Genomic DNA, 121896 nt, shown 5'->3' with positions numbered 1-121896 from the left:
ATATCTGATAAGGGGTTAATATCCAGAATATATAAGGAACTTGTACAGCTCAACAACAAAAAAACAAATAACCCAATTAAAAAATAGGCAAAGGACTTGAATAGACATTTCTCCAAAGAAGATATACAAATGGCCAATAAGCAGAGAAAAGATGCTCAGCATCACTAATCATTAGGGAAATGCAAATCAGAACTACAATGAGATATGACCTCACACCCATCAGGGTGGCCATTGTCAAAAGAATAGAAAATAACAAGTGTTGACAAGGATGTGGAGAAGTTGGCATTCTTATCACTGTTGGTGGGAATATAAATGGTGCAACTATTATGGAAAACAGTATGGAGGTTCCTAAAAAAACCTAAAAATAGAATTACATATGATCCGGCAATCCCCCTTCTGGTATATATCCAAAAGCATTGAAAGCAGGGTCTTGAAGAGACGTTTGCACATCCGTGTTCATAGCAGTGTTATTCACAATAGTCAAATGGTGGAAGCAACCCACATATCCTTTGACAGATGAATGGAGAAAGAAAATGTGATATATACATACAATGGAATATTATGCAGCCTTAAAAAAGAAGGAAATCCTGTCACGTGCTACAACATGGATGAACCTTGAGGACATTATGCTAAGTGAGATAAGCCAGTCACAAAAGGATAAATACTGTGATTCTACTCATATGAAGTATCTAACGTAGTCAAAATCATAGGAACATAAAATAGAAAGGTGGTTGCCAACAGCTGGGGACAGGGAATGGGGGAATTAGGGTTTAGTGGGTATAGAGCTTCCGTGTTGCACGATGAAAAAGTTCTAGAAATTTGTTGCACAACAATGTGAAAACACTTAACACTGTTGAACTGTACACTTAAAAAGGATTAAGATGGGGCCGGCCTGATGGGGTTGGCCTGGTGGCGCAGCGGTTAAGTGTGCATGTTCTGCTTTGGCAGCCTGGGGTTTGCTGGTTCAGATCCTGGATGTGGACATAGCACCGCTTGTCAAGCCATGCTGTGGCAGGCGTCCCACATAGAAAGTAGAAGAAGATGGGCACGGATGTTAGCTCAGGGCCAGTCTTCCTCAGCAAAAAGAGGAGGATTGATGGCAGATGTTAGCTCAGGGCTAATCTTCTTCCAAAAAAAAAAAAAATGGATTAAGATGGTAAGCTTAATGTTATTTTTTTACAATAATTAATAATAATAAAAGGAACCAACTGTTGATACATGCAACATGGATGAATCTCAAAGGCATTAGGCTTAAGTGCAAGAAGCCAGGCTCAAAAGACTGCATATTGTGTGATTCCATTGATGTGACATTCTGCAAAAAAAGGAAAACTATAGAAACAGAAAATAGATCAGTGTTGTCAGGGGCTGGGACAGGCGGAGGGTTGACTAAGAAGGAGCACGGAGTGGTAAAATTGTTCTATATCTTGATTGTGGCTGTGGTTACATGACTGTATGTATTTGTTAAAACTCATAGAAGTGTACACCAAAAAATATGTACATTGATGCATGAGAAAAACATGCACACCAAAAACCATACACAAAAATTATACTGTATATAAATTATCCGTTAATAAAGCTGACTAAAAAGAAACGTGGAGCAAATGAGCAAATTGTTAGCATCTGAAGAATCTTGGTGCAGTGCACAGTAGCCTTCTTTTTTGTACCCTTCATTGTGAGTGAAATGTTTCAATCTGAAAATAACAAAACCAAGACTGATTGTTAAAAAGCCAACTGGTTTATTCAAACCGCAGTATGGTCCAATAATAGGCTGCAAGTTTAAAGTTGTCTGGTAAACAAAGAATTCTTATTTCACTCCTGTCAGCATATGTCAGTGACTGTATTTATTACTTCATTTTCAGAAAAGGTCAAGCTTGTAAATTTGAGACTGTTGAAGAATGTGTAGTCTGCTCAAATAGCCCTCCTGCCCCCATAAAGTTTCAGAAAACCTTTGACGAAGAATACAGTGCCTGGTGGTGGGCCAGGCATACGGGGACGGGAGGAGGAGAGAAGTCCAGGGCTATTTTCTTCTGGGTGTTGATTTACAAATCAGTTACTGGATTCATCACTTCAGTCAAAACAGCAGAGTCCATCCTTGGTCCTCGCATAGCCTCGATCTCCCCTCCCTGCGGCGCTGAGCAATTCCTTCATAAAGCTTGATGATTCTGCCTCCCTATGTGTAAAATATTTGGCTCAGATGAATAAAGATGGATGCATATACTTAATTATAGAAAAATTGGATACCTAATTTTAGACAGGTTAGAAGCCATGACTTTATTAGCAATAATAACAACAATAATAACCAATTCACCCCAAACCACACCAAAGACTAAGACAGAGTGGCTAATACTCCCTTGTAAAGTCAGCCTTAGCTATTTTTCCACCCAACTACTCCTATCTTTGGTTTTTCAGACTCCTCATAGGCAGCAGTGTCCAAGAGCAGAATTCTAAAATGCTGAATTGTCTTGATTCCTCCCATTGTTGGCACAGACTATAAGGAAATGAGAATGCCAATAATCCTAAAGAAACAGATGGACATTTTTAATCACAAACATTCACTCACAATCCAAATGCTGTGGTTTTGGACAAAATATGGAAATAGATCTCAGCCTCTCCTTGTATCGTTCCATCCTAACGAGGGAAACGGCCAAGGCCGAGGGAGAAGAGAGTGAAAGAATCCCCTGGCTTGAAAGGTGAAAAAAGGCTGGTGAAAATGGGTCACCTGTGAAATGAAAAGTTTCAGTCTTCCCAAGGATTGCAAAACCGATCTGAGTCGATGCAATCCTCATGTGCATTTCATAAGATGTTGTAAAATTACTTTTGGGCCATCTACCCAGTGTTTGAGATTGGTCGAAAAGGGTGGTGAGATTATTTCCCAAACCACAAAGATGAAAATGTTGGAGTGAAGGACACTTTATCAAGATTGAGTCCAACAGCCTAAAATTTCACAACAGAAAATAGGACAAAGTGATTCACAGATATTAAGGAATACAAAAGAAAGTAGAGGCCTGGAAGTAAAGAGAAGGTTTAAAACAACAACAGTAAGTCCTGGATTTAGAAGTTATGAGATGAAGGTTTGGAAAAAAAATATATGTATATATATTTTAAGGGAAGCATTGTATCACTTAATAAAAGTGGTCCAAAATTTCAATCAGACGTTAAAGCAATCCTTTGGAGAAAAAAATTTGGAAATATCTGTATTACTGGTTTGAGTGATCCAATTATATTTTTATACATTTTCTCTGGAGTGCCACAGGAAGATGCTAAAGATGTCACTTTGATGATTTAGATTTGCTATATAAATTTAATAAATTAGGTATATATACTGTTTTGGCATTCTTCTGAATTGTGTAAATGTGTTTCTTAAATAAATATCATGATATGTTTAAGTATTTTAACATCTACTTCTGAATTGTAAGGAGATTAACTGTCAAAGGTATAGCCAAAATCCCTGAGCTGGAGTACCTTATAAATTAGCCAGTTTAGAATGGAAGTGCTTTCCTACTAAGTCTTGTGGTCTCCGTGTCATTTTGTAGAGTTACAGTAGATTTGCTTTGTTTTTTTCCTTTTAAGACGTATAAATCATTCTACTTAATTTTTGTCAATGTTTTTGTCTGTAAAAAAGTCGTGTTCATTTGTCCCCTTTATCACAACACGGTGAACAGAAGTTATCTGGCCGCCTCCTGCGATGCATCTTAAAACAAAAAAGACAAAGCCAGCGTGGACAGGGTGTGGGACAGAGAAAATTCAAGGATGGTGATGTCATCTCTGTGCTTCTTCAAAAGACCCTATTTAGTAGCTTTAGGAGAGGAGTTCCCAAATTTCCGTCCCCCCACCGGTTGCGTCAGGACATTTGTTAAAAACATTGATTCCTGGATCCTGCTGTAAGACTCAGTGAATCAGAATCCCCTGAGATGTAACCTGCACATTCGCACTTTTTAAACAAGCGTCGCAGTCCGCGAGCGTTGCACCAGAGGATCTCACAACCCTCGGTCTCCACTGGACTCACACTGCGCATGATCCCACTCCCTCATCCCGGGCCCTCGTCTCCGCCCCTCGTGACCGGTCTCACCCAGGCCCCGCCCCCTCACCGGCCGTCTCTTTCTGCCCACTTCGCCCAGGCCCCGCCCCCAGCCCCTGCGGTCTCGCGAGGCCTCGAGGGAGCCTTCCCGTAATGCCCCGCGCCCGGCCGCCGCGGTTACCTGGCAACGCGCGATTCCCCTGCATCTGGGCGCGCAGGTTTCGGCGAGGTGATGGGGTCGCGGGGCCTCCAGCCGCTCTTGCTCGTGCTCCTGGACTGCTGGGCCTCTGGGAGCGCCCAGGCCGGGGCCACCTCCGCGGTGACGACGGAGGGCTTCAACTCTGCGGAGCCAGCCGCGACGACTCTCTGGCCCGCCTTGTCGCCTGGGCCTCCCGAGACCCCCAGAGCCCCTCGGCCCTCCTCTGGCCCCAGGCCCACCCCGGTCACGGACGGTGGGTACCAAGTGCCAACTCCTGAGGATCCACAGTAATCCAACCTGGAGTGGGTAGCCCGGGTGAGGATGTAATAATAATGATAGTTAACATTTATTGAACACTTACGTGTGCAGGCATTGCTAAGTGTTTCATAGGCATGAATTCTCTCAACAACTCTGAGAGGTAGATATTATTATCCCTGGCATACAAATGAGAAAACTGAGGCCCAGAGAGTGTAAGTGGGACAATATCAGTTCTTTGAAAGTACTTGCAGTGGTCCTGGACGACATTAATGCTAAAGGTAATAATGAATGAATCCTTGCAGCTTTGCAGCTGAAGACAAAATCGAATCGAAAGTTTCTAGACAGTTGTGGAAATTAAATGCATAGGATGCATTAAACTTTTCACTTACCAAAAAAGAAGTGCCAGAAGTCTAGCTTACAAAATGTGACTAGATAAGGCCCTTGTCTGTTGACTTGAGTTATGAAAACTCAGGATTCTGCCTGTGCTGAGTTGAAAGTGGGAAGGTATGGGGTAAGGTGTTGTGCCCACTTCGTAGGATTCATCTTTAGGGATAATTAACATATTTCTCGGAAAGTGATCTAAACCTGGAGTTACGCATTTAATGAATATTTTATAGTCTGATTTGACATTGCTGACTTCCAGCGATGTCTGTCTGTGACCCTGAGATTGAGTGCAAAATTCTGTGAATATGCATTTTTCTGAGGTGAGGGTTCATAGCAGTCAGCAGTTTCTCGAAAGAGTTTGTGATCTTAAAAATTCTAAGTCCACTGACTGTAACCTCAGTAGGTATGCAGTATTTTTTATCGCTTCTTACGAGAAAGAGATCTTTTCTTAAATTGAATGAAGCTGGGGCCGGCTCTGTGGCTGAGTGGTTAAGTTCGCGTGCTCCGCTGCGGCGGCCCAGGGTTTGGATCCCGAGCGCGGACATGGCACCGCTCGTCAGGCCACGTTGAGCATCCCACAACTAGAAGGACCTGCAACTAAGATATACAGCTGTGTACACGGGGGGTTTGGGGAAATAAAGCAGAAAAGAAAAAAAGATTGGTAGCAGTTGTTAGCCCAGGTGCCAATCTTTAAAAAAAAAAAAAAAAAGAGGAAGATTGGCAACAAGTTGTTAGCCCAGGTGCCAATCTTTACAAAAGAAAAGAATTGAATGAAGCTCAGTATTAGTAAATAGAAAGTCGTTATTGGCTGACGTCCTGAACTGTGGGACTTAACCTGAGTTACTGAACCATTGTTTCTCCAAAGGAGCTCCTTTATAAATTATGAGTAGTCTGAAAGAAAAAGTACAGAGAAATATATTCACTATTTCAATATAGACATTAACAAAACTCTGTTTTATATTTAAACTTCATTTGATGGATTAGTAGGGAAGTTAAATCAGTAATAAATTGGACAGAAAATAGCAGAGTCTTTCAGGGCCCAAAATTCTCTAAGGTTTTTGGACTGGGTTGTCTTTTATCCATGTAAATATTCCATCTGTTAATCCACTTTATCCCCAGAAGGAAGCTATTCTTGAAGCATCATTATTAGGGCATGTGTTCAGGGCTTTTTTCCAGTGTGTGTGTGTGGGGGGGTCAATTTTCACTTAGCTTCATCTTTTTTAAAGGATCCCTCCTTACGCCTGTGAAAGTAATGGTAATAAGCGACAGCTGGCGTTTATTAATTGCTTGCTGTGTAGCAGGCACTGTGCTAAGCATGTCATCTATGATGTATCTCATCTAATCCTCATAACTGTATGGTGTGGGTTATCCCCATTTTGCAGGTAGGTGAATTATCTGCCTGATTTTGGGTCACAGCCCTGGTATGTGTTGGAGCAGGAGGCTGGCTCTGAGTGGAGAACTGGACAGCCATTTGCAGAATGGGTTGCAAAGGGAAGAGAAGAGTGATAACTTTCATCTTGAATCCGCTTTGTTCCGTAGTACTCTGCTCTGTGAGCCAGGAGTGTAGGCATAAGAGGTGTGCAAGAGCGGCTGAGTGCTACTTAGACCCTGCAACTGCTGGACAGATGCTTGTTGGCTGATCAAATACTCGTTTCCTGGATAGAGATCTTTCTTTCCTAAGTGGGGTTATTAAACACTATTGCTTTGTCCTTAGTGGTCTTATAGCTTACCTACAAGGGTTTGAAGTTTTAGAAAACAAATCAAGATTACAATTTTAAACGCATGAGGCAGGGAGCCAGAACACTATTTTTTACGTTAGCGTGTGTTACGTTGTGTTATTTTACTAAGCACGTGGAGGAGGCCTGGCTACAGAGAAGCACGTAAACTTAAGGGGGACAACTTTTGTATCTCAGACTGAGAAAGGTTTGTGTATTTCTTGACAAAACATTCCCCTTCTCCTCACACGCTTCTTTCCCGAGTATGTTATTGTACCTTTTCTGAGCTACATTTTTCTAAAACTCACTTTTATTGTGAAATCATTCATACAAGCAAATAAGAATGTTGTATGGACTCTCTACCAGCATTTGCTCGAGATCCTTGTTTTGTTTTTGCATGAAATCCTTTTTTGAAAAGAGAAAAAAATTACATTGGTGCACTGATCTTATTCCCTCCCTCCCAGCAATAATGACTGCCATGAATTCAGTGTTTACCATTCTCATGCTCTATTATTTCTTTAAAAGAGTTTTTTTTTTCCCTATTTGCCAGAATAAAATAGAGAATTAAAAATCCAGATAGTCATCATCATTAAAAATTAAAAGTGCTGTGTAGGGAGAGTCCTACTCCTCTCCATGCTTTATTGTCTAAATTACCAAAGATGTTGCTAGGACCCCAAGTACAAAGCACTTGAGCTGGTTTGATTCTTGGCCAATAGCGTGCGAATGTGGGCTTAGCTTCAAAGCTGCAGGTGATGTTTGAGGAAAAGAACAAGGTTGAGAACACTGATTCTTGGCAGCCTTTAGTGACCCTTCCTCTGAATCAGTCTCCAGAGGAGGAGCTTGAGAATCTGCAATATTAAACTGGTGTTTCTTACGGTCAGGCAAGTGATTTAGTATGCTGGTTCTTTTTTCCTTTTTTTTAAGTATGCTTTTCTGGTGAGGAAGTTTGGCTCTGAGCTAACATCTGTTGCCAATCTTCTTTTTTTTTTTTTCTCCCCAAAGCCCCAGTGCCTAGTTGTATATCCTAGTTGTAGATCATTCTAGTTCTTCTGTGTGGGATGCTGCCACAGCGTGGCTTGATGAGTGTTGTGTAGGTCCACACCCAAGATCCAAACCAGCAATCCCGGGCCATGGAAGCAGAGCATGTGAACTTAACCACTCTGCCTCCAGGCCGGCCCCCAGCAAGATAGTTCTTCACCCTGTCTTAATTATCAGCATCACCTGGAAAATTTTTGAAAAACACAGAGGTCTGGGTTCATAGTCAGCTTACCAAATCAGAGTCTTTGTAGGTAAAGCACAAACAAACAGAAGTTTCCATGAGTCAGATGACGAGCCACTTTGGGGAAACCTCAGATTGAGGCATGCTCACACTGACTCATTCTCACTTTACAAATTTCCCCCAAAGTACAAAAGGAAAAAGAAAGTGGACCTTTTGTATGAAATGGGTTTTTGGTACCTTGCAGTGGCAGGGGGCAGTCACCGCCTGCTGATGGTGACACCCTGCATCTCGCCTCTTGTTTCCGTAGTGGCTGCTCTGTGTGTCTGTGACTTGTCTCCAGCACGGTGTGACGTCAACTGCTGCTGTGATCCCGATTGTAGCTCCATGGATTTCAGTGTCTTTTCTGCGTGCTCGGTTCCCGTTGTCACGTAAGTTTGTGACACATGCGGTTTTGATAAAATTGGACCAAGATTATAAAATTTGGGGACAGAAAGTGAAAACTCACCCAGGCTGAAGAACCCAAATCTGATTTCCTGAATTTTGCGTCGTTCAGAAGCCACGGTGTCTAAACCAATGCGTAGAAGAGTACCCCTTATTTGCATCCAGCCAGATGTTGGTGCAGGGGAAAGAGAAGAGAGAGTGTACATTTTAAAAAGAGTATAACGAAATCTCTGTGTTTGGAGGTTGAATATCATGTCACTTTGATTTGTAAACAGATAATATGTCACATTTTTCTATCAATGACTTAGTCTCATGTTTAGCCAAGATGAAAAGTGCAGTTTAATTTTACAGCTTTTGTTGTGGACATGGTACTTGTACCAAAAAATTAAATAGATAGTCAGGAAAGCTTTGTTTACACCTTTCTGATAGGTAAATCTACTGGGAATTCTCACAGTTCACATTGTATTGGAGAATAATGGAAAATGACGTTCCCAGTGGATTACAAGGCAAAGAAATAATCTCTTGTGAATGATCTGTTTCTCATAATTCCGATTTCAAAGCTTTTTGATAAAATAGCACCTCTAAGAGGTTAATTTATTCAGGATGGGACCAACTTATTATTCAGAGATAGCTAATTTAAATTTAGCCTTGTAGCAAGTTGTAGCAGTTGATACTTGATAGGTTGAAATGCTTTTTGGAAGTACAATATGTTTTTCCCATGAGAAACTATTTTATTGACCAATGGGGAATTGAATCTACTTCTAATATTGTAAAAATGCTTGGAGAATGAGATGTGGTCAGACTATTTTTCTGGCTGCAGACTACAGCGTGGTTCAGTCTTTGTTGAAAACCATTCAGCTTTCCTTTCTTAGTACCTACCAGGAGCCTGAGACTGAGATTTCTGCTCCAATTTGAGACATTATTTAGAATGTCACTTTTTTATTAGCCAATACTGTAATTTTAAATATAGACCATTTGGGATGGGGATCAGCAAGCTTTTTCCATAAAGGGTCACATAGTAAATATTTTAAGGTTTGCAGGCCATATGGTCTTTGTTGCAACTTCTCAACTCTACTGTTGTTGAGCAAAAGCAGCCACAGACAACGTGTAAATGAGTGGGCATGACTGTTTCAACGAAACTGTATTTACAAAGTCAGGCGGGATTTGTGGACCCTGGTTTAGAAGTTAGAGCTGAATCTATATGCCCTCAGGAAAGAACCTCAGAGTTTTTTGAGTTAGTTTTGCTTGTCACTTTCTTCTAAATATGAAGTGTAGAAATAATGAAATGAAAACTAATAATTGTAATTAATTGAGTGTTCTTGTTCTATAGGTTCAATTCATAAAAGGTTTATTTACATTTGCTAAACTGCCAACAACTAATCCTATCACCTAATAAATTGTAAGTTTATTGTTAAGATTGTTCGATTAATATCTCTTTTCCCCATTAGATGTAAGCCTCATAAAAGTAAGAAGAATTATCTCTTTTATAAACTATATCTCACTAGTCCCTAGCACAGCTCCTGCCACATAGTTGGCTCTTATTGCAAACGGGTTGAATGGATGAATGAATTTCTCCCCTTCACACGCTAATTGACCCTTTTGTATTACCTTTTTCTTTTTTTGGTGAGGAAGATTGGCCCCTAGCTAACATCTGTTGCCAGTCTTCCTCCTTTTGCCAGAGGAAGACTGTCCCTGAGCCGGCATCTCTGCCAGTCTTCCTCCATTTTTCACGTGGAACACCACCACAGCATGGCCCAATGAGCAGTGTGCAGGTCCACACCTGGGATCTGAACCTGCGAACCCTGGGCTGCCAAAGTGGAGTGCGAAAACCCAACCACTACGTCACTGGGCCGGCCCCATTGTATCACCTTTTGACTTTCTCTACTGTTGTTCTTTCGGGCAGACACTCAGGCCAGAAACCTGGAGGCTGTCCTGACTCCTGCCTCTTTCTTCCCTTCTCATGTCAGCATGCCTTTCTTGAGCATGTCTTGTGTGCCGGCACAGGGATGTAAAGATGAGTTAGACTCGGTCTTGCCTTCAAAGAGCTCATTGAGTATGGGAGACAGAGGAGTGGATGACAGTTTCTGCGAGGCACTAGGAGAACTCTGAGGAGTGGCATCTAAGCCAGACAGTTGGACTAGGGAAGGCTTTCTCGAACAGATGGTCAGAGCTGAGCTGGGTCCGGAAGGACGAGTGGAAGTTGGCCAGCATGGAATCGGGGGAGGGGCCTCCAGGCCGAGGCAGCCACTGGCAGAGTGCTGGGGATGAAGGAGTATGGTCTCTTGGCTTAACTGCAGGTAACTCTGTGGCCAGAGAAGGGTGTGGTGAGGTGGCAGGGCTCCTATCCCCATGGGCCTTCTGTGTGTGCTGAGGGGTTTGGATTTTGTCCTGAATTCTGCAGGAGGCTGGGGTGTGAGGAGATCAGAGTCCCATCTTATGAAATTCTGTAGCAGCATGGACAGTGGATTACAGGGCCAGCCTGGTGGCAGGGAACCGAGTAAGAAGTTATTGCAGATGGGTTAATAGGTATCCCCCCACCCCAAAGGTTGTGACAGTGGCACTAGAGAGAAATATACAGATCTATTAGTGACACTGATCTATTGTACAAGATTAGAGAGCTAGTTGATTGGAGGGAGCAGTAGGGAGCCCCATTCTGCTGAGTCTGTCTTCATGACAGCCCCTGTGCTTGTCCCTTCCTGCTCCTTCCACTTTATAAGCTCGCACCCTATCTTGTCACTCAATTGCTGAAAACCCTTCGAAGCTTTCCTTACCTGTATCTATACCTAAGATTCCTTAGCCTGGATTCAGATCCATTCGCCAACCTCTTTCAGACCCTATTTCCTACTAACCTCATCTCGAGTCCTCCCTCTAGCCCAGCGTTGGTACTCAGAGTTTACCAGACACCATCAGGACAGTGCCCTTCCTTGGCCAGTGCTGTCCTTGCGCTTGGGTTAGCTTCCTGTTCCCTCTCTGTCTGACTCCTACTCATCCTTTAAGGCCAGTAGGACTTGTAAGTTTTCAGTGTTGGATCTTTTCTCATAAATACTACTCATGGTTTTTCAAAAATATTCTTTGCCTACAATAACAAGTGATATACCATTAGAACTATACAGAGCATTTGGAAAAGTGCCAATTATAAAATAAATCAATAGCTTCTTTATACCCCAGCAATAACCATTCAAAAAATATAATGGAAATGGCTTCTATTCATAACGCCAATAGAAATACAACATAAATTAGAAATAAATTTAACTATTCAGTATTTATGTGAAGAAAACTTCAAAATATAGTGAGAGAAAAATATTGAATAAATGGAGAGAGAGTTTATGTAATGGGATGGGAAGAATCATTATGTAAACACTTCAATTAATTTATAAAAATTTATAAATGTAATTCCAGTCAGATGGGAGAGGGATAATATATGTCAAAATGATTCTAAAATTCATCTGGAAGAATAAACAGATGAGAACAGCCAAGATGTTATTGAATGAGAAGAGCAAGCTACGAGGTTTCAAACATGTTATAACACTACTATAATGAAAATAATGTGTATTGAGTCAAGACAGATAGGTAGATCAGTGGAAGAGAATAGAAAGGCCAAAAATCAGTTGTGTGTACTGATTTTACACATAGCCGATTAAATGTATTATGGGGGGGCCGGCCCCGTGGCTGAGTGGTTAAGTTCGTGCGCTCCGCTTCAGTGGCTCAGGATTTCACCAGTTCGGATCCTGGGTGTGGACCTAGCACCGTTCATTGAGCCATGCTGAGGTGGTGTCCCACATAGCAGAATTAGAAGGACCTACAACTAGAATATACAACTATGTACTGGGGGGCTTTGGGGAGAAGAAGAAGAAGGAAAAAAATGATTGGCAACAGATGTTAGCCCAGAGCTAATCTTTAAAAAAGAAATCATGTATTTTTTCCTGTTGATATATGGTAAATATGACATTTCACATCTGTAGAGTAAAGCTTAGATCATTCAGTAAATGATGTAGGATGATTAACTTTTTTTTTTTTAAGATTTTATTTTTCCTTTTTCTCCCCAAAGTCCCCTGGTACATAGTTGTGTATTTTTAGTTGTGGGTCCTTCTAGTTGTGGCATGTGGGATGCCGCCTCAGCATGGCCTGATGAGTGGTGCCACGTTTGCACCCAGGATCGGAACCGGTGAAACCCTGGGCTGCTGAAGCGGAACTCGAGAACTTAACCACTCGGCCACGGGGCTGGCCCCCAGGATGATTAACTATTAAAAACAAAAAACATTAGAGTTCTGCTTCATAGCATTATACTAAGTTAAATTACCATTAGATTGAAGATTAGTGTTAAAAAAAATTAATGAAAGAATGAAGAAGATTGGTGATTTGTTAATCTTGGGTTAGGGAAAGTCTTTTACGCATAAACTCACAGGCAAAGCCGAAAGGAAAAGATTGATAATTTCATTATTTAAAAAATCAAAACTTCTATGTGACAAAAAACACTGTAAAATTGAAGGTAACAAACTGGGAAAAAATATTTACAACACATGACACTCAAAGGAGATTCTTAAAAATAAAGATTCTTACAAATCAATAAGAAGACAAACATTCCAATAAAAAATGATGAATGGATATGAATGAGCAACTTACTGAAGAAGAAATACCAGTGAGCAATAACCATATGGAAAAGTGTTTAACCTCACTAATAAATGAGAAAATTCAAATTAAAACGAGATAACAGATTTTTGCCCCTGAAATTAGCAAAGGGTAAAAACTGAACGATAACATCCAATCTTGGCAAGAGCACAGGGGGACAGGCGCTCTTGCTGCAGTGTGGGTGGGGGTCGCCTTGCCTGTCTGGATGGAGGTCTGGCAACATGTCTCAGAAGCCTTAAATGATGTAGCTACCTTTTGACCCAGCAATTCCACTTCAGAGGATGCAGCCTAAGGAGATAACTGGAGGCAGTCATAAAGATGCATGTACGAGGGTGTCATGATAGCATTTTATGTAATGGGGGAAAATTAGTAACAACCCAAACCGACGGTGGAGGATTGCTTAAAAAAATTGGGGTGTCTCAATAAGTAGGTATACAGTGAAGCCATTTAGTGTAATATCACGAAAACATATTTGATGATATAGGAAATAGTGGGCAATATATGTTTAGTGAGAAAAGACCTTGAAGCAGTATGCAGAATATGATCTCATTTTGGTTATAGCTCCCAACCATATCTGTGTCTGTGTCAAATTGAATAGGGTGTGTCAAGTCTGGGATTGGCTGAAGACTTGACTGCACCCTAACTTCTCAGCCCCAAAACTTCCACGTGACTTCACATTTTCTCAATCCTTTGAAGACAGCTTTATTCTAAAAATAAGGAATTTTGGATCTATTCTGGATACTTACAAACAATCTGAAGTTCTGCAAAATTTTCTATAATTGATTCTACCAGCGTTTACAAGGTTCATTTACATCAAAATTACACTCTGATCTATATTCCACACTTGACAAGATTTCCTTAAAGGTTACTCTACTTATCTTAATATTTGCCCTAGTAGAGGAAAAAATTTCAAATGCCAAACATTTTAACACTGAACAAACTAAATAAAGATGGGTTCAATTCTAACATCACGCTTTCATAAATATCCTCCAGTAGCCGTGAACATAGTATAGGATAAGCATCTGACAGTTTTAAAATAATCTTGCTAAGATTGTGTGCATATGCCTTAAAATTTTGTATTATTCTTTTAATTTTCAGGGGTGACAGGCAGTTTTGTAGTCAAAAAGCAGCCCTCTATTCATTGAATTTTACAGCAGACCCACCTCAAAGGGTATTTAAACTTGTCGACCAGATCAATCCATCTATTTTCTGCATTCATATTACAAACCGTAAGTATTTAGTGGTGATATACTTTGTGAAACTCTGAAAAGTTTTTCTGTTACAAGTTCTTTTGTAGAAAAATGTCCCATTCAGTTAGATCGAAAGCAGTCATTCTCTGGTTTGACCAGGGTGTATCTTTGAGGCCATTTCACAGGCAGCCACAGTAACTTTATAGGCCTGTGCGCATGCGTGTGTTTTTTTGTTTTGTTTTTTTTTGAGGAAGATTAGCCCTGAGCTAACTGCTGCCAATCCTTCTCTTTTTTTCTGAGGAAGACTGACCCTGAGCTAACATCCATGCCCATCTTCCTCTACTTGATATGTGGGATGCCTACCACAGCATGGTGTGCCAAGTGGTGCCATGTCCGCACCCGGGATCCGAACCGGCGAACCCCAGGCTGCCGAAGCGGAACATGTGCACTTAACGGCTGTGCCACCAGGCTGGCCCCACGCACATGTTCTTTAAGAGGAATTGTGCTCATGTAGTTGTCTTTTGAAAGCTCATACTTTATTTCAAAGGTGTTTGTAATATGTAGGCATGCGTAGGAATCTAGATGTATTTAAGTATATGTGTTTTTTTACTTTATTTCCTCCTCGTGTAATGGTTGAGAATCAGGTTCAGCTTTGGTTTCAATTTCCTTTTTTCTCTCTTATTTTTACGCAGAATATTTGCATGAAAACAGGATCTTTATTTTTATTTGACCATTTAGTTCAAATAGATGTCTATATCCAGGGTACATGCAAGTATAAAAATGTTAAGACATTAAAGACAGGAGACATATTTATAGTTTTATCAAGTAAACTTCATCATCTTTTCAGAATGTTTTCATACTTTGGTTTTATTCCTTTGCCATTTAAAACTTAGGCGAATGCTCTGTGATTTGTAATCTAAAGCACTGACTGGTCAGTCATTGTCGTGCTCTCTGACGTAACACCAGCCCGGTGAACATACAGCCCGTTCCCTTCTTCTCTCTCTTCCGTACACCACACTTTATTTTCCCGGGCCTTGGACGTGGCTGTGTGAGGACAGAACCAGAATTTTTCATTCCGCTAGCCATGTGGAGAGAGCTTTCCTTGAGAGGTTTAGCAGCAGACTCCTCAGTCCATAGGCTGGAGAAAGAGATTGATGATAATTGGCCTCTGTTGAGCCGTTTACCTATCGGCTTTAGAAACCATTGCTTCCACACTGTTAGAGAAACAGGCCAAGTCTGGGGATCCTGTTTATTTAATAAGATTCAAGAGATCTTGGGGAAAGTGAATACAGAAGGAGACGCTTATTTTTTCATATCAGCCTTAATACTGCTAAAAACTGTTTCCAAAATATGGTATATGATATATATAATACACATATTTTATACTGACTTAAATACTTTTTCTAAAAACAGATAAGCCTGCATTATCCTTTATTAATCCAGAAGTGCCTGATGAAAACAATTTTGATAAATTGATGAAAACATCTGATGGTTTTTCATCGACTGCAGAATCAGATATTTCTTTGACAACCAAATTGGATGCTCCAAGTGCTGCTAAATATGAGGTGAGTTAGGAACTTAACTCATCCCGTTGCAAATATCCTGTCCTTCTGATTGATTTTTCAGTCTGTTCCCAGCAAAGCCAGCTTCCGTAAGACATAGAATTCACATTATAGATGGAAAAACTTAATGTCTGTGCCCGTAAATCAAAGAACATGAAAATCAAAATTGAGTAGTTGAATTCTAACATAGCTTTTAAGGACGTTTATTCTGTGGGAAGCTTGCGTTTGTCCCTGTAGAATTCTTTCTTCTCCTCAAGCTCAAAAGACGCAGCAAGTCCTTGAGGCGGCTGCTGGGAGCACAGAGTAGCTGGGTTGGATGCCTGGTCTTCTGCTCAAAGTTGTATCGAGTTCTACAGACTTTGGGGAGATGCGTGCTATTTTATTATCTGTTAGCTAGTAAACTTCTCAGTGTGACATACGGTAACTTTGAAAAAGTTCAAATTTTTCAGAAGCATATTTTTTAAAAGAGAAGTATAGAAGCAACATGTGCGAGTTCTGAAAGTCAGAAGTGTAGAGATTCTGAAGTAAGAATGGAAAGGCCCCATGTCTCCATCAAAATGCACACTGCAAACCACTCTTAACAGATTGATGTGGATTCCTGATTTTTAAATGCATCTATAAAAATATACATACACTGTTGTACAGAAGTGGCATTTATAGTTATCCACATTGTTCTATAAACTTCCTTTTTAATTCAGTGAGAAATCTTAGGCGTCTTCCCATGTCAATATAAAAGTTACTGTATCCTGAGCATTTCCCACGTGCTGGGCCCTGTGCGGAGCTCTCCAGGTATCACCTCACACAGCCCTGCGAGAGACACATCATTGTCCCCACCTAACTGACGAGGAAAGCAGGTGTAGGAAAGCGACTTGTCCAAGCTAGCGTTGCAGCTATGTTTTACTGATACAAAATACTCCTTCTGTGTGTGTATTGTCGTTTATTATTGAGCCATTCCACTATTAACAGACATTTGTTTCCAGTTTTTGCTATTATAAATAATCCACAGTGAACATTCTTTTTTTTTTTAAGATTTTATTTTTCCTTTTTCTCCCCAAAGCCCCCCGGTACATAGTTGTATATTTTCAGTTGTGGGTCCTTCTAGCTGTGGCATGTGGAATGCCGCCTCAGCATGGCTTGATGAGCGGTGCCATGTCAGTGCCCAGGATTTGAACCGGTGAAACCCTGGGCCACTGAAGCAGAGTGTGTGAACTTAACCACTCAGCCATGGGGCGGCCCCCACAGTGAGCTTTCTTATAGATACATATATCTAGGTCTAATTAAATCCTTAGGCTACATTCCTATAAATGGGTTAACTTGGTCAAAATGAACGGAAATTTTAAATATTAATACCAGCTTGCCCTCCAGAAAGACTGCAGGAGTTTATACTCCCAGCTCCCGTGAGGGAGGAGGTTCCTTTCCCCATATCCTTGCTGGCACCAAGGCATTTGGATACTTTTAAATTCAAGAAAATTAGCTGTATGCCCAAGAACTGTAAATTTTGTTTTGAATATTGTGGAAAATTTCATGAGGTTTGGTTTTGGGAAAGAAGGCATATCAGCGTTATGATTTTAATGTATACTGTTACCTGTCATTTAAATAATTACTGCTAGTGGAAAATGATTACTTCTCTCACCCCTGTCCCTGGCCACCCAGTTCCTGTCTGCAGAGGCAGATGCTTCTGTCAGCTTCTTAAACACCTTTCCAGAGGAATTCTGTAATGAAAAGCCTGCAAATACAGTAACATGCATACATAGAAACATACATCCTTTTTTTTTTTAAGATTGGCCCTGAGCTAGCATCTGTTGCCAATCTTCCTCTTTTTTTTTTCTCCCCAAAGCCCCAGTACACAGTTGTATATCCTAGTTGTAGTTGTATATTCTAGTTCTTTTATGTGGGATGCTGCCACAGCATGGCATGATGAGCGGTGCATAGGTCTGCACCCAGGATCTGAACCAATGAACCCTGGGCCGCTAAAGGGGAGCGCGTGAACTTAACCACTCGGCCACAGGGCCAGCCCCAGAAACAAACATCCTTAAAAGAATAGTGTGGGGCAGCTTGATATAAACTCCATGCAGGCAAAGACCACATCTCTTTTTTGCTCATCAGTATCTGCATCTGAAAAATGAAGATAACTCTTCCTTAGAGGATCATTGTAAGGATCAAATGGGAAAACACGTGCCAGTGCTTAACACAGTACCCAGTGCACAGTAAGTTCCTGATGGCTGCACTGCTGCCCGGCGCTTGGTGGGCATCTAGTAAGCGAGGAGCGAGCGAGTGCCTTAATAGCACCATAACAGCTGCTGTTCTCTTTGCAGTATGGGGCTCATCTGCAGACTTCAGATTCATTTTTGAGATTTCCTTCTCCCCTCACGTCATCTCTATGCACCGATGATAACCCTGCAGGTAAGAGAGAGGGCGTTTTTCTTTCTCTCTGTTAACAGAATTTGCTATTAGTTTAACTTTGTAGTAGGCATAGTTAAACAGGCTTCATAACTAGATAAACAGTCTTCGAGTTGAAAGAGGCCTCAAAGGTAACGTAGTTCAGTTTCCCACACAGGGCCAGAATCTTTACTACATGCAGTCACTGCTTGAGCACTTGTAGTGATGGGGAACTCACTACCTGAAACCAGCCCAGTCAGTTGTTTAACACTTCTGGTTGTTGGAAAGTTCTTTCTTCACCGGAGCTGAAGTTTATCCATAGCTAACATTTATTAAGCGCTTACTGTGTGCTGGTATTGTGTTAAGTGCCTGTGTGTGTTTTTCCATTTGATCCTTACGACGATGCTCTGAGGCGGGGTTATCTTCATTTTTCAAATGTGGAGACTGCGAAACATTCAGTTTCTTGCTCCGGCTCACTCGGGCTTGATAGGGCAGGGATGCAGGCCACGCAGCTGCCTCCTGTCGCTGCTGCTCCTTTCAGGAGCGTCACAGAACCCGTGGAGTGACCCTCCAGTCCTTAAGCCAGCTTCACTAAGAAGAAGCTAGACAAGTAGGGCATGAGAGCCTGTGGCTTAATGAAGCATCATTTGTACATGAAGGAAAATGTGTTCTGTTGAGAAGATGCTTAACCTTGCTCTCGATAGGAACAGTGTAAATTTAAACCAAACTGAGATACCATTTCCACCTAATGGATTGGCAAAGCTGGAGAAATTTAAGGCTGTGAGGAAGCAGGCGCTCATCTACATAGTTGGGACTGTAAATTGGTCCAAGCTCTGTGAAGAGCAGTTTAGCAATATGTATCAAAATCGCAGATGAATATGCCCTTTGACCCAGCTGTTCCACTTCTAGGAGTTGGTCCTACAGAAACTCTGGCCCACTTGCAAAATAATAGATTGCAGCATTGTTTGTGATAGCAAAGCTAGAGACAACTGAAGTGTCCATTAATGGGGAACTGGTTGAATAAATGATGGCGTATCTAACAGAATACAGATTATCCCTGAAAAGAAGAGGAGGAAGTTCTTCATGTACTGAGATAGACTGAACTCCAAGGTAGATTGTTCAGTGAAAAAAACCAAAGAGTGGAATATATATCGTGCATTTGTTTCCAAAAGAGGAAAGAAACACTAAAAATCGCTGTACATACGCTTTTATTTGCATAGGCTATTTCCAGAAAGATACTCAAGAACTTCAGCTGATGTCTCTGGGGAAGGGAACTGGTGGCAGCGGGGGCCGGGGGAGGGGGTGGGGGGGGACTTCTTTGTACCTTTTGAATTTTGAACTGTGTGAATGTGTTACCTATTTGAAAAATAATTTTTAAGCCCTATTTTAAGCGTGTTGTATATCCATGCCATAATTTATTTTGCGGTTTTACTTAGATTACAATGTTTTAGTTACCATTGGACAGTTGAAAATTGTCTTCTCTTTGTTATTGTTTTTTTCCCTTGGGATTGTTATGATTTCCAGCATTTCTGGTTAACCAAGCTGTTAAGTGCACCAGAAGGATAAATTTGGAACAGTGTGAAGAAATTGAGGCCCTGAGCATGGCTTATTACAGCAGCCCCAAAATTTTGAGGGTAAGAATTATTTTGAAGTGAAACTGATTCGCTAGGCTTGTTTCTGTTCTTTGTACCTTTTAAAAATATGATGAGTATAGAATAATTTCAGTACGCGATTGATGCACAAATTTAAATTTTTCTTCTCCAGTTCTTTGGTATACTGATACCAAAGCTATTGAAATAATCACTTAAAATAATTTTTATTTTTATGTAGTTAGTTCATATTTTGCTTTCATTCATTTTCATGGTAACCAATAATGTCTGTCTCCTGAAAACAAACTATTTAATAACCAAAAACTTTAGAAATTAGAAAAACATCTTAATGTCTGTGACAGAAATAATCATATTCACACCAAAAATATGCCTCTCTGAGAAACTGACCAGAAAAGAATAGAAAGTCCCCTTTCTGGCTGGAGGTGAAACAGGCGCCCAGGAAAGGACAGGAACTAGGATCGCTGGAGAAGGGAGGCGAGGCGGCGGTGTGGAGAGGCCCTCTCCTTCTGGTTGCAGTGGCTGAAGCCTGAACTGAATAAATGAGCCAGCCCACTGGCCCACTTGGTGGATGACATGGAGGGTCACAAAGGGAGAAGACTTTTTCAGTCATTAAAAACCATGTTATTGTGAAAGCCCCCCTCCTGATTTCCTTTATTTTTGGAGTGGGGAGCATGGGGCAGGGTGGTCCGTGACACCAGTATTCCTCTGAGCTTCAATTTTCAGGACCAAGTTTAACCTTTTCCTCTCTGCTCCCTTTTCCTCTCCCTCTCTTCTCATAAATCAGCCGTGTCGGCCTGTGAATTCTCCCAGTTGGTCTGACTTCTTGCAGTTGTCCTGGAGGTCGTCCCTCGGGCCCGCAGGCGCAGTTCTCTTTCAGCACAGGCCTCCCCAAACATGTCTACTTGTCTCCCTCCCCAAAGCTCCCACTGACCTGATAGGGTGTGTTGTGATGAGAGAAGTGAGGTTGAGGGAGATGGGGATGGGAAATGCAGGGAGGTCCAGCCCTTCAGACAGAGCTCTGGCAGTGTCAGGGAGGCAGGAGCATGGCGTCAAGGGGGCTGGGGCTGGAGGCAGGAAGACTACTTAGGCTGTGGAAATCGCCTGGGCAAGCAATAGTGTCCTTCTGGTGAGGACAGGCACAGCACGAGTGCCCTGGAGGATGGGGGCCATGTCTTCCCCACGTGCTGTGTCACTGATGTCCGTGTGGAAAATACGGAGTGATGACACTGAGCACCGAGGCTTCCTGAGACCAGCTCTGTTAAGGTTCCAGTCTGAAGGAAATGCGTCTAGAAGAGAAATGTAAAGTTACCTCTTTGATTGTCACATAGATAGAAATATGTGCATGGCAAGTCTTGATTAAGGATATTCTGTTTTCCTCTTTGTGAAGACTATGCCTATGAAGTAGATGAAATTGTCCTTTAAGCCTCGGTCTGAGAAAGCAATGAAAATGCTTCTTTTTGATGTACTTGACAAAATTTGTTTTTGTTTTTGTTTTGTCTAGGTGCCGAATTCAAAGACAGAGGTAAGAGTATTTCTTGTGGAAAGTTTGTAACACACTGTCTTATTTCTGAGCCCTTTGAAATGAATACACTTATGATCAGAAGGTACCTTACTGCCAATAACAAAAACATTTGCCGAAAAGCAAGCAAGCAGAAATGAAATAGGGAAGCACCTTAGTAGATGATGTTTTTGTAGTCACAAAAGGGCCAGATTTTCAAATTCCCTCAGTTTTGTAGTTCCACACATTTTCGTGTTTACTGGCACAGCTGTCTTGACTGACAGCGGGTGCGACTGGCCTCTGTGCTTTCAGGGCATCTCTGGGCAGGAGGGCTGGCTGGCTCCCAGGACGCTGTCTGCCCAGTGCACACGAGGTGAACGTCGTGCCCAGAGAGTGGGCGCCTGTGTACGAGGGGAGCACTCTCAGTGTCGCTTCCAGGGTTGGGTGGCAGGGGGGTTCTGTTCAAAGCCTTCTCGCCCCCAGCCCAGGGGCTCTGTCCAGCTGTGGTCAGGAGGCCATCATCTCTTTGTGGATACGTCAGAGAGAAGGAACGTGGATCTGCCCCTTATTCTTGAGTCTGCACCCTATGCCTTTCTGTGAATACAGTCCCCAAAGAGGCCCAAGGCGATGGCCTTGTCATAGTCTCCCAGAGCCTTGGATCAGTCTGTCTTGGTTCACAACTCAGCTTTGCCATTATTTTCTCATATAACACGTGCCTCAGTCTCCCTGATGGTCAAGCAGATGGTGAGTGCCCCAGAGGCCTGATGTGAGGCTCGAGTGGGAGAATGCACACGAGGAGCTTGGCGTAGCACTGGGCGCACAGGAAGCACTCAGCACTGGGGACAGTGACGCCCACAGTGATTGGTTTCATGAAGTTTCCGGACACAAACGTGTGTTTGAGGTAGTCATTCAAAGGGAAGTAGTTGTGTCCCTTTGGACTTCAGGGTTTCCTCATCTGTGAAGGTGTTTTCAAACTTGTTTTAGTTGTAGAGCTTCTTGAAGTGAGATGTCAAGCAGAACTCTCCCTAGCGTGTAACCTGGATTGAACCCGAGGCCAGAAGCCCTCCACCTGCCCGGTGCCCTCGTCTCCCTCCTGTTTGGTTCCTCTGAGGAACCCTATGGTTCCTGGGAACCCAGTTTGAAAGTCATGTAGTAGACTAGCTCTGAAACACCTCTAGCCACCAGAAAGGGCTTTGATTCTACCATTTAAAGATGGGACCGTGCGGGGCGGGCAGTGGCCCTGTCCACGACGTATCCTTAGTACTAGGGTGGTGCCTAATGCGTGCAGGGCGCTCAGTGGGTTATGTGTTCAGCAAATGAATGACTAGGGATTGGCTCAAATAATTAGGGAATACCTATTCTGAGAAGTAGCGGGCTGTCACTTAGAGGCACGCACTATGCGCCAAGCGCTCTTCCAAGTGCTGTACCTGTCTGACGTCCTTCAGTCGTCTCAGTGATCCAGGAGGCAGGTCCTGGTGTTGTCGCTCTCTGGCGCCTGAGTCACAGAGAGATGAATTCGCTTGCCCAAGGCTGCAGAGCGGGCAAGTGGCAGAGCTGGGACAGGAATCCAGGCCCTCTTGCCCCAGAGACCTTATTCTCAACCACGACACTGGACTAGCTCTGTTGTGCCAGGCCCAGAGTTAGAAGCTTCACACACGTTCTCTCGTGGTATGCTGTGGCCAGCCGTCAGGAGGAGGCAGACTGGGGCTTCCACTCAGACCTGTGTGACACCAAAGTTTGTGCTCTAAAGGGCAAACATATGAACGAATGAGAGATTTAAACTTTTAAAAACACCTTCCAGGGTCTGTTAGGATCAGAAGTAAAACAGTGCGTCCAGTGTCCTCAGTCAGTGCAGCCCGCTACGATCGCCTGGGATCTCTGTCACTACCTGTCGAACCTTCAGTGACAGACTGTGATGGCCCCATAGTTCCTTGGTAATTATGCTTTAGCTCTTTGCCCGTGGGCATTTGGGGCTGGGCTATGATTGAGTAGGACAGTCAGGAAACCAGAACAGCCCTACCATTTTCATTCCTGTGGCTGTTCCAGTGGAGCCTGATAGACTAGTGCAGCTCTTGCCATTTACACTCGTCTGTCCATCTTGCCACTGCTTGTTTAGACTGACCCTCTGGTTTCTGCCAACCACACCCACACGCCATGGGAGCTGCTCCGTCAGAGGCTGGGTATGGAAGGGTGTGCACTTTCGTGGAACCCAGTATCATTGCCGAGTCTGGGGTCAGTATGTTCAGATAAAGGAAGCCAGGGTCGTCTTTTGCTGCTTAAACAAGAGCTAATTAACTCGGAGATGGGACTCCCTGCGTGACTCTTCAGCCCACAGGCGCGACTGGTGCAGAGGGCATTGCGGTTGGTTTTGCCCTTCTGCCGCTCTTTCACAGGACGGCTCATCTTTGCTTCTGAACCGTGTCACATTCTTATGTGAGAGGTTTGACTCATGAGGACAGTTGAAGGTCATCTTGGTCATGGGAGCAGACACATAAGGACTACTTATTTATTTATAAAAAGACAGCTTAAATTCTTGGTGATTTTGAATTATAAACAGCATGGTACATGATTGAGGGCAAAGTTCAAAGCAATATAAACAACTAGATACAAGTTAGGCTTCTTCCTAAACAGTGGTTTCTAAGAGCTGACATTTAGAGCAAACGTCAGATTCGTCACACAGTACGAAGAGGCCCAGCTATCTAGAGATTTGAGACATTTAAAGGATTGCTTGCTGCTTCGTCACTCTGCTGGCAATGGCCACAAATGAAAAATGTCCTTTAATGGCATTGGGCTAACCAGGGCTTCCCGATACTGCTTAAAAGATTTGTCTGTCTCTTGTTTTCTCTTACCCATAATCCCACCAGCCAGACCCGTAGATAACCACTCTGTGTGTATGTGTGTGTGTGTATCAGTTGGGTCAGGTGGATATTCAGGGAGGTTGTGCGCTGGGACTGTGTGGAGAATGCGCATGTGTGAGTACAGAGCTGGTGATTTGTCAGTAGGAGCTGTGCTGTAGAAGTGAGAGTATACGCTTGATGGTGTGATGGAGTATTGTGTGTGTGTGTGTGACATAATTCACATACCATAAAACTCATTATAAAGTGCACAGTTGTGTGGTTTTTAGTGTATTCACAGGGTTGTGCAGTTGTCAGTATCTAATTCCAGAACGTTTCCATCACCTCAAAAAGAAAGCCTGTGCTCATCAGCAGTCACTCCTCATTCTTCCCCAACCCTCCCCCAGCCCCTGGCAACCACCAGTTTTATTTTCTGTCTCTATGGATTTGCTTATTCTGGACATTTCCTATAAATGGAATCATATAATATGTGACCTTTTGTGTCTGGCTTCTTCGCTTAGCATGTTTTCAAGATTGATTTATGTTGTAGCAGGTGTCAGTGCTTCATTCCTTTTTGTGGATGAGTAATAATCTTTTGTGTGGATATGCCATATTTTATTTATCCATTCATCAGTTGATGAACATTTAGGTTGTTTTCGGTTTTTGGCTGCTAGAATGCTGCTATGATTATTTGTGTACAAGTTTTTGTGTGAACATATGTTTTCAGAGGTAGCCACTTTTAAAGTTTTGTTGAGACCCTTCTCAAGCATTTTCTATGTGAGTGGATATGTGTATCTACATATAAATACCTGTGTTTTTGTAAATGTGGAATTAGAGCGGGCACGTTCTCTAGCATGTGTTTTTCCCTACTTGGCAGCGTATCAGTGGAGGTTTGTTTCAAATGTTTCATTATTTTAACCTGGTCACCTCTGTTGTAGTGTGTCTTTAGTGATCCAGGACTTCTTTACCTTGCAGGTCCCCATCACTGTTCAGTCTGTCGTCATTCAGTCTCTAAATAAGACGCTCACCCGACGGGAAGACACTGCCGTGTTGAAGCAGGCTCTTGCCGAGGTTGGGGATATAAGGATCTGCTCTAACGTGGTTCTTGAGGTAGGTGCCCAGTTTGGCTGTGAAAGCTACATCTGTTTGGCAGACTCCAGCTCCGTGGTCCTGAGGGGCCCTGGACACCCTCCACAGGCTCTGGCCCATCCTGTGGTGTGGCCTGCCTTGCCTTGGCCTCCTGCTTGCCTCTGTGCTGTCTCAGCAGAGGACGCTTCTTTACTTGTCTCTGAAGTGATCGTGTGATTTTTCTCCACAAACCCAGTGACTTACAAGAATACACCAAAATTGGTTATTGTTGCTGTTGTTTGATTTTTACACGTTTCCTTAGCAGAGATAGACTGATTACAGTCTGCTCAGACCAGCCGATTTGGAACTTGGTAATTGGGTACAGAGAGGCTCAAATGACCCTGTCTGTCAGCTGCGGGGTGATGCCGAGATCACGCCTCAGTCATCCGACTGGGCAGGAAAGAGAAGCTCCCACAAGGGGAAGATGGGTATTTGAGTTATTAGTGCGGCTACAGGAATGTCATGGGAACGGATGATTGGGAGTGTCGCTCTGTTTGTAGGTCCAGTACAGCCTCACATATACAGACGCAGGTGACGTAACCAAGGCTGCTGTCTCTCTCCTCCTGGGGACAGTCAGCAGTGCGGTGGTTCCGTTCCAGCAAAAGTTTGAAATTCGTTTTATTCAGGTAAGTTTCATCACTTATGTACAAGTATTTAATTGCCAAGTAAAAAGAAATCATAACTTCTAAGTGAAAAAAAAATTTCAATTTAGAAGTGTTACCACATCTAACCCTTTGTGCTGACAAAGGGCTTGCCTGGTGCCTGTGGAGCTGGTAAAGAAGCCAGGAGGGTCCTTGTCTCTCTTCCATTCGTGATAAGCTGCTCTTCCACATGAGCTTGTCCTTTGACAGCATGATGCGCTCCCACACTCAGCAGATAGATTTATAGTTCTGACTATATTCTTTTATTGGTTGGCAATCCCAGATTTTATTATGAAAAGTATTTCATTTTACCCTGCCATTTCCTTATTCAAATGAGAATTATTTGGGAGCATTTCTCTATTGTCTTCCAGCAAAATACCAAGCCAGTCCTTCTCAGTGGAAACCCTGGTTATGTTGCGGGGCTCCCGTTAGCTGCTGGATTTCGGCCTCGGAAGGGATATCCTTTTTGGTTCTGTCAAGGAGGTTGCCTTCCCTGTCCGTGGGCATGGGCCGTCCTTCTCTTTATGGCTGAGGGTCCTGTGGGCTGGAGCGGCCAGTCTCCGCCAGAGCGTCCGCCGTGTGGTGGGTCTGGCTGCACAGCAGGTGGGACTGTGTGGAGACTGGCGGTTGGGGTGAAACAGCATGGCCCAGAAGAATGTCAGTGTTGTATAAGGAAAATCTTAAGACATTTAGATGTATTTAATTTCACTCTTAAACAGAGACTCTTAAACAAATTGCATGGTTTTGAAAACTTGGAATTAATTTTGAAGGGCCAGTTTCTGAGTACTTTCCTTCTTAGGATCTACTAACCAAGGCAAATAGTTATAACTGCTTTTTGCCCTCTCCTGGGAAATAACTGTCAAAATCCCAGAGGCCCAGAGAAGGGCTGTTTGTAAAGGGATGTTTCATGTCACACATGAGACACTGTGTCCTGAGAGTCAGGCTGCGTTAGTACTGGGTGATTGTCCCTTAACTTCCTGTGAATGTCCGGGATTATTCAGACCACGAACAGACATGGACAGTTTACTATCCTTCGCAGCACAGCTGAGCAAGACTGCTTAGCGATAGAGGGGGTCCGAGCCCCGGTATTATTTGGTTACAATATGCAGTCTGGCTGTAAACTAAGGTCAGAGAGTAACTTGTTTCTACTTGAACTCATTTGTGTCGATCAGAACACAAGCATTCTTACCTTCCCCATCTTAGTCAGACCTTGGCATCCGCTGGCGAGAGCATATGAAAGCCACAATCACCGTGTTACCGTTAGTAATGAATAGTAGCAATAGTGAGAATACTTTATAATGGTGCGGTTTTCTCATTTTCTAATTTTAATTCTCATAACCATAAACTATTGGTCATTATTCAAAAGAAAACTATTATAATCATTTTCCTTATCAAATATGGTAGAGTAAAAATCTCAAGGCTCTGGATGTTTTAAGGTTTCATAGCGCTTGAGTTCACAGCAAAAGTGTTTTCCCTGAAAGTCCTTCCCGTGTTTCTGAATTTTAATAGATGCAGCACAGCGGCCCCAGCGAGGGGCCCGAATGTGATCTGTGTTTCTCAGTTACCTTTTTATCATCAAACATGAACACATGTCAAAGGTCAGACAGCTCTGCAGGCTTGATACAAAGACAGCGATTCTTGCTCTCATTTCCACCCCCTCCCCGCCCCCCGCCCCGCAGCCCCCCAGGCAACCACTTTCAGCTCTTGTAGCTGATTGTTTGGAAATTTACCCCCAAATCTTTAAGTAACCTGCATGCTGATTCTTGATTTTTTGGTTTTATGAATTATTGAGTTCCCACTATTGAAGATTTGGCTCTTTCCCCTTCCGTCTCCTACCCCATCACCCACTTCACTTCCCGTCCGTACATCTGCCCAGGGTAATTATATCATTATTTTGGTTAGACCAGTATTCACCATTTACATTATTAGTTCTGATCACTTTAGACCAGCATTTCTCAAAGGGCTTCCATGGCATACATTTCCACAAGATGTCAGTAAGGATAGGTCTGCGGTCTAATGTGTTTGGGAAATGCTGAGTTAAAGTTAAAAACGTGATTCCTTACTGTAGGACTTGTCAGAGCCTTGACTATGCCAGTGTGCCTCAGGAGGGACATGGCTATGCAGTGTTTCCTGAACTTTGGGCCATGAAACCCTTCTTGTACAGAACCTCTCAATGGAACACAGTTTGGGAAACATTGTTCTGGATTCAACTCTCTTGCCAACCAAGATTTTGCAAAGTTAGAGACACTTTGGCTTCTGTCAAATCCCCCTTTCAAGAATGAGAAGATAAACTGGGGAGAGCATGTGCGTTGTTGAGGTCTGTAAAAACAGCAGGTGTGAACAGTAGCCTCAATCAATTGACCTCTTTTTCCTTCCCCAAAGACTGACTGGAGCTGTCACATGTCAGCTTGTGGGGCAGAAGGTGAAGAGCCTGCTGAAGGGCCAGGGCTTCCCAGATTATGTGGCCCCTTTTGGAAATTCCCAGGCTCAGGATGTGCTGGACTGGGTGCCTGTCCACTTTGTCACCCAGGCATCCCACGTGAAGGTAATGGGGAAGAGTTGAAGGCCACAGGCTTGCAGTCTCTCCTGCTTCCACCTGCTCTTCCTCCCCTGGGGGAGACAGGCACCTGGGGGAGCTCCCTGGTGAGGAGGTGGGTGGCTGGTAGGAGCTTGGGCTTTGTTGTCAGGGGGGCCTGGATCTCGAATACTGATGCAGCCCCTCATTGGCACTCTGGCCTTTGGCCAGCAATTTTGTGGATTCGAGCCTTTGGGAGTGATAGTCATAGTACCGACCTCATGGATTTGTTGAGAAGGTTAAATGGGGTAACATTTGGGGTACCTAGTGGTCACTCCAGAAATAGGAACTGCTGACCACCGTCCTGACTACTCCTGCCGTCATTGTTGGGTTGCACGAGACCTTCTCTAGACATCGGTATGGTAGATGGCTGTGAGTACTGTCTCAGAAGATGGGGACATCATCCAGTCCACGTAGCTGTCCCATCCATTGTTCCCAGGTCTCTACAGGCAGCCCGTATGTGAAAGCTTTCAATTCCAAAGTTCCCCAAAGAGTTTAATGGAAGTTGACAGCCTACAAATAGATTCCTGATCACATGTGACTCTTCTGCCCACCTTTTTCTTTTGTCTCAGCCGGAGTGTGAGCCGGTCCCCATCAGCGGAGGCGTGCTCTCCATCTTATCCATTAATTGCCCAGCTTTTTCTTGTCACAGTTTCTTCAGGCGTCTCATTATCTGCTTAGCATATTTATAGCATGGGGACCCAGGGGCTGAGGACTGCTCGCAGCTCTGCTCCGCCCTCCCCACCAGTCCCCAGCAGAGGCCCGCGGTGTGATGACTCAGTCCCTGCTGGTCGGCTGCTGAGTCTTGGCTCAGCTCTGCTGCCTCAGTGAACCGGGCAGATTGCTTCTGGCTTCTCGGAGATGGGCGAAGACATCCAGTTATTACTCCCCCTCAGAGGAGAGAGCATTGGCTGGGAGGAGAGGCAGAAGTGCGGACATTAGCATCGCCAGGGTCTGTGCCGGTGCGGGGAGCTCTGAGGCCTGGAGCGGGTTTGTGCTAACCTTGTGGGTAGAAGTGGGCGCCAGCCGCCTGTGCGTCTTCTCCTAATGACAGGATGTTCTCAAGGAGTTTCCAGCCTGCACACTTCTTCAGAGGCAGTTCCAAGCCAGGGAACTCCACCAGTGCCTTTTTGGCAGGTAACCAATTTAGCAGGCCTGCTAGCTTTTCATGCCCCCAAGAGACGTATTTTTAAAAACTTTTCATTGTGCAAAGATTTGTCTCACAGAGAAGTAGAGCCCTACAGTGGAATCCCATCTGCTCCTCACGCAGCCTCACCAGTCAGCATTTGCCGACTGCAGAGCCTCTAAGGGCAGGAAAGAGCTCTCGAAGGCCCGCTCGCCCACTTTTCCTTGGAGCTGACCGAGCAAAGTCCTGGGGCAGAGGCCTCAGACTCAGCTGCCACGGCATCCAGCCCGGACGCAGGCAGCTCCGTTGTGGCGCCATTGCTCACGGGTCAGAGGGAGAGTTGTTAGTATCTTTGACAACTTATGTTGTATACCCCAGTGTAACATCTTCATTGCCAACTGATGAAATCGGATAAATGAAAAGAAAGCACTTAAATTTCCTCTAAGAGCATTTCATATGATTTGCAGTCAGGTTTAATTTCTGTCTGTTAATACTGCCATTTTCTCTCTCCCCGCCCCATGCCAGTTTCCTCCCGAAGTGTCTGAGGGCGATTAAACAGGGAGATGACTTAGTGCGGCCAGGGCCCCGAAGGGGCCACAGCAGGGCCTTGGCATTACCACAGCTCCCAGGTAATGCTGCCTCTTCAGAAATAGGCGGGAGTGGAAAAATGACGCTTCAGGTGTTAACATATTTTTGGAGCATTGAGTACTTTAAAATATGTGCTTTCTCTCAGCTGTTTTTATCTGAACTTCTAGAGTCTGTTCATTCTCTTGTTCAGAACATTTTGTAATATGTGAAACATTTTATAATTAAATCTCTGAACTGCAGATTAAGTCTGACTTGAGGTTGTGTAATACTCAGGCTGATTAATGGCCTTTGTTGTGCAGGATGCCTGCCAGCTCCCGGTGGCTTTGGCTGTGGAGGTGGAGTGGACTAAGTACGGCTCCTTGCTGAACCCACAGGCTAGAATCGTGAACGTGACCGCTCGTCTGATTGCATCCGCGTTTCCTGAGGTGGGCCCGACCGTGAGCGGAGAGGTTATGACACAAGGCCAGACAAAACTTGTGTGATAGGCGGCATTTATTATTTTGGGAAAAAGATCATAATTAAAATTTAAACAATCTGGATTCTTAAAACAATTTAACAGTCATTATCTTTTACTTAGAGAAACCCCACTGATAATGGCTTTATTCATATTAGCCTTCTTGTTTAGATTTGACCTTTAAAATTCTTGTGAAAGTGGGGCCGTGGTTGACATTGATGTGTCAGGACGACCTGAGTAAAGCCGTGTCCCTCCTCCGAGTTCACGGCTGGACCTGTCAGACTTGTGAGCGCTGTGGTTGGGGGAGGGGAGTGAAAGCTGTGCCATCTTGGTTATCCTGGCGACGCTGGAGGGCAGGGCTCACATCACGCTTCCTTTCAGACCAGCTCAGGAAGTGAGAGGACGGTTCTCATTTCCACTGCGGTGACTTTTGTGGACGTGTCTGCACCTGCAGAGGCAGGCTTCAGGGCCCAGCCAACCATCAATGCCAAGCTGCCCTTCAATTTCTTCTTCCCGTTTGTTTGACGTAAGTCGTTAATTAAGGAAACCGCACCACACTGCTGGACTAGAGTGCGTGTGGGGCCCTGGCTCTCTCAGAGGCACCCCTTTTTATTGTATTTCCAACCCTCGAGGTCGCCCCCAAACCAACACACCTCCTGTCTCCACCCACTTCCCTCCTTTTTTTCCTTTTGGAAATCTTGGTCTACTTGGTTTGACTTCAGAGTGGGGCACCACCTGGTCGTGGTCATTTCCCGTCCTCTCAACACATAGATCATGTTTGGAGGCAAGTTGTGCCTTTGGGAAGTCAGTAAAGCAGACAGCCCTTGATGCAGCTCGGGCGCAGAGGGTTATCCAGTTTATTCACCCCCTGCTTTAAGGTGTTATTGTAAAAATATTCGCTGTTTTTAGTTCAGGTTTTCTTTTCAGGTCCCGTTGAATACAAAAATAGCAAAATATTGTTAAAATTTTGCGAGTACCAGGCCTCACGAGGGGCTCTTCCCCCAAATGTCACAGTAATTATAGTGGAGTCTTGGGTCTAATTGCCGTTTCTGTACCAGGCACTGTAGCTAGCTAGCTCTCTGACTGGTGGGCTGGTGTGGGATGCCACAGAGCAGTTCCAAGCAGTCGAAGCTGGAAAGAATATGGTAGGAGGGCCCAAAGGAAGGAGAGAGTTTATTTTATACATTAATTGTACAGTAATTGAGAAAAATGTTGCCATTTGGCAGAACGAGGTGGAGCCAGCTAGAAGCTTGATGCAGAGGAGGGGCTGGGTACCCAAGAACAACTCCCTGGGGGAAAATGTGATAAGAGGAGCTGTTTAGAACAGCTTGGGAAGGTAAGAGTTTTCTAGAATGGGCTGGTGGCTAAGGTAGCTTCCTGTTTTGTCTTTTAGGGTGCTCACGTGAAAGATGCACTGGTTCCTCAATGTACACGCCAAACGTGAGAACTATACATTCGCTGAGATTAAATTTTATATACAACTAGTAAGTGTCCAGCTCTGTTCATTTTCAGGCAAGAGTAAAGTGTCCAGCATGAGGAAAGACAGTTTGGTACATTTCGGGCACGGTGTGGGGCAGGAATGGGAGGGGGAGCTCAAGGTCGTACCAAGGGAGGAACAGAGCATTCCAGAAAACCGGGACCCCCGGAATCCAAGCCGGGCGGGAGTGAGGCAAAGGCGTCGAACAAGCCTCTCCCCGAGGCAGCCCAGGAGCGGCTGGTGTCCTTCTCATCACAGGCACAGGCCCGTCCCCGTCTAGATCACCTCACCAAGAAGTCCGTGCTGTTGCAGGAGCTTGTTCAGTCTTTCAATTTCTTGTTCCTGTGATTACAAAAGCAGAAAGATAAGCGGCTTTACCTTCTGAGCCTCACCAGGGATGTGACAGTCCTTCAGTGAGCCCGGGCACAGGGGGACAGCTGAATGGAAGCTCCGCTCCCTGTGGAGTCAGCCTCGGAAGGAGACTGGCAGGCAGCTGGGGTCCAGTGGACTCCGAGGAGGGGCGCCTGCCAGAGCTCTGGGAGGGAGGCGGCGCAGGCTGTGTCTGGAAGGACGGGAGACGGAGCCCAGGGCGCCGCGTAAGCAAAGGTCTGGCGGCGAGACGCCCCTGCGGAAGGCAGAGCCGCAGACGGACGGCCCGCTCCCCGAAGCCTCCTTACCTTCTCAGAGCAGCTGAACTCCAGGTGTTGGACCTTGGCGGCCAATTGTATATTCATCTGTTTCAGCCTTAACAGCTGCCGTTCTGAACGTGTCTTAACCGAGATAATGATCCCTGGAAAATAATTGAGGGTCTCAATGATACTGGTTTCTAGTTTAACCACTTGAAAAAAAATCCACATTCCTTATAAATGTCTACAGGTGGGAAGAGTGGTGACAGGAAACAGTAATTGCTTAAAGGCGTTGGAACAAGGAGGGTCAGGTTTTTCATTTCTGACCTACTTAGTACTCAGTTGTAAAATATTTCTCTTCCGCTTGCATGGGCTGAGAAATCCTTAAAAATAATCCAGGTGCTGACCCAGTGGCATAGTGGTTAAGTTCGCATACTTTGCTTTGGCGGCCTGAGGTTTGCAGTTCAGATTCTGGGTGCAGATCTACACACTGCTCATCAAGCCACACTGTGGTGGCATCCCACATACAAAATAGAGGAAGATTGACACAGATGGTAGCTCAGGGCCAATCTTCCTCAGCAAAAAGAGGAAAGTTGGTAACATGGTAGCTGAGGGCCAATCTTCCTTGCCAAAAAAAAATAAAAAACTGACCAGAGGAGCATTAAGCTCCTTAATACAGAGCTTGTTTGTTTGTGACAGTATTTCTGCTGCTAAGTAGTTTTCCTGCTAAGGAGTGTGCACAAAAGCCACGGAAGTGCAAAGCTGGAAATGCTCAAGCTTGGGGTTGGGACTGTCACTTTCCCAGCTTTCTGCCTCCCACAGTTGTCAGGCAAAAACCTAAATTTTGGCTGATGGAGGGGTCATCGGCCTCATCTCATGGCTCACAAATGCCCACACAGTGAGGACATGGCCTCAAAACACTAGGCTGCAACTGGCAGTACTCCGCCCTTTCCAGGTGAGAGTAACTGTCTGGAGGTGGTACCCACACACAGTGCCAGGAGGCCTGGGAGCACCGGGCCCTAGGCCGTGGCCACCTTGGCTGTCCCGCTGAATCCAGTGTAGCCTTGTGTTGCGTTTTCAGCCCTTTTGTGTCATGCTGCTAAATCTTACAGCAAGGTGATAAGGGGCACTAGTAATTCTTCCACGTCCTGCTCCCATTTAGACTGAGAAAGTGAACACATCTCATTCTTCTGGCTTCCTCTGCTGAAGCAAATCACACAGCGGTGTGGCGCGAGAGGAACGGGTGAGAACTGGCTCGTGAGTCAATTATGATCAGTGATAGTTTCTCTACCTCAATTGTGCATAGTCTTTGTACAGAGTATCTTTCTCTTCGATTAACGAAACCATCAACGAGCATACACATCTTCAGTAGTATCTGAAAAGCTTCCTGTATATCCTCTGACAGAACCCAAATGGACGTTCTTAGTGGGCTTTATTTTAATCACTAGATCGGAGCTGGCCCCTGAAGCCAACGAGAGCCTGCAGTGCCCACAGGCAGAGCTGTCACAGCCCCTCATCCGAGCAGACGTGGCCCTTCGCCTGCCAGGTCACGCTGCGGCTGAGCGGGCTGGGCCCCACCTCAGACCTCTGCGTCAGACTCCACTGAAAGCAGCACTGAAGGAAGGGGATTCTGACACAGCAGCTTCACACACAGGCAACCAAGACTAGTCCACTGGCAGCTGGACAATTAACCAGCTGGCGATCACCATGTCCGCCTAAAATCACAGCAGAAACACGGCTTCTCAGAAACAAGCTCCCTGCACCATCAGGGTGTGTGCGAGGGATGGGATTTTTACCTGAAAGATGGTGAAGCAGTATTTCCTCAGGTGTGTTCCCTGAAGCCAGAGTTTGCGACGTAAACGTTACTAGGTGCTGTTTCCCCCAAAGCGTCAAACTGGTCAATGTGGAAAACGATTCCAGTTCTCAGAGCCTTGTTGTGCCCGGCCGTGTTGCGGCTTTCTCGAAGGGCGGATCCAGTGCCCAGCGTTTCTCAGCCTACCTGCCCCACTTTGGGACAGCGCCCCTCCTATGTTTTGGTGGCACGCTCTCCAGGAAACACCCAATTAAAGACAAAGGCTCTCTGGAAACGGCACGCGGAGGGCCTGGTCAGCGTTAGTCTGACCCTCTCCCTGAGTATCTTCTAATGATCATGAAAACTGGGCCGAGAGGAGGAAGATCCCTCTCCCAGAGCACATGTTTGTAGCCATAGCAGTGGCGGTGGGCCCCAAGTTGGACTCCACTGCCCTCTCGACTGCTGGGCGGGGGAGACTGAAACGGAAACCACAGCCGCGGGCCTCTGTGCCCATCCCAGGCGCCACCCGCTCCCCCATGCCCTCAGCGCCCCAGAGCACAGGGGACATACCGTTGATGATCCGGGCCACCCGCCACAGCCGGAGCAGAATCAGCAGGCCAAGAGCCTCAAACTCGTGCTCCCGGAAGATGAGGACTATGTCGAGGACGAAGGAAACCACCACGACAACGGCGTCCAGGATTTCAAACTTGTGATGAAAGAACTCCAAGCGGAAGACAAATATTTTTAAGGAAACTTCTGTCATAAAAAAGGTCAGGATAGCAAGGCTCATGTAGTGGAACACCTGCAGGGGACAAGGAGGCACAGTGAGGGTGTGTCCAGGCTCGCCACAGGCTGGGGCAGAGTGCACCTGCCTGCTCACCAGAGAGAGAATTCACCCCTTTGACCCGTCCCGAACTCCTGCCGGCACTGGGCGCTGTTTTCGGGGCACCACAAAGGCTCTGCTCTCTTTGAAGGGCAACTGGGCAATGGCAGAATTGAGGCCATCCACCATGCCCCTTGGCCCAGCACTTCCACTGCTAGGAATTCATCCTGCAGCCGAGCTCGCATGTGCGTGTTGGTGGGATATTTACTGCAGCATCATTGGCAGAACAAAGGATTCTCTACACTGTCTGTAGAACAATAGAAATCTCCATCACAGGACACTGGTCAAATGCATTATGGCACCTCCAGTCGGAGCACTGTGCCGCTGTTACAAAGACCAAGGCTGACCTATGTGTACGGACCAGAATGATCGCCAGGGTAAGTGGAGAGTTCCCAGGTCTTGATTTATTAACACTAGTCTTCACTAAGGTTACCATTTCCATTCTGGGGCAAGTTAAGTACGAAGTGAGCTGCGACACCACCTTGGGCTGGAAAGGGAAGAAACGGTCAAAGACTGTAGAGTCATGTCAGAGGACACAGCAGTCAGCTTGAAGAGTCTCATAGCGACCGAATTTGGGACAATTTGAATGTTGAAAAGAATGACTATGTAATACACTGAATACAAAAAAATCCGTGAGTCCATCATGATACACACACAGACATGGGAGAAAAGGGAAAGCTCTTTATAAAAGCAGGCCAACTACCAGATGCAGGGGGAGACAGAATCAGAAGTCCCCAGTTGCGTCCTCCTGTGTGCTCGCTGGCTCAGGCACTGCGTCAGAGGACGCTGACCAGGAAGAGGGCTTCGGCTGGTCCTAAGCATCCCTGAGCAGACCACATAACTGCAGAGGGAGCAGTGCCCTGGCCAGAGGAGCTGCCCAGCACGTGCCACCTTAATCGAGGGATCCTACAGAGTGTTACTGACAGCGGGCCCGGGCGATGTGCGGCCGCCTGAGGAAGACAGCCCCCAGTGAAGAACTCTTGCTCATCGAGCCTCTGGACTTAACCTCCCTGTACAGGAAATACAGGGAATAAAGGATCACGTTAAAGGACCTCTGAGGAAACAGGCAAATCCAGAACATCAACATCCTATGAGACGACTGGCTGGACTCTTCAAAAAGTCAGTGTCATGGGGGACAAAAGGTGCGAGGACCCTTCTAGATTAAAAGAACCTGAGGAGATATAGCCAAACATAGTATCAGACATCTGGGTCCTACTTTGGAAAAAACACTAGAAAAGACATTCTTGGGATGAATAAGGAAATTTGAATACAAACTGGTTATTAGATACTGGAATCATTGATATTTTAGTGTGACAATGCTATCATGGGTCTGTAGGAGAAAGGCCTTACTCTTAGGCATGTTGGAGTATTTAGGGGTGAAGTGTTGTGAGGTCTAACTTACTTTCAAAAGTTCAAAAATATATCCATTTTTGTGGGTATATATAGAGAGATAAAGCAAATACAGTGAAATGTATATTTGCCATTTTTCATAAAAAGTTGAGGAAAAAGAAAGGCACAAGACAGTGAGTGTAGCAGGTGTGTTACTGATTCTATTAAAAAATCGAGGGAGAGGAAAGCTAATCCTCCATCTCTGCAAGGCCTCGGGCTGGCCGCAGGAGAAAATGTACGGGCTGCTTTGGGGAAGGGGCCAAGAGGAGGGAGGAGGGTTAGTATTTTCTTCCTGCCCTCTCACCACTTGACAGTTTTGCATTATCAATTGAATTTCTTTTAAAGGGCACGGGGAGATGCCTTTAAGCCCCTGGCCTCCTCCCACGTTATCGATGACAGGGGCCACACGTGTGCATTTTTGGTGCCTTGGGCCAGTGTCCGGGATGGGCTCAGGCAGTATCTGAACTGGAGGAGAAACAGTGGGCGCCTCGCCCAGATGGCTCCAGCATAGGAACCACGTCGGCACATTAGCGGAGCAGAAGCTCATCTGCCTCCAGGGGACGGGAAAGTATTCTCCCGGTCAGACGCCCCCTCCGGGATCCTGACCTGCTGCAGCTCAGCGGTCCAGCACAGCTAAAGATTCAAGCCGTCAAGTGAAACGAGAAGGTGTTTCTGCTTGTAGTGAATGCTCGTCTGTAATTCGGAAAGGAAGACGTTGTCTCTGCTCGTCAGCTAAAAGCACCCATCAAACTGCTCTCTAACGAGGCCTCGCCACTCCAAAGCAGGTGCTGTCTGCCCCTCTGCCCGCCCCAGTGCAGATAACAGAGGCGACCGTATTAGTGAAAATCCCAGAGGGGGCCGGCACCTACCCTCGGGACATAGTTATTCTTGTCGGCCTCGATGATCTTCAGGTCCAGAATGAGCTCGGCCAGCACCAGGAGAGCGTCCAGAATGACCAGGCAAATGATGATGACCTGCGGAGCAAGGGAAGGAGCCGAAACTGTGAGACCGACACAGGCCCTCCTGCTGTCTCTCAGGGCTGGGTTGGAAACACGTGGGTGAAACCACTGGGGAAAGGGGCCAAGGATGGGAGCCCACTTCCAGCTGCCCCAGCCCCACAGGGGAGCCCACTGGGGGCCATCGTCTCACAGAAGCCCCCCTTCCTGCCGCCTTCCGGGCCTGTTGGCCCCCAGGCGGTGCCTGTCCCCCCAGAGCTGCTCTGTACAGCCCATTGACTGACCCTCGGTCACCACTCGTCTTTTTTTTTTTAACTTGTTCACTGTTTCCCAGCATTTCTCAAACCAAACTGCTAATCCCTAGGTGGCAAAAAATAATAAAAAAGATTCTACAAGCTTTTATTTTTTTAGATCTGGGGATTCCTCTTGCCAGAGTACACCCAGCACAGAGGCTCAATAAGTAATGAAAACATCCAGGCTCAGAGGTCTGAGTGGTGGAAGGAGCTCCGGGGACTCCCTTCTCCAGGCAGTTGGGTTACGGCAATGTCCACCGTGCTCTGGGAACCGCTTCTCTCTGGAGCCGTGAAATACCTGCCCCGACTCAGGTGGGACACTGAGAAGAGGTGCCATGGGAATGACAATCTCACGACCTGCCGGCCGAGGAGGGCGGAGGGACCAGGGTGGAGCGAGTGGGTGGTCTCAGCAATGGCGGTGGGGGGGTGGTGACGTTCGTGAGGGCACTCATGGCGGGGTGGAGGCGACAAGGTTCAGGGAGACCACGGGGATGACATGGTGGTGGTAGAAACGGCAGCACCGCGAGGAGTCCCAAAGCACACTGCGCGACCCTGCTCTTCCCTGGGAAACTCTGGAGCAGCAGTTGCTCCCCCAGGGCCTTGCCACTCACGCCCTCCGTGGAGGGGTCCTGACCTCTGAAAGTTACTCTGCCATCATCCTGGCAGTGTCTGCAGCTTCAGCTCGAAATTCAGTTCAGGCCTGTGTAAGAACGGACTGTTGAACCTTTTGACCATTTCAACTTGTTGCTAATCATTTCAGTAGTTACAGTATTCGATGACACGGTTTATTGTGAGAATTGCACAGCAAATTGCTTTGTAATGAAGTTTTCACACATGTCCAAATTCAGTAGCTTAATCAAGAGTCAAGCCTCTGGTGGGCTTTTTTCCTTTTCTTTCTTCACCCTTGGTTTTATTTTAGAGCTAAAGGGATCTGAGCACCCATCTGGTCTAAAACCAAGGCACAGAGATATAAAAACAGACTGAGTATTAGCCATAAAAAGGAATGGAGCACTGACACCTGCTACAACGTGGATGAACCTAGAAAATGTCATGCTCAGTGAGAGAAGCCAGACACACAAGGCCATGATTCCATGTATGTGAAACGTCCAGAACAGGCAAATCTAGAGACAAAGCTGATCAGTGGTGGTCGGGGGCTGGGGGGCTGGGGGGCTATTGTCTGACGGCTGCTGGGTCTCCTTTGGGGGGATGCAGACATTATGGAACTAGACAGCGCTGATGTCTGCACAACATTGTGAAGGCGCTAAGTGCATGCCACTGAATCGTTCACTTTAAAATGATTCGCTAAGTTACGTGAATCTTACCTCAGTTAAAAAGAGACAGACAGAACTGCAAGGCCTCAGCCCAACCCTGGCCTCTCTGAAGGAATCCTCAGGCCCTGAAGCTGCCCGTTCACAAGGCCGCACTATTTCTGAGGAGAGTCATGTCACAAAGAAGAATGCTGAGAATCTGCAGCAAAGCTGGTTAATTCCAAATCCTCGCCTGGCAAAGACGGCCGGGCCTGGTGGCAGAGGGCCAGGCATGGTGGGGGCCCGCCAGTCCTGGGCCGGCTCCTGGCTCCGCCGTGTGCTTGGACCCTGGACGCTCCTCTCGCTCCTGCTGAGCCTCGGCCTTAGTGCTAAAACAGGGGTGGCCACGTTCTCCACCCCAGAGTGACAGCGAGAGCATTCTGTGAGAGACTGTGTAAAGGGCCTTGGCCAGGGCCTGGCCACAGCGAGCAGGTGATAGAGGTGGAGCTCCTCGACCTTCAGGCCTGTCCTCCCCTGGCTCAGCTACCCCGGCCGTCCGCAGTTCCACAGAGGCCTGACACAGCCCACATGCTCTCCCTTGGTTGTGCCATCCCGTGTGAGAAGTGACAGCAGTTAGCCATATATTATGTCACCTTGGCTGCCTCAAACCATGGGAATGGGTGGAGATGGCACCCAGGAAAGAGATTCCAGAATCTTCTTGTATGCTGATTCTGCCAGCAGAGACCAAACCCCTGAACCCACACCCCCTGCTCTGAGGTGGCCTCCTTGCTTCCCCTCTGAGCCCTCCTACAAATGTGGTCGCATCCCCCTCCCACCCAACACTCAGAACCTTCCGTGACCTCCCACTGCCCAGAGATGACCTTCTAGCGCCTCCTTTCTTGCCAAGAGACCCCTCTTGCTACACACGAGCCATGCTGACCCTCCTCAATTCCCGGAACGCTACAGACCCTCTCCCACCCTGAGCCCATGGCAAACATGCCCCTCTGCCTGGAATGCTCCCTCCTGCCCAGGCTTCGGGGCTCAGGGGAAGCGTGCGCTCCGCCGTCTCCCAGTCCTCCATCACGCCTCCCCGGCCCCAGGGGTCTCAGGCCCCCTCTGTTTCCCCGCAGAGGGCCTCTCTCCACTTGTAACCAGCATCCAGCTGGGCGATTTCTGGAAAGCCTGCCTCTCCGCAGAGCACCGCTCCTCCGTGACTGAGAGCGGAGACGTGTCCGCCACACTCCCAACTACACTCCCTGCACACAGTAGGTGCTAAGAACTGATTGCTGAGTGAGTGAATAAACATCTCTACCTCTGTCACGACAGTCTTCTTTCAGTATGAGAGTCTCTGGGGGGTCCCCGCTCAGGGCGCCAGCCCCAAGCCACGTGGCCTGGGGGGCCCAGGCAGGAGAGGGGGCCGCCCCCTGCAGCTGGAAGGAAGCTGCTCCTTCTCCTGCTCCTGAAATTGAGGGTTTGGGATTTCAACCCCAACGACTTAATACCAGGTTTCCGTTCCTGTCACAGCCGCAGAGGACAGCGCTGAGCGCAGGAGTGCGGGGTCGTTCGGCCTGTGTTGTTTCCCTAAGCCACATGAGAGTGAAAAAAAGACCAAAATAATTTTTTTCTATTTTACCCTGGAACAAAGTCAGCGATGGGAGAGGCAAGGGCTGTTTCTCTCTGCTTCCAGAAGGGAAATCGGCTCTAGCAGGGGCTGGCTTATTCTGGTCCAGGAGGACGCCTGCAGCAGGGGCCCCGAAATGGCTCCGTTTGGGAACTGGGCTGACCAGGGGCTGCGGGCTTCCCTCCTGTCCCTGGGCCTCCTGCTTTCCCCTGAGGCTTGGCTCGTGCTTTCTGACCCCTGCTTGTCCCCCTCAGGGCTGGGCCGTGGGGTTCAGAGGGGCTGGCAGACTCAGCCTACATCTGTCCTTCAGAATTGGAACATGTTGGGGAGCCGGCCTGGTGGCACAGCGGTTAAGTTCGCACGTTCGCTTCTCGGCGGCCGGGGGTTCGCCAGTTTGGATCCTAGGTGCGGACATGGCACTGCTTGGCACGCCATGCTGTGGTAGGCGTCCCACATATAAAGTAGAGGAAGATGGGCATGATGTTAGCTCAGGGCCAGGCTTCCTCAGCAAAAAAGAGGAGGACTGGCAGTAGTTAGCTCAGGCTAATCTTCCTCAAGAAAAAGAAAAAAAAAAAAAGAATTGGAACATGTTGGGACAGACACTGAACGCTGTGGAAAGTTCCGTTCCCTTCGAAGCCCGCGTCTCCCTCTCACGTTCTCCCCACACCTGGAGGTGGGCGGCGGGTGAAGCCAGGCAGATGTTTCTGGCATCACTCCACAAAAGAAGAGACTAAGGCCCCCATGGCGATGCCTGTGAGGCAGGGGTCCCTCCTGGCCTTTTTCAACTCAGGGGAGGCACTCAGCATTTGCTGAATGAATGCAAGAATGTTTTATCTGCCTCCGTTTACCCTTTAATTTACCTTCTGTGTGTATGTGGTAAAATTCACATAATGTAAATTTACCCTTTTAACCATTTTTTAAAAGTTGTCATAAAGTTCAGTGCCATTAAGCACATTCACAGGCTGTGCAACCGTCAGCACTCCGTAGTTCCGGAACATGTGCATCACCCCAAATGGGAGCCCTACATCCATTACGCAGTCACCCCCCTCCTCCCTCCTGCCAGCTTGTGGTGACCATCGGTCTGCTTTCCGTCTGTACGGATTTATGTATTCTGGACGTTTCATATCAATGGAATCATAAAGCGTGTGGCCTTTGTGTCTGGTGTCTGCCACACAGCGTCGTGCTGTCAGGGTTCCCTGACGTTGCGGCAGGCGTCGGTGCTCCCTTCCTTTCCCCGGCTGTGTGCGGCTAGTTTCATTTATCCGTTCATCGGGACTTGAACTGACTTTTGGATTATGGCTTATTTTACCCCTGACAACACGGGACCTGCCCAGGGTACCCAGGGGTGTGTGGGGTGCCCGGCACATGGTCGGCGCTCGGGAGACATCTGTGCAACGAGTGAGGCAGTGGCAGATGGGCCCCCAGCCGGCCTCGTGACTCTCGCTGACAGCTCTGCCCTCTCCCCCGCCCCGGGCATCTCGGGCCTCTGCCCACCTACCTGGAACCTGTGGCAGCTGAAGAGCTTCCTCAACATGGTTCTAAAGTCCAGGGGCGGCCTGGGCGCGGGGACCCGGGCCGCGGTCGGCTCGGCAGCTCTGCCCTCCTCGCCGGAGGCCGGGGCTGGGGGCGCCTGCTCCTCCTCCTCCTCCTCCTCCTCATTCTCCCACTTCTTGTAGTTGATGTTCCAGGTGTGGTAGTCGTCCCCAACGACGGTGAAGTGTCTCAAGAACTTGCTCATCCTCTCAGCGGGAGCCACCTTGGGCCTGCGGGTGACTGTCTGAAGGGAGGGGACAGAGAGTGAGCATGCGCTCAGGTAGGGTGGCCTCAGAGCCTGTCCAGCCACTCGGACCCCACGTCACCCTGGTGGGGGGACCAGGGCCCTGGCTGGGCCGGGCCACAGGGTAAGGACAGAGCACCGTGTGAACGCAGCGACCGTGAGGTCACGGTGGTTTCTTGTGCTTTTATTTTGGGAAGCCAAGGTCTCACTGCCGGTGAGGCAACAGGAAACCCCAGACCCATCAGGCCTGTCGCCGGGGTCTGGTTGGCAGTAACCAACGGAATTGGCGCAGCAGCCCGGTCGCAAAACACCCACCGCAGGCCCACGTGCAACTCCCGGAAGAGCAGCCCCGCGGTTCAGAGACATCACAACCTGACAAAGCGGAGGTGAGAGTTGGCAGGGCGGCGGGGAGGGGAAGCCAAAAGTAAAAGTACCCAGAGTTTCACAGAAAAGTGAAGGCCTCCCTCCCACCACAGACCAGCCCTTGACAGGTGAGCGGCAAGTGGACTTTTCCTAAGCTCAGCCAGTGCTGTTCAAACACACTGTGGACGGTTCTTTAAAGACACATGACTTCAGGGGCCGGCCCCGTGGCCGAGTGGTTAAGTTCACGCTCTGCTTGGGCAGCTCAGGGTTTCACTGGTTCAGATCCTAGGCGCAGACACGGCACTGCTCATCGAGCCATGCTGAGGCAGCATCCCACATGCCACAACTAGAAGGACCCACAACTAAGAATATACAACTATGTACTGGGGGGCTTTGGAGAGAAAAAGGGGAAAAAAAATCTCTCTCTCTAAAAAAAAAAGAGACATCACTTCAAAGCAAAGAGCAAGTAATCCTCCCCCTTTGACGAACTTACCCTGTCAGATATCAAATTTTTTATGAAGTTCAATAATGAAAGCTTTCGCGTATGCATATAAGAATAGGTGATGTGATCAGTGGAACAGGAACGGAGAGCCCCAAACAGACCCGGGTCCCTGTGGGAACCTGCAGGTGATGATGGAGGTCAGATCAGTGGGAAAAGGCTAGAGGTTAGGGCAGCTGGCTGTCCCAAAGGAAAAAACAGACCCCACCTCATACCACACGCAGAATAAATTTCAGATGCACTGACGTTAACATAAACACATATAAATGTAAAAAACCTTTAAAGTCTTAGAACAAAACACAAACCAGTATCTTCATGACCTTAGGCTAGGGAAAGGTTGCTTAATAAGACACAAAATACAAAAGAAATGGATAGATTTGACTCATCAAAACTAAAAGCTTTTATATTTTACACACACAGACACACACACAAAACACAGCCCTACAAAGTTAAGACACACCACAGATTGGGAGTAAATATTTGCGATGGACTTAATAGACAAAGATTTAGTGTCCAGAATATATAAAGACATGTTACAAAAAAGAAGAGACAACTCCAAGGCAAGCTAGGTGACGGATATTAACAGACAGGTCATGTCAGAGGAAACGCAAATGGCCAAGACGCTCAGCTTCACTAGTGCTCAGGAAAACGGGAATTGAAGTAACAATCGTACACCTTTCCACTGCTCAGACTGGCACGAATGTTCAGGTGTATGACAGCAGGTGTTGGTAAAGGTGTGAAGCAGTGGGGTCTCTCCGACACTGAAGACAGGCACGGACACCGCCACCACCACTTTTGGAAGCCATCCGGCATTGTTTTGTCAAGTTGAAGTTGTGCGTATTTTTCTTAATCATCTAGTGATTCCATCCCGAGAGAGGCTCCAAAAAGGAGCTCGCCCACATCTGCTTAAATCAGTGAGATGTTCAAGAATGTTCACCTCAGTGGTGGGAGACAGAGGAACGCATCTTCTCTATTCATGTGATGGAATACTAGGCAGCAGGTAAAACGAATGAACTAATCTCTGTGTATCACCGATGACATCCACATGTTCCTGCGTGGCAGCACTGGGCACAGTGGATCACTCCTTTATTCACACACCTCCTTCATTGGCTTCTGAGATTCCACACGCTCCTGGTTTTCCTCCTCCCTCAGTGGCTGCTTCTCACCAGTCTCTTTGGCTGGATCCCTTAAGAGGAAGACCTTCCTTTTAAGCATTGGCACTCCCAGCCTCGAGCCTATGACCACCTCTCTTCTCCACGCCAAGCCATGGATAGCTATCCATCTCTACGCTGAAGATGCTCAAACACTATCTCCACTCCCCATCTCTCACCTGAACTCCAGACACGATGCCCAACTGTTTACAGGACGTCACCCTTAGTTATCTAATGGCTCTCTTATCCCTAGCACGTCTGAAGCAGAATCATTCATTCCTCACCCAAAGTTTCCCCATCTCACTTCATGGCGTTTCATTTGCCTGCCTTCTCAGGCCAATAACCTTGGGTCATTCTTGAGCCTTCTCTCTCTCACTCAACATTTGCCCAACGGTGAATTCACTGGCTCTGTGTAGTTTAAACTACATTCCGAGGAAGACCGCTTCTCCATCTCCACTGCCGTTGGGTCAAGCCAACCATTTCTTGCCATCTCTTGCCTGGCAGCCTCCCCGCCTCCTCCCAGTACCCATTCTGCATGCAGCAACTAGACAGAACTTTCTAAAACATAAAGGAGGCCACAGCATGCCCTTCCCGAAAACCCTCAAGTGGTTTTCAGCACACTTGGTCCCTCTCCCTGGGATTCTCTTCCCCCAGACATCTGCTTGGCTCACACCTTCACTCAGGTCAGGCTGCTGTGCACATGTCACCCCTTCTGAGGCCCTGTCTGGTCACCCTCCCCTGGGCTCACCGCAACCCCTTCATTTTTCTTTATTGCACTTATTCCTGTCTGACATTATGTGTGTAATGTTTATCTGTTTGTTATCTGCCTCCCCTACTAGAATCTAAGCTCCATGAGGGACTTTTTCCATCTTGTGCAACTGGATATCCAGTGCCTTGCACTTAATAGAAACTCAAAAACACTCAAATATTTAAGTGACTGAATGAATACAGCCATGTGGGTAGATCTTAAAAAATATATTGAGTATAAAAGGAAGATATAGGGGCCGCCCTGTGACCGAGTGGTTCAGTTCGCGTGCTCTGCTTCGGTGGCCCAGGGTTTAGCCGGTTCGAATCCTGGGCGCGGACATGGCACCGCTCATCAAGCCATGCTGAGGCATGGGGCTGGCCCGGTGGCACAGCAGTTAAGTTCGCACGTTCCGCTTCTTGGCGGCAGCCCGGGGTTCGCCAGTTCGGATCTCGGGTGCTGATATGGCACCGCTTGGCAAGCCATGCTGTGGTAGGCATCCCACATATAAAGGAGAGGAAGATGGGCATGGATGTTAGCTCAGGGCCAGGCTTCCTCAGCAAAAAGGGGAGGACTGGCAGTAGTTAGTTCAGGGCTAATCTTCCTCAAAAAAAAAAAAAGCCATGCTGAGGCAGCATCCCACATGCCACAACTAGAAAGATCCACAACTAAAAATACACAACTATGTACCCAAGGGCTTTGGGTGAAAAAAGAAAAATAAAATCTTAAAAAAAAAAAAAAGGAAGATATAGAAGAATCTGAATATAATACCACTTAAGTAAAATTTTAGAAATACAGGCAAAATATTACTATATACTGTTTTTGGAATGAATAAAAATGTGAGTGTAAACACACGAAAGATTGAGATTTCTGCTTCTGGCCATGACAGAGTATAGTAACTGGTACCAGCTTCACCCTCTTGCTATAAACTACCATAAAACTGGATCAAATATATGAAATTTACTGTGATCCTTAAGAGAAGAGAAACAAGTGAGATGAGCCTGATGATCACCCTGGCTTTCTGCATGGGGGAACTTTTTGGACTATGGAGGCAAAGATTATAGTTCAGGGCTCCTGGGCCTCCCTCCCTCCCTCAGGAATTTGCATGGCAAAATACCAGAGAAAAGGAAGCTGTGCAGAGAAAGAGCTCCAAAAATATGACTTTGGTTGAATTTTAAACAGCTGAACAACCAGCAGAGATGACACAGGGCCAGGTTAGGAGATGTGTGAGTTCCAAACGGCCAGAGTAGAGACATCTCATTGAATATCCTGAGCATTTAGTAGAAATTCCAGAAAAGCCATGCCTTATACATAAACCTAATCCCAAATAAACTGAAAAATAAGCCTTAAAGAGATCAAGCTGATCCCCAAATAAATTAACTGCCTGTTGGAACAAAACTCAAATTCTATCGGGAGGGCAACAAAATACACTCAACAACGTAGCCTTAGTAATGTCCACCACACAATAAAAAATTACTAGACGATAAAGAAGCAGAAAAATTTGGCCCATAACCAGTAGAAAAATTAGCTTATTAGTTCAAAATAGACAGAGATAATGGAATTGGCCAAGAAAGACTTGAAAATAGCTATTATAAATATGTTCAAGGATTTCAAGCAAAACATGAACTTAATGAAGGAACAAGTAGAAAATCTCAATAGAGAAATGGCAAGTATAAAAAAGATCCAAATGGATACTCTAGGACTGAAAAATACACGTATGAAACAAAAAATCACTTGCACTCAACTGCTGATTAGATACCGCAGACGGAAAGATCAGTGAACTTAAAGACAGAGCAATAGAAAACATCAAGTGGAAGCATGGCAAGAAGAAACACTGGCGGGGAAGTGGGGAAGAACAGAGCCTCAGGGACAATATCAAATGCTCTAACATACGTGTACCTGGAGTACAAAAAGGAAATGAGAAAGAGACACGGGCAGAAAAATATTTGGAGAAATAATGCCTGAAAAAATTTTCAAATTTGATGGAAACATATAAACATGTAGATCCAAGAAGCTGAGTGAACACCAAGGAGGACAAACACACAAAAGAATGGACGGGAAGGAGACACCAGCTTCACGGGGGCGGGTGCCTCAGGGAGGGGTAAGGGCTGAAAATAGAGAGAGTGAAAAAGTACTTGAATGCTATCTGAAAACATCTTTTTAAATTACAAAAAGATTTGAGGAGAATATGACAAGATGTTAATAACCATCAATTCAGGATGGTGATTACATACGTATTTGATAATATTTTTAATCTTTTATGTTTTTACACTTTTCAAAGTAAAATAAAACAATCTCTCTCCATCAGTGCACCTTTGGTGCATGCTCAGACTTTTTTTCATAACAGGTTTCATGAGCTCAGGAAAGGTTGGAGCCCAGAGAGACGCCCTGGTCTGATGTCCCCCCTCTTGCAGAGATGGGAGCATTTCAGGGATGGGTGGCCAGGCAACCAGCAGCAGTGCATTTGGGAACAGGACTCAAGCTCTGTGGCCCCCAGTCCACTGTCCTTTCCTCTGTTCTGTGGTGCCTTGTAACTTTCCAAGCTCCAAATTCGGTCAAAGGACACCACCTCTTTCACAAGCCTCCCATGAACCCCAACATTTTCTTGTTAAGTGCCCCGGGGAAGTCCCTGGCACTTCAAAGACTGCGTGGAAGGTCGTGGGTGACAGGTGTGGAGGGGGTGGTGCTCCAAGATGCTACCTCCCATGGTTGGGACTCCAGGCTGCCTGCCCTGCCCAGTCTTCCATATTGTTCCGGTACCTTCAGAGCCCCAGATTTGAGACTTCCTCAGATGCTGAGAGGCCCTAGAAGAGCTTATGACCACTGCATAACCTCCTGAGAGCGAACTTTGCGTTCTTTGCCCATCCACTTTCCTGGGGCCAGTCTCTCTTCTCCCCACCTCCACAGTCCCCTTCCTCGTCCCGCGCCGCCCCAGGCCAAGGCTCCATCCTCTCATCCAGGAAGACAGCAACAGCCTCGTTACCGATCTCCCTCCCTCGACCCAGTTCTTCCAGTGCATTCTGCACCCAGCAGCCTGAGCAGCCTTTATACACATTCAGCTCTGGCCATACCACCTGATCGTATCACTGCCCCCTGCTAACCTCCTGAATTAGCTCCTTTTTGCTTTTCCGGTAAAAATCCAAGATCCTTCAAGTGTTATAAATGGCCCTGGGGGGTGTGACCTCATCTCCTTCCCCACAACCTGCTCACCATACCCCAGCCACGCTGGCCACCCTTCCGTGCCACCAATGCTCCCCACGCTCCCAACTCTGAGCCTTCATGTGGGCTCTTCCCTCAACCTGGGATGCTCTTCTCCCCACTCTGAGCTTGGCTTACTCTTACTCACGCTTGACGCCTCAGCTGAAATGTCTCTTCCTCAGAGAGCCCTCCTTGACCCCTAAAATCTAAATCAGACCCCTTTCTCTATGTTATAACTTTTATTCATACTCTACTTTTTCTTTGAGATCCCTCATCACAGTCTAAGTAGAAATTTTTGTATGTAGCCATTTACCACTTCTCTCTCTTCACTGGCGCTGAAGCGGCATGAAGGCAGGGTCTGTCTCCCCACAGTCGCATGTGGCCTTGAGCTAGAGCAGAAGCCCAGCAAGTGCCTGTTGGCTGAGAGCCCTGGTACCCGTCTCCTGCCCCAGGCTGCAGGCTTGTCGCCAGCCTCCCAGGTGTCCTGAAGCCTCTGGTGGCTACCAGCCATAATGTCCCCCGAAAACCCCTCGCCTGGCAGACGGGGACCTCCTGGGCTAGTTCTCAGCCTGGTAGTCGCCTCAGGGCGCTTTGCAAAGACCACGTTTATATTTTACTGGAGAGGATGTTTTTCTTTCTGAAACCTTGAGACCAGTAAAGAAGCCACTTTCAGTAATTTGGGATGAAAATATTGACGGCACCCAGCAGAGCGGAAAACAACTCTGGTTTTAAGTCAAAAACCTGTCATGCCAGAAGCAGAAAAGGTCAAAGACGTAGCTCATGAGGAAAATGCCGTGGGCCTCAGCAACTTCACCGCCCACCCTGGACTCTCAGCTCTCGGGTCCCCCTACCCTGCCTGGAAGGACTGACTCAGTGAGTTATGGAGCGCCAACCTCTGTGCCAGCCTGGAGCGGCGCCTCCCTTAGTGCCAGTTATTATTATTATTCGGCAGCAAAAACGCTCATCTCTGCTCCTCAGACTTGGTCACCACCCAGGGCTGTCCCCCTCCTCTGTTTACTGGCCCGCTGCCTGCCGTGCCACCCAGACTTCTGTCTCATGAACGCAGATTCCTTTTGTGGCTGAAGCCAGACTGAGCTGTTACTGTCATTTGCAACCCAGAGAATCTGGAGCAGCAGGGTCCCCGGCCGTGGACACCCTCGTCTCCATTGCCCCTGCATTGGCCCTTGCTGTCTCTTTATGTCCTGACACCTCCGTACCCAAGCCCACGGCTGTGGGTCCCACCTTGACTGTCCTGCATCCTCTAACACCGCTGACCCGATTGTTTGTCATTCTCGCCTCTTGATTTTTCTCCCATTTGTGGCCAACCTTTTCGGCCTCCTGTACTGTGTCCCCGCCCCCATGCCACCGCATGTCCCTGGGACCCCAGCCCAGACCTCGTCCTGGGGCAGCGCCACTCTCTCCCTTTGGTGGTCTCAGCACACCCGTGTTCTCAATGCTGCTCATGTGCAAACCGAAGTCACTAGCCCGAGCTCTACTCTCCTGCCAGGTCATTAGTTTGCTGTGACCCAAGCTGAACTAATTTCTTAGCTCTTTCCCCAATCCACTCCTCCTTCGACGTTTCCCTAGGTCCTGGCATCACATCCACCCAGCTGCCCAAGCCAAGAGCCAAAGACCATCCTCGGCTCCTCCTTCTCCCTCAAGCCCCATCAATCTAACATCTGAAACACAGAGCACGCGCCATCCTCTTTTCTCCATCTAACCCCGCCCCCCCATCACCTCTTGCTGGGACGCCCACACCAACCTCATTTGGCCTCCTGCCCCCTACCTTTTCTCCACACAGCAGTGGCCAGGGTGACCTTTCTCCAGTGCCTGTCTGGCTGTGTCCCTGCTCTCACCTACCCCTCCCATCACCTCTAGTCCCCTCCCGCCTGCCCACCACAGCCTTCAAGACAGCCAAAGCCCTCTTGGGCTCCCCAGGCCCTGGTCTCCTCCCCAGGCTCCGCCACACTCCAGTCACACCAAACGCACTGCCGTTCTAGAATGAACTGCGCTCTTTCTTGCTCCCAGGACTTTGCACAGCCTGTCCCCACTGTCTGGAGTACCCGTCGCCTGACTCACCCTAGTCCTTTTTCAGGTCTTACAGGGGTCGAGATTTCACCCCACCCTGGGAGGCCTTCCTTGAGGGCCGCCGCTGGGCGAGGGTCCTTCCTCTACCTCCCCGCCATGCCACTTACTAACGAGCACGGTGACATCTCGGTACCGTCTGTCTGTCTCCTGCTCTGCTCTGCGAGCTCTGGGAGAGCAGAGGCTCTGCCCGCTCAGCCACAAGAGGGGCTCAATAAATATTTAATAAGCAAATTAACAACAAAACCACAGGAGCTACCCCCAAAGGTAAACGTATCGCCTCCTTCTCTTTTGCACATGACAGGTGTTATACCAGAAGAACTACTGCCCGGGAGAGACGGGGAGAAATGAGCAAAGCAACGCAGGAGAGACGGAGAGAAAACGTTCCTGCGGACGTCTGTTTTCACAGGCTCTGAAGCTGTCCTCTGTGGGGAGGAACATCCCTATTTCAGGGTCATCCAACAACCACAGAAAAAAGTACTTTCTAATAAATTCAGCCAACTCCTGACTCTCAGGGCCTGATGTCCCTGAGGTCCCCTTTCCCTGTCCCTCCCAGAGCCTACTTTTGGGGACCTGATTTGCTTATTGATCAACACTGTGCCTCAAAGCAACAAGACACAACAGCAGCGACATCTATTGTTGCTCATTGTTTATTTTTGGTTACATAATATTAGCACGCTGCTAAGTCCCTTAAATGCACTATTTCATTCTAATTCCTAACAATTCTCTGAGGTCAAGGCCATCATTTTGGGTCTTGGTGATGGAGGCGAGGTGACTTGTCGAAAGTCACGCACTTGGAAAATGGCAGAGCCAGGCTCTGCCCCTGGGCTGTATGACCCGGATCCCGGGTTTTAGAATGCGAGATCAAGAAGCGGCCGGGCAGCCAAGGGCTGCAGATCTGCCCACGAGGAGGGTGTCATGGGTTGAAGTGCGGCTGCCTCAAAATCCACGTCCACTCGGAACCTCAGAATGTGACCTTACTCGGAATACAGGTCTCTGCAAATGTACTCAGTGAAAGATCTTGAGATGAAATCATCCTGGATTGGCGGGCCCTAAATCCAATGACTGGTGTCCTTATGAGAGGAGAGGATACAGAGAGGAGAAGGCCACGTGAAGATGGAGGCAGAGATTGCAGCGATGCAGCCACACGCCAAGGACGCCAAGGATGCCAGCAACCACCAGAAGCTGGGAGGAAAGCATGGAACAGGTCCTTCCTCAGAGCCTCGGAAGGAACCAATGCTACCGACACCTCGATTTTAGACTTCGGGCCTTCAGAACCTAGAGAATACATTTCTGTCGTTTTATGACCCACCCCCAACTTTTTGGTTCTCTGTTAGGGCAGCTCCAGGAAGCCAATACAGAGGGTACGTGCCCGAGTCTGCCCTTGACGGGCAGCCACAGACCGTGTGTGCTCCCTCCTGGGCCACGCCTCCATCCTGGCCTCCAAGGAGGAAGCAGTCTCCTCCAGAGGTCACAAAACCACGGGACGAAGCCTATGTCTGCAGCCAGTCCTGGCATGGCTGCTGCTTTTGCTCTCAGATTCCACTCCCTTCCCTCTTGCTCTCACCGAATGCCCCTAACGATCCTCAGAGTTGGGCAGGGCAGAGAGGGGAGGGCTCGCCACCTACAGAAAAGGGGAAACTGAGGCATGGGGAGGAGGGACCAAGGGCCCAGAGTCACAGGGTGTGGCAGGCTGACAGAGGCGTAGGGAAGGGGCACTCCCAGGTGCCATGTGGTGGGCACGCGTGCCCTTTCCAGGAGCGCAGTGGGGTATTTCTTCCATCTTTTTTTTTTAAAGATTTTATTTTTTCCTTTTTCTCCCCAAAGCCCCCCGGTACATAGTTGTATATTCTTCGTTGTGGGTCCTTCTAGTTGTGGTATGTGGGACGCTGCCTCAGCGTGGTTTGATGAGCAGTGCCATGTCCGCGCCCAGGATTCGAACCAACGAAACACTGGGCTGCCTGCAGTGGAGCGCGCGAACTTAACCACTCGGCCACGGGGCCAGCCCCTATTTCTTCCATCTTTTGAAAAAATGTTTGAGTCTCTCCAATGTGCCAGGCACGGGAGCAGAGGAGGGCATCAGCCTTAAACCAGTTTCCATCAAAATTTAGAACGTCCCTATCATTTGCCCTGAGACGGGACTCACACCTGAGCACACGGATGCTCGCTGCAGTCCTGCCACAGCAGCCAGACCCGGGAGTGACCTCAGAGCCCGTCACTAACTGCACCGTGGTGGACCCACAGCACGGATGCTCCTGGCTGCTCGGGCTGCGGCAGCCCGTGCACCTGGAGGCGCTGACATGGAAAGGAGTCCTCCATCTCTGCGAAATCTAAGTGAAAAGCAGCATGTTATGGACCAGAATGTACCACAGAATTCCATTTTTGTTAAAACGGATAAACAACCCAAATGGAAAGGTTACCTCTGGGAAGGAGGTGGGACTGGGTTGGAGGGCGAAGAGAACCATTTAATTTTTATCGTATTAGGTTTAACCATAAGAAAGAGCATTTTTGGAGGGAGCTCTGGCCCGCAGAGGACTGAGTGGAGAATGAAGCACTCGGGGGCAAGGAGGGAGAAGGAACCAATGCATGCATCACCGGGATCCCGGCTAAGAAAGCCAAAACGACGGAGCAAGCAGTGAAAAACAGAGAAACAGAAGTAAGTGGTAAAGCCAGCGTAGGAACTCGAGTCTACCAGCTCTGTTCTTTCCAAGATGCTCTGTCAACGAGGCGACAATATGGCAGAAAAGCTGATTTTTTAAAGCAAAAAGAATGATGACTTTCTAAGAGGTGGAATCCAGGTTCTGCGATGCAACCTCGCCTCCCTCAACACGTGGGGAGCGGGGCCCCGCAACAGGGCAGCTGCCACCAGTCCCTGGACTGGCACCTGGGTCTTATCTTCCGGTCCAGGGGTCTTAAGACATACCCAGGCCGGGTCAGAGAAGCTGTCCCCAGGCCCACTTTCTCTCCCCCGTGGTCCCCATGCATCGAGCCTCTCCACAAGCTGAGTCCCCCATTTGCCTCTGCCGTCCTCTGCCTCGCGCTGGCCTCGCCTCCAGGCCCACTCACGGGAGGATGCGCCAGCTCCTCCTGCTCGCCGGCCTCCAGCCTCTCCATCAGCAGCCCACCGCCTGCGCTGCTCGACACACACCCACGTCACTCCCTGCGCAGAAAAGACCTGAGGCAGCAGCCCCAGAAAGGCCTGCCTGGCCCTCGCTGGCATCCGGACACCTGGGTCTCGGGAGGTCCCACCACTCCCTGGTAAGAACTCGCTGTGCCTGGACAGCTCATGTCAACAACGTGGTTCTACTGAACTCCTGCTTTCCTTCAGGGAGTCTGGAATTTTCCTAAGTGCCTGGCAGATGGTGCCCACGTGACCAGCCCCCACAAGGCCCCTGGAGCTGCTAACGAGCTTTCCCAACAGATGGTTCGCACATGCAGTCAGCTCCTCACTGAGGACTTCCGTGCATCCTGGGGCCTCCGCTGGGAGAGGAATCTGGAAGCCTGGGCTGGTTTCCCCTGGGCCTCCCCTCATGCGCCTTTTCCTCTTGCTGAATTTTCTTTGTATCTTTTTGCTGTAAAAACCTTAGCCATGCGTCAAACTGTGTGCTGAGTCCTATGAACCCTCGCAGCGAATCACTGAACCTGGGGTGATCTTGGGGACCCCTGACACACTCTCTTATTTAAAACTCTTCTTTGAATTCCCACTGCTTTTAAAAATAAAGACTAAAGAGCCTTCCTGAGGCCCAGACCCACTCTGTATGCTATGGCTGGGCCTATCCTACCTCACCTCGCACCACTCTCTCTGCTCTGGCCACACTTTCTCCATTCGGCCCTTAAGACGTGACATGTTTCTTCAACCACAGGGCCTTTGCACATGTGGTTTCCTCCACCGGCAATGCTTACCCCTCTCCCACCTCATCATGTATCTTCTTCTCCTCCTTCAGGAGGTCCCTCCCCAAGCACCCAGCTCCAGGAGACTGACTGGTACCTCCCCGCTTTGCATGCACACAGGGCCCCACACCCCTCCCCTGAGGAGTCGAGTCCACCTGTTTGTGTGACTGTTCGAGCCTGTCACCCGCCGGCAGGGCAGAGACAGGGTGGGCTCCTGCTCGTGGGGTGTCCCGCACGCCTGGCGGACTGCAGGCTCCCACCAAACATACCTGGAGGGCAGAATGGGTCCCTCGAGCCAAGCTCTCCCCCGGGGGAGGTAGGAGGACTCCAGCAGCAAGCTCCCCAGCCGGCGCAGCCCCAGCCCCCGGAAGCTCGTGTTCTGAGGAATGCCTATTTTTAAGACCAAGGAAGTCTTTAAATAAGCGTGTCAGCCTTTCCTTCTCTAGGGCGGGGAGGAAGTTTGAAGTACACGAGAAAACCACCGCCACGGCTGCCCAGCTTCGGGGGGCTGCTTATGGGCTGAGGACCCCACCAGCAGCCCAGGTACCCCGAGAGCCGTGCTCTCCACCATTTCTCTCCTTTTCCTGTAGGGTCAGGATCCCTTCAGTCTTGACAGACAAATCTGCCAACCCGGCATGATGATGATCGTGAGGCTGGGTAGAGACGATGTGTGAAATAATATTTACGGTCATGGAAATTCTAGTGATTGTAACTATCCCCAGGGTACCTGCCATGCCCCAGCTCTGTGCAAAGACTTTTAGAATACACTGCAGCAACCCCACGAGGTGGGGGCTGAACGGTCTCCATTTACAGATGAGGAAGCTGGGAACAGAGAGGCCAAGTGACTTGCCCCAGGTCACACAGTGAGAAGCAGAGCTCGGATTGTGATGCAGGCTGCTGGCCCAGAGCCCCCTCCTCCTACACGGCCTCTCTGAACAGCCCCCGGACCTGGCTCCCAGCTGGTGGAGGCCGGGGCTGGGCAGGGCGTTCGGCCCAGTGTTGCTCAATAAAAAATACACATTAGAGGCTGCCTCTCAGGACACACCCCCAAACGCACATCCTGGAGCCAACACTGAATTACCACGTGCAGGACACTCACACCTTCTACCTGATTCTATTTCACTTCTTAAAAGGCTGATTGCAGGAGTCACCAGTGGGCTGAGTTTGAAAGACACGGGTACGGGGAGGAGGGTCCTGCCCCGGCCGAGGGAGATGTGTCAGAGAGGCAACAGCCCTGTCCAAGGCTGTGACATCAGCCTTGTTGTCAGGGAAGCATAAGTCATGCTGTTTGTTTACGAAGGCGTAGAAAGAAAACAAAAGCATGGAAAGAAAACAACGTGGCTATCTGGCTAGAAACAGAGACCCATCGCCAGCGTCACTGGGTCACCCACCGTCTGGGCACCGCATCGGCTGCGGGGAGGGGCACAGGTGGCGGTCCGGGCGCCCCTCCTTCTTGCCTTGCGTGGTACGGGCTGTGGTCTCCCAGGCTTGGCCCTGGCTGCACACTGGAACCCCCAAAGCTTTAACAACCCCAGCGCTGGGCGCCGGCCCCGAGGCTGTGGCCTGGTGGGTGTGGGAGAGGCCTGGGGCTGGGGTCTCCGCGTGCTGCCAAGGCCGACGCCCAGCACCCTAGATGGATCCGGGGCCTCCAGACGCCTCGGAGAAACGAGCCACAGGGCCACGGGGCCTGCAGCACGCCTGGCTCCCAGGCTCCCCGAGGTGCTGGTGACACACAGTCACCGAGATGAGGCTGGGGACCCAAGCGGCCTCAGGACTGAGTCGCCAGCTCCCGCGCGGTCAGGGTCTGCTGGCCCCAGCACCCTGCCAAGTGCGCTCTCGGCCCGGCCCGGTGTCATCCTCACCACAAGTCTCTGAGGAAAGGTCAGAGTTCCCGGCTCCCAGAAGAGGGAAACTGAGGCTCAGAGAGGTGGGAAGGGGCGGAGGGACTCTGAGGAGGGCAGCTGGTGAGCCCTGTCAGCGGAGCTGGCCCTGGCAGACCGGCTCGAGCACGGCTCGAGCACGGCTGAGATGGCCCCGGCTTCTCCCACAGCACGGCCGTCTTGCTCCCAGAGACAAGGGGAGCCGGGCAACCAGCAAGCTCCCCAAGGCAATCCTGCGAACGCAGCGGTTTAAAACCACCTCCACTCAGCAGGGCACCTTCCGAGAAGGCGCCTGCTCTCTGACTCAGCAAAGGCTCCTGGCCAGTCTTCCCAGCTCCCCCAGGGCTGCAGGGCCAGCCCATGTCCTGGCCTCGTGCGATGATGGACAGGCTCCCACCCCTGGAGTTCCCCGGGGCTGTCTTTGCTTCTCCATTCCAGCCCTCTGCTTCCCCTGTGGCTTCTGTGTCCTCAACCCCACCCCACCCCACCTCAGCCCCTCCCCAGCGCCATTCAGACCCCCCAGACTCGCCTGGACACCCCCAGCTTCACCTGCTGGCATTCACCCCAATGGACAGATGCTGAGTCTGGATCTACGTTAGTACGACTATCGTGAAAGCACGAGCAAGAGAAAATTCATAATCCCACACACCAAACATCCTCTCTTTCTCACCTCTGTGTCTTTATAGTTACAGCCAAGGACTGCAGACAATTTGGTGTCTTCTGTCCCACTAGCTCCACGCATCACACTTGGGCCTTTCTCACGGCCCAGAAACGCAGCAAGGAGTTCATGCTCTCACCATCGCATTTACTGATTTCATTGTTCCCCACTTTTGCACCGTGAGCACCAATTCTAAGACCGCATTTTCACATTTCTGAAGTGCCCACGTGTCCTACAATGGACTGGTGTCACAGCGCGTCGCAGTCCACGCGGCCCTGCTCTCCCTCACGGCACATGGAGTAACGGTGCAGCCCCGCTCAACGGCATCGCGAGCGCTCAGAGCCACGGCTCGCGAACTGCACCGTTCCCTTCTTACGGGCTATTTCCTTTTCTGCAAGCGAGATGACCAAGTGTGATTACAAACATTTTCATGAGTCTTGACACACACTGTCAGATTTCTTTTGCGGACAGCTGTGTGGGTGGTCCAGCCCTCCCCAGATATAGGAGCAAGCCAGTGTCACCACCGTATACCCGCTGTCGCCCTCTCCGCTTACTTTTCTGGTGTGCCTAATTTGATAGGAAGCTACAAACAAGGGGAAGTGTGAACTCTTTCTCTCTGCCTTTGACTAGTAACAGTAGCTGGAACTCACGGACGCCCGTTATGGGGTGGCAGGCTTATGCTTCCCACCCCATATCAGGCATTGTCACAACTCCACACGGTGGTGACTGTCGTCCTACTGGAAATGCCCTTTCCTTCAATCCCATAAATTCAAATCCCCAGGCCAGTTCAGGCTGCCTCTGCAGAGCCTTCTAAGACCTTCCAAGGGAAAGGGGAACTTCTCCTCTGAACAGCAGTCCCACATTGTGTGCATTGCACCGCCACGCTCCCCAAATCCCACACGTGTCCCTTGTGAATCCCCACGCAACCTCACTTCTCTCCAGCGCCGCTTGCCTGCCAGAGGGCTCCCTGCCCGGCCCTGCTTGTCCTTTCTGTCCTCTCCATCCGTCTGCACACAGCACTAGAGACCTCTCTGAGCCCCGGCCTGGCCAGTCGCCGCCCTGCTGACCACCTTGCACCGCCGGCCCACTGCTCTTAGAACCACCACTGAAACCTCCATGTCCCCCAGGCTCTGCAGGCCCTTGTCTCCCCCCGGCCTGTGGCCCCCATGGGGCTGCCCCCGCCGGCCCCACTCCCATCCACCTGCTGACCTCTGCACAGGCTGCCTCCTCTGCCGGGACACCTTCCTCAGTCTTCCTCCTGCACCCGGCTACTCCTCTGGCTCGCCAGGTGTCAGCTCAGGGAGGCCTCCCTGATCTGAAGGTCTCACTGGCCCCTATGAAGCTCCAAAGTTAGCCAGGGCCTCTCCTGCGCAGCACCCCCCGCCCCCAACAGGCACCTTCACACAGTTTTGTGACTTCTTGATAAGGGTCTGTCTCCCAGCTGGAGAGGAAGCCACTGGCAGGCCGGACCAGTGTCTGTGCTGTGCTGCTGCAGCCCGATAGCTATGTTGGTGCCTGGCACACGGCTGGTACTTGGTAGACATTTGTTAGGGGAATGAATGAATGAATGAATGAGGGAAGAAGTCCTCCCCGGAGCCCTTGCTGCCCCGGTGCTCCCCGGTCTGCTTCCCTCCTGCCTGCAGTGGACTCTTCCTTGAGCTCTTCCCCAGGGATCTAGCCCATTTTCCCCCATTTTCGGGACGGATCACATTTGAAAGCGTTCAAGGCACAATCACAGAGTGATTAAGGGCACAGGAGCTGGCGGGGGGAGGGGGTGGTTTGAACCTCTTGCTAGCTGTGTGAGCTTGGGCCAGTTGCTAAACCTTGCTGTGCCACAATTTCCCTAACTGTAAGATGGGGAAGGTGGTCTCACCACCACGGCCCGGGTTCATTTCCAGGTCAGGGAGCCACACCACCGTCTGTGGGTTGTCATACAGTGGCGGCTGCCCGTTGCCGTGATGCGGAAAGCTATGCCGTGGGTATGTCAAATACCAGCAGAGTCATCGATGGTGGACAGGTTTCAGCAGAGCTTCCAGACTAAGACAGACTAGGAAGAAGGAGCCAGCCACCCACTTCCGAGAAAACTGGCCGTGAACACACTATGAATAGAGCAGAACATTGTCTGATACGGTGCCGGACGGGGAGAGGACGGCGCAAAAAGACCAGGTGGGTCCCGCTCTGCTGTCCACAGGGTCCGACTAGGAGTCGGCATCGACTCAACGGCACTAACAACAACAAAGATGGGGGAAATAATGGTACTTAAGTCACAGGGTTGTTTGCAGGACTTAAAAAAACAAATACCTAGTGGCCAGCCCGGTGGAACAGCAGGTAAGTTTACGTGCACCGCTTCTGCGGCCCAGGGTTCGCGAGTTCAGACCCCAGGAGTGGACCTAGCACTGCCTATCAAGCCATGCTGTGGCGGGCGTCCCACATACAAAGTAGAGGAAGATGGGCACGGATGTTAGCTCAGGGCCAGTCTTCCTCAAAAAACAAACAAACAAAAACGAATACCTGGAAAGTCCTCAGCACACGCCTGGCATTTCAGTAGCTGTGAGTCGCTCATGTTATTATCACTATTACCACTGCCGTCGTGTCTCATTAACTCAAAGGTGCATACTTCCCCATATTTCAGCATTTCTGAAAGCAGAATTGCTGGCCTCGTGTGAAGTGCCCTTGGCCATTTCCCCTCCTACGTCATAAAAAGCTCTACAATCAGAACAGTCTCACAACTAAAGGGGTCGTCAATTTGCTGAAGTACAAAGTCACCACCAGCATCACCCCCTGGTCCTGCTGACCCTCACATTTGCATCCGGGACTCTGCCAGAATCCCCTGCTGCTCCCCTGAGCTCCCAGCACCGCCCCAACGGCTCTGCCTCCCGGGCCCCCAGAACCTCCAAGTGAGCAGTCGAGATGGAAGGCAACACTGCTCTCCACCTTGTCCCCACCCTTCACAACCGATGTCCCCCAAACCCAACAGACTCACACCCCAGATATCAGGACCGTGGTCTGGGACGGCAGCACCACGCAGGAGGCAAAGCCCTGGCTCGGGGGTCAGGCCAGGCTGAAATCTCATTTCCGCCACTTCCCACCTGTGTGATCTTGAGCCAGTGGCTTCACCTCTCTGTACCCAAGTGCCTTTATCCGTAAAATGGGTGGTAGGGAAAAGCCCCTTACGGGCTCAGTATTGGTCCAGCGTTCTGAGGCCATGCTTTCCTTGACCTTTCTTGCCAAACCTTCAAGAACAGGGCTGGTAAGTAATTTTGTCCCCATTTTCCAGATGAGGAAACTGAGGCTCAGGGAGGTGAAGGGCCTGGCCTAAGGGCACACGGTTACTAAAACGCAGAGCTGGGAACTGAACGGCCTGCCTCAGACCATCAGGCTCTCCTGAGCTTACGCGAGCTCCTTCTGCAGGCTCCGCCTGTGACTTTAAACACTTTGGGACGGCGGAAACACCCCGAACAGGCGTTGCCCCATCCTGTTAGAAACACCCAACAGAATTATCTTCCTGAGGCTGGGAGGTCCTCCGGTGCTGCTGGCCCACAGATCAATTACCTTGTCATCCCAGGCGGCCATTCTCCTGTCGTCTCTGGATCTGCAAAATAAGAAGACGCTTGTCCAGATATGTCACACTGCTATTGTCTCAGGATGCGCTTTGCAATCCTTTCTTACAAACTATTTTTAACTTGCTTAAGTGTCTGAACATAATACAAAGTTCAGAGGGTACGTAGAAGGACTGGATCCCGGGCATATACCCCAAAAGAATTGAAAACAGGCATCCGAACAAATAGCAGTCCATCGATATTCACGGTCAACAGGCGGAACCCACCCGAGTGCCCAGTGATGGATGAGCAGATAAATCAAAGACGTCATATCCGCACAACGGAACGGTACCCAGCCATAAAAGAAATGAGGCACCGACCCCCGCCACACCGTGGACGAGCCTCTGAAACGTTACGCTGAGTGAAAGAAGCCCTTAGCCGCCAACGCCACATACTATACGATCCCACTGATATGTACATCCCGAATCTGCGAAGCTGTAGGGACAGAAAGCCGTGTCGTGGTTGCCAGGGCTGGGGCAGGGGGTCAAGGAGCGACTGGTTAGTGGGTTCGGAGTGATGAAAATGTTCTGGAACTAGACACACGTGGCAGTTTCATGACATCAGCAATGGACTAAATTCCACTGAATTGTTCATTTTAAAATGGTTAATTTTATGTTATATGAATTTCATTCCAATTTAGAAAAAAAAAGACATTGCAGTGTTGCGGCTGCTCTGGACAGAAGCGAAGAACCTCAACGTGCCCCCGCGGGTCTGGACAAGTGGGTTAGGTAGGCCTGAGCAGCGGCAGAGCCTAGGGCTGGCGAGCGCCCCCTGTGACGAGGAAAGACGTGAACAGTGCAGTAAGCCAAAAGCCCCACATCACAGCAGAGTACGTGCAGTAGGACCCTATCCTCATGAAAACACTGCATTTGCACTTTTTTCTTAAAGTCTGTGAGGATATAGCCAAGGTCTGAACTATTGCAGTGACTATGTATTATTTCTTAAAAATTATTTTTAATGTAGGTGACACATGCATGTAGCAAAAAACCTTACTATAAAAAGATATACTATGACCAGGATGCCTCCTTCCCGCCCCCGTTCCTGCACACACAGCGACTCTCACCGCTTTCCTAGGGAGCCATCGGGGGTGTTCCACACCTCCGCAAGCACACACGTACGTACTCTCTTTTTTATTTTTTAAACAAATGAGAACCCACACACTGCTCCGGGCCCCGCTTATTTCCCTTTAAGGTGTGGCAGGCTGAATACTAGCCGCCAAAGACGAGCACGTCTGAATCCCAGAACCTACCAATATGTTACTAGATGTGGCAAAAGGGACCTGACAGATCTGATTAAATTAGGGGTTCTGTGATGGCGGGTTGTCGGGATGGACCCAGTGTAATCAGAGGGGTGTTTATAAGCAAAGCAGGAGAGTCAGAGCCATAGGAGGAGCTGTGAAGGCTGGAGTCCGAGATCTGAAGATGTCATACTGTTGGCTTTGAAGATGGAGTGAAGGGGCCACAGTCAGAAAGAAGAGACTCCTAGAGCCTCCAGGAGGAATGCAGCCCTGCCCCACCTTGACTTTGGTCCACGGAGATGGATTGTGGCCATCTGACCCCTGAACTGGAAGACAGTAAGCTGATGTCGCTTGAAGCCAACAACCTGAGAAGGCTCACGCAGCCCCTCAGAGGTCGTTCTGTATGGGGCGCTCCTTGGAAGGACTGCACGGGATGCCCCGTGGGGATGTGTGCAGTCCCACCTGCGACCAGCATTTAGACTGCTGCCCCATGTTCCCATGAATAACCCTGCACACCGTGTGCTACTTTTCTCATTAAAAATCATTACCATTTTGAAAAAAATATTCACAAAGATGAAAAGAAAGTTCTTTCTCTCCCCATAGTACTCTGCAGAGAGTTTCTTGCTGGTTGACTGGCAGAGCAGCTCCTGCAGCCAGCGGAGCTCAGCTCGAGCTGTTCCTGTCCCAGCCCCCCAGGGCCCACACCCTGCTCTCACGGGACGGGCTCAGGTGGAACCGTCACCACCAGCGAAGGGGAATGGAAGAATTAGGGCACCCTGGAGATTTCCCTCCTTCACCAGACAGGAAATAGAACCAGCCCGATGTAGGAAAACACCCAGCTTCACTAAGGCAAGCAACAGAAAATTTACACCTACCGTGACCTCCCCATTAAACTAGACAAAGCAAATAAAAATGGAAAAACCCAGTGCTTTTGCGATACGGAAGCTCGCACGCACTGCCGGGGCCGATGTTTCTGAACAGCCACCTGGTAAGAAGTGGCGAGGCCCCCAGGATGATCACACTTGACGTGAGCAGTTTGGGAACTATATCTCAAAGAAGTCACTTGAACGTGGATGGACCTCGAGGGCATTATGTTAAGCGAAATAAGTCAGTCAGAGAAAGACGATCTCTATATGACTCCACTCATAGGTGGAAATTAGTATATTGAGAAGGAGATCTGATCGGTGGTTACCAGGGAAAAGGGGGGGTGGGGGGAGGGTACGAAGGGGGAAGTGGTGTACCCACAACATGACTAACAAAAATGTACAACTGAAATCTCACAAGCTTGTAATCTATCATAACATTAATAAAAATAAAAAAAAAAAAAAAAAAAAAAGAAGTCACTTGAGAGCAAAGGGACATGTGCCATTTGCACCCCAACGTTTAGAGCTAAGCTGGGGATTATGGGCGGAACTCGGAAACAGCCCACAAGCCCCGCTTTAGGGAAAAGCCGAGGAAGGCAGCGGGCTGCGAGGGGCGATGACAGTCCTGAGGTCTATGCAGAGATGCAGAAAGCACGCTGTTAAGCAACGAGAAGTAAGGAAAGCACACTCCAAACGTCGCACACACCGCTTGCAAATGTACAAAACCAGGCACTGTGCTGGGCTCTGGGGATCCACAGTGAAGAGGCAAGAACGAGGTCAGGGCCCTGGCAGGCAGATACTTTAGCCGAGGAGACGAACAAGGAGCCAAGGAAACACACGAGCAAGGCCACATCACCCCGGGCTAGGCGCGGGAGAGGGAAACACAGGAGGCCACAGGGAGCAGGCGAGGGCGCCTCTGCAGGCGGTGCTCTCGGAAGACTTCTGCGCAGGTCACTCTCACGACACCCCTGAACCGCAAGGAGGTAAGTCACAAGAAGACGGCAGGGAAGAGCATTCCCGGGAGAAGGAAGAGCGTGAGCACAGGCCGAGAGAGCAGAGAATTCAGGCTGTCCGAGGAGGAGGGAGGGAGGCCCATGTGGCTGCAGGGGGCAGCTGAGGGGAGGACGGGGCAGGAGACGAGAGTCAAGAACCAAGCAGGCCCCAGTCGCCTAGAGGGCTTGGTAGACAATGCTGAGGGGTGGGGTGGGGGTCGAGGGGGGGATGCAGAGGAGCGGCCAGATTCAGGATACACCAAGGGGTAGGACGTGCTGCTGGCCCAGAGACGCGGGATGGGAAGAGGAGCAGGCTTTGGAGTAGGAATACTCTGGGTTTCCTCCTTCTTGTAAACCAGTCAAGGGGAGGGCGGTTACTGGGGGGCTGTAGAGCCGTTCTAGAATTGCGCAAGCGTCAGCCCAAAGATTTTCAAAACCCTGCCCCTCCCAGCCTTTCCCCCAGGGAGTCAGGGGGAGAAGTTGCCGCCTCCAGCCCTGGTCTTACTCAAGAAGCACCAGCTGCTGGTGGGGCTGTCCGGAAACGCTGCAGATCTCAGATAGCCCTGACCACCCGGGGTGAAGGTGTCCAGGCCAAGAAGTGCTTTCCGAGGGCGGGGACGAGGGTGGAGGGACCCGGCTGGCTTGGCAGTAATCTTGGGCCAGGTGTTCGGCTAAGCTTTTACACCGACCACCGAATTCAACCTTCCCAGCCATCCCATGGGGTAGACACTGTGCATAACCCCGTCGGACAGACAAGGAAACTGAGGCATGGAGAGGTGCAGTCCTGTGGCTAAGCCCGCGAGAGCCCCCTGTACCCAGTGGAGGTGCTGGGTAGAGGCCTGGGAGTCCGGGAGGGGCCGCACTGCTCCCCACCCCTGTCCAGAATCTAACCTGGCCCCAGCCCCCCAGCTTGCTCTCGGGCACCCCCTACCCAGGCGAAGGATTTGCTGCCCTGGAGGTTCTTCCTGCAGGGATGGGCAGCCTGGCTCCTTGCAGCCTCCTCCTCGGGGTACCCAGCACTGCCTTCACCCCCACTTCTCTCCCTGCAGTCTTCCTAGGGGGCCCAGGCGGGGCAGGGTGGGGGCATGGATGAAACGACTTGGGGGTTCACACTGACCGGGTGTAAGTTCTGGTTCTGCCTCCTTGGCTGTGTGAGCCGCGGCAAGCGGCTCTGCCTCTCTGAGTCTCGGCTTCTTCACCTGTAAGAGGGGAGAAGGATGGTACCTGCCTCACCTGTCGCCGCTGCGCGGTGCGGTGGTGGACGGCTCCCGGCCCCGGTGAGCGCTCCACGCACACGGGCGGTTCGTATCAACGCTCCCATTTTCAAGGGGAGGCGGCCGAGGCCAGGAGGGGCTTCCCTCCCGGTGCCGCGGGTCCCGCGTGCCGCGTGCCGCCCCCCGCCCCGGGCTCCGGTACCCCCTGGGCACGGCCGGGGTCCCGTCCTCGGAGGCCGAGCACCTACCCTGCGCCCGCCGCCCGGCCGCCCGCCGACTGCGAGCCCTGCGCCCGCCCCGCCCGCGCTTCCTCCCGCCCCGCCCCGCCCGCCCCGCGGGGTCCCGGCGCCCCGGTCCCGGCCCGTCCGCGGGCCTCTGGCTTCCCCGCCGGCCCCTCCCGCTCCGCAGGCCACAGCCCGGCCTGGGCCTCCCGCTGCCCCGCAGACGGACAAAGGTCCCGCCTGGAGCCGATCGCGAATCACGGGAATGCTGGCCCCACGGCCGAGCCGAAGGGAAGGATGGGAGGAGGGAAGCACTTCCTTCCTCCGGCGGGGCCGCACGAACAGGGGAGCGGGGCTGCTCCGGGCGGCCCCCCGGGGCTGAGCACTCAGGGGCGGCGAGCAGCTGGCTTGCCCTGTGCGGTGTCCGTCAGGCAGGGGGCAGAGGCTGGGCCCAATGTCCTAAGCGGGTGGCCAGCACTGAAACTGTCAGGGTGCCCCTGGGCGAGACCCGAGGTGGAGAGGGGGCACCCTGCTCCACGGCTGGGACTGGCAAGAGGGAGCCTTCTTGCCTGGAGCCTGAGCTCCTCTATCCTCCCTGGGAGAACTCCTACTCACCTGCCGGGGCCCAGCCCTATGGCCCTCCCCTGCCTGCCCTCCCCTGCCCGGCTTCCCCAGACTCTGTTCATAGCTCATTTTCTGGAGCTGTTCACACCGTGGAGTCAGTTCCCTTAGCCTCTGTCTTCCTGAAAGACCACTTGTCCCAAATTTCAGAAGGTGGGGGCCGTCTCCTGCACACCTCCCGCTCCTGGTTCAGCTGGGCCGGGCGTCTCCATTCCTTGGAGCAGTTGGTTTCCTGCTGCTGCTGTAACAAGCCACCACAAACCTAGTGGCTTCAAACACACAAATGCGTTACCTCAGGGCTCTGGAGGCCAGAAGTCCACACGGGTCTCGCTGGGCAGAAATCAAGGTGTTGACAGGACTGGGTTCTTTCTGGAGGCTCCAGGGGGCCCCCTCCTTGCCTTTCCCGGCTTCTGGCCTGCATGCCTCCGCTGCTGGTTGCATCGCTCCGACCCCGCTTTCATCATTGCGTTCTCCAGAGCTGACCCTCCTGCCCTCCTGCCTCCCTCTGACGGGGACGCTTGATGACACTGGGCCCACCTGCATAACCCAGGACACTCTCCCCATCCCAAGATCCTGGACTTAATCACACTGAAAGTCCCTTTTGCCACATACAGTAGCATATCCACAGGGTCTGGGGATCAGGGTGTGGACCTCTCTGGGGGGCCAGTATTCTGCTCACCACCTATCTTCTGCTGAGTCTGCTCTTCCCAATCCTGTCCCCCACCTCCTGGATAGCAGCCTTTTTTAAAAACGTCTCCGTCTGATCCGACTTCTCAGTCATATTTTGTTATTACGCAGTCCTATTCCAGCCTTAAGGTGTTGTCCGGTCCACTTTAAACTCCAACTTCGTATTTTATTAAAAACTTCCCCCCTCCCAGGGCCAGCCAGACAAGAGTGGAGAGGACATGTGGACTGGCCTGTCCCTGGCGTCCCCTCCCTCAGGGCTGGGGAAGGGAAGAGGGGGAGGGAACAGCAATCAGGCATCCCCTTCCCCGACTGCTCACCTCGAAGCTGCAACCCTGCTTCTGTTTTAACAACGGATCCCACCTGTAGTTGTAAGCTTAGCACAGGCAGCTGGCGGCCTCAACAGGCTCAGAGCCTGGCCCTGGCTTGAGCCTCCGGCTGACCGCTGTTGGAGGCATCGCTGGTTATTCTCCCCATGTGCTGCCTATTTGTCCACACTGCAGCGGCCCTGGGAAAGCCTGCAGCTGCCAATCTTACCTTCGCTTGGAGACTGGAGCCATCAGCAGGGACCTATTTTCAGGAATCAGGATCCTCAGGGAGCGGGTTAGCAAGTCTGGAGAGCTTAGTAATGTCCTCAATATTGCTAACTTCACTGAAATCCCTCTACTTCTCAGAGGACAGGAAAAGAGCTCAATTGTGTTATTACATCTTTATCCCAGCACAGAGTCTGGCGCATAGTAGGTGCTTTACATTCCTATTGCATAAATTAATAAATGCGTATTGAGCATAATAAGATAAGGGTGCCCACCATCACTGCTTCTGTTCCACATTGTACTGACAAGCCCAGCCAACGCAATAAGACAGGAAAAGAAACAAGAGGTACAAAGATGGAGAAAAGACAAACTATCATTTACAATCAATGTGATCGTCTACCTAGAAAATCCAAGAGACCCAACTGATTACTATTGGATACCTAGTGTGTGGTAGGCCCTTTCTAGACACCTAATGTAAGATGAAGACACAGCCCTTGTTTTCAGAGAGCTCCCATTCTAGCTGGGGAGTTGAGGCCAACAGTCCTCAGGGCAGAGCCCCCTGTGATGGGCAGAAGGAATCCAAGAGGTCCGTGAACTTGAATGGGAAGAAATCATGCATTTATTTTCATTACCCTCTAACTGAAATTTAGCATTTCCTTCAATTATGAATGCAGGTGACCAACCACAGTTGTATTAGCAGTACCCATGACTTTGTCATCAATCAAAATCACAGATGTTTTCCGATCACAATATAGTTCTGGTAGACGTCTCAAAACGTAACTTACACTCCCCACTGCTTGAAATTTACAGTAGTTATTAAACCAGCTGTTACTTCTTACAGTTTAATGTGTTAACAAAGAACTTCATATATTACTTTATCACAAATAATAAAAAATAATTCAATATATGCATTTTAAGATAATTGGTGCTCTTTTGTAGAATGATGCATTCTATTTTATGCATTTAAAAACAGTGCTTTGAAAAGAGGACTCAGGTTACAAAAAAGCTTAGGTGCTCCTGCTTTAGAGGAAGGACTTGTCTGGTTTGGGCAATGCCAGCACAGTTCTCTTGCACAAAGGAGTTGCTGCCCCCCCCCCCCCGCCCCTCCTCCTTCACATTTCTTATCAAGCAGTGAACCCAGCTTGCTCAAGTACGGGTCAGTCATTGTCCCAGGAGCTTTCTGGATGTCCCACCTTTTGATGTTCATGGAGACTTGTGAGGAAGATCTAAGGAGGCCCTGGGGTCTGGGCCTGGTTGTGCCCCAGAACAGCTGGCGCCGGGCCGGGGCAGTGGCCAGTTCTAGCGTACCCAGCGGGAAGACAAAGGGCTGCCTCTGCTGATTTGGGTTCCTCCAGGGCAGTGTTTTCAGCTGCTGCAGCTGACCACGCCCTGTCCAGGGAAAAGCCAGGTTCTGGCTCGTGGAGAATGTAAGAAAATGGAAAGGAGGAGAGAGAAGTAGATGAGATCTCAGCCAGGGCCGGGCTTCTGGATTTCCCAGAGTTGCGTCTGCCATCTGGGTCCAGGGGCTCCTTTTGCAACAGACATGATTCATCTACAGCAGCAACAGCCACACGAGGCTCTCTGCACAAGGCTCGGGTGCCTGTGCGTGGTAATGGAGCTGCATTAGCAGGTCGTGGCTAACTCGGACTCCTCTGATACGGGCTCAGACCTAGGCTTCCTAGTTCAGAATCACATGGAAACAGTAGAAAGATCACAGGAGTTGGCATCAAGGAGACCGTCCCTTCCCTTGCTAGATGAGTGATCTTCCATTACTTCAGCAGTCAGCTTCTGAGCGCCAGCTATGTGCTAGGCACTGAGAATACAGAGGTGAGTGAGATGGGCAGGTCCCACCTCCTCTCAACAAACTTACTCTCTGTAGGGAGGCACAGAAAGGCCAAATTATGAAATAAATGACCAGGGAGTGATGGCAGAAAATAATAGTGGTGGGGGTAGAGATGAAGCCCCACCAAGGTAGGATGGTCGGGGAAGGCTTCTCTGTGACATTCAAAGTAATACTGAAAGCTGAGGTACAGCCAACCATGAAGAGAGGGGAAATCCTTCTAAGCAGAGGGAACAGTATGTGCAAAGGGCCTGAGGTGGGAAAGAGCTTGGCCTGGTGAGAAATGCAAAGGAGGCCAGAATTACCGAAACGCGGTAGGAGGCGAAGAGAGTAGTGAGAAGTGGGTCAGAGCAAAGGGCAGAGGCAGCAGGAGCTGCTACAGAGCTCACGCGCAGCACAAGGAGCCATGGGGATTTTAAGGGTTTTTTCTTATTGTGATAAAATACACGTAACATAAGCTTTACCATTTTAACCATTATAAAGTTTACAATCAGTAGCTTTTAGTACATTCACACTGTTGTGCAATCTTCATCAATATTCAGTTCCAGAACTTTATCATCATCTCAAAAGGAGGTCCCGTGCCCACTACGCATTTACTCCCCTTTCTTCCTCCAGCCCTAAGCGCCCACTGATCTGCCTTCTGTCTCTATGGATTTGCCTATTCTGCACATTTCATGCCCAGAAGAAATGGAATCATACAGCACGTGGCCTCTTGGGAGTGGCCTCTTTCACTCAGCGTGTTTTCGAGGTTCGTGCATGTTGTGGCAGGTGTCGGTGCTTCATTCCTTCTGTGGCTGAACATCCCACCGCATGGACAGGCCCTGTTTTGCTTATCCACTCATCCACTGACACGGGTCGGCTTTCCAGAGGTAACTGGTTGCTGGGTGGGGGCCAGACTCTAGCGAAGGCAAAGCGGAAGCACAAGTGAGAGACCCTGACGGCTTGGACTGGCGTGTTGGGGAAGGAAAAACCACGTGGCTTTGGGATCCATTAGGGAGATGGAACTGGTGGGTGGACTGGACGTGGCGCGTGAGGAAGGGGTGGAGCACCTGGGTGACGGCGGTGCCGTCAGAGATGCAGAAGCCTGGGAGGCGACAGGTGGAGGGCATCCCAGTTGTTTCAGTAACGTTTGGCCTGAATCATCAAAGTGGCGGTGTCACGTGGTCTGGAACTTGGCAGAGATGTTTAGGGTGTGATATCACGATAGAAGAAATACATATTTTGGTCTTTGTCCATGGCTCCTGGCCAGAGCTCCTGAAACCCTTGTCATTTCCTATGTGATAAGAGCACCAGGAGCATCTTTTCTTATAATACTTGGTTTTGTCCCCAGCTCCTGAACCCACTCCAGAGTGAAAAAGTGAAAGGAGCGTCTTTCGTTATTCATAACAGGCCCCTTTTGAATGCCCCTGAGTTTATGGAAATGAGGTGACTTTTGGAAAGCCCCTAAGGATGGGGGGGCTGGTTGCCAGGGAAACCAACCTGTGATTAGAGAGTTGGAACTTTCAGCCTGGCAGCACCCCACTTCCCCCAACCCCCCATCCCCTGGGGACGAGAGAGGGTCTAGAACTGAGTTATTCACCAACGGGCCATGATTTAGTCCATCATGCCTGTGTGATGAAGCCTCCATTATACCCCGCAACTGAAGGCTCTGGAGAGCTTCCCGGTGGAGCCCGCGGAGGGGCTGGGAGGGTGGGGTGCCTGCGGAGGGCACGGGAGCTCTGCACTCCACCCCCACGCCTTGCTCCACGCATCTCTTCCATCCGGCTGTTCTGGAGTTGTGTCCTTTACAATAAACCCTTAACTGTAAGGAAACCATTCTCCTGACTTCTGGGAGCCACTCCAGCAAATTCTCGAACCTGAGGAGGGGAACATGGGAACTTCTGATCTATTGCTGGTCAGTCAGCAGCACGGGTGACAACCTGGACTTGCGATTGGTGTCTGAAGCGGCGGGGTGGGTCTGTGCTAACTCCAGGCCGTTAGTGTCAGAGTTGCTTCGTGTGTAGAGAGAAACAGGGAGTTCCTCTTTTAGGGTGTCATCGGAGCACAGCTGGTGTGGAAAACCTCGGGAGGCTGCGCTCCCACTCCTGGAATGTCGACAGAGGGCCCAGGTCTGAGCCAGAGGTCGAGCAGAGGGATGGGCTGGGAGGGCCCACACCAGAGTCCGCCTGCCTAGCACGGTCCCTGGAACGTGAGCATCCCGTCTATTTGGCTCTTACTGTATGCCATGCGCTGTGCTAAGTCAGCATCCTGTCGCCAGTTCACAGAGACTGAGACAGCTGGTAAGAGGCACGGCTGGCCCACAACCATGTTCCACACACAGGCTCCCCGTGGGCTCCCTCCCCACCTGAGGCAGCAGCAGTGGGCGCTAACGTGTGGGGGTCAAGGGCTCCAGGTCTTTGGAATCTGTCCTGCCTGTTGAAGTGGGTGAGCCTTATCACTGGGAAGAGGAGGGCAGAAGACACTGGGAATATGTTCTCCCATTTTCATGAGCAGAACCTCAAACTAAAGGATTTGGCAGCATCCCCTTGTTCCACCTGCTGGTTACTCGTGGAAACTACTCTCGACAAGGCGGGTTAGCCCTCCCGGCCAGATGGGTCCCACGCTTGTCCAGACGCAGACCCAGGATTGCCTCCCCAGCTTCCCTCCACCCAGGAGATGAGTCTAAGCCGATCTTCGCCGGTCTATCTCTCCTTGCCGTTTTGTTTCAGCAAAGGGCCTGTGACCCAGTGCTCCAGCCCGTGAGACCTGGGGGGACGTCTGCTGGGGCTTCTGCGAAGAGGACCTCACAGGAGCCTGCCTCTCTCCTTCCTGTGGTCAAGGTCTGGGCACCTTGAGGGCAGAGCGAGGGGGAGGAAGCGCGTGGCCCTTGACGACGCTGCCGAGTCGCTGGATCCGCTCCCGCGAGCAGCCACGCGCACACTTCCGTTTTGGAGAGAGGATGACTTTCCCTCTTGTCTGGGTCAAGGTCCCTGTTACTTCCAAGAGCATCCAGCCCCTGCCGTGCTTGCACATCGGCTGCTCAACGCCCATTTCACTTTCTCTTGGGAACAGTGTCCACTTCCCATTTGGGGAATTAACTCACGTGGTGGGTCCGGTCTGGTGAACTGTTCATCAAGGTGTCCCCCTCTTCTAGTGGAGAGGTGGGCACGTGACCCACCCAGAGCCAACGGGAGAGACAGCAAATGGTGGGCATTGGCTCGCGTCAGGGTGGGATCCGCGTGGAGCAGCTCTGGGGCTGTTGGTGCTTGTGGTCCAAGCCGGAGGCTCCCTTCCACCCTGCAGGTGCCTCGCAGTCTTCCAGTAAACTCCCTGTTCGCTTCGGTCAGCCTGAGCTGCTTCCTACCAGGGGCTGAGGGAGAGAGAAGTCCCTGGGTGAAGTGCACGCCCTCCATGAGGAGGCGGGGTTGTAAACAACCCACTTGAAAGGGTGGCAGGAGGAAGTGGACAGTGATGCTAAGACCTGGGAGAGAGGAAGGGCCACCTGCTGCGTGGTGCCAGCGGCTCAGGCCTGTGCGCCCATACCTGCATCTCCTCGCTGAGCTCCGCGACACCCGTGGGGCAGGAGCTCTGATGGCCTAGGGTTCCGTTCTGCTGAAATAAGTCCAGACCATCAGTGGCTTAAACACGCCAGAAGTTGTCTTGTGTCAAAGGCTGGAGGCATGAAGTGCAGGGCTGGCAAGGCCACCTCACTCCACAGGGCACCTCCCAGCTCACCGCCCTGCCCTTGCTGGGACCTCCTGCCTCCTGCGCAGAAACGGCGGCATCTGTGGTCCAGACAGGAGAACCGAGGAGGGGAGAGACAAGAAAGGGACAATAGATGCTGGGCAGCCGACTCTTTGAGCGGCCTCCCACCTCATGTTAGCACTTAGTCCCAGGACACCTAGCTGCAAGGGGACATGGGAAATGTGGCCTTTCTTCAGGGCACCTGTGTCCAGCCATGAAGTGGCAGGGCGGGACTGGAGCTCCGCCTGTGGGAGCTGTGGTTACAGTCACACAGAGGAAAGCCAAGTCACAGGGCAGCTGAGGGCGCGGGCTTGTTGGGGGACGTGGTCTTTAAGCTGGGGCTTCTGGGTTAGGAAAAGGGGAGAGGAGGGCATCGTAGGAGCCACGTTCGAGAGGAGAGGGAATCATTTGGAAGAAAACGTCTTTTCTCAGGGCGGCATCTTACAGAGTGCTCTCTGGCCGCAGCCTGACTGTCTCCAGCAAGGGCGAGCTCGCCACCTCTGAGATAGTGCACTGTATTTAGGGATATTGCTAACACTTGGCCATCTTTCGTGTTCCCCCCTCGGCATCTCTCTCCCTTCTTCTGGTAACATCGGCTGTCCCCTACTTTCACTCCAGGTGGTTTGAGAGAGGCTGACCCAAGCAGGCCAGAGGGGCTCCACGGGGCCTCCGGCTGGAGCTCTCAGTGGAGAAGTGCTCTGTGGGACCGACACTTGCAAGGAGGGTTGCGTGTGGGGCTGTACGGCATCATGTGGAGAAGGCCCGCCCGGGGTTAGGCCAGCCCAGAGGAGAGCAGAGGCACCTGACGGAGAAGCGGAGGCCGCCTCCTGCCGACCCCAGGCGAGGCCCGGCCTCCAGCTGGGCTCAGGGCTGCCCTGGGCAAGTTCGTTGCACAAACCAATCAATTCGCTTCTTGCTGCAGCCAGTTTGACTGGTGTCTGTCACTGCCACCTGCAGAGTGCCAACCAATAGAGGGGGAGATGTCAGGCCTCTTTCATCACCACCTCGGGCAGTCAGGGAGAATCTGTGTGTTATGAAAGCAGCAGGGTGTGGAGCAGTGTTTCTGCAAGCGTGGTCCCCGAACCCCCAGTATCGGCGTCACTCTGATGTTGAACTCGATGAAAATGCCCACTCCCGGGACCCCCTTTCCAAACCAGCATCTCTGGGGCGAGGCCCAGGATGCTGCATTTTTGCCAAGCGCTCCAGGGGAGTCTCAGGGCAGCAGACCTGAGACCCAACAGCTGAACTAGGTGACCTGGGATCCAGCCCAGGTCCTGCCACCAACTTGGACGGTAAAACAAGTCTCTCTAGATTTTCACTAACAGCCAAACGGAGCCGTTCTGCAAACTGGCTGTCCCCCGTGTCCTTTGCGCTGAGGAGATGCTGTGTGCGCACCCCCTGTCTAACACTCACGACCACGGAGCATCTTCGTGTTAAGGACAGAAATGGAGGTTCAGCAAAGCTGACTGACTTGCCTAATGTCACTCTGCCGGTGACTCTGAAACCAGCTCCGTCTGTCCCCAGGTCCCCACTTGTCAGTGCCTTGCCGTACCGCCTGTTGTCTTTAGAATGAAAGGAGAACTTGCTTTGTGTCAGGCATGTGGACTGTCACTCGTGCTAGACGAGTCCTGATTCCTCCACCCACACTGACGGCTCACCGGCAGCCCTTCCCCCTCCCAATGTGGCCGTCCTCTTTCTCGTCTTCCCTGCTACCATCCTGGGCCACGTCCCACCACCTTGCGCTGGCAACAGTCTCTCCACGCCCATTCCCGTCTCATCAGATCTGCTCCTGACACAGTACTGAGAGTGATTTTTACAAAATCTCATCTATTAAGAAATATTGCAGATATTCAAAAAATTATACCAAATTTTATTTAAAAAACCCTCCATGTCCTCACCACCAGGTTAAGGGATAAAGCACTTTTCCTTGAGTCACAAAGCTCAGGAACCTTCCCTGGCTTCCCCTCCTCCTGGGATTAAAATCCTAACTGTGGGGGGCTGGCCCTGTGGCCGAGTGGTTAAGTTCGCGCTCCACTTCGGCGGCCCAGGGTTTTGCCAGTTCGGATCCTGGGCGTGGACACGGCACCACTCATCAAGCCATGCTGAGGCGGCGTCCCACATGCCACAGCCAGAAGGACCTACAGCTAGAATATACAACTGTGTACCAGGGGGCTTTGGGGAGAAAAAGGAAAAAATAAAATCTTAAAACAAAAAATCCTAACTGCGGCCAAGGAGGGGCTGCCTGGTCTGGGCCCCGCTCCCTCGAGCCCCACTGCACCCTCTGCACTCTGCTCCTGCCGCCCTGCCTGCACTTCCTCTCATGCCCCAGGCTCCTCACCCAGGGCTGCCGTGCCTGCTGTTCCCCTGCAGAAATACTGTGCCTGCCACCTGGGTCCAGCGGCCCCTTCTCACGCCCAAGTCTCTGAAGCAACGGCATCCCCTCAGGAAAGCCTGCCAGCTCCCCAGATCAGGCCGTGCTGGGGTGGCTCCCCGCTGACCGCCGTCCACACCGCTTGACGCCTGCCCTCCCACCAGACTGTGAGCTCCACGCGGCAGAACCCTGCCTCCCCAGGGCCTGGCGCAGAGCGGCCGCTGTAAACATCCCTGAGTGAAGAAAGGTACTAATGGGACCCCAGTAAAATGCGTCACACTCACTGACTCGACAAACATGTACTGAGGGCTGCTACGGGCCAGGGCCAGGCGAACACCCGTTTTTAAGAACGCATCATTTGGCCTTAGTAATAACCATCTGTGCCTCAGTTTCCTCTTTCATCAGTAAAACGGGGATCAGAGTACCTCCCCGGGGTCTGGGAAGACTGAAGGAGGTAACGCGGGGACAGCTCAGCGTGGGCCTGGCCCACAGCAAGGGGCGCTCCGGGGCCGACTTCAGGACAGGCCCTGGCTCTTGCACCAGACAGAACACGGGCACCACTTGCACCTGCTGGGTCTCGGGCTCTGGCCAGCAACGTCGTTTCTCGAGCCACACGGGTCGGTGCTGGCAACACCGGTTCGTCTCTGCACTGCCCCCCCCAGCCCATGATTGCTCATGGAGGGAGACAAAAACGGCTGCTCTTGAAGACGCTCAGCGGCTTTCCTCGGTGCGGGGGATTCACGCCTGTGCTGGTTGGTAATTCTAGGGGCTGGAGAAGGAAGGAGCGGAAATAAGCACATTAAAACTGTTCTCTCATACGATTCCACCCAGTCTGCCGCCAGGAGGTGTGGGCTGGGTCGCAGGTTTTTCCTGGGGAAACTCAAAGATACAGGTACTTGAAGGATACAACTTTTAAGATTTGGTAGCAATTTTAAACCGTTCTGTTGAGATGCTGGTTTATTTCCTATCACTGCTCTTATTTCCTCTCATGCCCCAGGATCCTCGTTCAGGGCTTGCACACCTGCCGTTCCTCCTGAGGAAACACTATGCCTGCCACGTGGACCCAGCAGCTCCTTCTCATGCTCAAGTCTGGAAAGTAAGTTGATGGAAAACCCAGAAGCCTATTTTGGCTGAAAGTGATAGCTCAATTCAAACTGATCTAAATAATACAGCAAATGTATTTGTCACTTAACCAAATTAGTCCAGTGGTAGGATAGGGTTCAGGTATGGCCTGATCAAGGCTCTGGCTCTGTTTCTCTGCTGTTCTCTTGGCCCTGCTATTTCCCTTGGGTTGGTTTTGTCCTCAGACTAGTTTCCCTTCTTGCAAAATGTAGCAGTTCTAGGCTTCATATTGGCATACCACAACTTCCAGAGCAGAGAGGCCTTCTTGTCTGCCCCTCTCCCATCGAAGAATGGTCCTGGGCTTTCTTCTGCTCTGATTAGACCAATCTGGGTTGTCTTTCCACCTCTGAACAACACACTCTGGCCAGGGGAATACCATGTGCTAGGTGGTTGGGCTGGCTGACCACTGCTAAACCAGTTTCTCTGCCAAGGAGTAGTGGGTTAATTCCACCCAAACTTTGGCTCTATATGCCAGGAGAGGGTGGGGTGGAAGTTAGGGAGGCAACTGTACTGTCCAAAATGTCCACCACAACCAGCTTGGATTATCTATATCCAAAGTTGGGAAATATTTACGTGTGAGCAACAGAGCTTCCCGAAGTAGACTGAGAGGAATAGGGATACGTGAGCCCAGGCCGCATCAAGGACCACTTCCTCAGCCTGCAATTTCCACCCAGACCAGCCACTCGGAGGCCCTGGTATTTTCCAACTGTTTCCAGTTTCACCCTCACAGAAACGACCCTGAAGCCCAGGAAGAGAGAAGGATCTGTTCTGGTACCTCTAAGGTCCACCGAGGACACATCAGCTGTTCCATGAAAATTTCTCTTTGAAGGAAGGAATTGAGGGTGCGTTGACCTGTAATCAGAAGGCGCTTACTGACAAGTCATTGAAACTCGATGTCCGACACATCCAGACATGTCCACACTCACAAATTCACACATGTGCTCCCAAATAAAAACAAATGACCCAGAAGAGCACAGAAGAAAGGTAAGACCAAGGAGGACCGGGCATCAAGACGGCCCTGGTTCTGGTTTCAGCTCAGCACGGCCCCCCACCCCCTCCCTGCCTGTGGCTGTCTATGTGGCCAGGCCCACCTCCTGCGAGCACACTTACCAGTCAGGGCCTCAAGGGCCAAGCAAGGACATCTGTAACACGCAGGGACACTGAGCTGGGGGCCACTGCCTTGCCAACAAGCCAGTCTACTCTCAAACTCCGCTGGTGAAAGGCAGGTGGGCAAGTTGATATATCAAACTATAAATATATATATAGGTGCTTACCCTTTGACCCAGAAGTACCTCTTCTATGAACCCAACCCAAAGACAGCGGGCCAGCGACATGGAAAGGCGTACGTGCGTTACTCACGACGGCAGTACTGGGACAGCAGGGCTAGGAGCCGCCCCCGAGTCCGCTGAGAGAGCGCTGGTTGAACGAGCTGCCACCTCCCACCCTGGAGGACCGCGGAGCGGGAAAAGGGCAGGAGGAACTCAGACACGGCTCGGGACCGGTCTCCAAGAGGAACTGCTCAGGAAAGTGTGTCCGACGCGCTTCCATTCTCCAAAAAGCGGCGTCCGGGGACACGGAGCTGCGTTTCCTCCGATTAAACACACGCTCTTAGGAGGATGAACAGCGTGAGGGAGGGGAAGGGTGGAGAGCGCAGGGAGAGAAGCTAGACGGCTCGGAATATCCCTTGCTTTGTATATTTGACTTTGAGACTATGTAAATATTTTATACTTAAGTACAAAAGCAAAATTAAATGAATGTAAATTAAAAAAGCAAGATGAGGGGCCGGCCTGGTGGCGCAGCGGTTAAGTTCGCATGACCTGTTTTGGTGGCCTGGGCTCGCGGTTCAGATCCTCGGTGCGGACCTGCACACCGCTCATCAAGCCATGCTGAGGCAGGCGTCCCACATACAAAACAGAGGAAGATGGGCACGCGTGTTAGCTCAGGGCCAGTCTTCCTCAGCAAAAAGAGGATTGTCGGCAGATGTTAGCTCAGGGCTAATCTTCCTCATACACAAAAAAAGCAAGATGAAACCAATGAGCCTCTTTGTTTGGGATAATCCCACTGAGAGGAATTGTCTTAGGTGACTCTAAGACACAGTGACTTGTGCATCCCAGCAGGACTGAAAAGGACTCTAAGGACAAAAAGAACTCTTAAAAAATGTGGTCATCACACCGTTAATAATATTCATATTGTTATTCTGAAACTATTATCCATAACGTAGGATGAAATAAATAAATAATTATGTTACTACTGCTAGGGACTAAGATTTTCATTATAAGAGAAGAGATACAAATGTAAAATCAAAGAAGTGAAAATTGTATAATCTTAAATTTGGATTGGAAATATCAGCATGAACTAATGATTCATTTTCTCCTAAAAATACGTATTTCCTGGCTTCGTTCACTGAAAAGGCCTAGAGACTAACGACGCAGTGGCGAAGAGCAGCCACCCCACACTCAGACAGAAAGCCCTCCACTAAAGGGAACGTGGCTCCCTGGGGAAACGGAAAAAAGCGCAGAAGGAACCTTGGGCCTCTTGTCAGAGCAGCAGGCAAGGAAACCGACCAGGAGAGTCCTGTCAAGAGGACACAGGAATAAAAGGGCACGGGCAAACTTGAAGAGGCTCTGCCTGTCGACGGCCGGCGCAGCGTGAACATCGAGCAGAACAGGAACTGCAATGGACCGAAGCATTTCAGACATTCTAAACTCCGCGAGCTGATGAGACACACAGCAAGACAGAACAAATCCTAACTCACGGCTCCGAGCTCGCCCATCCTTTGAGAGGACGTTGGAAACACATTTTTATTTGTCAGGTGTACATTATTATACACCAGTTTCTGCACAGACTGCATCATGCTCAACACCAACAGTCTAGTTTTTATCCACCAGCATACACATGTGCCCCTTTACCCCTTTTGCCCACCCCCAGACCCCCTTCCCCTCTGGTACCCACTAATCTGTTCTCTTTATCCATGTGTTTGTTTCTCTTCCACATGCGAGTGAAATCATCTGGTGTTTGTCCTTCTCTGTCTGGCGTATTTCACTTCATATCATACCCTCAAGGTCCATCCATGTTGTTGCAAATGGGACGATTTTGTCTTTTTTGTGGCTGAGTAGTATTCCATTGTGTATATACACATCTTCTTTATCCAATTATCCGTCGATGGGCACTTGGGCTGCTTCCACGCCTTGGCTATTGTGAACAACGCTGCAGTGAACATGGGGTGCAGGAGTCTCTTTGGATCGCTGATTTCAAGTTGTTCAGGTGGATACCCGGGAGTGGGATGGCTGGGTCATATGGTGTTTCTATTTTCAGTTTTTTGAGGAATCTCCATACTGTTTTCCACAGTGGCTGCACTAGTCTGCACTCTCACCAGCAGTGTATGAGGAGAACACACTTACTTTGAAAACTGGTAAATAAAAGGAAAGAACCAAGCTTCGATGCTGGCTTTCCTGCACGCGCTGTAACTCCGGGTCATCCAGTCGCAGAGGAAGGGCGGTTTCTCCGGAAAGGCTTCTTTTAGGTAACAAGTGAAGAGGGAATGACAGGTCAGAGTGTGGACACTTTGCAGTCCCTGATGCTTTAGTAGCATTGCGGACTCAGGGACCTCAGTCTATTTGAACTCTGACTGGATATCAGGTGCGATAATGGCATCACATTTATGTTTTAGAAAATCATCTTTCAGAGGTACAAACTGAAATATTTATAGATAGAATGAGATGATCATGTTGAGGGGGTGGACACAGATGACGCAGCTTGGCTCCGAGCTGATGACTACCGAGGCTGAGTGTCGACTCCATGGGGGTCCAGAACTCTCCTGTCTAATTGTGTATATATTTGAAATTTTTTTCAGAATGAAAAGTTGAAGAAAACTGATGTCCCCCTTTGATTAACAGTTTGACTTCATGGAACTGATCCAACAGAGAGAACTTACACTGAACACCTGTGCACCTCAGATGTGCCAGGGCACCTATCCCAGCACTGTTTACCGGAGCAAACACCTAAAGTCTGTCTCGGGGGCTAGACGAGTCCTGGGGAGACTTCACGAGGAATACCGTGCCGTTCTTGCAATATGTACCCACATACGGGACAATCTCCAAGACTGACTATCGAGTATAGGTTAGTATACTTACCTAAACCAAGATGTGGAAGCGTGTTAAACACTGTCTGTAAGGAAAAAAGGATCAGCTTATCCTTATAAACGTACAGACTTGGTGGTTCATTTTCTCTGGGGCAGAGAACTGAGGCGTAAGAGACTGTCCATCCTTTCCACTCAAATTGTTAACCACAGGCATGAGCACTGCCTACCACCTAAAACCAGTGAGAGAGCTCAAACAAGCCTCCCGGGGCACACGGACTCAGGGCAGCGGCACAGAGCCGTCACCGTGAGCGCAGCCCCCCCGCGGCCCCCCAGGTCCCTCACAGTCTCGGGCCAGCCCTCGCTTGCTTTCGGGGTGTGGCCCCTCTGCTTCCTCCTGGCACAATCAGAGCGGTCCTGGGGCCCCCGGAGCTCATTGCCCTCTTTTGGTACGGATTCAGAGGCGCTCCCCAACCTGTACGCCTTGAGGAACTGGGGCTGGCAGCGTGGCGTCCTACAGAGAACAAACGTTTCCAGGTAAATACTGTCAGTTCTGCTGTTGGATCACGATAGGGTTTCCTTTCCCCCTGCATTTTTCTATTGTACTTCTGACTTCACACTTCTCTATTTTCAACAAAGGGAGGAAGAACATTCTTTTAATAAGCTTTCTGAAAAGTTAAAATCAGGAGCTAAGCTGAAAGAAAAGAATGAGGTGGCTCTATAATGTATAATATGGGAAGTCTACAACATATAGTAAGTAATGAAGACAATGTTTCAATACCATTCGTGTTAAAAAAAATTAAGATTGGGGGCCAGCCCCGTGGCCGAGTGGTTAAGTCCGTGCACTCCGCTGCAGGTGGCCCAGGGTTTCGTTCGTTCAAATCCTGGGTGCGGACATGGCACTGCTCATCAAGCCATGCTGAGGCAGCATCCCACATGCCACAAGTAGAAGGAGCCACAACGAAGAATATACAACTGTGTACTGGGGGGCTTTGGGGAGAAAAAGGAAAAAAATAAAATCTTTAAAAAAAGAAAATTAAGATATATACTCATACATGCTGGTGTATGCACAGCATATCCCTGAAAGGTGTTCAAAAAACGGGAGCAGCTCCATCTGAGGAGAGGCATCTGGGAGGAGCAGCTCCATCTGAGGAGAGCCATGGGGGGAGCAGCTTCACCTGGGGAGAGTCATCTGAAAGAAACTGCTTCATCTGGGGGATCAGGGATGAAAGAAAGATTTACTTTACCATATTAGAGTGTTTGGAGTTTTAGAAAACAATTACATGTTTTACATCTATTAAACAAATAAAAGATTAAAGAATGATTAAAAAAATTTAAAATTTTTTTTTACAAATTTAAAAAAATTTGTAACTGATTTGTTGAGACTGTGTGTGAAGTTACTTCTCCTACAGTTTTCCAGTTGGCTCAGTGTTACTAATAGAAAGCTTGTGGATCTTCGCAGAACGGAATTTCCTAAAAGTGCTTTTTGCTAACTAATTCTGTTTGGTTATCACCTCCATGATGGTTGGGGGATGGAGTTTTGTTTTGTTTTGTTTTACTTTGACTGTTTCATACCTTTCATTTAATGCCTCGTATGTACTGCACAGCTGTCATGGGTCTGGGGCTAAGTTCTTTCTATGTAGTAACTTATTTACTCTCCCAGAAACCACTGATATAGATGCTACCACCCCTGTTCTAACCAAGGGAAACACTGAACAGAGAGGTTAAGTGACTTGCCCAAAGCCACACAACCAGAAATACAGTGAAGCGTCCCCCGGGCCCTTGGCTACAGAGCCCATGACCTAACCACTGCCCAGCACAGCCCTCAGAGAGGAAGAGCGGTGAGCTGCTGCCCAGGTGGGCTTCTGCAGCCTTGGGAGCTAGTGGAACCAGCTCAAGGCCACACGTATCCACAAACTCCTTAGAGAAATGGGTATCTGTTTATATACGAACTAGCTGGGGCAGCACGGTGTGCAGAAAACCTTCTAATTTTGAGTTAGTTTTCTTACTTCTTTGTAACAAAGACTCCTAAAGGAATAGAAAGCTTAAACTGAATCTCACCCATCTATATTGTTCAGAAGCTATTAACAACTCAAAAAGTTCCCTCATGGCTGGAAGATGTAGGATTCTACTGTTTATTCATCAAAATGAACACAGATGTGCACAACATAAATACTAAAGTTATTACCAATGGGATCTCTGTTACTCTTGGCAAAGAAACCACGAGTGAGATAATTACTAACAAGACTGCATAAATACCATTTTAAAATGCTAGACCCCCCCCCCCCAAAAAAAGAAATTCATTCTAGGCCTGAGTTCATATTTTAGAAATCCTCTCTAGAATTACAGGAGTAATTATAAGAATGGCCACCACCTTCAAACCAAATTACGCTTGAGGTAGGACCCAGGCCCACTCACTCATTTCAAACCACCCCTGACGCCCTCTGATGGTGCGAACGTGACGAGGCTGTAAGGCCTTTCCACAGAAAGATGCACATGCGCACTCACAGGTAACAGACTGCAGGGAATTCCAGGGAGCTCCCAGACCCAGACCAACAACCAGAGGCTGACCTACAGAACTAGGAGGGACGAGCTTCTGTCTGGTCTCACTGCTCGATTTCTTTGGCCTCTGTAAGTCCTGACAGCCTTTCCCCTACAGAAGCTTCACCTCCTGGTATGGAATCCAAGCGGTACAATACATTCTTACAGGAGGAGTGCTGCACAGCAAATCAACAGGCGTCTGCAAAATAATAGTAGTAACAGACCCACCCAGTAAACTATTTTCTACACCAAACTCGAATCTTAAAAGGATTTGCAGGTGGTAAGTTCAAATAATTTAAAAATAAAGTAAAATATAATTCTTATTTGAAATGGGATCCAGAATCAGAGGAAGAAACCATTAAAGAGAAGTCTGACAATTCTAAAGTCTCTGGGTTTAAGTGGTGGTGTGTTTGAGTTCATGGAACAATAAACACAGCGCCAAAGATCACCTTCCTTAGATCGACCACTGAAACAGGAATGAGCTCAGAGACTGGAGAGCACAGTATGGAGAGGGACCTTGAAAGATCCTCCTGATTAAAACTGCCAAAATGCTAAATGAAATAGAAAAACTGTTTTTAAAGAATACACTTCAGGGCTGGCATGGAAGGGATTAGCAGACTGACCCGTAAACGTGGACGCAGGAGCCTGGACCTGTGGGAGCAGGTGGCTTCTGCCTTCAAGGCTCCTACAGAGCCCCTGAGACCCTCCGCTCCAGTCCTTCCGATCCTCTGGGGGTGTCGGGGAAGGGGATAAAGCTGGACCTACTGAAGCCCGGGAATCTCATAGGAAGCTGCCGTTTTTGTGGGCCAAAACCTTTATGACATTTTGTAGGCATTCTCACATGGTTCAACCTAATTATAACAGATCCTAAATACTGCTGAGTAAATGGCATAAAGGCGAAATAAGCCTGCCACACAGAGGGAGAGAGAAAGAAACACGCCTGTCTCCATCCTGGCACTGGGTAGAGTGAATAAAGAGTTCTCTCCTGAGAATTCACAACGAGGGCCTGCAGGTTTGAGGCCTGATATCACGATACCTATGGGATCCGACAACATCAAGCAGGGAACGCTGAGACTCTATGTTGCTACCCCCCCAGTGCACTAGCAGAGGCAAACTCCAATCTTCTCTGGTGGAACTCAGCTTGAATCCAGGCCACTCCCAGAGACTCCCCAGGGAGAAAGATGCAAGGAAAATGGGCAACTCTCAGTCACAACCGGGAAACACAAAGAAACAACAATGAGAACCAGTAGGAACAGATGACAGAAACAGACCCCAAAGACTTCAGATATTGGAATAGTCAGATGGAATATAAAATAACCACGTTTATTATATTTAGAGAAACAAAACATAAGTTTAAAAAGATTAGCAGAGAATAAATGACAATGAAGAAGATTTTGAAATCAAAACAAAAATAGAACTTGAAATAAAGACATAGTAATTAAAATAAAAATTCAGGGGCTAGATTAAATAGGTACAACTGAGGAGAAAACTAGGAAACTAGAAGATAGAGTTGAAAATATTATTGAGAATGAAGATCATAGGCACAGAAATGGAAAAAAATGAGAGGTTAAAGAGAAATGGAAGAATGATATCTCACTCCCATCTCATTATAAATCTCCAGGGAGAGAGAATGGAAAGACGAGCAAAGGTATTAACTTCCAACACTAATAATGCATATTAAAGTTGCTGAAGTAGTCACCAAAAGAACAGTCATAAAGAATGTAACTTCTGGGCTGGCCTGGTGGTGTAGTGGTGGGGTTCGCGCATTCGGATCCTGGGTGTGGACCTACGCTGCTCATCAAGCCGTGCTGTGGCGGTGTCCCACATGTAAAACAGAGGAAGACTGACACAGATGTTAGCTCAGGGCCGACCTTCCTCATCAAAAGAAAAAATATATATATAACTTCAAACCAACAGAAAAAAAGTGGAGGGAAAAAAAGGCAAGAAAGGAGGGGGACACCAAATTTCACCCTCAAAAGCCATAAAATAGGAATTGAGCATGTCAATATGGATAAATCTCTAAAAAAATAAGTGTCAAAAGAAACCATTCACAGAATACACACAGTATAATTTTCTTTATATGAAGTTCAAAAATTGCCAAAATTTAACAATATATTGTTTAGGGCCAGTCACAATAAAAAGCAAGGAAATGATTAATCTCAAATTCGAGACAGGGGTTAACTCTGGAGGGGGTGTGTAACTGGGAAGGTACACAGGGGCTCTAAGCTATTGGGAACTCTCTCTCTTAAACCAGGTGGTGGGTATGTGGCTGTTGTATATATTTTAGTATTAAGATACTTCACTAAAAGAAATAGACACTAAAAAATACACAGCATATAAAACATATAACATAAAATGGTGATACACGTTGAAACACACACACATTGAAATCCACTTAATAGACCCACAACTAAGATATACAACCATGTACCGGGGGGATTTGGGGAGATACAGCAGAAAGAAAAAAGAAATCCATTTAATTAAATTACACACACACACACACACACACACACACAGACACACGCGCACAATCAAGAAACAAAAAAAGTTGCCCTGGAACCCCCTCAAGAAAACGCTGGTCTCCTAAAGGTTTTGTTCAGATCTGCAGAAAGTTTCCCTGATCTACCGTGTCCCATGATGCAATGCTAAGCAAGGAAAGCAGCCAAATAAGTCTGAAAGTGGTTCCTCTTTCCACCCAGAGTACTGGGACTGAATTTCTTAGCTGGTTGGGTCTTAGACAAGGCATGGTCAGTCTGAGGAGGCTCAAACAGAAGGCTGTGCTGACGTCTTACCGATGCTGGTCTGCAAACACAAGCCTGGAAGTAGCGGCCAGTATTTCTCGTAGAGCAGTGGTTTCGATCCTCGGGGCTGAAGCTGGCAGGGGACAGGCAGCCCCCAGCCTCTGCTTCTACAGGGCCGCTCTGCCTTTATTCATCCTACATAGGATGCCTTTGTATGATTTTGTTTGAAGCCTCCACCTGTCAAAACAGTTTGAACAGCATTCTCTTAGAGGAACCCTGGCTTTCTGGATTTGGGAAGAGAACGTACATCACCTTTCTCAACTCTAATTGTAAAAATGTAAAAGCAGAGGCTGAAGTTTTGAATGAAGTGTTGACCTGAGCACGATTATGGACTTTAAAAATAATCTTATAAAACGTGCACCCAATAAGCAATTTGCACAGCAGCAAACCTTGGGACAGCTGGCCTTCTTTCCTCTCGTCGCTAGTCCCACTGTCATGACACACACCCAGTGGCCCTAGAACAGCAGAGAGGAACGTGGGGTAGACCTGAAACTGACCTAGGCCAAGCGGGTGAGCAAAATCCAGCCAACGATGAACCTGGGCGTATCAGTGTTCACACTGCACGGCTTCCTGAGTGGCGGATTATTTGAGTCCGCCACCTGTTAGAGTCGGCTCCAGCTATCCCTTAATCATTAGAGTTGGCACTAAACCCAAGATGCTGGTGTTTTGTGGGTGGGTCATCAAAACTTGGAAAGAAGTGATTTCACTTTGGGAACTAAGAGGTTTAGAATTTGACTCCTCTAAAGGCTCGTGGAGCTGGTGAATGAGCAAACCTCCAGCAGATGGCACGTGAACTTCTGCCAACCTCAACAAGAACATCTTCGTCCTACCCGCTCTCCTGCCACACCTACCTAACTCGCCAGGGTTTGGCTGGAAAGGTCAAGCAGCTAGTCTGTCCCAGAACATAATGATTGGTTACTGTTCTCTTGTTCACCAGCCCTGAACAACTGCTGTGTGGGCTGGTCCTCTCTGGGAGACACAGTATTTGATACTGTGCTAATTGGGCGGCTGGAAGAAAAAAAGGAATACATATTTTTAAATTGCTCCTTACAGTTTTTCTACAGTTGCACCAAATACACATCTTGGCTGAATGATTATTAAAATTCAGTGTTTGGTCACAGCCAAATATCACTGTTAGAGAACGAGTTGTTTGGGACCTAAGAATGCATTTGAAATCTATCCCAAAAAACTTTGTCAGAATTTCCCAAAGCTTGACATTGGGCAGGAATGATGCTTAGCATCATCAGTCACTTTACTATCTGTAATACCAAGCAGAGCTGTTACCTGAGGCTGGCCCTGCCACCAAACTGAGTGTCACATCCTAACAGTAAGATAACTCGGGGTTTAATTTACACAGTCCCTCCATCTCAAGCCTTGTGCAGCACCTCAAGATGCTGAATGCCTTCATTCCAAGTGCTGTGAACACTTAGAAGACTGCTGCCACCCTGGGTAATTTCCAAGATTTCGCATGCCTTGTATTTAAAAATTCTTAAACGTTTGTAGCTCAAAGAATATATAGTACTTCCTGAACTTATCTAGGTAACAATCCATTTCCCTATTTAATTATTGCTTTCTTAGTTTTAACTTTTGGATTACAAAATAATGTTCATAACTAACTGAAGTGCTTTACTCAATCCTACATTTTATTCTTTCAATAACTGACTATATATACATGACAATTTTCACAACTAAAGTGCTTACTTGTACTTGGAATTATTCAGATAGCTGCAATAACTCTGAATCCATGCCTGTCTGAACTATTGAAGCTACAGTGCTGAAGAGACGGCGCAGTCATCTCTGTGATCACAATCACTCATCATGAGCTAGTTCAGCGATGCCAAGAGTGTAACTCTGCTTTCTATTTCAGTCTTGGGCTGAGGTTGAAAGCACTGATAGTATGTCACTTTCACTCTCCATCTGAAGCTCACATACATAATCCAGCAAGGATGAGTAGAAACTGACTTTTATCTGTGCCTGGACCAAGTTTCCCTAACTAAGTTCCTTGGTGTTGCCACTGATGTAAATCTCAGAAACATTCTTTGGAGTCTTACAGTCGTTAACTGAATGCTTATTATGTGAAAGACAAGTTGCAGGCATTTCTTGTGGGTTTAATCTTCACAATTCCACCACTAAGTATTCTAGTCCTGTATTCTATAGGTGAGAAAATCACAGCCCGGGACAGGGGATGTCCTATCTTTCTGGTCTAGGCTCATGTGTACATCTGACTTGCAGAACTGAGAAGTGAAGAACGATTCCTGCAGATTCAAGCTAGCTGGTGTGCAAAGCTGGATGAGCTTTGGGTCTGTCTGTTCTCCAGTTGGGAAAACTTCAAACCTTTTAACCTCCTTTCTGTAAGAGCTCTTTAACGTCTTCTGTGTACCCAAACATGAGCACACATTCCTTCTTTGCCCTCATGCAGATCACCAGCTCTAGCCCCCTTCTCCTAAATTCACGTGCTACTCAGGTGAGACTCCTGCCTCAGTGGCTGTCTCAAGTCACATGCTTAGTCTGCAGACTGCCAAAATAAGCCTAACATTCTTCATGCAGCACGCCCCCGCGATGGTTCTTTTGTCTTTCTTGGCTATCACCATGCCCACCTTGCCTTAGTTTACCAGTGGATCTTCCATGTTCACTTCCCAGCAAAGTGAGTTTCCTGTCACCCTCCCTTCACGGTGCCACACAGGGGAACAGGTGATTCCTCTTCCGTCCATCAGTCGCTTGGTGCCTTCTTCCCAGCTCAGCACCCAATCATTGGTTCTTAGGCCCCCAGGTCCCATATTCCATTCATGCGTATGTTACTTGGGAAGCCTTTAGTCTTCAGATGCTTCAAGAAAAAGGATGCTATGTTAGCATCTGTGTTTTTCACTGCAGCTAGATGTGGGCAGGCCTAGTCAAGCAGGTACAAATCAGTGACTTCAACAGGTGGGTTTACACTACATAGAGCATTTAGCTACATAAGGATGGTTATCACCTTTCTTTCTGAATGGTTTTGTACTGGGGCTGTCCTCCTAACAGGAGGAACTCTCTCTTAAAAAAACACTTAAAAGAAAACTAGAATTTAAAATACTACACTAATAATTGCAACAACTTCAGGTTTTCTAGAGCTTCCTTCCTCTGCTGCAGAGATCTCTAAGTGTTCTGTATGCAGTCAGCAAGCAGAAACGCTTAGCTGTGCACGGCTCAGTTCAGCTCACAACGCGGCTACAAAAGGCAGGTGCTAGTGAGAACTGAGCCACTTGAGATAATCAAACACAGGAAACCGCATTAACTATAAGGCAACGACGAGTGAACACTTACTGAATACGAGTGGAGCCTTCTTCCGAGCTGATCACGTCACTTCACTCAAGATTCACAGAGGCAGGCATGGCCCCTGCTTGAGAGCAGGGACATCGTGGCTCAGCATTCAAGTCACCTACTCAAAACAGCCAGAAGGGCCAGGACTCAGACTGAGCGTATCCACCACCATAAAGGCAGATGTGGCTCCAACCACGCATGGAGACGAAGGACGATGAGAAGACGCAGTTAGCGCAGCCTGGGACGTGCAAGGCACGGCCTCAAGTCCTGCTGTCACACAGGAGCTCCCGACAGTTGCGTCTGCCCTAAGACCCATGTTCTAAAACCAGCCTGATTTTGTTCTCTACCTGACTAATACTATGCCCACGTTCTTTCTGAAAGAACTTTGAGCTGGATACCGCACTCCACCCTCTAGAACCCAAGTAGAGTGGCCCGACTTTACAACTTTATAGGATTTTGAAATCCTAGAAGTGACACTCCTGTTAACATCCCGGGCACAGATGAACGCCACGTGAAACCTGCCTTTGACACAATCCATTAATGCTCATCTTTTTCTTCCTGCAGTCGGAGAGGTCTCCGAGAATCCGACAGGGAAGTAAAACAATACAAATTTGCATTTGTGACAGAATGTTCAGGAAGGCGCCAGAGGTCCCGAGGTGCACCCCCTCACTGAGAGAGGAGCACACCAGGGGTGAGAGACACGGCCAAGGCCTCGGGACCATGCTTGTTAGCACAGGGGGGGCCAGACCAGAGTTCCTGGCTTCTGCCTCCACATGCCACTGCCAGGGCCAACGGCTTCTCACTAGGCGGTCCTCTCCCAACTCCCGAAGGGAAACCAGTTTTTGATGGAAGAAAGTGCTTTTCAAATGACACGCTCTTCACCCACTTTTCATGTACTTTGAGAAATTAATACGCATTCCACACACTTGTAACAAGTGTAGTAAGACACAACAGTGTGTTCCATACAAATTAGGGAAGGGAGAGGAGAGTAAAGAACTGTGAATGAAGACATCGGTGGTTCAGTCAGAATAATAAAGCAGCTCTTGAATGTTACCGCCAAGTTCAACTGAACGCAGACAAAAAGAAAACGATGGATACAGATGATGTCACAGCTCCCCACAGAGCAGGGGAAGAGAGTCCAAGCTCACCACTCTACCCCAGACACTTGGTTACATCCAGGTTGGAGCTCAAACAACATCTGCATCCATATTACACGCCATCTTCGGAAAACAGATTATTTGAAGGAAGACAAATCCAAATTGAAACTGTGTGGTTTCCAGAGCCATTTATTCATTAATATCTCCTCACTATGCCATGAACAGTTCTCCTGTGCGTATGTGTGGATAAAGAGACACCGAGAGGATTTAACAAGTTCGTCATTTAATAAGTCTGAATTCATTTTCACCACATGGTATTGTACACGGTCATCTGCTGAAAACAGATTTCTTTTTAACAGATCTTAGTTTAAAAAAGTCATAGATACTGTGAGCTCTGTATAAACTGGTGGATAGTAAGTTAGTTCCTTTGTTTTGACTTATAAGCCTCAACTTCACCGCAGAATAAAGAATGTAGGCCAAAGAAAGCACAATCGGTCACTCGTATAGAACAGTATTGTTTCTATAATTTGAAGCTTTCTGAATGGTCGAGTTCAGGCCTGATGTAACTGTAAAAAGATTACTTAATGAATAGACTATATGGAAATTGTACAAAATGTTATTAACTTTAACCATTAATAGCTTAAACAGCACTATGTTACTAACTGCTATTCAAAATCAAAAAAACCTGTTTTTGATTCCCCAAGAAGGCGGCCTGCGTACATAACCACGCCACTTCGTACTTAGGGGTGTGTCAATACATACTTCAACAGAAACTTTGGCTTTAGGAAAAGAGTCACAAACATTTAAAATAATGGCTTTAATCGTCATTTTTAGTATACAGTAGGGGAAAGTGTGCTTTAATTAAATATACATCATACCAGTGATGCTGGCAAGTTGGAAGTTACTCCTAATGTTGAGAGCTATAAAAAACTAGTTTGTACATGACAAGACAATGCGAGAAAAAGAGTAATCCCTTTGAAACAAAATTTAAAAATAAAAAAAATATGTTCACAGTGGTTTGTATCAACAGTATGCATTTTCTGATAGTAACATGTACAGATTGAGCACCCTAGGGCTCTCTTTATATCCTAAAGAAAACGAGCATTTACATTATTCATGGGTTGAGGTGAATTAAAAAAAGATCAATTATACACTTACCCCTTAGACAGGATAAACTGTCCTAGGGTGTACAGCTTTAACACCATCATTAAAGTTGTTTGCAAAAAGGAACAGAGAATTAAAAAACAAAATATTTTTTCATGGGAGTGGAGAGTCTTTCATTTGCTGTTATAACCAGCAAATCCCATTCATTAAGTCAAAAATGGAAGGGGGGCCGCAGAAACACACTATTTGAGCAAGCTGACCAATACACATGACAGTTTTAAAAATGAAGGTTATACACTATATGTTACAAGTCCCAACCAGGCAGTGTCAAAAGGACATCTATTTCTTTGCTTGCTTTGTGATCATACCCCTTGGAGGTGTTACAGGTCTCGTGGCATTTGGCTTCTTTTTCTCCGCAGGCTTTAAAATCTGCAAAGATTCAAAAGAGAGTGCAATTTAGGAAATATACTCAACCCATCATCTTCAGATTCTTTAAATCTCATTCAAATATTTTGTTCAGAAAGTTTTTTTGACTATTTAAAACTGCCCCAACAACTCTGAAAGCCCCACCAGCATATTAACACAAACCAAGCTGACAAGTAAACATTTTAGGATCAACAGACAAAATAAATGACCTGGAGAAATCATTGTCTCTGGATAAAACGACAATTTTCTGAAGTCACACCTTACGGTATCTTTAGACTATTCCTTCTGACACAAGGGGGGAAGTTCTTTAGAGCACTGTTTCTCAAACCCCTAGGGGATCCTCTCTCAATCTCTGGGGGCTGTAAGTTCTCCCCAATAATTGGCAAAAAAAAAAAAAAAAAAAAAAAATTGTTTTAATTCATGTATCTGAAGACTGCCACGGGGCTTCAGTGGCTTTACATTTCTGATTGGGCCAGCACGAGGTTGTACAAGTTTAATCACAATAAGTGAGTGAGAAAAAGACTGAGGCAGACTTCAGGCGTAAACGATGCTTTTGTGCTGAGTGAAAACCAAAGGACGTCACGGTGAGTCAAAAGAGGTTCTGCAGAAACTGGACTGGAGACGGCGGCGGGAGAAGGGTCAGCACAAAGCACAGCCGGCACGTGGCGGGCAGTCCTACTCTCCCAAGCAAGTGGTGATTTCACTTCAGCTCAACACTACAGCGACACCGTAGTCTTAGATTTACAGTAAAGAGGCCATAAGGCATAAGGAGCCAATCAATTATTTTTACCTATTTAAACAATGAAAACATAGTTAGATTAAACACTGGGGCAAAGGGTCTATGATAACTTTTTCCTTTAAAAGGGGTCCGCTCATTACTGAACTAGGACAAACACTTGTTAAGGGAAAATAAAAATTTAGTCTACACAACATAAATGAGCAGTAGGCAGAAAGGAGTAATTTTTTTCTTGGTAAAATTCAGACATAATAAAAACAAACAACACTGAAGACATCCTTACCTGAAAAGAACACATTAGCGTTTCGTCCACACTCATCATGGCACCTGCATTGTCAAACTCGCCACAATAATTGGGTGCAGAAAACAGAGTGACCAATTGCCTCTTTGCAAAAAATTCGTATCCATCTTCAACCACCTTGGAGAGAAAATGTTTTCAGTATAAGTAGGTGCAAATTGTAGGTGAGTAAAACCACTCTTCAGTTTCCCGTTGAGCCTGATATCCTGTAGGTCATTTCCAGAGACATTTTGTATAAATAAGCAATACCTACCCACCAAAATCAACAAGGAGAATCTGTGCTCACACACATGCTCTTAAGTGTACATGTAAAATTCAAAATCAATACCTGATGGGCTCTACATATAAGATCCAAATCATGCTTATGGAGAAATTTTGCAACCACTTCTGCACCAAATGTGAAGGACACTCCTCTGTCATTTTCACCCCAGCCTAAGACATCTTTATCGGGGTCAGACCACAAAAGATCACAAAGAAGACCTTGATCTGGTACATCAGTTGGTCGCATAATTCGCCGAATCTGCTCCATAGATTGAAGATCTGGTGATAAACCTATTAAATGAGAAAAAATTACAGAAAACAGATTTAAAAAGGATGTTAGCACCTTAACAGTTCCATTTGTCTATAGAGAATGACTGTAACACAAAAGCTTAAATTAAGTCGATGGCTATGTTTTCTTATTTAGCTTCAGTTAAAAACCAAGAGACTCAACTGAATAAGCCCTGGAAATTGTTGTATGAACTAATTTGTAGGGCACGGTATATGGCAACAGCTACCTCAACATAAAGAGCCCTGTTAAAATTAAAATCCAGGGACTTCAAAACTACGCCCCTACTCCCTTCAGCGCCGCCTCAGTTGATGAGAACAAGGAACAAAACACACTTCAGATCTCACTGCTGACCATCCGCAATGACCGAGCACAGAGGACGCAGACGCTCAGGGGCAATGCAGCTTTGGAGGAAACGTGTGCCGTCCAAGAACCATCAGATCTATCAGACCAGCTCAGATGTAGCTGACTCTCGCCTGAGTTTAAAATCCCATGCCCAACTCTACCAAAACCAGTTTAAGGATAGGAGGGCAGGGATAATGGCTTTACTAAAATAAAAAGTGTGCTGGCTCTTTGAGGGCTAATTTCTGACCACAGATAAAAAGAAATCATCTTCGCAATTACTATTTTCATTACATTATACAAAGCACAACCACTGAGCAAAGCAAAGCCGCTTTTAAAATCCAAGTCAGAAAAACTTCTGAAAGGAGAGGATCAAAAACAGACAAAGAAAGTCTATTCCCATTTTCAGTATTCTGGAGGATCTATGATACAGCCTATTAATTGCTATTCATTTTATGTTTAAAAATACTTTCTGCTCTATTTTCAAATCAAACTGTTACAGAGCCTAGAATTTCCTGTGACAAATCAATTGCTTACGTCAGACTTCTATCCAAACGAGCCTGGATGCGCCAGAGTGGACCCGTGATGGAACACATCGACAACGGAGAGTTACCTGACAGACGGACTCATTCCAATGACAGCTCATAAATATCAAAGTGTACACCTTCAGAAGAGCTCAAAATCTATTTGGAACTAACATCAGCCCACATACCTCCATGACAGCAGAATATTTTCTCATCTACGATGGCTGCTATCGGTAAACAGTTAAAGCAGTCTGTGAAAGTTTTCCATAGTTTAATGTTATATCTTCTTTTACCTGTGGAAATTTTAGGACGGTTAAAGAGACTGGCTCCTGTAGGTTCATTCTCTCAGGACAACTGTCCCCAAAGCAATGTTCTGATCATCCTTTAAGTAAACGAGAACTATGCTTTTATCAAAAATCTCCTGGAGGGGGTTTAGGAGAATTAAGATATATATAATACTTGGAGATGTCTAATCTGTAAGCACAATTTACATTTTCACATGAAATATTTAATAATTCCATAGAAGTTTGAAATCAGAATTCCAGACACGATTAAGGATTAACCATAAAACCCCAACAATTATGGGGTAGCCCCAGCTCTGAAATCTAGTCTGTTTTGTCCAGTCTCAACCCACAGGTAGTTCCTACTTCTAAAGGCAATTTCTGAACAACTTATACACGTGCCATAACCATCTTCCTTCCGAGGAAGGCTCTACGAGTGAACCCACCCCATCTCCCACCACCCTCCATAACCTACTGGTACCAGATAATCCCCAGCTTCTAAACACTGCAGCAGAAAGCACGACCGGGGGAACACAGCTGCTTGCTCCAGGCACTGCGGGACATCTGTTCCCGACACTGCACGGGTGCTCCCCATAGGAACGCTCTTATAGGGTGGTTATGTTCCCATGAGCAGCCCACGCGTTCCATGCATGTTCTGGCCTAAGAGTGTGATTCGGACAGAAGCACGCCTTTAAGGCACTGTTTCCAGAGGAAAATTACGTTTTGAGTTAAAAACCTACTCGGAAACCTTAGAAGTACAACTGTGTCTGCAGTGGTGAGGACAGCCCAATTGTTGGGATGCCTCTGTCTCCCGTACCCTCCACACTAGAAAAAACCAAAGGTCAAAGCAATCTTTATTCATAAACCAAGAGTTTGCCGTCGGTCTCTTTTCTTACGCTGGGGACAAAGAAAGGTTTGGAGCTGTACCTCTTCCTTCGGTCAGAGACCGGACCACGCAGCAGGCTTCCTGAACTACACCTTCCGCCCACCGCCGCTCAAGTCGGGCAGGGAGCTGAGCACAGGCTTGAAACAGAATGCAGAGGAGGACTACTGCCTCTTCTAAGAGTTTACCTTTCTACCTGCCTGCGTGTAACTCTCACCACGGCTCACCCTGTTTTCTATTTCTTTGAAGGCCACTAATTCCCTCTGTCCTGTATGTTCCTTCACTGGAGGGTTCTGGAAGCTTAAGAGAATTCCTTTCCAGGAAAAGCTGAAGAGGACCTTGTGCACAATCACCATGTCCAATTTCCAATGCTGACAGTAACAATACAAGAACGGGGCTGGGCTGGGCTCTCACCCCCACCTACAGAGTGATGTGGTGCCTGGTTCACCCAACGGCTTGGCTCCCCTGGAGTTTCCCTTTGCCCACATGCTGCATTTGCTGCAGCCAATGAATCCTCTTCCTTCTTGAAGTGGCTTCGCACCTTGATGCCACGCAATCCAGTTTCTCTTGCAGACTCCTCTGCTGTTTGTTGGTTCCTCCATCAAAAATCAGGATACTTCCTCCTGCTGTCTCTGAGCATTTTAACTAAGTCCTGGGCCCCTGCTTTCTCTTCTCTCTACACTCCCTCCCTAAGGCTACTTCAGACCACTAGGAACCTCTGGCTTGGATAATCACCAAGGTCTCCTCAAGCTTCCTGGGATGCTGAGCCAGAACCCCTAATGCAGTTTCCTATTACTACAGATCAGATAGCTCTGGCATCAGAAAAGGTAACACACATTCACATTTCATCCACCAACAGACATCTCTGCCTTTCCAGGAGTGCAGTCACAAAGCTGACTCAGAGACAACAGGAGGAAGAATCCTGATTTTTGATGGAGATTAGCCCTGAGCTAACATCTGCTGCCAACCCTCCTCTTTTTGCTGAGGAACAATGGCCCTGAGCTAACATCCATGCCCGTCTTCCTCTACTTTATATGTGGGACGCCTACCACAGCATGGCTTGTCAAGCGGTGCCATGTCCACACCCGGGATCTGAACCGGTGAACCCCAGGCTGCTGAGGTGGAACGTACGAACTTAACCACTGCACCACCGGGCCGGCCCGATTATCATCTTTTTTAAAAAAAAAGTCTGCAAACCATCAACTGAAAGCTACCTATCAAGGACACTTTTATGCCTAGGACTACTCCTGGCAAATTATACCTGCCTGAGGGGAGAGGAGGAAGCTTGAGTACAAGGTCAATAAACGAGTCTTGGTGACCAAACAAGAGCCAAAACTGACACCAACCAATGCCGACCACCTACATCATTTTTAAAGGCCTCTGTGTTAAATACAAACTCAAAATGATGTGGCTAATATCCTCATACTAGGATAGATGTCACAACAAAGAGATAACCTGCATTTGAACTTCATCCTCGAAAACATCAAAGTGAGCTAACAGCTGTGCAAAAAGAACACTTTATTTTTTTAAATTTTTCGATCCAAACCGGTGAACCCTGGGCTGCCGAAGCGGAATGTGCAGAACATGCACACTTAACTGCTGTGCCACTGGGCTGGCCAGCCCCGGAACCCTTTCTTAACATTTAAAAAGCAGCACCTGTAACAAATATTCACAACACAATGTTCTAACTCGCTGCCTCTCACTTCACTCCCGAAAGAGAAGTAACTGCCTTACTAGGACTTCTCTGATAACTCACTGCCGACAGCAAGGAGCTTTCTTGCCAAAGATTCAGTTGTCCCAGTCAGTTCGGAACTCAGAGGACTCTTCTCCCACCTCATCTTATCTGCTGGGTCTCAAGGCCACGGACGGGCCAGCACTCACTGGGGGAGAGGGCGGGGCAGGAGGAGGGCTAAGCCCGTGAATGCAGTGCGCTTCTAACAAATGAGCTTGTGGAACAGCCTATGTGAAACTGGGATGGGAAACGCCACACCCAAGAGACCAAGGTTATCACGACATACAGTCTGCAGCTAGGCCAGTGACAGTGCTTCACCAGTCTCGGTACGATCACACTGACAAGCACCAGTAACTCAAATTCCTCACCACCCGTCTCTTCCCAGCCTGAACCCTCTCTCCCAGCAGAAATGACGGCACAAAAGGACAGTGGAGGTAAGGGTTCAAAACATTTTTTTTTTTTTTACTTTTTAATTATGTAAACAGCAACAATAAAAAACTCCACCCAAACTGATTATTTTCAAGGCTTTAAGAATCTTGTTTCGCGGCGGGCCCCGTGGCCAAGTGGTTAAGTTTGCACACTCTGCTGCGGCAGCCCAGGGTTTCACCAGCTCAGATCCCGGGTGCGGACATGGCACCGCTCATCATGCTGTGTTGAGGCGGTGGGCATCCCACATGCCACAACTAGAGGGACCCACAACTAAAAATACACAACTATGTACCGGGGGGCTTTGGGGAGAAAAAGCAAAAATAACATCTTACAAAAAAGCATATCGTTTCTGTCAATTATGAACTCAAAGTGGATGTTCAACTAAATAATCTAAAATGGGTCATAAAATGTCTAAAATATTATACAAATAAGAAAGAATTTTAAAACAAATTTGCTTTCTCTTTTCTACACATTTTAGGATAGTAACTGCCATTTTTCCTGGGTGCAGATGTGCTAGAAGGAAAAAAACTATATCACAAATTTCAAAAAGTAACTATTTGTATATTGCAAGATTTCATTTCTATGAAATATCTAGAAAAGGCAAATCTACAGAGACAGAGAGATTAGCGTCTGCCTAGAACTGTGGTGACGGTTGCACAACTCTATAAATTTACTAAAAAATCACTGAATTGTATACTTAAAATAGACGAATCTTATGGATTGAAAGTATATCTCAATAAAGTTGTTAAAAATAAACTATTTGGACAGGTTCTCAGATCATACTAAGAATTAAGTTACTGATGGATATTCACAACAGTTACCTTCAGAAACCACCACTGCTGTCATTCCTTCCTAATCTACTCCCCACGTCATAAAGCGTCCAGGGCATGATTACACTGCGGGGGCAATGTAATTCTTCTACCCCGAGAAAGAAAACACTAAAATAAAAACAAGTCAATGAAACAGACACATGAGATGATAACAGTGCATCGAAACTCTCACAAAGCCTAACAGGAAAAGTGTGTGACAGTTCTGTCTGTGACCAACTACCCCAATTTAAGTAACTCCTCCTCAGACGAACAGAGTACTTACATTCATCATAAAATCCATAAATTCTATTGATGCTGGCACATTCATGGTTTCCTCTGAGAAGAAAAAAATTCTCAGGATATTTGATTTTGTAAGCCAGTAAGAGGCAGATAGTCTCCAACGACTGCTTCCCCCTGTCCACATAGTCCCCAAGAAACAGGTAGTTGCTCTCTGGTGGGAAACCACCGTACTCAAAAAGTCGAAGCAAATCATAGTATTGCCCATGGATATCACCTAGAAGCAAGAATTTCTGTTAGACAGCGTCTTCATATTTTTAGTTCAATTCACGAACAAAGCTTTGGAAAGACATTCTTTAAACATTCATTGCACAATGGCATTGACTTCTAATCACGAGAATTAAATGTGACAGCTAACACTAATTTTCAATCTTGTATCATATTTAGTTCAATGGAGCTTAACACAACTTTTCAGTGTATGTGTTTGTCCAGAATCTCACACAAAATTCAACTAATTAAGAATTTATTTTGTGGAAAGGACTACTGCCTAGGCAGGCCTTCTTGCCCAGTAACATGGTTTTCCCTTCGAGGTCGGCTGATCAGCACCAGATCTCCGAGAGCCCGGTCTCCGGGCACCGTGTTAGCACCCTGGCCCCGCGGGAACAAAGGTGCACACGCCACACCCACTAACCAGCAGGCTTTCAACTCCTCCCTGCCAGATAACGCCAGAGCATCTGACTTTAAACACGCACACGTGCTTTGTCAAGGCAGTCAAATGTCTGGTAGACAACGTTTAGTTTGTTTTTATACAGACTATCTGCATCTATCTATCGTTCCCACAGGAGAACTACAGAAAGGCAGCAAGGAAGTTGGCAACACTAAGTGACCAGTGTTGCTTTAAGCTCAAATCTAATTTCCACATATTCACATAGTTCAGACCTTTTCCCAGCTCTCCACTTGATTTCATTTCTTTCCTTTCTTCTGAAATGTTTATATTCCTTTAGTGAAATAATTTTTAGAAAATCTGAAGCACATCTAAGTAAACTAAGCGCATCAGAGGGATTCACTCTAAAGCTGCATTTAACTTAAAGTAGTCCCAGGTTATTCATAAACAATAAATGATTCTGCCGGCTAACACAAGGGCATCGACGAATCTTCGCCTCAGTTAATGGCGGAACCAAAGACGACTGGCAGTGTGCCAAACATACCACATATTTTGAGTGGCGCTTCCAGTTCTAGTAGGATAGGCTGACTGAGAAAGATCTCTCGAGACTTTAAGCACAGTCCTCTGATTTCATTCTCCTGGAGCTGGACATTCTTACCAGGCTTGGACCCCCTCACTGTAGGGGAGAAAAACTCCAATTAGTGAAACGAAGTCAAAATACAATTTAACACAAAAATGAAAAATATCTGAAAAGATACAAGTTTTGATTAAAGAGGGGGCAAAAACATAGTTTAACTAGCTTTCTGGCTGGCTTTATTTTCAGGACACTTAGCAAGAACATGATTTTAATGCCTAATTCGAATCTTAAAACCCTAGAGAGGATTTCAGAGATTATGTAGCTGCATCCTCTGTACGGAGTGAAGACTTCTTCACAGTATGCCCAACACGTGGCCGTCCTCCCTGCGGAGGAGTACTAACTGTCAGGGGGTCTTCCTTTTACACCTCGCTGAAATCAGACTCCCCACGGCACAGCTCAAGGCCTGTTCTTCACCCAAGCCACCCAACGGGCCTGTTCGTCCGCAGCCTGACCACCAGGCCAGCTCTTTTTGCCTCCTGTCTTGTCTTCTCTTCTCCATCCTTACAAATGAATTACTACCTTTATGGCAGGAGATTTTGTTACAGAATCGGCTCTAAGACCCCTTGTTTTAAAATGTGAGATTAGAAATGCTCAGAACCCTCCCTCCGCGGTGTTTTTCAGAGCACATGGGTATCTCCCTCAAGAGCCTCAACACTGTAGGCTCGTTCTACATATTTTGCTGTGCAATTTCCGACGCTGCACTTTGAATACAACCATGCCTGTACAGGGCAAAGGATGTCAGCATGTGCTGTAAGAAGTATTTCCTAGTAGTGTGAACAGCTAAAAAGTAAAAAAAGAAAAGGGAGAAAGAAAGCGCGGCACAGGCCCAGGCGTCCTCAACTCCCAAGAGCCCGCACCAGAGCACCGTGAGCACCACCACTGTCGAGGCGAGGCGCGGAGACGTCCTCCGGCCCTGCAACAGCTCAGCAATCAGCAGGTAGGAAGGAGCAGGAAATGAAATTTTCTGTTTAGATTCCGGTTGTAACCGATTAGACAGTCATTAAATACAGATTAAATAGCACTGAACTGCTAAATGTACCTTAATTTTGCAGTTATGAAGTGGCCTGCTTGCTGGCAGGGTCTGGTTAAACAGGGGGACTGATTATCCTCAACTTGCAATCAAAGTCTTAATACTTGTTTTGTACAAAAGACTATGAAAGCAGTTATTACTTGAACTAAAACTGAAGCAAAACTCAGGAGCAGACTCGACACAGAGCACAAGGCTGCACCTTCTTTGTGTCAGGTTTTGTGAAACCTGACACAAAGAGATTCAGCGTCGGCAAGGCCACAAAAGCCACCAGGCTGAAGCAATAGTGCCAAGTCAAAGTTTCTCAGTTTTGGAAGCTTTGTTTGTATTCCAATTACAAAATCACCTGGCCTAACAGCGGAATAAAAGCAATAGGTTTAACTGGTTTGTATCTAGCTTTGTTCCGTCAATATCTAAGTAACATTACAGAGTAACAGAAATTACAAATAAAAAACCTACGTCTGATGTGAATTTTTTTCCATTAAAAAGGGCTGTGTCTAAATTTGAGAAACAGTGTCCCAGGCAAAGCCATCCTTCAGCCTAAATAGCCACTGGAACCCTGAATTCTCTGAAGAAACACATTTTGAGCAGAAATGGAACACTGTGTAGAAGGGTATTATTTTTTTCAATGAAAGACAGTAACCAAGAAAGGATGACAAGAGGAAAGGGTCAACTCCTGAAGCACACAACGAAGAGAAAATGTTAAGGGACAGCGCTGGACTGGGGGCCAGGAGCCTTAAGTTTCTGCACTGGTTCTATAGCCTTGGGCAATCACTACTTTGGACCCCAAAATACGTAACTGAACTAAATGACTGCCAGTCTCCTTCTGATCAAAATATAATGAAAAGAGAAGCAATTAAAGGGAAAGTATCATGAGGGAAGATACAAAATGGACGCATATATAACACAACTGCCACTGAGCAACATGAAAATCATCTGGAAAAATGATTCTTCCAGAAGAACCACTGTAACTTTTTTCTCTCTAGACCCACACACAGCAGAGACACACTCCTGGTGGAAAGACGGCAGGGTGCCTGCTTCAAAGGCCCGAAGATCCCAATCATTAGTGATTTTACCACAAGTCAGCCAGAGCTTGGGCACACTGCCCAGCAGGAAACTGCTTATTGGCAAAGAGGGGACTCCTAGAAGCTTCTGGTTTCAACCTGAATCTTTTCCAGCAAAGCCCCACATTTATGAATGAACAGCCCACTAGAGTAACTGGCTCACACCTATATGGAACGAAGGCTACACTTTCTATGTGAATGCGATCAAATTAAGTCAATACCATCAGATTAAATCGATGCTGCTAAATAAATCTTACCGGCTTTGGAGGCTTCCTACCACCTTCAGATCCGGTTTACGGTAGTTTTAGTTCTCTTACTCTGTTTCTCTGTTTGTCCTCTGGGTGGGAGTGTACAGAGACCAGGAAGAAGCAATATTACTAACAATTTAAAAGTTATTCTTAACGTGGAATGAGCGTTTCCAGAACAAATCAAGATTTATTTTATGTTTGAAGATGAGTGCTCATTAAAAACTACCAACATGATCCTGAAGCTTCTCAAATTCCCTACAATTAGCTCAAGAAGTAAAATTATAAAAATAGAAACTCTGCCAAACCACATTCTACCAACTGGCAACTACCCACTCACCCTTCAGAACGGCTTGCTGTCGCCTCACCCTGGTGAGCCTCTTCCCTCACAAGGCTGCCTCACGCTTTCTGAACCGTCTCAACACCAGGCCACTATCCAGCACACTCCGAACCTCGCATTATGACTGCAGGTTCTGATTCCACCTATTCATCTGGAACCCCCGGGAGAAGGCAAACCCCAGGACCACACCACTTGCCCTGCAGTGTACATGCTGGGGCCACTGTATGGCAGATGCTCAAAATTTTGTGCATGAAGGAAGTCTGGATAAATCTCTTAAGTACCACCGACTTGTGGCATTAGAATTAAACATGAATTCCAGACCATATACTTCTGATAACCAAAAAACGGCTTCTCTGCTTTAAAATTACAGAGCAATAATGTTATCTTCCTATCATGCTTTACTAGAATATATTTCTAGTTGTGAAAATTTAGGATTACTCTTAAATTTTGAGTTGAAGATAACTGGTCTAACAGGTAGAAGACAAAGATTTCAAAATGGGTTTCGGCAGCCCAAGTGAACATCGCATATATTTCTTAAAATGTCTACATCAACCAATAGCATAAAACCCTATGGCACTATTTCCAATGTCCATCAAATGGAATGATGTATTAGTTGTGGCTAACACTTACTGAGCACTTCCCACGTGGTAGGGACCACGCTAAGGCGCTTTACACTGCCACTTAATCCTCACAACCACCCTACAAGTGAGGCACTGTCACTTCTCTCCTCCAATCCAGGCCAGCAGAGGTTCAGCAACTGGGTCCAAGGGTGTACGAGCCTGTAGGGAGGACGGCAGGCCCCAAATGCCTCGAGGCCTAGCGGTGCTCCCACCATGCCACCCTCCCAATTAAGAATTTGTTCTTCACTAAACCTCCAAACCAAAGGAGTTTTTACAGGACAAACTAGTGAAGCCCCAATACACAGTCACTGCTCCCCAAGAAAAATTTGATATGGGATATAAAATCATAATCTATCCTCGCAAATGGGAAACATTAAATAAAAACCAGATTATGCAATCTAGTAAGACTATTAATACTTATTGTTCATGCTTCAAACAGTCAACCAACAGGTGTTGGGCACCTATTCAAAGCCAGAGCCTGTGCTGGACGCTGGGGACACCCTGGCAACAGGCTAGACAAGAACCCTGTCGTTTTTTTTGAGACGCTTACATTCTAGTGGAGGACACAGAAAATAAGACAAACTAGGTAGCTGCAGACTGTTATAAATGCTGGAATCAGAAGAACTCTCTCTCCACAAGGATTATAAAACTAAACACTCACCTTAAGGATAACATCTTCAATACCATTAAAAAGACAAAGGCTTGGCTATCTCTATGTTATGGCTATTAGCTACAAAGAAAAACTCAAACAGTAGTTTTGCTCGATAAACATCAGTGACTACTCACTTCGAGGCTATGCTGAGTGCATGATGGGAGAAACCTACACAAAAAGGAAACTAAGTGGGAATCCAAGGGCTATCACCTCACGATACCCAAGTAGTAGTTCAAACAGTACATAGCAAATTATTTCAACAATTGCCAGTAAAATCCAAAATACTCCAATGAGTAAGAATTCCACTCTCCAGATGGAAGGTTTCATGAATCCAGGTGTTAGGCACTGCATGGAATAAAATCGGCAGGCACTGTGCACACATGTTGGTTAGTGATCAATACATTAACGTATTCACCTTAGACCTTCAACATGTGACTTGAGTAAAAGCTTTTCTTTATCTGGCTAGAAAGGCAGATTCAGAAAAAGGCATTATTGCTTTTACCAGCAAAAGGCTGTTCTGTACAAACTTATCTGATCTATGTATCTGGTAAATCACTAACAGGAGCACATGATAAAAATTTCCATGCAATTTTATGGAAAACAAACTGATAAGTACTTGAAATAATAAAAGAATGTTATTGGTAATTATTTGCAATGCCAGCTTTTTCTCACAAGCAACACTAACTTTTCTGACAACTTGGCAACAAGCAAAGCAGAGATGAAAACTATGAAAGGAAATTTAAGACTACTTTGGGATTATTTATGAGGAATAAAAAAGTATTTTTCTTGCCCCTTAATTAAAAGTCTGTAACTGTTGAAAGGTCTTATTAAAGGAAGAGCACACACATACAAAAGCCCCAGCTGAATTATAACGAAGTCTTAAAACCTAAGACTGGGACAACCAGTATAAAAGTACGTCAACAGAGATTTTGCTGTTTTAAGGTAATCCCATTAAAGTAGGTGGTAATATTCTTATGCCACATCATATTCATTTCAGTGACAGAATCTAGAACTTGATAGTATTTCACAGATTTAGGAAAATAAGACCTCAAATCAAAACAGTGAATATTCGGAACACTGAAACTTTCCCACAAACAACTGAGTTCTTTTCTACAAAAAAATACAAGCTACAAAACTGTTATCAAGAATCATTTGGCTTCATTGCCAAGTGGCCAGCAGGAAGACTTCCACTCTGCGACCATCTTAATTGTTTCCACCCCCGCCCACGCTGACGTTCCTATCTGCTGGCCTTCTGCTTCGGGCATTTAAAGGCAACATCAATTTCTCAAAGCAGACAGCTGGGATATAGCTGCAAAACACCGTCTACAGCCGACTAACCGGCACTGGCACATGCTTTTGCAGAAAAGGTCGCAGATCAACACAGGACTGCAGTTTCAAAGACAAAAGAACCCCCTCACCACCCTCTCCCGCGGACGGCTCCGAACAAGGCCGGGACGCCTCCATTTCCCCAGCTCAGAGGAGGGAAGCTGGCCTCTGCCGGACGTTCCCCCAAGCACAGCACGAGAACACAGACCGTCCTGCTGCAGCGCCTTCACTGAGGCCCCCGCTCCCGGCAGGTAAGGGGGCGCATGGGCCCTTCCAGGCTGTGGTCAGGACGGTGCAAGCCGCAGATCCGTTTCCACTCGCAGGAAAGGACGCGGCACACAGCGGACACGCGGAAGGAGGGCAGAGCAGGGGCTCACATCACAGACTTGTCCTTAACTTAGGGAATTAATAACACAACCTTACTGTTAGCCTTTATCAACAAAATGCCCTATGAGAACTGATCCCAAGAAAAGCCTCTAATTGTTAAAATGATCAGATGTGTAAAAAAAAAACAATTGCAGAGCTCTCATTAGGAAAGATTATTTTTGTTTTCCCCGATCAGCATTTTAAGAACTTTTTTCTTTGCCATTATGTTTGTCCTTCATTATCTTCAGAAACTGCTGTCTTTTTAACATTAGAAAATAAACATGTTCCATGTTACACCAAAAAGCTTCAGCTCTTTATTTAGCAGATGGGTTACTTAATTTTAGACTTTCATAATATCTGAACACTATCTCCAGACAGCCCCTTGACCTCAGAGGACTGAGTCAGGAATCACTCTCTGAGGCGGGGCCAAGGTCATATTTAAATGACCACAGCTGGTCCAGCAGCTCCGCAGAGCCCGGCGCGGGCGGAGGCCGGCAATGGCCATCTTCAGGGCAAAGATGCTTCTCGCGAACCAGGGCGTGAGGAAGTGACAACTGCCTGCCCTGCAAGGACAGCGCCAGCCATAGTGCTCGCGAACAGGGTCGCCCACAAAGGAAAACTGCCCCAAGCTGCACTTTCTCCAACAGCGTAGGAATCTCAGACAAAGCCAACAGCTGGCTTATTTTCTCTCCAAACCTCCCAAGTTTTACCCTGCAGTTATTTAAACGTTGAACATTAGTTATCTGAAGGAGTTAACCTAAGGTTTTCTCATCAGCAAGGCAGAGCAGGGATGAAAGTTTTCAAGGTGCATGCAAAGGTGCTGTTTCGCTTAAAGAAAATTACGCAGAGTTTAAGTAGAAAAGCACTGCAAAGCTGTAGTGACTAAAATCTAAACCTTTCTTAAGACTCCTCTTGAGCTGCTTTTTTAGTCCTATTACCGAGCGGCTTCTCAACCAGCTTGTATAGTCCTCCACCTAAAAAGACAGACAATTCTGAGCACGTAAGAACGTCTAACAGGGTCACCTCACCAAACTCACACTCCCTCCATTTTCAGATACACTTAAATCTTAATTAAAATTTTTAGGGAAAAAGGTTTTTGGGGCATTACAGAAATCACAAAGTGTATGATCAACATCTTCTAAGTCGGATGTATATATATTTCCTCAATGGACCATCTTTAACCATTTCTCTGTCAATTTATGAGAAAAAAAGTTCAAGTATACTGCACAGCTAGCCCATTCCCAAGGCATTAAGATGCAATGCTTTATTAATTTCAGTGAAAAATGAAATATATAAAAAAACCTGGTTTTCAAGTGCAATATAATGTAGAGAAACTATTATAAAGAAACAATGACTGGTCTCACTTTTAGATGATCTAAGTTTATCAAGGCAAAATTTTTAACACAACTTCAAAAATACGATTAAAATTAGCAAAATTTGTTAAATGAATAGAGTTATGGGCAACCTGGGACCTTAAGTTAACAACACTCAACCGATTGTAAAATTGTAACGTTTCTAATCCACACAATTTCTCCTGTTTTCCCACCCTCATCTACCCAAACACATCCCCGCACAGATAAGCAGAAGTTCACCTAAAAATTTAAAATGAAACTATTTCACGCAAAGTTCCTTCCTTATTGCAAACTCTGAATCCGGTTCTGGCCCACCGCTGCCTCATGTAAATCAGAGCTGTCTTCGCCAGCACGAAAAGCGCGCTGTGCTGCTGAGAATAAACGCCCGGGGCTCAACGAGCGACCAGGTTTTCACCCGCAAACGGCAGCTTCATTTCAAGAGCATTTCAGGGGTCCGTTCGGCGGGTTTTCCTTTTCTTTCAAGAAAATACAAAAGGAAAAAAAAAACCCGCAGAGATTAAGAAAAGATATTTTCAGGAGTTTCATTTTAACAACTCAATCCAAGACATCTGCAAATTCTAAGGACAGGGCCGCCCCTGCGTTCCAGCAACGCTGGAGGAGGGCCGCGCAGAGGCGGACAGCGGTCCATCCCCGGCCTCCATCCAGCCACCCCGCGCCCCATCCAGGCAGGGCCGCGAGCCCCCCGGAGCCCCGAACGGGCCGTGCGCCCCGCGGAGCCCGACCGCCGCCTCCCGGCCCGCGAGGCACCTGCCGCGGCGCAGGCAGCCCGGCCAGGGCGCACCCTGCGCGCACGGGCGGCACGGACGCGGGCCGGCTCCCGGCCGCCACCAACTGCGTGACCTTGCCCCGGTGCCTGCACCTCTCTGCGTCTGAGTTTCCCCCACTAACAGCAAAAAAGCACCCGCACCCGCCCCGCACGGCTGCAGGGAGAACCGCGTGAAACCCGTGCCAAGCGCTCAACAAGACGCGCCGGCCGCGAGTCTCGTCTCGATTCGGGGTCGCACGCCGGGCGGCGACGGCCAAGCTGTCAGCTCGCCGGCTCCTGTCCAGACGCGCGCTCGGAAAGGGCGCGGGGACCTCGGGACAAGGGCGACTTGCAGCGGGCGGCGGGCGCCAACACCCGGCCCCGGCCCCGCGAGGCGGGCAGGAAGCGCCCGGCCGGGCAGCCGCTTCCCCCCCAGACGCTCGCGGAGGACGGGCGCCGCAGGCGGGGAGCGCTCGCCCGGCCCCGGCCCGCCCGGGGCGCACGGCCGGAAACGGGGCGGGGAGCGCAGCCTCCAGCCCGCGGCCGGCGGAGGCGGCTCCGCGTGCGGCGGGCCCCACCGGCCCCGTTCCCCGCCCCGCGCGCCCGCGCCGCCCGCCGCCCCTCACCTTCCAGCAGCCGTTGGATGATGCTGTCGATGTTGAGTTTATCGATATCCGCCATCGCCTTCCCACCGCAGACCCTCCCGCAGCGGCGCCGCCGCCGGCTCGCGCCCGGGACTCACACCTCCCTTCCCACGCCACGGGCACTGAGGAGGCGGTGGCGGCGGTGGCAGCAGCCGCGGCGGGTCTCCCCCCAGCCGCCCCGCTCCCTGCTTCCTCCTTCTCTCCCCACTGGAACCACGAGAAGAACAAAATGGCCGCCGACTCCTCAGCCAGCCTCGGGCGGCGCACGGATGCGCGCGGGGGAGTGCAGCGGCCCGGCCGGGACTTCTTTATGGGCCATAGGGCGCGCGGGAGGGGGCGGGGCCAGGGCGCGCAGGGGGCGGGGCCAGGGCGCGGGAGGGGGCGGAGACGGTTGAGCGGCACCGCGACCGCGCTCGGGATCCTTCCGCCAAAGGGGCCGCGCAAATAGGCCCCCTGGCGGGAGCGTGAGTTGCAAAGTTGCACGCGGGAGTTAGCGATGGGGGAGAAGATGCAATTGTGAGCTCCGAGGACGGCGGCCTTCGCCGGATACTGCTCACCGGGGCCAGATGTTTGCAGACCTCGCCGTGGGGAAGCCCATTGAGGGAATTCGGGGGTCCTGGAATTTACTCCTTAAGACAAATCTGGGGTGGAGATGGAGAAGGAGGATAATAAAGAGAAGTAGGTTGACTTATTTTGGATTCACATTTGCTGGGACTTGCGGGAAGGGAAAGGTTTATTTGGTTACTAATTTTTTTAAAAGTTCTTTGCCAGATAAGTCAAAATGTTGTTATTCATTCTGAGTGGTGGGAATATGGGTATTTGTAGATATTTTTTCTGCGCTTCTGTAACTTTTACATTTGGAGAAACATTTTTTTTAATTCACCCCCCCCCCAATCCCCCCAAATTTCATCCTCCCCATCTTTGGGTTAGCTGTCTTGAACTCGGAAGTTATATAATCATCGGAACAGTTACCCTGATTCCAGCCCCAACAAAGGTGAACGAGCGTGTGCGGCACAGAAAAGGGACAATTTGCAGATTTGGCGCGTCGGAGCTCGAGGCCGCAGGAGCCGAGCGGGTTCGCAGGAGCGGCAGTGCGGGCGGGTCCTGGCTTCTGCAGACGCCCGGGGAAACTTCGGCGCGTTCCCCTCGGCTTCCCAGCCTTCCCCAAGTGCATCCCTCTCCAGGAGGTCCCCCAAAATGTGCCGCCCCCGGGGGCCGCCCGGCGCCTTTGGCTGGGTTTGGAAGTGCAGCCTATCCTCCGCGAACACGTCTGCTCTCTTTCCTGACCTCTTCGTTTATCTGGGTCTTTTCCTGAAGCAATTTAGAGTTTGCAAAACCCTTTCCTCCCCCTAGGAATTCATTTTCTCAAAGCGCACAGGATGCACGAATGCCCATCGCCAAATGCCATCAAGGTGATTACGTCACCGGGGCATCCATCCTCGGGGCGGGGGGGGCCCTTCCGGGACCCAAGCGGAGGTGGGGTGCGGACTCCGTGCACTTGGACCAGCCCCTTGCTGCTGGCGCGGGGGCGTTGGGGTTCGGGGCTCCCCTTGCTCGGCTCAGCGGCTCTCTCCACTTTCCCGGGTCCCCAATTTGCTCGCCCGCCCTGTAGCTCTGTCCACCAGAAGAAACACAAACACAGTGTCGTTTGTCAGCGCAGGGCACAGAGCCCAGCTGATTCGGAGTCCATGCCCAGCGCTGTTTTGAACAGCTGGCTGTCAAGGTCAGGGTGGCTCTGCCCGACTCCACGAGACTTTGGGCTCCTCCAGGGCGGGGCCGTCATCGCAAAGGCAATTAGAGCAGGAATATGACAGACAGCGAGTCATTCAGTGGACAAACATTTATGGAGCACCTACTCTGTGCCAGGCATTGTTCTAGTTGGAGAAGCAGGGGTGAGCAGGAGAGACAAGGCCCTTCTCTCATGGAGAGTCCTCTGTAAGCCAGCCAGACCAAAACAAAGGTGCAAATGAAAATAGCAGCCTCCGATAAGTGCAGTGGAGGAAAAAACAAACACCGCACTCACTTTCCTAGTATGTGCCAAAAAATTGTCTCACTGAATCCCCAAGACAATCCTGGGAATTAGGTACTATTCCTATCACACCCATTTTATGGATGATGAAAGTGAGACACAGAGAGGCTAGGTGATTTGCTGAAGGTCACACAGCTAGTGAGTTACAGAGCCGGGCTGGAACTCAGGACAGCCAGAAACAAAAGCCCGTGTTCATAGTCAATACATCACTAATGTGAGTCCCCAGCACCCAGCACACCCGTGGCACACACCAGACGCAGAACAAATGTGGGACCCACTGGAGTGATCTCAATGTGTCTCTACCCACATGAAGAGTGCCGACATTTTCCAGACACAAAATTGCAGGTGTGTGAACATCTGTTGACATCATCAGGGCTGGAGTAGGACTTCAGACAGGACTGGGACGTGGGGAGGGCGTCTGTTCACACACCATTCTCCACCGGGCAACTCCCCCCGAGTCCAGTTTGGCTGGCATGTGGATTAGCAAAGCGGATTAGCTGGCTCTGGGCCTGCAAGTGGCGTGAGCTCGCAGGGTAGGCCTGAACAGGTCCTGGAAACCAGCAAATAATGCTCAGAGCAGAGAACTCCTCCTGCGTTGGCCTTTTTCTGCCATTATCATCACTGGGGGCCTCCCTCAGGACCAGCAGACAGGCATTTGCCGGAAAAGCTACAGTCTAATAGGCGGAGGGCCCCTTTCCACTTCTAGGCCTCAGGTTGCCCATCTGTAAAACGAGGAGAGTAGATTAAAATGTCATTTTTGAACTGTCTTCCTTGGATCCACCAGGCTTTCTTAGGGGGCTGCTGAAGATGATGGGGAGCCGATCGGGTTCTGGTTCCCAACCCCTCAAGTCAAGCAAGCAGAACATGGCACACAGTAAGCACTCAGTCAATAGTAACTGTTGTTACTGTGATCTGCTTTAGACATTGAACTTCCACGTAAGATTTGAAATGGGCTGTGGCTAAAATATTTGAGAACCAACGGTATTTCTAAGGATGGTGTAGGCTTTGAGGGGAATCCCGGTGCCTAAAGGGACTAGGCCAATAACAGGAGAGAACTGAGCCCGGTGGATAGGTACTCGGGTGAGCGTCCCATCTGAGGAGCTCCAGTCCGCCGGGCCGTGTGGGAAACTAGGGCCCCGTGTGGCCAGATCCTGCGAGTTTTCAGGAGAACTTGGACATAGGGATTTTTATGTGAAATGTTTCAACTTTAAAAAGTTCGTCATGACCTCAAATTCTTCTAAAATGCTATGTGAGGCCAGCAAAGCATATCCGGGCTCTGTTGTCGAAGGTTGGGGGTGAACTCTTTTCCCTCCCTTTGCCCAGTTTAACAAACATTAGAACTATTATTGAATGATTCAGTGAAATGGTGTTGATAAGTTTTGCCAGCAAATCTGTACCTACCTGGATATTCTGGAGGTTTTGTGCAAAGCAGAAACCATGGGAAAAAAATATGGGTGAAAGTTCTTTGACAACGTCCACAGCTCTGTTTCAATGTCCTGTGGTTAGCAGCAGACACTGCTATTCTTTTTGGCAAATGTTTATCAAGGCCTTACTCTGTATGAGAAGCTGGGGCACAGCAGTGAGCAAACCAGCATAGTCACTGCCCTCATGGAACTCTTGGTCTAGTGGAAGAGACAGATAGGAACAGAGAAACCAATCAAAGAAGATAATTTCAGAGAGCAGTGAGTTTTATGAGAGAATTAGAAGGGGTCATGTGACCACAGATGAGAGGGACTCTGAGGATCTGACTTCTGAGCCAAGATCTGAAGGAGGAGAAAGAGAAAGTCATGGGAAGAACTACATAGCTGAAGAGTATTCCCAACAGAGAGAACAGCAAGTGCAAAGGCCCTGAGGCAGGAACAATCTTGTAGAGTTGGAGGAATGAAGAGAAGGCCAGAGTGGCCGGAGTGTTACGTGAGGGGGATGGTGTTAGGAGGGGAGGTTGAAGAAATGGGCGAAGGCCAGACCACTTGTTGGCCACAGGAAGACATTCAGATTTTATTCTAAGCCTAACAGGAAATTACCATAGGGTCTAAGCAGAGGAGTAACATGATCTGATTCATTTTTTAAATTAGCTTTTTATTTTGAAATAATTTTAGATGTGCTGAGAAGTTGCAAAGATAGTACAAAGAGTTCCCATATACCTTTCACTCAGTTTCCCCTTAATGTTACTGTCTTACACAGCCGTGGGATTGCTCTTAATTTTTCAAGACACTTAAATCACAGAGAAATGTTGGATCATAAAGTATCACATAACATCATTACCCACAGAGCGTCTTCTCCTAAATAAGGTCTGACTTCATCTTTAAAAGGCCCCTTTGGTGTCTGTGAGGAGAATGGACTGTGGGTGGGCAGGAGTGGGAGCTGTGAGGTCAGGGAGGGGGCAGATGGAAAATGTGGCATCCTTGCCCTGAGCCTCAGTTCCTCATCTGCAAAATGGGAATGCTATCGCCCATCTCAGAAGGTTGTTGTAAGGGTGCGCCTGGGGAGATAGTAACGAGGAGGACAAGGATGGTGATGTTGATAATAATAGCTAGCATTTATTGAGTGCTTACTGCATGCCGGTCTCTGCTCACGCCTTTCACGCATGATCAGGCGGAGCAGATTCTCTGGAATGTTCCCAGAAACCTTCTCCGAGGAAGGGGATTTAGCTGGGTCTTTCAAAGTCTCTTGAACCGTCCTTGGCCCTTCGGGAGTCTGTGTTGGTGTTGGGTGTGTCTGTCTTTGAGAAGGCCCCAAATACACTTCCATCTGGACTTACCCCACAGAGAAATTACAGTGATTATCGCCTTGCTAAATGTTCCCTGGCTTCACGAGATGAGTCACCCGGCGGATGGGAAAGCAGCAGGCTGTGCTGGTGTCTGCAGGGTGGATGGCACTGTCGCTTGGAGCTGCATCGGGCGCAGGGCGGCTCCCTTTAGAGGAGGGCCTCTCAGCCTGGGATCTGCTGACATTTGGGCCAGCTGAGTCTCTGTGGGGGGGCTGCCTGTGTGCTGGACGATGGTTAACAGCATCCCCGACCTCCACCCGTTAGATGCCAGTTGCACACGCCCTGTTTCCAGGCACCACCAAACGTCCCCTGGGAGGTCAAAACCATTCTCCCCATCCCTGGTCCAGAACCGCTGCTTTGGAGCATTTGGGACCTGTGGCAAAGGGGCTCTGAAATGGTTTTGTTCTGTCACCCTTAAGCCTATGTGCTAAGTGCTTTGCCAGAGTAGCTTCTTGGTTTACTAGTACTAATAGCCGCTATTTATTCAGCATTTACTATGTGCTAGGCATTGGCCTTACTCTTGCTTAATATGTATCTTCCAGCTTTATTCCTCCTTTATACATAGACTAAGTCATTATCCCCATTTTGTAGATGGAGAAACCATGGTTCAGAGACATTAGGTGACATGCCCAAAGACACACAGCTAAGAAGTGACAGAGCCTGGATTTGAACCCAGATTTGTCTGACTCCAGGGGCCATGCTGCTCAGCTATGCTGAGCCCCTGAAGCCAGGGGTGTTAGAAAATCACGTGGGAGAAAATATTTTATAAACGGCAAAGTGCGATTCTAGTATCACGTAGGAGAAGCAGCATGGAGAGAAACTCTTCTGGACTCACAGCTTGGAAAAGCCGAGTTCAAGCGCGGAGTCCCCACACGGCCCCTTGTGTGACCTTGAGCAAGTCACTTACTCCACTCAGCAGGTGAAACGCTCCACAGGCCCAGCCCTGCCTGCTCCCATGGTGGGGAGGGGCGCTCCGGGCAACAGTGGTACTGGGGAGGCAGTGCGGAGAGCTCCGCCTGCTTCGCTTGTGTCATTTCCTCCTCAATAACTCCAGGAGGTGCTAGCCCTCCCCCCTTTTTGAATTGGGATGAAATTCACATAACATAAAACTAACCATTTTATGGTGTACAATTCGGCGGCATTTAGCACATTCACAATGTTGTGCAAACATCACTTCTATCTAGTTCCGAAACGTTTTCATAATCCCAAAAAGAAACCCCGTCCCCATTAGGAGTCGCTCCCCATTACTCCTTCCTCCCAGCTCCTGGCCACAACCGGTCTGTTTCTTGTCTCTCTGGATTTGCCTACCCCGGATATTTCGTGTAAGTAGGATCATACAATATGCGGCCTCTGGTGTCCGCCTTCTTTCCCTGAGCATCGTGTTTTTGAGGTTCATCCATACTGTAGCGTACTTCAGTGCTTCGTTCCTTTTGTAGCTGAATCATATGCCCTTGTGTGGATAGACTACATTTTGTTTGTCCATTTATCCCTTCATCTGTTGATGGCCATTTGCGTTGTCACCGCCCTTTTTTTCAGATGGGGGACATGAGACCCAGGAAAGCTAACGGACTTCCCCAACCTCACAGAGGAAACAGAAAAACTGGCGGCTCTGGATTTTAAACTACGAAGACCAAACTGCCTTTTACGCGTATCGGGAGTTTCTTAACTCTGGTTGATGGTGGAAACATTTTTAATCAACTGTTTAAAACTTAGAGCCAAGTACATGTTGGTGATGAAAGAAAATGTTAGTGAACTATTTAAAGCTTAGGGCAAAGCTTAGATGACCCCGTTCACACTCCAGAGTTAACAACTGTTCACATCCGTCCATCCTTGTCTTAGACGTGTCCTAGGTGACACAGGAAAGGAAGCTTTATAGTAGAGATGCCCTCGAAATCCTCGTGCCACTCGCCTCCCTGCCACTTCCCCAGAGGGAGCCAGCCTGGGACGGTCATGTAGGTGACGATGCTGTTACCGGTTTATAAGACGCGCACACAATCAACTACGCCCCCTCCCCCCAGGGGCAAATGGAATGTTTTTATAAAGCTGGATGTATTCAATTTAAAAGACTGTCTCTGATTCTGAGACTAGGGCTCTCCAACTTTATATTAAAATGCCCTTCCCTGTAAAAAATGATGGTGATAGTGACAGATAGCTACTATTGTAATGTCCCATTTGGCAAAAGAAAAAAAAAATCCAATAATAGGAGGACGGAAAAATAACGTGTGGCATGTTTATGCAGCGAAGGAAATGAATGAAACCAAGCCACAGGTATCAAGATGGAGGCATCTGGAAACTAATGTCAAGGAGCAAAAGCCAGCTGGGGAAGGATTCACTGTATGATATTCTTTACATAAAAGTTCAACATGACAAAACAATATTATATATTTAGGGCAGTGTTTTTCAAATTGTGGGAGGGCCACAATGTGCTGTACGAACAATATTTTATGTCCCAACCCAGGACACACATACACAGATGTAAAACTTGAACAAAACTTTCACAACACAATGCTTACCTCACAGCGTGTGCTGCACTCTGGTTATTTTTTATCCTAGCCCACTCTACTCTATCCTTATTTTTAAAATGCTGGTTGTAAGCCTCTAAATTGATTTTACAACATACTAAAGGGTTGCATCCGGCAGTTTGTAAAATACTGCCTTAGGAATAGACACTATGCAGTGGAAGCGTAAAGACACACAGGGAAGAAACGTCGTCGTCGTCGAAGTGTGTCCAGGTAGTAAAAATATAAAGACGCATTTATGAAACGCATCGTCTTTAGGAAAGGAGAAAGGAAGAGATTGTGGAGGGGGACACAGGGGGGTGTAATTTTCTTTGTAGTGTTTTGTTTCCGATATTGGAAAGTGGTTTTTAAAATCAACTTAATTGAGGTGCAACTTACACGCGATGAAACACACCTGTTTTAAACAGTTGGGTGAATTTTGACCCATGGAACCACCACCCCAAGAAGATATTCCCATCACCCCAAAAAGTTCCTCTGCACCCTTTTGTAGTCAATCTCCCTCCATCGCCCCCCCAACCCTCAGTCCAGACAGCGACTGGCATCTGCTTTCCACCAGTCTAGAGTGGATTTATCTTTTCTAGAGTTTGAAATAAACGGGATAGTACAGAGTGGTCTCTTTTTGTGTCTGGTTTCTTTCTCTCAACATAATCTTTTTAAGATTCTCCATGCTGTGTGTGTCAGTAGTCTATTCCTTTTTATTTCTGAGTAGATGCATCTTACGCGTAGATAAGAATATGTTTATCCGTTCACCTGTTGGCAGGCATTCCAATTGTTTCCAGGTTTTCATTATCTATCATTTTTATAAGATGGTTTATTAAAAAACAAATATACAACTTGAGGTAGTTTCAAAAAATTAAAAGAAAAAGGAACCACAAACCCCAGAAATAATGATAAATGTGCTCTGTGACATCCGCCTGGCCCTCCCCCGCCACATTATTCTGGCAATTTTTCCGATGTCAAACCCCCAAGTCGATGCTTCCTCGCCAGCACTCTGGAAAACCGCTGAAGGCTCCCCACCGCGGAAGCTGAGGATCGGCCACTCGGCAGAGAAACCGGTGGTCCCCAGAGTCCATTTTGGTTTCTGGACTGACCTGCCTTTTCGCCTAGGAAATATCGATTGCAATAAAGGGGCTGCTGGCGCGGCTTAGAAAGCCTTCTGTGGCTCTCGGATCTGTGTGGCCCGGAACGCCCGGCCCTCCAGCTCCCTTGCTGAGGATCTGAGCTGCACGTTGATGGCCCCGCCATCTGCCCACACACTGGCCCCCCCGAGCCCGCAGGAAAGCTCCGTCCAGATTTCAGGGCCCTCCAGAGCCAAGCCAGAGCAGGCTCTCAGGGCCTGACTCAGAGTGCGCTGTCTTCTTGGCCTATAAGTGTTCAAACGTCGTCTCTTCACAGCTCTGACATCACAGTACTGCCGTGGCCTTAGAGCCAGCTGGGAAACGAAGGCCAACCCTGAGAGGGCGGAGGGCTATGAGTGGGCTCAGGGCAGCCAGTTCCGGGCTGCCGGCTGCCCCTCGCTGGGTTCACCCCCCAAGGCCATCCTCCGCCACGTCCAAGTCTGCTTGGCTGGCGCCTGCCTGTTACCTGCAATCGAACCCCAGCTCTATCTCCTTGGTGGGTGGGTGGTGGGTGGCCTTGGGCAAGTAGCATCTCTGCTTAGTTTGTCATCTCTGAAGTAAGGATGGTGCAGGACTGAAAGAAATAATGTATGTGGACTCTTTAGCACAGAACCTGAAACATAGTGAAATGAGCCGCACTTTCTGAAATTGGCCATGACAATATTTCTGGTCCCACTTGCTCTTCTAGAACCTCTCCACGCCCCTATCAAGAGGTGGGCTCTAGCCTAGGTTTCCCCTTCTTGAGTCTGGGCGGGACTGTGACTGCCACGGAAGTGATGCTATGTAACTTCCGAGGCCTCAAAATGCAGTAAATACCATCCCCCTCTCCTGGCCTGAAACAAGTCAGAGAAAGACAAATACCGTATGTTCTTGCTCATATGCCAACTCGAAAAAAGCCTAACCCGTAGAAATAGAGAAGCATGGTGGCTGCCAGGGGCTGAGGTACAAACTCCCAGCCATGAGATGAATATGTTCTGGGGATCTAAGTAGAACACAGTGACTGTAGTTAACAATACTGTATTGTATGCTTGAAAGTTGTTAAGAAAGATTTTAAATGACGTCACCACACACACAAAATGGTAATTCTGTGAAGGGAGGGAGGTGTTAACTAACCTCAGGGTGGTAATCATTTTGCAAGATGTACGTGTATCTAATCATCACATTGTACACCTGAAACTTGCAGCTACATCAATAATATCTCAATAAAACCAGGAGGGATAGGTGGCAAAGCTCCCCCGGCTCTCTGTTTCTCTTGGGACGTGCTCTGGGAACCCTGCCTCTGCTGTGGGAAGCCAGGTCACCTGCAGAGGCCCGTGTAGGTGTCCCGGCTGCAGCCCCCGGGGAGGTCCCGGTTAACAGCCAGCATCAACCATCAGACACGCGAGTGAAGAGTCTTCAGATGATCCCAGCACCCAAGTGGTCCTCTGAGCCCCTCGGCTGATGCTGAGTAGATCACAGAGCAGAGGTGAGCTGTCCCCACGGAGTGCTGCCCAAATTGAAGACTTGTGAGCTGCAGAAACGGTCATGATTGTCTTAAGTCACTAAGTTTTGGGTGTTTTGTCACGCAGCAGCAGACAACCAGAGCGCACAAAGGCCACGAGACCTTGCAGGACCGTTACTGACGCCTCTCTTTCCCTCACACTTCACGCTCCCCCTCCGTCAGCAAACCCCAATACGTCCCAAATCCAGCCCCTGCAAGTCCAAACCACGTCACCTCTCGCCTGGGGGACGGACGTACACTTCTACTCTGGCCTTCCCGTGTCTTCTCCATCGGGCAGGCGGGAACGAGCTCTTAGAACAGAAACGTGATCACGTCCCGCCCGGCCCCAAAGCCTCCAATGACTTCCCATCCAACTTGGAATGAAATCCAAACAGGGTGTGCTGGTCAGTCTTCTGTCCAGGAAAACAGCAACAGCCCTGATTTGTAGCGTTTGCCAATTTTCGTGGTGTCAATACTCTCATCACCGTCAAGTTCAAGCTGCCAATGGAGCATCACCCAGGTCAGAGCCAGCTCCAGCACGGCACGGCTGCCAGGCCCCACGTCGCACCTCCAGCCACGGAGCCCACCACCTTCGCGTGGTCACTGCAGCCACTCCGGCCTCCTTGCTGGGCCTGCAGCGTCCCAAGCGTGCTCCCCTCTCAGAGCTGCTTCCTGGACAGATACGCTTTTCCTCCGGTTATTTGCCCTCTTGCTCCAGTCAAGTCTCTGTTCAGCTGTCACCGTGTCAGGGAAGACTTCGCCGACATCCTGCCTAAAATAGTCCCCCTCTCTTGACCTTTCTCTCGTGTTTTCTCCCCTTACCTTGCTCTCTGTTTTTCTCCATGTCACTTGTCACTACCTGCCTCTTGTCTGTCTATCTTCTGTCTCCGTGCAGGCAGGGACCCGTGTCTGCGTGGTTCACTGCTCTGTTCCCAGTGCCTGGCGCACACAAGGTGCTCAGCAAAAATTTGTCGAATAAGCAAACAAACAAGCTATTCATAGTATAGTTGCAAAATGGGGATAATAATAGTTGGGGCAGAATGAGATGACGTAGGTCAATGCTTAACCCAGCACGCGGCTCCGATAGGTGTGCATTACAAGGCTGCTATTTCCCTTCCGCCACAGGCCTGGCTGCGGCCCAGGGCACAGCACCTGGGGACAGTGGGGAGCAGTGGCCATCTGTGGCTCATCTGTGGCGCAGAGCAGGATAGGAAAGCCGTCCCTCGGGCTGGGAAGGCCGGGAAGGAAGAGACAGCACAAAAGAGAGCTCGAGGCTGAAAACCTCGCTTATTTTGACGGTGGGAACGGAAGTGGGCAATAAACGACTCTTTGTTGATTTTATTTTCCAAAGTCCCAAATCAGCATTGCAACATCAGCAGGAGAAAAAGAAGCTAAAAGAATCATCAGCCCCCTTTCCCCCAACCACCACCCATATTCTTACTTGGTTTTTCTTTGTTTGTTTTGTAGTTATGTTTAAAAATAAAAACAAAGTCCCAATCTTTTAGTGATAGCTACTGAAGTATTTATGGCTGAAATGACAGGATGTCTGGGATTTGCTTCCACAGAACTGTCTGTGAGATGGGCTCTCCAGCAGCAGGTGCCGAGGCAGAGTTTGGGAGCAAGATGTGTGCACTGCTTTGAAAATACACAATGATTTATTTATCGTTCAGTGTAAAGAGGCAAGTACAGCGCAGTATATAAAACATAACCCTGTTCGCGTGAAATAAGAAGAAAGAAGATATACATCCTTGCATAGAACATTTCTGGAAGACCTGCAAGAAACTCGACAGTGGGGAGTGGGAGTGAGTGGGGGCAAGTGTCTGCGTTCGCCTTGCCACCCTTCCGCACTGTCTGAATTTTTAAAGTATTGGCCAGGCATTACTTATATAATAGAAACTTCAGGTTAAAATGTTGGCCACGACCGTTAGTCTCTTTTAAGAATATTTAGCTATCTACCATCTATTTTTTAAATAATGCAAATCATACATGTGCTATGGGCTGAATTGTGTTTTCCTCCAAATCCATATGTTGGAGTCCTAACCCCCAGGACCTTACTGTCACTGTATTTGCAAATAGAGTCTTTCAGGAGGTAATTAAGGGAAAATGAGGTCATTAAGGTGGGCCCTGACCTACTATGACTGGGCTTCTTATAAGAAGAGGAAGTTTGGACACAGACACGCACAGAGGGAAGACTAGGAAAAGACACAGGGCGAACACGGCCACCTACAAGCCAAGAGGAGAGACCTCGGAGGAAACCAGCCCTGCCCACACCGTGATCTCGGGCTTTGGGCCTCCAGAACTGTAAGGAAATCTGCAGTACTTTGCCATGGCAGCCTGAGTGCACTAATAAAACATGTCAAGTATCTGGGACGGATAGACACGTGGGAAGCATAGAGTCACCCAACACCCAGCACCCAGCACCACCCACGGGAAGCAAGGGGCGGCGCCCCTCCTCCCAGCCCCGCCCTGCGCACGCGTTTCCGGCCGTCACCTTCAGAAAGCTGGGGGCATTTTGCTTCTAGAGAGCCTGCTTCCCAGCAAGCCGGATAGCTTTGACCTTTTCAGTCTACTGTGGACTTTTTATTACAAGGAGATGCTTCCTTTATAAGGTGATAAAAAGCCACACCAAAGGATTTGATTGTGACATGATTTAGAGTAGAAGTCAGCAAACTTTTTCCTTAAAGGGCATAGGAAATATTTTTTGACTTTGTGGGCCCAGCAGTCTCTGTTGTAACTACAGTCACACACCACAGAAGGACGTTTCGGTCAACGACGGACAGCATCTATGCCGGTGGTCCCAGCAGATGAGCACCACAGAGCTGAGCGGTGCACCAGGCTGCACCATCCAGGTTTGTGTATGATGTTCACACAAGGACGAAATCATCAAACCACACATTTCTCAGAATGTACCCTGTCGTCAAGTGACACATGACCATCCTCCACTCTGCCTCTGTAACATGACAGCAGCCATAGACAATATGTAAATGAATGGGTGTGGCTGTGCGCCAATGAAACTTTACTTACAAAAACGTGTCCTAGACTGACCCACCGCCTAGTCTGACAACACTCAGTTTACAGCAGGGATTTACTTTTTGACTTAATATTTTAATTAGAAGCAACAATGACCTTAAGGAGAAAGTCTCAGTCGGAGCCCATAAGTCTTCAACAGCATCCTAACCCCGACAATCTCTTTATAGCAAAGAGGAATTGAACCTCAGGTCCAGTCTGAAGGTGTGAAAATATCTGCTTAGAATTTAAGTCCATATATTTACTGTTATCTTCTATTTATGGCGAGCGACACTGGTTCCCCACTTATGAAAATTTTCTTTTTAAAGTAGATTTTAAATAGTAAAATTGCAAGTTGATTAAACGTGTTAAATACGCAATAGTCCAGGGGGAGTAAGGAGATGGCAAACCTTGTGAAGATGTTCGGAAAACGCTGGGCTTTGGAATACCTGGCACTTTTTATTTTTCACTTCTAAACTTCAGTCTTTTAATTTAATATTCTGATGAGGTAACACATATGTCTGAGTCCGTCTTGGCTGCTGGAACAAAAATACCATAGACTGAGTGGCTTATAAACAACAAACATGTATTCATCACAGTTCTGGAGGCCGGAAAGGCCAAGATCAAGGTGCCAGCCGACTGGGTGTCTGGTGGGAGCCGGCTTCCCGGCTCCTAGACGGCCGTCTCCTCACTGTGTCCTTGCGCGGCAGAGGCGCGAGGGCGCAGGGTAGGGTCTCTTTTAGAAGAGCGCTAGTCCCATTTATACCCCAGTTTCTTTCTCTGTGAACTAGGATGAGGAGGGCACCCGCTTGGCGGGGCTTGGGGAGGTAGAGTCAATGAGGCATCATGGAGAGGGCTGAGAGTTTGCCTGGCGACAGCAAGAGCCCAATAAATGATAATTGTCATGGTGACTATGTTGTCCTCAGAGTGATAAAGGGAACTTCAGTGCAATACAAGATAAGAGCGGTGGACTTTGAGCCAGAAAGATTCAGTGTAAATATTAGATTGTCCACTAATGAGGCCGGTCACGCTGGACCCATTAGACTTCTCAGTTTTCCGGATCTGTAAAATGCGGGCAAGGTCTAAATGAGGTTATATATATGATAGTTCCTA

General features: G+C 48.4%; 3 protein-coding genes and 3 long non-coding RNA genes across 13 annotated transcripts; 2 read left to right on the top strand and 4 right to left on the bottom strand.

Moving 5' to 3' along the window:
* Positions 1–1719: 1719 nt before the first annotated feature.
* On the bottom strand, positions 1720–8380 carry LOC111774654 (uncharacterized). Its single transcript, XR_002809736.2, has 3 exons — positions 8031–8380; positions 4200–4514; positions 1720–2170 (listed from the first exon to the last, which is right to left on the bottom strand). It is a non-coding gene; the product is annotated as an uncharacterized lncRNA (long non-coding RNA).
* On the top strand, positions 4251–31932 carry TCTN1 (tectonic family member 1). Of its 4 annotated transcripts, none has more exons than XR_011420826.1 (15): positions 4251–4470; positions 8101–8221; positions 13962–14092; positions 15467–15618; positions 17931–18018; positions 19519–19628; positions 21106–21126; positions 24912–25046; positions 25565–25690; positions 26077–26162; positions 26691–26831; positions 28088–30035; positions 30294–30419; positions 30830–30974; positions 31842–31932. XR_011420826.1 is itself a non-coding variant. In XM_023647158.2 (15 exons), the coding sequence occupies exons 1-14, from the start codon at positions 4251–4253 to the stop codon at positions 30971–30973; spliced, it is 1764 nt and encodes a 587-aa protein (XP_023502926.1). In that variant the 3' UTR covers position 30974; positions 31842–31932. The 4 variants fall into 4 exon arrangements, 2 of the variants coding, with proteins under 2 accessions (XP_023502926.1, XP_023502929.1); XM_023647158.2 differs by having other exon boundaries at positions 28088–28250; XM_023647161.2 differs by lacking the exons at positions 4251–4470; positions 8101–8221 and adding an exon at positions 9565–9633 and having other exon boundaries at positions 28088–28250.
* HVCN1 (hydrogen voltage gated channel 1) lies at positions 30469–65484 on the bottom strand. Of its 5 annotated transcripts, none has more exons than XM_070220179.1 (8): positions 65335–65484; positions 64788–64869; positions 60532–60571; positions 42231–42509; positions 37485–37589; positions 34914–35145; positions 32603–32715; positions 30469–32267 (listed from the first exon to the last, which is right to left on the bottom strand). In XM_070220179.1, the coding sequence occupies exons 3-8, from the start codon at positions 60550–60552 to the stop codon at positions 32202–32204; spliced, it is 816 nt and encodes a 271-aa protein (XP_070076280.1). In that variant the 5' UTR covers positions 60553–60571; positions 64788–64869; positions 65335–65484; the 3' UTR covers positions 30469–32201. The 5 variants fall into 5 exon arrangements, with proteins under 5 accessions (XP_070076280.1, XP_023502930.1, XP_023502931.1 ...); XM_023647162.2 differs by lacking the exon at positions 65335–65484 and adding an exon at positions 65133–65198; XM_023647163.2 differs by lacking the exons at positions 64788–64869; positions 65335–65484 and adding an exon at positions 64904–65135.
* A 4029-nt stretch (positions 65485–69513) lies between these two features.
* Positions 69514–81434, top strand: LOC138915209 (uncharacterized). The gene is made up of 3 exons (XR_011420827.1): positions 69514–69652; positions 75875–75973; positions 79853–81434. It is a non-coding gene; the product is annotated as an uncharacterized lncRNA (long non-coding RNA).
* Positions 81435–83922: 2488 nt separating this feature from the next.
* Positions 83923–87087, bottom strand: LOC138915210 (uncharacterized). The gene is made up of 2 exons (XR_011420828.1): positions 86271–87087; positions 83923–85596 (listed from the first exon to the last, which is right to left on the bottom strand). It is a non-coding gene; the product is annotated as an uncharacterized lncRNA (long non-coding RNA).
* Positions 87088–90076: 2989 nt separating this feature from the next.
* On the bottom strand, positions 90077–108178 carry PPP1CC (protein phosphatase 1 catalytic subunit gamma). Its single transcript, XM_023647157.2, has 8 exons — positions 107844–108178; positions 99367–99498; positions 98205–98435; positions 93976–94080; positions 92703–92926; positions 92360–92494; positions 91283–91343; positions 90077–90376 (listed from the first exon to the last, which is right to left on the bottom strand). The coding sequence occupies exons 1-8, from the start codon at positions 107896–107898 to the stop codon at positions 90306–90308; spliced, it is 1014 nt and encodes a 337-aa protein (XP_023502925.1). The 5' UTR covers positions 107899–108178; the 3' UTR covers positions 90077–90305.
* Between the last annotated feature and the right edge of the window lie 13718 nt (positions 108179–121896).

Source organism: Equus caballus, chromosome 8 (genome assembly GCF_041296265.1).
Source record: "Equus caballus isolate H_3958 breed thoroughbred chromosome 8, TB-T2T, whole genome shotgun sequence".
Classification (NCBI taxonomy): Eukaryota; Metazoa; Chordata; class Mammalia; order Perissodactyla; family Equidae; genus Equus; species Equus caballus.
This window is presented reverse-complemented; position numbering and strand designations above follow the sequence as displayed.

Excerpts from the sequence above, each read along its gene's own strand:
- TCTN1 (XM_023647158.2), top strand. The coding sequence starts at position 4,251 with ATGGGGTCGCGGGGCCTCCAGCCGCTCTTGCTCGTGCTCCTGGACTGC. Across the intron at positions 14,093-15,466 it reads CTGCATTCATATTACAAACC|ATAAGCCTGCATTATCCTTT; the intron begins GTAAGTATTTAG and ends TTCTAAAAACAG. Across the intron at positions 18,019-19,518 it reads CACCGATGATAACCCTGCAG|CATTTCTGGTTAACCAAGCT; the intron begins GTAAGAGAGAGG and ends TATGATTTCCAG.
- HVCN1 (XM_070220179.1), bottom strand. The coding sequence starts at position 60,552 with ATGGCCGCCTGGGATGACAAG. Across the intron at positions 35,146-37,484 it reads AGAATAACTATGTCCCGAGG|GTGTTCCACTACATGAGCCT; the intron begins GTAGGTGCCGGC and ends TGTCCCCTGCAG. Across the intron at positions 32,268-32,602 it reads AGTTCAGCTGCTCTGAGAAG|GAACAAGAAATTGAAAGACT; the intron begins GTAAGGAGGCTT and ends TTGTAATCACAG.
- PPP1CC (XM_023647157.2), bottom strand. The coding sequence starts at position 107,898 with ATGGCGGATATCGATAAACTCAACATCGACAGCATCATCCAACGGCTG. Across the intron at positions 92,927-93,975 it reads AATATTCTGCTGTCATGGAG|GTTTATCACCAGATCTTCAA; the intron begins GTATGTGGGCTG and ends CTCATTTAATAG. Across the intron at positions 90,377-91,282 it reads ACCTGTAACACCTCCAAGGG|TTACATCAGGCCTGAACTCG; the intron begins GTATGATCACAA and ends ATCTTTTTACAG.